Raw genomic sequence first — 113,822 nt, 5'->3', positions numbered from 1 at the left:
AATTGATAAACTTTTAGAATACTTTGAGCACTGAATTCAGTGGCGGAGCTAGGAGGTGGCTTTTTTCAAAAGCCCCGAATCTTTTTTTAGTGTTTTAAATTCCCGGCAACTCTTATTTCCAATATAACTTCCCCTCGGTTTCTCTATAAATGTCACAAAATGCTCTATTACTGAGGAAATATATCTCTTATTTTCAAAGCCCGATATTGAAAAATAATTTGACTTGCTACACGATCTATGCCAGATTTCAATGGTTAGATTGATGTGTTTAGATCCAGTGAAAATGCTGCCTTGACAACGCTACATGGCTTCGGTGTTCCAAAAAGCCTCTGTCAGAAGTCTGTCACTTTTACAGTCTGTGATAAAACACTTTGTGTACATGTTGTTGAAACGTTAGAAAGTTTTTCAAAAGACCACCCAGCTCTGTTCAAGCAACAGCATCGCCCAGCAGTGGCGCCGGCAGCCGTAATCCTACGCACTGTTTAGCCTACAACAATAAAAAAAAAACTTGTGTGACAACTAGCCTATATTTATTGACTCGTGCAATCTGAATTTTGGCATTTTTCTGCATAAAACCGGAATATGGTGTGCATGGAAACCATAGACTATATTATATATGAAAACGTAGCATTGTCATGACATGATAACGATTGACCTGTGGGGGTTTTCGGGCGTGGCTTTGGATAGGTCAATTATGGCGCTTAAAAACACAACATTCCATTCATTATAGGATACTAAATCATTGTCATGAAAAGAAAACAGCAGCAGCTTAATATTTTTCAGGCGTTAACCGTAACGTTAGAAGATGTAGGCGTAGGCCTGCTGTTCTTGGCAGTGAGGCTGACACTGACAGCAGTGAGAGATTGTCCTCTACGGTCACGGTCTACACATGTTTAAAATGTTGAATTGTTTGCTTACTTCTAGGCTTATTTTAAATAAAACACTGGTTGGAACAGGGATTAAGTTAATGCGTAGAGCAGAGGTTCTCAGCCTTTTTGGGGCTAAGGCACGTCATGACGAGTCGGGTTGGTGCGGGTGTTAAAATTCCTTGACTGTGCGTAGGCCTATGCCTATCATCTAAAAGTTTGGGTCAACCAAAACAGCAGTGCAATGTATTAGAGTGTTGTGAGTAAATCCTTATTGTTAGTAAGTTACCATAACTGTGTTTTTCTCTTGCAAATCGCGACATAAACTCATGGGTTTATTTTTTATTTTCTTTCCCTTTTTCGCGGGTTGGGCAGTGAAGTTATAATGCGCATAAGGTTCACCTATACTTTGAGTCAGAGCCACTTGCTTTGTAAAGGTATATTTCTGTCCTTTCCAAACTGCGTTAAAATAGTGTGTTTAGCAACCAGAATTAAAAAAAAATCTCGGGAGAGAAATCTCCCTAATCCCAGAACTTTTAAAAAGCGTGAAACACCGCTATAAGCCCACGTAACCTTGTTGTAAAAGTTAGACGCTTAAAGGTCCAGTATGTAGGAAATAATGGAAAATAAACTGTAACCATTCCAAAAATGATCACCATATGTTGTCAGAGAGTAAGGAAACATGATGAATTGAAGTAATGGCTTATTTGACAACATTACTCTAACCCGTAAAACCCATGAAAAAAAATTAGTTACTAGGTGTAATCTCTTGGAATTTTCGTTTATGTTTTGAACGATTAATTCTAGAATAGCGTATTAATAATGGGCTAGCGCGTCCTCCTATTTGGGTTGCCAAATTAGCAAAGGCCAACTGTTAACAGCTGTCAGTTGTAGTCATGAACGCCTACGAGAGGCAGGAAAATTTCCAAAATTAAAACAAGAAACAAATTAAGTGGACATCGGAGGAGCTTCCTGAGATGGTGACGTCTTCGTCAAAGAAGAATATCAAGTCTGATGCAGAGCTGGCCATATTTCTCCACAACAGGTAGCCTAGGCTAAACTTCATCTGCATCGCTAACTTCAGCTAAATATGTTACATTGGTTAGAGAGGTATTTTTTGTTTTCACTGTTTCCGTATGTGTAGCTGGGTCATGGTTGAAGAAACGTTAAAGCAGATGCAGGTCAAATAACGTTAGCTAAGTCTTCATTACATCTGGCAACCCAGAAGAGGCTCGCGTCTGGTAGTCTACTATGGAACACAACCCTAGCGGCGCCTCTGTCGCCCAGTGAAGTGACGGATGGTGTTGTTTCAGGTTGGTGATTTCACGTTAAGAGCTTTCAGTCAGTTAGGCAGGCTAACGTTAGGCTACTTGGCTAGCTCCTTAAATGCTTAACGTTAACGTTAAATGTCCTCGTTCGTCGGCGGAAATGGCAAATTCAGTACTCTCATAGACTAGCTAAGCCTACTGGAGAATAAGCAATTCCAGCTCCCAAAACAAAGTGATCCTCGTCTTGTAATAAATTAGGCTACACTGTTTTGAAATGTCAGAAAAACCCATTAACAGTTATCTGCCCATGTCAACTTTTCAGTGTCATATGTTGCACAAAAGAATGTTAACTGTTAGCCTACCTTAAAACCTTGTTGATATCCTATCCACCACCACAGATCTTATAATCCAAGAGTCCACATAAATATAAAAGTCATGTTATGTTGTTTTGGCTGCCTGACTAATTATTAACTAAAAAAACAACAACATTAGAGTGATATATTGAGAGGAAAGGACCCTTTCCATAAGTGTGTTAATCAAGCACCATGCAGTCTGCATTCATAATCTTGCTTGATTTTATGCACCTGTGTAAAGGGACCTGAAATTACAAAATTAATATAATTTAGAAACGCCTATGTCAAGATGATAATGCATTCATTCTAAAATACCCTTGTATCATGATGACTTGCCATACTGTAATTATATCATAATATTATGTATATTATAGTATAAGATATTCTATATATTTGTCACACAGATGAGATCAGGGAAGAGGAAGAAGGAGAATAGCAATAATAAACAATAATGTCATATCAAACAATAGCCTAATGAAAATAAACAAATACTATAATATACAAACCATAAGAAACGCTTAATTAACTAAGTACATGCTAAACAGATATGAACAGATATTGCCTCTTGAAAGACCCAAAACTATAATTTTACACAGGGTAGTGCCAGTCAGATACCTTGAATCTGTTGAATGTTAGTTTCGGGGCTTAGCCCATTTTTTTTTTTTTTTTAAATAACCCCTTAAATAATGACTTCTAGTGAATTTTGTGTAAACTAATGGACACATTGAGACTTGACATTGAGACATTGAGAGAGAAATGTGAAACTAACATTCAACAGATTCAAGGTATCTGACTGGCACACTGTGTAAAATTATAGTTTTGGGTCTTTCAAGAGGCAAAATCTGTTCATATCTGTTTAGCATGTACTTAGTTAATTAAGCGTTTCTTATGGTTTGTATATTATAGTATTTGTTTATTTTCATTAGGCTATTGTTTGATATGACATTATTGTTTATTATTGCTATTCTCCTTCTTCCTCTTCACTGATCTCATCTGTGTGACAAATATATAGAATATCTTATACTATATACATAATATTATGATATAATTACAGTATGGCCAGTCATCATGATACAAGGGTATTTTAGAAGGAATGCATTATCATCTTGACATAGGCGTTTCTAAATTATATTAATTTTGTAATTTAGCAAGATTATTCATAGGTTTCATCAGGTCCCTTTACACGGGTGCATAAAATCAAGCACCTAGATTATGAATGCAGACTGCATGCATGGTGCTTGATTAACACACTTATGGAAAGGGCCCTTTCCTCTCAATATATCATTGTAATGTTTTTTTTTTTAGTTAATAATTAGTTGGGCAGCCAAAACAACATAACATGACTTTTATATTTATGTGGACTCTTGGATTATAAGATATGTGGTGGTGGATAGGATATCAACAAGGTTTTAAGGTAGGCTAACAGTTTCTTCTTTAACATTCTTTAAAGAATTTTGTGCAACATATGACACTGAAAAGTTGACATGGGCAGATAACTGTTAATGGGTTTTTCTGACATTTCAAAACAGTGTAGCCTAATGTATTACAAGACGAGGATCACTTTGTTTTGGGAGCTGGAATTTCTTAGGCTTAGCTAGCCTATGAGAGTACTGAATTTTCCGCCGACGAACGAGGACATTTAACGTTAACGTTAAGCATTTAGGGAGCTATCGATAGCCAAGTAGCCTAACGTTAGCCTGCCTAACTGACTGAAAGCTCTTAACGTGAAATCACCAACCTGAAACAACACCATCCGTCAGTTCACTGGGCGATGCTGTTGCTTAAACGGAGCTGGGTGGTCTTTTGAAAAACTTTCTAATATCCATAACGTTTCAACAACATGTACACAAAGTGTTTTATCACAGACTGTAAAAGTGACAGACTTCTGACAGAGGCTTTTTGGAACTAGTGTTGACGAACTGACCGATGTGTCGGTTAAATAACCCGGTTCGTGTCACTGAGCCGGGAGAATCGAGTGCCAAACGTCAATAAACCGACTCAGTGTTCCTAACATCATTCGTTTTCACCAAGGGGGCAGGCGAATTCCCGGAAGTAGAAGAATCGACGTAGGCTGGAGGGACCACCTCTCTGCTAACTCCCATAGAAGTCCATTCATTGTAAGATTTTTTTGAAATACCATAACTTCATATAACATATATCATGTGCCGATATTGTAGCTTCTGTGTAATCCACATAAACACTACAAAGGCTAAACAGACTCCACTAGCTCGTCCGTAACGTTGGTTACCCGTAAGAAGAACGGTTAGCTTGTTCGGTTGGAGGGAAGCTAGCTTTGACGTAATCTCTCTTTCGCGCCGTAGGGAGATAACCGTATTGTTTGGATAAGAAGCTCAGTCCACCTTGCCTATGACGGTAACTCATAAGCAAAACCTAGCATACACGACCGTATGTTAAGGTAAAGCATTACACAGAGGGAACCTAATAATAATAAAAAAGTAAACCTAATTTTTAAAAAAAGGGCACTAATCATTTCAGAGGTTTTCGATGGATTGACCGTAGGTCGGAAAAGTGGAAAAAAGATTAGCTTCAAGGCTAAAACTTCAACATTAACTCGACTTGGTGAGGATGATATTAATAATAATACATAAATAAATGTTTAACTTTGATGACTTTGAAGGCGAAGGAAGTGTAAGAATAATTTCTGTGTATCTATCATATGAGTTACAAGATTCAGTTCGATGGCTAACGTCACGAAGTTAGGTGTGAGTCTGCGCAGTACTGGGGGGACCAACTGAAAAATCGTTCTATTTGACTCAGTGCCCTCCCATTGAAAACGACGGAGTCTGTTCGTCCATTTCTTTTACTGTCTATGGTTTTCACATACAGAGCAACACTGGCTTCATTGGCTGTGCTCGAGTGTTCTCGTCGCTACTCTTTCATCATATCGCGTATTAGCGCCTCTACTGGAGTGGTAGTATAATTAGTCAAACTATGATGAGCCTGTATGGTTCTGGGCCTCATAACCGTGGCTGCCAAACGAGTCAAACAGTTCGCTAGGTTCTCCAGGCCTCGTAACCGTGGCTGCCACACGAGTCAAACAGTTCGCTAGGTTCTCGGCAAGTTCCAGTAATCAACCGATCACATAAGCTTTTCTAGTGCAAACTAGATGATTATGTTCATGGACATTTTATCGATAGGAAAGTATTATATCACATACCTACAAATACACATAGGCCTAATGTTATCTTAGTAGTTACGTTAAATAAATGCTTAGAAGTGAATGACAGGCTGCAGGCTGTCACGAGGAGACTGAATGAGACCGAATGTAACCGTGCAACCGCTGTACCCTTTATCGTGTCTTGGTTCTCGGCAAGTTTGATTCATACCTTGTTAGTGCATCGTAGCCTAGATGATTTGTTCATGGCAATTCACACATTATCGATGGGTAAGTATCTTATATTAGCCTACACGTCATATTATCTTAAAGTCATAAAGTTAAATGTTAGAGAAGGGAATGTTGCTGGCTTCATAGTAGCCTCACGAAGACCGTGTCAGGCTGAACAAGACCGTAACCGAGGGTGAGTCTAATGTTATTAACCCTTACAAGCCCGACCATTCTAATTTCGTTAAAATTTTAACGATGACCAATCATCTAATATCTCAGCTGTCCAATGACTGATTTTATTTCTGAAATCTTCCCCGTAATGCTGACAACATAAGCTTCAATTTGATATGATTGGTTAAGGGGTTTATGGCGCGAAATGTTTTGGATACTTGAAGATGAGTCTTGAAAAAATATTTTCACTTGAGTCAGTGCATTTCACGTGGACAGCCGGATGCCACCTGCACTTAAGTTGGAGTTTGCCTCGACTGGAAACCACAAAGCTGGATAAACTGAGGTAATATTGTTTTTACATCGGTTCTAGTTATGGTTTATCTTAATTTGAAGTCCTTAAATCATGTTATTTGACAGTAATATGCTTTCTCATCAGCGTCAACATTATGGCTTAGCGGGGGGCTAGTGCATCGTCACGTAACTTTAGCTAACTGTATAATTCTGAACTGCTTGCAATATTATCGTTTGCTTTTGATGTCAGTTATTTTCATTTGACAGTTTCATTTAAAAACCTGTTAGTATATAACCTGTAGGTAAGTTTGTTATCTAGTACCAATTTGCTTGTTAGGTAAGCCTTATATTGGCAAGACAGTATAGCAAACCAAAGCTGAATAAATCAATGGGCGCCGCGTTTCTAAGTTGCGTTCTCTTACATGAAATAAGTTGAGCGATATTTTTACTCCTCTCAATATGTAACGTTAGTTGTAGAAAATAAGATGTAAAATCACATATTCTGTCAGAAATGTAATTAACTTATTGCCTTTCCTCCGGTTGTTATCTGTAGTGCAGTCTGTAGTGAACTATTTTAGCTTGCTAACTTCTAAATGACAAACATCAGACGTGCTTGTCTCAACATTTTCTAAGATGGCATGACTTGAAATAGATGAAGCACAACTCCTCAATATTTAGTTATAGAAAACATGATGTGAAATCACATATTCTGTCAGAAATGTCATTATTGCATTTCAGCAGTTTGTTACTAGGTGAAATGTAATCTGTCTTTATCTTGATGCCAGCCAGGCAATCAGATTTAGGGTAGCTAAACCCATGTGTAATACAATGACTTTTCATAGGCCTACTTAGAAATATTTCGAGTATATTCTGGGGATGCTTCAATAGTTTAGGCTACCTCTTCTTTTGTGTGCATACATGCACAAATCTGTAGTTTTGTCATTTTATTTTTTACATTAATAAAAGGTATTTGTATGATTTCGCTCTTGTTTCAGATGGAGGATGACAAGACCTACACAGACCTTCTCGCAAGCCTGAAGAGGTAGCTGACTGCTCATGAGCTTGCGCTCACAATGCTGAAGACCATGAGGGGATGGAGGAAGAAGGTATAGATTTATGTGCCATGCGTAGGATGGTGCAGACTAAAAAACTGTGTGAAATAGACTTGTTATGTTCTTTTTTACTCACATTGTTGTCCCAGGCATATGTGGTTTTACCGGAGGGAATGGGAGCTTGTGCTTAGTAGGCCATCATATGCAAACAGTGCAGGGGCATGGGACAAAGACCCCAGAAGAGTTTCACAGGTTTCTGGGATTGATCATTTACATGGGGTTCACTTCCCTCCCTAATATCCATTGCTACTGGGGAACCAAGTCTTGGCAGGGATCAGGGGACATTGACCAAATGATGAATACATATTGTGTACTCCAAAAAACGCAGAATACCAGAAAGCACTTTTTCTCCATTGACATTGCCGTTGTCAGTAGCTTCTTGTTATTTCAAGTTTGACAATGCAATGCAGAATCTGGTGTTGAACCTAGGTTTGGTAGCTACAACCAGAAAGAATTTGGAGGAAATCTATCACAACAGCTGGTAGGCATTTCCGTTGAAATTTCAGCCTCACCTTCAGCTGCTCCAACTACTACTCTGTCGTCTTCCCATCAAGTACATATTCCTGTACAGCAGGAGCTTGTTATAAAACAACGTACATAATAAAACTAAAGTAGCTTGTATGGCCCTGGAGTGTAACGGTAGGCGAATTTGTTTTATTTATAAACAAATTGCTGTCAGATTTGGCATTCTGCAAAAAGGGATGCGTTTAGTAATGAGTCATAGCTCTTCTGTGTTCAACCTTCAGGTTCCCCACCCCACCTTTCCCTATCCTCCTCTGTAAGTGTGTGTGTGTGTGGGTATGAGTTTGTGTGTATATGTGTGTATGTGTTTATTCTCCACAGGCTTGTTCTAAGTATGTAATCCACTTTCAAATGTTTAGAACACATTGAGTTTTGAGTGATGTTGATTGTATTCCTAGCTTTTCATGAATAATAATACATTTTATATATGTATATAATTTTCATATTATACTGATTTATATAAGGAAGTTGTATTTGTTGAATCAAATGTATTTTATGTCTCTTTTCCGAAATGGTCTTCAATGAATACAGTATACTTACTTCCTGTATTACTGGTAAGGTACAGTATGTTTTTTTTAAATGTCATTCTTATTGACTGTAGCATTTGCTTAAATACAAATAAATGGTTTATTCTTATAGACCAAATACATCTAAACCATTGTTTCTGACTTGATTATTAGTTTTTATGCATACTTTTATGTTGTTGGTGAGAAAGTGAATGTGAATTCTGTCAACATTCTAAATCCCGTTTCCTGCATTTTTTTACACTGATCACTAAAAATATCATAACTTTTGAAAGGTTAATGATATTCCAATACAGTTTTTTGTGTTAAATAGCCCACAACTTGCTGAACATTTCATACACTCTATATTTTTCTCTATCTTGTAGAGAAATATGATGAAAATTCATTTTTATGTGAATGAAATTAAATTTTGACAAATTCCGGATATACATTTGGAGAGGATTTTCAAATACTGTTCATTACTATATCAACATTACCATATGTATTTTACATAATTTCATAGAACTGATCCTTCTGATTACAATGGTATGTATATCCCATTGATGGTATGTATTATACTCAAGAAATAAGGTTTTTTGTGTGAGGAGGTCATCCAGCACCAAAAATGGAATGTTCGGCACTAATAATAAAAAAGTAAACCTAATTTTTAAAAAAAGGGCACTAATCATTTCAGAGGTTTTCGATGGATTGACCGTAGGTCGGAAAAGTGGAAAAAAGATTAGCTTCAAGGCTAAAACTTTGTTTTGTTTTAGCATGACTGTTTTTGAAGATGATCATGTAGGCTATGGTAGCTTCAACATTAACTCGACTTGGTGAGGATGATATTAATAATAATACATAAATAAATGTTTAACTTTGATGACTTTGAAGGCGAAGGAAGTGTAAGAATAATTTCTGTGTATCTATCATATGAGTTACAAGATTCAGTTCGATGGCTAACGTCACGAAGTTAGGTGTGAGTCTGCGCAGTACTGGGGGGACCAACTGAAAAATCGTTCTATTTGACTCAGTGCCCTCCCATTGAAAACGACGGAGTCTGTTCGTCCATTTCTTTTACTGTCTATGGTTTTCACATACAGAGCAACACTGGCTTCATTGGCTGTGCTCGAGTGTTCTCGTCGCTACTCTTTCATCGTATCGCGTATTAGCGCCTCTACTGGAGTGGTAGTATAATTAGTCAAACTATGATGAGCCTGTATGGTTCTGGGCCTCATAACCGTGGCTGCCAAACGAGTCAAACAGTTCGCTAGGTTCTCCAGGCCTCGTAACCGTGGCTGCCACACGAGTCAAACAGTTCGCTAGGTTCTCGGCAAGTTCCAGTAATCAACCGATCACATAAGCTTTTCTAGTGCAAACTAGATGATTATGTTCATGGACATTTTATCGATAGGAAAGTATTATATCACATACCTACAAATACACATAGGCCTAATGTTATCTTAGTAGTTACGTTAAATAAATGCTTAGAAGTGAATGACAGGCTGCAGGCTGTCACGAGGAGACTGAATGAGACCGAATGTAACCGTGCAACCGCTGTACCCTTTATCGTGTCTTGGTTCTCGGCAAGTTTGATTCATACCTTGTTAGTGCATCGTAGCCTAGATGATTTGTTCATGGCAATTCACACATTATCGATGGGTAAGTATCTTTATATTAGCCTACACGTCATATTATCTTAAAGTCATAAAGTTAAATGTTAGAAAAGGGAATGTTGCTGGCTTCATAGTAGCCTCACGAAGACCGTGTCAGGCTGAACAAGACCGTAACCGAGGGTGAGTCTAATGTTATTAAACGGTCTAGGTTCTCGACAAGTTAGTTGGCCAAGCCTTATTCTAGTATCGTAGATGATTGTGTTCATGGCAATTCACACATTATTGATGGGGAAGTAGCCTACATCACATAGGCTACAAATACACGTTATCTGGGTAGTTATAAAGTTAAATGTTAGAGAAGTTAATGTTGCTGGCTTCGTTTGTCATGAAGAGACCGCGCATCAGGCTACTTACTGAACGAGACCGTAACCGATGTATAGGCTATGAGTCTATGTAATCAAAACGGTTGTCTAGGTTCGCGGCAAGTTATTAACCATGCCTTGTTTTTAGTGCATCGTACCCACACAGCAGTAGACTCCTAGGCGGATCCGCCTTCAAGTCGCCAAACCCGCGTGACTGTCGCATTCGTTTTGGTGCCGCACAGAGGATCAGCTCCGCCTCCAGGCGGCTCCGTAAATTCTACTGTCAAACAGCGGGTCCTGAGTGGACCCATGTCGGATCCGCGGGCGCGGACGCGCCTGTACTGTAACGGTTGAACATGACTGTACACCAAGAGCCGAGAAGAGTCATACTAGTGGATATTTTCTTTGCTGGGACACGGTTGCGCTGAACCCTCTCGAGTAAGTGATATTTATTAATATATTGCGACATTCACAATAGCTAAACATTGGCCTTTGTGGTTTTATACTTAAAACTTACTTATCATGTTTATTGATTATAATGACGTTGTTTGATATTAGGACTAACGTTAACGTTAGTGCAGACGTTTGTAATTTTGAGCAACAGGCTAAGTTAACGTTATTGTTAGCTGTGATGCTCATATGAGTCTGTAGCCTATTTGATTTAAAATGGGTTAGCAATTTCGGCAGAATATGTTATGGTAGTGTGATTTAAAAAACACACATTGTTATTTAACGTTAGTCTGGTCTTGTCTGTTTTAATGTGTTGCTGTTGTCCATAGTCCATAGTGCTACTATGCTAGCGGCATACAGCTGCTAGCTAGCATGCTGCTAGGCGCAATTGCATAAGTTATTGCTAATGTCTATTATACATATATATGTTTGAGATCGATCACGTTTGCGATGCAATCCTTGATTAAGCTGAAACATTGGCACTGGTATTTCAGTCAATGAAGTCAGTGAAGCACTCGTCTGCTATGAAAGCTACCTAGCTACAACTTTAGCATGTTGACTCACTGATAATGGTTTAGCCCTAGCTTCTAGCTAGCTGTGCATTAACGTTTGCATTTTGCCAAGTTTGGTCTCATACGTAACTTAACTTTAGTGTCCTTCTGCCATCTTCGTAATGAAAGCCTCGGCATTTTAATCACTGTTTAAGTTGGTTCAGACAACTAATGGGTATTGGCGTCTGTTTGTGATTTATTATGCTAACGTAACTTAACTGTATGGAACTTGGTCCCCATCTTCTATTTTGTTTGTTCTGCAGCGTCAACTTTTATCGGCTGGATTTTACCATCTAACGTTACGATTGCCTCTGTTGGGTTCGCTTGATGAAGATACTTTCTGGGTTGTTAAAATGTAATGTGAACACATTCCCGTAGCATTCCAAAATAGACCAGAGATGCTTGTACTATATGTATATTTGGAAATTTTGGGATTGCAATAACCATAATGATATGGTTATTTAACAGCCATCGTTTCGGGGACTCTGATGAGAGTGAAGAAGAGCCAGTAAATGGTGACTTTGCATCTCTGAGGTACCTTCCAACTCGCCTGGTATATCAGTTGAAGCCTCAAACCTAAGCCAATTGCACTGGCAAAGTAAGTAATAATCTCTTAACATTGAAATAACTAAATCATAATATTAATATTAGAGATATGGTTAACATTCTTAGTGCTAAAGACAGCTCCACCATCTTGCCGAGTGCCAGGCAGCAGAGTCACTACCCCTCAACCTGGAGAAAAATGTTAAGGTAAAGACTGATCTCTGAAATAAAATTGAATACAGTGGCCCCATCTATATTAACACAGCAGTAGTCACTCTATTTCAAATCAACAGATTGCATCTGCATTACCATCTCAGATTTTCTCCATACTTCATACATTACATAAATCTCAGCCAAATATTTTGTCAGTTAAAACATCTGCATTCATGCAATATTGCCTGAAAAGTTCATTCATTATTATCAGATTGTATTGAAACACATTGATTTCAATGTCAATCCATTCATGGAGTTGATATAGATAGTGCATACCAAAATGTTGAAACATACAAATTCATGTCCAGTATGACCAGAGATTTGTTTTTGTTTGCCATTGTTTGGCCCTGTAGCTCTCAGCCTACCATGGTTAACAGATCACAACCATTTCTCTCCCTTAGCACCTCACCATTAGGCAGGACCGCAACACTCTTCACCACCTCAACTCCCTGCACCTGCACCCGCATTTAACATACGGAGAGTTACTCAAGGTAGGGACTGATCTCTGAAATATTAGTGAATAGAAAGGCCCCATGTGTATTATCAATGATGACTACCATTTAATACATTTTTTCCCCCTCTCGCACACCGCCCACCTCACTATGGCCAGGAATGGCAGTCCCTCCTCAACTCCCTCCACCCCCACACCAGCCCTCAACGTGCAGCGAACAGAGGAGCTTTGTAAGTCATGTTTCTTTTTAAATTTAATCTCCTTAATACCTATCTCATATGTTGTATTGTGTAAGCATACTTGGCTTTGGATGCTACATACCATAAACATAAACATATCTGTCTGTTTGATTACAGGTGCTGTGAGGAAAAACATGGTGACACGGTCAGCCACGGACGCTGAGGTCACCAAGCACGCAATTAGGTGTTTCAACTGGCGGTGGATCGGGCAACGAGGAGACGTGTTCCGCCTCCATCCACACAAATGGAGTAATAGGAGAAATAAGCATTAAACAATCTTTTTATTGAACTTCTTGTCATTCACCAGTTATTCATTTTCTGATATTTTAGATGTGCATAGCACAGCATTTCATTGAAGTTGTAGCCTATTAGATAAAATATTTCATGTCTGCACTGACCTAGGCTGATAAAGCACTAAATTAGGTTTTGACCTCAAAATTCATGTAGAGTAGCCTAGGCAACGTAGGCTACTTAACAAAAACAGAATAGCTTATAACCTGTAACTTTCCATAAATGTCCATTTTATATTTCCATTGAGTAGTGATCACGTTTGTACAGTAAATTGATGTCTTGACTTAAACCTTTTCTGTTAGGTTTATTGACAGTATTGTTAAGTTAAAAATACGAGGCGATGCTAATCGTAGGCCTATCTTGCTGTAGTAGCCTAGGCTAGGCCTAGTGATAGTTTTACTTTTATCCTATAGTTTATCCTATTTAATCCTACAGCAAGAACAGAAGGAATTTTGAAAATGAGATAAACGGGTCCGAAACGGACCCGGGCCAGATGAGCCTTTATGAGTCCGTTGCGGGTCCGCGGCGGATGTATGTATCAATTTGCGGGACCCGCCGCGGAGGTAAGGTTTTAATCGCGGATGCGGGGCGGATGCAGCGCGGAGCCACGGCGGGTCCGCGATCCGCCTTCGTAGCGGATCCGTTCCTGAGAGCATCTGGACTCCGATACGGGTCCGTTTCGCGGGTCCGTTCCGGAGGACGTCATACATCCACGGCGGATCCGCCGCGGAGTCCTTTTGCTGTGTGGGTAGATGCTTGTGTTCATGGCCATTCACATATCGATAGGGAAGTTCATCACATAGCCTACAAATACACGTCATGTTATCTTTGTAGTTATAAAGTTAAATGTTAGAGAGGTGAATGTTGCTGGCTTCATAGGTTCATGAAGTGACCGCGCGCCAGGCTACTGAAGGAGACCGTAACCGAGGGTATGAGTCTAATCAAACGGGTGTTATCGCAAGTTTGAGTTATCAACCGATCGCAGAAACTATTTATTTCTCGTGCATCTTAGGTGATTGTGTAGCCTACATGGAGGTTCATAGGCTACATTACCGATGAATATAAAATACAAATACACGTCATGTTATCTCGGTAGTTATGTTAAATTAAATGTTTGTTGGTAGGTAGGCTGTCACGAGGAGACTGCACAGGTTAGAGACCGTAACCGTGCTAATGCATGAGTAATCAAACGGGTGTCTAGGTTCTCGGTAAGTTGAGTTATCAACTGATCCCAAAAGCCTTTGTTTCGTGCATCTTGGAATTGTTCATGGAAATTCATATCCTAAATTACAAAGGGGGGAATATTATGACATAGGCTATGTTATCTTGGTAGTTAAGTTATATGTTAGAAGTAAATAGGCTATTGGTAGGTAGGCTCACGAGGAGACCGCACACAGTTGACTACTGAACAAGACCGAATGTAACCGTGGGCCGTGCTACCGAGGTGAAGTTAGTTTGATATTTGATATTCGGATATTCGACAGATATTCAAAAAAAAAAAATTATGCTGCCGGTTTCACCCCGTGTTTGCAGACAATGTACAAACAGATGACCTGTCTACTTGCTCCCAGCCGACCATAGGGACCGTCTAAAAAGTAACTTCTGAATTACCTTCATAGTCTTTTTTGTCAATAGCTTTGACATCATGTGACCTAGTGACTCCAAACCAATTCAAAATAGTTATCCTATATGGGACTCATCAGACACACTTCTTTTTATAGTCACTGTATGCACACTGTATTTTATATGAATATTTTAAAGATAATACATTATTTATCATAAGAAACGGTCTCCTTTTTTTCAATACCTCCCAAGCCATGCGACCTAGTGACTCTAAACCAATGCAGAATAGTTATCCTATATGGGACTCATCGGGCACACCTCTTTTTATGGTCACTGTATGCACACTGTATTTTTTATGAATATTTTAAAGAAAATACATTATTTCATATAAGAAACAGTCTTCTATTTTTCAATACCTCCCAGGTCATGTGACCTAGTGACTCCAAACCAATTCAAAATAGTTATCCTATATGGGACTCATCAGACACATCTCTTTTTATGGTCACTGTATGCACACTGTATTTTATATGAATATTTTAAATATAATACATTATTTATCATAAGAAACGGTCTCCTTTTATTCAATACCTCCCAAGCCATGCGACCTAGTGACTCCAAACCAATGCAGAATAGTTATCCTATATGGGACTCATCGGGCACACCTCTTTTTATGGTCACTGTATGCACACTGTATTTTTTATGAATATTTTAAAGAAAATACATTATTTCATATAAGAAACAGTCTCCTTTTTTTCAATACCTCCCAGGTCATGTGACCTAGTGACTCCAAACCAATGCAGAATAATTATCCTATATAGGACTCATCGGGCACACCTCTTTTTATAGTCACTGTATGCACACTATATTTTATATGAATATTTTAAAGAAAATACATTATTTCATATAAGAAACAGTCTCCTTTTTTTCAATACCTCCCAAGTCATGTGACCTAGTGACTCCAAACCAATGCAGAATTGTTATCCTATATGGGACTCATCAGGCACACCTCTTTTTATGATCACTGTATGCACACTGTATTTTATATGAATATTTTAAAGATAATACATTATTTCATATAAGAAACAGTCTCCTTTTTTTCAATACCTCCCAGGTCATGTGACCTAGTGACTCCAAACCAATGCAGAATTGTTATCCTATATGGGACTCATCAGGCACACCTCTTTTTATGGTCACTGTATGCACACTGTATTTTATATGAATATTTTGTGAAAAAAATACATTATTTCCTATATGAATGGTCCTCTTTTTTCAATACCTCCCAAGTCATGTGACCTAGTGACTCCAAACCAATGCAGAATAGTTATCCTATATGGGACTCATCGGGCACACCTCTTTTTATAGTCACTGTATGCACACTGTATTTTATATGAATATTTTAAAGATAATACATTATTTACCATAAGAAACGGTCTCCTTTTTTTCAATACCTCCCAAGCCATGCGACCTAGTGAATCCAAACCAATGCAGAATAGTTATCCTATATGGGACTCATCAGGCACACCTCTTTTTATGGTCACTGTATGCACACTGTATTTTATATGAATATTTTGTAAAAAAAATACATTATTTCCTATATGAATGGTCCTCTTTTTTCAATACCTCCCAAGTCATGTGACCTAGTGACTCCAAACCAATGCAGAATAGTTATCCTATATGGGACTCATCGGGCACACCTCTTTTTATGGTCACTGTATGCACACTGTATTTTATATGAATATTTTGTAAAAAAAATACATTATTTCCTATATGAATGGTTCTCTTTTTTCAATACCTCCCAAGTCATGTGACCTAGTGACTCCAAACCAATGCAGAATAGTTATCCTATATGGGACTCATCGGGCACACCTCTTTTTATTGTCACTGTATGCACACTGTATTTTATATGAATATTTTAAAGAAAATACATTATTTACCATAAGAAACGGTCTCCTTTTTTTCAATACCTCCCAAGCCATGCGACCTAGTGACTCCAAACCAATGCAGAATAGTTATCCTATATGGGACTCATCAGACACACCTCTTTTTATAGCAACTGTATGCACACTGTATTTTATATGACTTATTTTAATAAAATACATTATTTCATATAAGAAACAGACTTCTTTTTTTCAATACCTCCCAAGCCATGTGACCTAGGGACTCCAAACCAATGCAGAATAGTTATCCTATGTGGGACTAATAAGACACACCTCTTCTTATAGTCTCTGTATGCACACTGTATTTTATATTAATATTTTTAAGAAAATACATTATTTGCCATCATGAATGGTCTCCTTTTTTCAATACCTCGCAAGCTTTTTTCTCGCTAGACATCACAGATCAACATAGAACTGTTCTGCTATGTGATAATAATCAGACACATGTCAATGTGAAATAATATTTTGCATGAACTATTATATTTAATTTTTTTTAAAGAATCATATTTATTTCCTATGGAAAACAGCTTTTTGCTCAATAGCTGCCATATAAGGGGTCCTAGACAACACAGATCAATACAGAACTGTTCTGCTATGGGGTACTTATCAGACACACCTCAATATGAAAAATGATTTGGCATCTACTATTATATGGAAGGTATTGAGAAAACACAGTTTCCATAGGAAACAAATGGGTACTATAAAATAGTACGTGCAAAAATTATATTAATTTGAGGTGTGTCTGATTAGTCCCATAAAGGATATTCTGCATTGGTTTGGTGTCCCTACGTCACTTCCCTTGGGGGGGGGGGGGTATTGAAAAAGGAGACCATTCCTTATAGGAAACGATGTATTTTCTTTAAAATATTAATATAAAATAGTGTGCTTTCAATGGTTATAGGAAGAGGTGTGTCTGATGAGTCCCATATAGGGTAACTATTCTGCATTGGTTTGGAGTCACTAGGTCACATGGCTTGGGAGGTATTGAAAAAAAGGAGACCATTCCTCATGGGAAATAATGTATTTTCTTTAAAATATTCATATAAAATACAGTGTGCATACAGTGACCATAAAAAGAGGTGTGCCCGATGGGTCCCATATAGGATAACTATTCTGCATTGGTTTGGAGTCACTAGGTCACATGACTTGGGAGGTATTGAAAAAAGAGGACCATTCATATAGGAAATAATGTATTTTTTTACCAAATATTCATATAAAATACAGTGTGCATACAGTGACCATAAAAAGAGGTGTGCCCGATGAGTCCCATATAGGATAACTATTCTGCATTGGTTTGGAGTCACTAGGTCACATGACTTGGGAGCTATTGAAAAAAGAGGACCATTCATATAGGAAATAACGTATTTTTTTACAAAATATTCATATAAAATACAGTGTGCATACAGTGACCATAAAAAGAGGTGTGTCTGATGAGTCCCATATAGGATAACTATTCTGCATTGGTTTGGAGACACTAGGTCACATGGCTTAGGAGGTATTGAAAAAAAGGAGACCATTCCTTATGGGAAATAATGTATTTTCTTTAAAATATTCATATAAAATACAGTGTGCATACAGTGACCATAAAAAGAGGTGTGCCCGATGAGTCCCCATATAGGATAACTATTCTGCATTGGTTTGGAGTCACTAGGTCACATGACCTGGGAGGTATTGAAAAAAAGGAGACTGTTTCTTATATGAAATAATGTATTTTCTTTAAAATATTAATATAAAATACAGTGTGCATACAGTGACTATAAAAAGAGGTGTGTCTGATGAGTCCCATATAGGATAACAATTCTGCATTGGTTTGGAGTCACTAGGTCACATGACCTGGGAGGTATTGAAAAAAAGAAGACTGTTTCTTATATGAAATAATGTATTTTCTTTAAAATATTCATAAAAAATACAGTGTACATACAGTGACCATAAAAAGAGGTGTGCCCGATGAGTCCCATATAGGATAACTATTCTGCATTGGTTTGGAGTCACTAGGTCGCATGGCTTGGGAGGTATTGAAAAAAAGGAGACCGTTTCTTATGGTAAATAATGTATTTTTTTTACAAAATATTCATATAAAATACAGTGTGCATACAGTGATCATAAAAAGAGGTGTGCCCGATGAGTCCCATATAGGATAACAATTCTGCATTGGTTTGGAGTCACTAGGTCACATGACCTGGGAGGTATTGAAAAAAAGGAGACTGTTTCTTATATGAAATAAAGTATTTCCTTTAAAATATTAATGTAAAATACAGTGTGCATACAGTGACCATAAAAAGAGGTGTGCCCGATGAGTCCCATATAGGATAACTATTCTGCATTGGTTTGGAGTCACTAGTTCACATGACTTGGGAGGTATTGAAAAAAGAGGACCATTCATATAGGATATAATGTATTTTTTTACTAAATATTCATATAAAATACAGTGTGCATACAGACTATCAAAAAAGGGGTGTGTCTGATGAGTCCCATATAGGATAAATATTCTGCATTGGTTTGGAGTCACTAGGTCACATGATGTCAAAGCTATTGACAAAAAAGACTATGAAGGTAATTCAGAAGGTACTTTTTAGACTGTCCCTAAGGTCGGCTGGGAGCAAGTAGACAGGTCATCTGTTTGTACATTGTCTGCAAACACGGGGTGAAACTGGCCGCATACCTTTTTTTTTGAAAATCTGTCGAATATCCGAATATCAAATATCAAACTAACTTCACCTCGGTGGCCGTGCTTGAGTCTAGTGTCGGTCAATATGAGTGTGTATGTCAGCTAATTTCAGAGACATGGAGAGCATGACATTTGCAGCTTGAGGCTACATGTCTTGGAGCGACTATGGCGGGGGACTACACGCCCCCCCCCCCCCCCCCCCCGGGCGCACGAACCGGTGACCGAATCTATTAACTCGGTAGGCCAACCATCGACCGTCCGGTTGAACCGACTTGCGTAAAAGAGTCGGTTGTCCCATCACTGTTTGGAACACCGAAGCCATGACGTAGCGTTGTCAAGGCAGCATTTTCACTGGATCTAAACAAATCAATCTAACCATTGAAATCACCATAGCGGATAGCCCAGAGACCTGGCATAGATCGTGTAGCAAGTCAAATTATTTTTCAATATTGGGCTTTGAAAATAAGGGATATATTTCTTCAGTAATAGAGCATTTTGTGACATTTATAGGGAAACCGAGAGGAAGTTATATTGGAAATAAGAGTTGTCGGGAATTTAAAACACTAAAAAAAGATTCGGGGCTTTTGAAAAAAGATTCTGGGCTTAAGCCCCCTAAGCCACCCCCTAGCTCCGCCACTGGTGAAAACTGCGCACAGCTGTGTCTTCACGATGCAACACCAACAAAGTTCTTTATAACTGACCAACCCGGAGAATTCACTGGCAGTCTGGAGAGCACTGGGAGGACAAGACAGTCCGAATTTGTGATGGGCGACCCTGCTGATTGTCAGCTCGGTGGTCCTAGACAGTGACCGTTTGTTGTTTCATGGTTGACGCTGTCATCAGAGTTTCTTAGCACTCAATCCAGACTCCAGGCACCGGTAGATGCTAGCATGGCAGCTCGCAAGTCAGCCGCAGCTCGGTGGTCGTGGCAGCTGCAGATCTCTTGCAGATTGACGTTAGGCCCCCTTGCTGAGCAATCCCTCCTAACTTGACGTTGATGGTGTCAGCCGAGTTTGTTAAACAGAAAAAAGGACTAAGAATAACATAAAAACGATCGAAAATAACATGAATAAAGAGTGATTACATTTAACTAGAAAAATAAATACAAAAAATTAACAGAACATTACATAAAATTACGAACATTACATAAATACAAACAAAAACATGATGCCAGACGGAGCGGCGTGTCTCGCCAGCGTCCCCGTGTTTGGTAAGGTGTTTGATTTCCGGTGAGGGCGGGCATGGCCGGATTATCATAACCATGGGCCCTGGGCACAAAATCGGAATGTGCCCCCCTCCCTCCCCGCATGCACGCCCGCACACAGTTGCCTGATGGTACGCACAGTGCGTACGGCCATACACCTGCAGGCGCGCACTCACTAACCCCAAAGCTAACCTGTAGGTTACAGCAGCTGTGAGAACCACCGTTGGGCTGCTAAGAAAGACTCTGTTGTAGTTTCTAGATAATAAAAACACAAAATTAATTTCTGTCAATTGAACGTCTTATCAGATTTATTTATGGGTATCCTCATTTATTGTGATGTCGAAGTTCCATGATAGTGTTTGTTTCATGCATGCAATGTGTGGTTTGGATGAGCCAGATGGGCAGCTTGCCTGTCTTCAGCTTAAAGTGTCTGTCCAAAATTGCGTGAAAAACGTCAAATTAACTGAAAAAAAAAAAAAAAAAAAAACCACCAAGAAAAACCCCTGAACCCCCGAATTTGTGTAGCCTACCCTACTTAGCCTACAATTCCTAGGCTAGATTATAGTCATTTTAGCTAACGTGGTTAGAAGTTTCTCGGATGCAATTGAGCAGTTAGTCCACACTTCATCAACCCACAAACATGAAATTTACTTCTGTCAAAACTTTTGAAAGGGAGATACACTAAATTACGTTTTCAGTGTAGGGCAGTAAGCACACGCAAAATAGTGCTTTACGCACAAAGCAAGCGCATTCTGCCTGGTACAGATTACAATCTAATGCAAACAAGGCTTATATGAATATGACGCACGTTTCGACCAGAGACGAAGCTAAAGGTGAAGATATCTATCTCCTGTTACTGGATCAGCAGGTAAGACGGGACGTGAGAGTGCCACCCGCATCGATCGCCAACCTCAGGGTCGCCTGCAGGAATGAATGCTATGGTACGCAGCAGGCCCGGTGTGATGTGTGCGAGTGGAGAAGCTGCGCATGACACGTGTTGCGCAGATGACATTACAATTGACATTTTGTAACTCTGAGCCTAACTTGTATAACTTTGTATACACTTGTTACTTAGGCCTACTTTGATAAATATAAAATATTTCTGAGTCTGACTATGGCATAGCTTTAGCTCCCCACCCAAGTAGGCTAATGATTAGAAAAGAAAAAAAAAGCAAGCTTGATCAAGGACCCGGCCCGGCCCGGTCCGAGGATAGTGGCTGGAAATATCGGCCCGAGCTCGGGCAGAGAATCTAAACTCTAGTACGCACACCCATCTACACTACAATCACGCGATTTTGGACAGAAACTTTAAGTTGAAGACAGCAAGCTGCACGGTCTGGCTCATCCAAACCACACACTGCGTGAAACATACACTATAATGGAATTTGGACATCACAATAAATGAGGATACCCATAAATAATCTGCACTGATAAGAGGTTTCATTGACAGAAATTACTTTTGTATGTGTAGGCTATCATAGAAACTACAACAGAGCCTTTCTTAGCAGCCCATCGGTGGTTCTCAAAGCTGCTGGAACCCACTGGTTGTGCTTTGGGGTAGTGAGTCTGGCGATGCGGGTGGCACCCTCACCTCCTGTCTTACCTGCTGATCCAGTAACAGGAGATATATATCTTCACCTTTACATCTTCACGCCTTGTCTACATTAGATTGCAATCTGTACCAGGCATTAACAAACACGAATGCCCTCGCTGTGCGTAAAGCCACAAAATGATGCTTGTGCTTACTGCGCTACACTCAAAACATTTAGTCTCAAAAGTTTTGACAGAAGTAGATTTCATGTTTGTGGGTTGATGACGTGTGGCAGGGCCATAGTCACCATAGACAATGAGGGGGACGTGTCCCCCCCAATATTCAAATATGACCAAAATGTCCCCCCCAATATTCGGACATAGAAAAATAAAGAAAGAATAAAGCGCTATACTAGGCCTACAGGAAACCAACACGTATCTGAAATGTAATCAAACGTAAATAACGCACAAATTAGTGACCTATGGTTCCAGAGTAGCCTACACCCCTGAGTGGTTTGTCCTGGTGATTTTCCGTTTTTCGTTAGTGGCGTGCGCTATCAAAAGCTTCCATTTACTGCACCCTACTGCGGTAAGGTAGGGCTGTCAACAATATCGCAAAAGCTACCGGAACAATTTTGACAAAACTTCTTGGAAAGGTGTAGCACAGGCTAAAGAAATCCCATACATGTTTGGAGCCGATTAGACTGAAAGGGAACATTTTCCATATTGTAGCCTATTCTCGCAATGATAGCGAAAGTGAAACGTTTTATTTTAAATGATGAATTTGTGCAAGCCTGTGTCATTTCTTTCACGTCTTTCAACATCAATAATGCATTCATATGCTAGTAGTAATGCCAGAAATTACCGTGTATAGGCCTCTTAGAAATGATTGTTGCATCTTGCATATTATTTAGATGTGCACTCAATCGCGCATCCATGCAGGCAAAACGTGATTAAATGTGGCGACGTTTACAATACGTGATAGTTAATGTGAATCGCGGGCAATAACCAAAGAAAGAAATTTGCACCTCCATTCACCAATTAAAGGCTGTAGTAGGCCTAGTGTTTCTACATGTTGGCACAAAACGTCATTTCTGTCAGAAGCCAGTCTATAATGCATACAGGGGTAACATGAGGTGAGTCAGACAGAAGAGGGGCCTGTCTTAGTAGCCTATTCCTGAATCCTGTCCCTTTCAAACTACATTAAAATTGTGTGATTAGCCGCCAGCATAATAAAATCTAAATTAAAAGACAAAATCTTATTAGGCTCCAAACCTATGTCTAAGCCTTAGTTTAAAAAAATCTTCAGGTGTAAATAATAAGTCAAAGAACCACATTCTGTGTAATATAGAGGTTATCAAAAGATACTCTAGTTTGTAATTTCTTTTAAAGTATACATTTTGAACACAAATGGAGTCACAGGTCCATGGATGGACCAGTGAAGTTGCTTCTTCTCCACCCTTCTCTTTTCACAAAACTCACGGGGGGGGGGGGGGGGGCATTCTGTTTGGGGGTCCCTCAGACCCCAACACAGATTTGGTCCCCCCCAATGTTGACATCATGACTACGGCCTTGACGTGTGGACTAACTGCTCAGTTGCGTCCAAGAAAACGCTAACCACGTTAGCTAATGGTGCATTCAGAGCACCTCGGAATGACAAGGACCGCCCCCATGGCTACTTTGTTTTTCCGACAGCAAGTGTTCATGTGCTTTGCCAACGGAATGTGTGACAAACACGGATGCCACAACAAAGGTTAAAACATACACTCACTAATCCTAAACAAACAACTGTATTTGCTTAAACTATAGTGTAAGATGCTCGTGAAAGAAAGATATGCAGCTTTCAAGTGATAAAAAGGGCAAATTCCCAAGTTCACATTAAAACTGTTGGACATGAAAGGCCACATGGACTACAAACGAACTACAACGTGACGACAAAAGTGAGAACGAGCCCCTAACTGGGTAACTCTGTTAGCAAAATCTAGCCCCAGTTTCCGACCTCTGACTCACACATTAAGTGACGTGAATGACGCGGAATGATGTTTTCACTCGGAGAAAGGTTTTTCCGAAGCCCATGAACGCTAGGTCTGAATGTTATGAAATGTTTTGACGTGATAGTGATTTAAGATAATATTTTGATTGAACGGGTTGCAAAATCTGCATAAAATTAGGGAAGTGCAGTACTGCGTTTGTAATGTGATCGAAAGTAATATTTTGACTATGCCCAGGGCCCCTTACTGGTCCCGTGCCCCTGGGCAAGTGCCCAGTTGCCCTAATGGTTAATCCGGCCCTGAGGGCGGGACATCCGGGGTTTGAACTTGTCATCAATTGAGTCTGACAGGTTGTTTGAATGTGGCGGGGTGCTTTTGTATGAGTCATGTGTCTGGGGAGGGGGCTGTGTGTGTGTGTGTGTGTGTGTGTGTGTGTGGGGGGGGGGGGGGGGGGGGTCAGTGTCATTTTTGTACTTTTTATGATAATTACAGTGCATGAAAATGCACTGTACTGTTCTTCTAAAACTTTTTATTACAGTGCATGAAAATGCACTGTACTGTTCTTCCTAGGCTTCTTCTTCTTCTTCTTCTTCTTCTTCTTCTTCTTCTAACGCAGTTAATGCAGCTTCAACCGTTTAACGTAGAAACTTCATTCAAACTGCGTTGCGTAGGTCTTACTTATGACATGTGGGCTTTGTATTTTTCATCTTTGTAACTTTTATACTTTTTAAACTATTAATTAAAAACTGCTCAAAATTTCCCCATAGACTTAACATGGGCTGATGACATCACAATGGACTAATTAACTTGATTTGCACCTGGTATCATCTTCCAGCTGCTCATCTAGGCCCCATCAAAGAATCAGTTCAACTGATTGCACCTGTATCAACTGCTTTCTACTGAACTAGACCAACTCTCTCTGTCTCTCCATTCTACAAGGATATAAGACACATTTCCTCCAACTTTCTATCCATTCATCCTCTTCAAACCATTCACTCATCCACCCATTAAACTATCCATCAACATCCATTAAACAATCTGCCTATCAACATCCATTCAACTTTCTGTCTATCAACATCCATTACACTATCTACATTTAACTTTTAAACTATATACTCTGTCTCAGGCTTTAAGCATACAATATGGCTCTATTAAGACTGCCGTTAAGCAATTAGAATCCTATGGCAGGTGTTCGGGCCAGCTGCATCAACTGCCAGTCTCAGGCTTTAAGCATACAAACTGGCCCTATTAAGACTACACATCCTGTCCAACTGCTTCCTCTGCCAAAAACTGTTTCAAAATAAAAGTCCTCACTACAATATTTCACTGTTAAACAATTTAACCCTTTAAACTACTGAACTTTTTAACTGTTCAGCCATTGTAACTGTTACTTGTCATCAACTATGACTCCTACCCACTGTAGCTAGTTAGCATGGTTAGCATAGTTAGCATGCTAGCATGTTAGCATGTTAGCATGCTAATTAACATTTTTAGCAAAACTGTTAAAAATGATTAGCTAAGTTAGCTAAGTCACATGGTTAGCATAGTTAGCATGCTAGCATGTAAGCATGTTAGTTAGCATTTTTTGCAAAACTGCTAAAAATTATTAGCTAAGTTAGCTAAGTCACATGGTTAGCATAGTTAGCATGCTAGCATGTTAGCATGCTAGTTAGCATTTTTTGCAAAACTGCTAAAAATGATTAGCTAAGTTAGCTAAGTCACATGGTTAGCATAGTTACCATGCTAGCATGTTAGCATGCTAGTTAGCATTTTTTGTAAAACTGCTAAAAATGATTAGCTAAGTTAGCTAAGTCACATGGTTAGCATAGTTAGCATGTTAGCATGTTAGCATGCTAGTTAGCATTACTGTTAAAAATTATTAGCGAAGTTAACTAAGTCACATGGTTAACATAATTAGCATGTTAGCATGCTAATTAGCATAGTTATCATAACTAATACAAATTATTAGCTAGGTTAGCTAAGTCATATGGTTAGCATAGTTAACATTTTAATATTGTTAGCATGCTAGTTAGCGTAGTTACTTGGTTAACATTATTATCTTTAACATAGTTAGCATAACTACTAGCAAACATTGGAGCCATTCCAACTGTTAGTTATCGTCAACTATCTGCCTAAATAATTTAACCATTTCAATTATCAACCTATTTAACTGTTCAGTCATTCCAACTATAGTAAACCTTATCTACCAAGCAAATAATTTAACCATATGAACTCATCATATTTTTGCATTTTCATGCACTGTATTTCCTTCAGGAAATGCTTTTCTAGTTACAGTGCATGAAAATGCACTGTACTGTTCTTCCTAGGCTTCTTATTCTTCTTATTCTTATTCTTCTTCTAACGCGCTTAATGCAGCTTCAACCGTTTAACGTAGAAACTTCATTCAAACTATGTTACGTAGGTCTTACTTAGGACATGGGTGCTATGTATTTTTCAGCTTTGTAACTTTTATACTTTTTAAACTATTAATTAAAAACTAATCAAAATTTCCCCATTGACTTAACATTATGATTATGACATCACAATACGGCCGTTAAGCAATTAGAATCCTATGGCAGGTGTTCGGGCCAGCTGCATCAACTGCCAGTCTCAGGCTTTAAGCATACAAACTGGCCCTATTAAGACTACACATCCTGTTCAACTGCTTCCTCTGCCAAAAACTGTTTCAAAATAAAAGTCCTCACTACAATATTTCACTGTTAAACAATTTAACCCTTTAAACTACTGAACTTTTTAACTGTTCAGCCATTGTAACTGTTACTTGTCATCAACTATGACTCCTACCCACTGTAGCTAGTTAGCATGGTTACCATAGTTAGCATGTTAGCATGTTAGCATGCTAGTTAACATTTTTAGCAAAACTGCTAAAAATGATTAGCTAAGTTAGCTAAGTCACATGGTTAGCATAGTTAGCATGCTAGCATGTTAGCATGCTAGTTAGCATTTTTTGCAAAACTGCTAAAAATGATTAGCTAAGTTAGCTAAGTCACATGGTTAGCATAGTTAGCATGCTAGCATGTTAGCATGCTAGTTAGCATTTTTTGCAAAACTGCTAAAAATGATTAGCTAAGTTAGCTAAGTCACATGGTTAGCATAATTAGCATGCTAGCATGTTAGCATGCTAGTTAGCATTTTTGCAAAACTGCTAAAAATGATTAGCTAAGTTAGCTAAGTCACATGGTTAGCATAATTAGCATGCTAACATGTTAGCATGCTAGTTAGCATTTTTAGCAAAACTGCAAAAAATGATTAACTAAGTTAGATAAGTAACATGGTTAACATAGTTAGCATGTTAGCATTGCTAACATGCTAGTTAGCATAACTACTAAAGTTAAGTATTATCCACCTATTTAACCGTTCAATCATTCCAACTATATTAAACCTTATCTACCAAGCAAATCATTTAACCATATAAACTATCCACCTATTTAACTGTTCAGTCACTCCAACTATATTAAACCTCATCTACCTAGCAACCAATATAGTTTGTTTTTACTCTGTATGATATTTTACATCATATTTTTTGCATTTTCATGCACTGTATTTCCTTCAGGAAATGCTTTTCTAGTTATTATTCTTCTTCTAACGCACTTAATGCAGCTTCAACCGTTTAACGTAGAAACTTCATTCAAACTATGTTACGTAGGTCTTACGTAGGACATGGGTGCTATGTATTTTTCAGCTTCGTAACTTTTATACTTTTTAAACTATTAATTAAAAACGAATCAAAATTTCCCCATTGACTTAACATTATGATTATGACATCACAATACGGCCGTTAAGCAATTAGAATCCTACGGCAGGTGTTCGGGCCACCTGTTTCAACTGCCAGTCTCAGGCTTTAAGCATACAAACTGGCCCTATTAAGACTACACATCCTGTCCAACTGCTTCCTCTGCCAAAAACCGTTTCAAAATAAAAGTCCTCACTACAATATTTCACTGTTAAACAATTTAACCCTTTAAACTACTGAACTTTTTAACTGTTCAGCCATTGTAACTGTTACTTGTCATCAACTATGACTCCTACCCACTGTAGCTAGTTAGCATGGTTAGCATAGTTAGCATGCTAGCATGTTAGCATGCTAGCATGTTAGCATGCTAGTTAGCATTTTTTACAAAACTGCTAAAAATGATTAGCTAAGTTAGCTAAGTCACATGGTTAGCATAGTTAGCATGCTAGCATGTTAGCATGCTAGTTAGCATTTTTTACAAAACTGCTAAAAATGATTAGCTAAGTTAGCTAAGTCACATGGTTAGCATAGTTAGCATGCTAGCATGTTAGCATGCTAGTTAGCATTTTTTACAAAACTGCTAAAAATGATTAGCTAAGTTAGCTAAGTCACATGGTTAGCATAGTTAGCATGTTAACATGTTAGCATGCTAGTTAGCATAGTTAGCAAAACTGCTAAAAATGATAAGCTAGATTAGCTAAGTCACATGGTTAACATAGTTAGCATGTTAGCATTGCTAACTACTAAAAATGCATTAGCTAAGTTAACTAAGTTAAGTATTGTCCACCTATTTAACCGTTCAATCATTCCAACTTTATTAAACCTTATCTTCCAAGCAAATCATTTAACCATATAAACTATCCACCTATTTAACTGTTCAGTCACTCCAACTATATTAAACCTCATCTACCTAGCAACCAATATAGTTAGTTTTTACTCTGTATGATATTTTACATCATATTTTTTGCATTTTCATGCACTGTATTTCCTTCAGGAAATGCTTTTCTAGTTATTACAGTGCATGAAAATGCACTGTACTGTTATTCCAAGGCATTTTATTATTACAGTGCATGAAAATGCACTGTACTGTTCTTCCTAGGCTTCTTATTACAGTGCATGAAAATGCACTGTACTGTTCTTCCTAGGCTTCTTATTCTTATGCTTATTACAGTGCATGAAAATGCACTGTACTGTTCTTCCTAGGCTTCTTCTTATTCTTCTTCTTCTTCTAACGCATTTAATGCAGCTTCAACCATTTAACGTAGAAACTTCATTCAAACTTTGTTACGTAGGTCTTACTTGGGATAAGAGTGCTATGTATTTTTCATCTTTGTAACTTTTATACTTTTTAAACTATTAATTAAAAACTATCAAAATTTCCCCATTGACTTAACATTGCCCTTTATGACATCACAGCAATTAGAATCCTGTGGCAGGTGTTCGGGCCACCTGGATCGATCAACTGCCACTTTCAGGCTTTAAGCATACAAACTGGCCCTATTAAGACTACACATCCTGTTCAACTGCTTCCTCTGCCAAAAACTGTTTCAAAATAAAAGTCCTCACTACAATATTTCACTGTTAAACAATTTAACCCTTTAAACTACTGAACTTTTTAACTGTTCAGCCATTGTAACTGTTACTTGTCATCAACTATGACTCTTACCCACTGTAGCTAGTTAGCATGGTTAGCATAGTTAGCATGTTAGCATGCTAGCATGTTAGCATGCTAGTTAGCATTTTTAGCAAAACTGCTAAAAATGATTAGCTAAGTTAGCTAAGTCACATGGTTAGCATAGTTAGCATGCTAACATGTTAGCATGCTAGTTAGCATTTTTTGCAAAACTGCTAAAAATGATTAGCTAAGTTAGCTAAGTCACATGGTTAGCATAGTTAGCATGCTAGCATGTTAGCATGCTAGTTAGCATTTTTTACAAAACTGCTAAAAATGATTAGCTAAGTTAGCTAAGTCACATGGTTAGCATAGTTAGCATGCTAACATGTTAGCATGCTAGTTAGCATTTTTTGCAAAACTGCTAAAAATGATTAGCTAAGTTAGCTAAGTCACATGGTTAGCATAGTTAGCATGCTAACATGTTAGCATGCTAGTTAGCATTTTTTGCAAAACTGCTAAAAATGATTAGCTAAGTTAGCTAAGTCACATGGTTAGCATAGTTAGCATGCTAGCATGTTAGCATGCTAGTTAGCATTTTTTACAAAACTGCTAAAAATGATTAGCTAAGTTAGCTAAGTCACATGGTTAGCATAGTTAGCATGCTAACATGTTAGCATGCTAGTTAGCATTTTTTGCAAAACTGCTAAAAATGATTAGCTAAGTCACATGGTTAGCATAGTTAGCATGCTAATATGTTAGCATGCTAGTTAGCATTTTTTTAAAAACTGCTAAAAATGATTAGCTAAGTTAGCTAAGTCACATGGTTAGCATAGTTAGCATGCTAACATGTTAGCATGCTAGTTCACATTTTTTGCAAAACTGCTAAAAATGATTAGCTAAGTTAGCTAAGTCACATGGTTAGCATAGTTAGCATGCTAACATGTTAGCATGCTAGTTAGCATTTTTTATAAAACTGCTAAAAATGATTAGCTAAGTTAGCTAAGTCACATGGTTAGCATAGTTAGCATGCTAATATGTTAGCATGCTAGTTAGCATTTTTTTAAAAACTGCTAAAAATGATTAGCTAAGTTAGCTAAGTCACATGGTTAGCATAGTTAACAGGCTAGCACGTTAACATGCTAGTTAGCATTACTGTTAAAAATGATTAGCGAAGTTAGCTAAGTCACATGGTTAACATAATTAGCATGTTAGCATGCTAATTAGCATAGTTATCATAACTAATAAAAATTATTAGCTAGGTTAGCTAAGTCATATGGTTAGCATAGTTAACATTTTAATATTGTTAGCATGCTAGTTAGCATAGTTACTTGGTTACCATTATTATCTTTAACATAGTTAGCATAACCTCTAGCAAACATTGGAGCCATTCCAACTGTTAGTTATCGTCAACTATCTGCCTAAATAATTTAACCATTTCAATTATCAACCTATTTAACTGTTCAGTCATTCCAACTATAGTAAACCTTATCTACCAAGCAAATAATTTAACCATATGAACTCATCATATTTTTGCATTTTCATGCACTGTATTTCCTTCAGGAAATGCTTTTCTAGTTCTTATTCTTCTTCTAACGCGTTTAATGCAGCTTCAACCGTTTAACGTAGAAACTTCATTCAAACTATGTTACGTAGGTCTTACTTAGGACATGGGTGCTATGTATTTTTCAACTTTGTAACTTTCATACTTTTTAAACTATTAATTAAAAACTATCAAAATTTCCCCATTGACTTAACATTGCCCTTTATGACATCACAGCAATTAGAATCCTGTGGCAGGTGTTTCGGCCACCTGTTTCAACTGCCAGTCTCAGGCTTTAAGCATACAAACTGGCCCTATTAAGACTACACATCCTGTTCAACTGCTTCCTCTGCCAAAAACTGTTTCAAAATAAAAGTCCTCACTACAATATTTCACTGTTAAACAATTTAACCCTTTAAACTACTGAACTTTTTAACTGTTCAGCCATTGTAACTGTTACTTGTCATCAACTATGACTCCTACCCACTGTAGCTAGTTAGCTAAGTTAGCTAAGTAACTTGGTTAACATAGTTAGCATGCTAGCATGTTAGCATGCTAGTTAGCATGCTAGTTAGCATTTTTAGCAAAACTGCTAAAAACGATTAGCTAAGTTAGCTAAGTCACATGGTTAGCATAGTTAGCATGCTAGCATGTTAGCATGCTAGTTAGCATTTTTAACAAAACTGCTAAAAATGATTAGCTATGTTAGCTAAATAATATGGTTAGCATAGTTAGCATGCTAGCATGTTAGCATGCTAGTTAGCATTTTTACAAAACTGCTAAAAATGATTAGCTAAGTTAGCTAAGTCACATGGTTAACATAGTTAGCATGCTAGCATGTTAGCATGCTAGTTAGCATTTTTTACAAAACTGCTAAAAATGATTAGCTAAGTTAGCTAAGTCACATGGTTCACATAGTTAGCATGCTAGCATGTTAGCATGCTAGTTAGCATTTTTAGCACAACTGCTAAAAATGATTAGCTAAGTTAGCTAAGTCACATGGTTAACATAGTTAGCATACTAGCATGTTAGCATGCTAGTTAGCATTTTTAGGAAAACTGCTAAAAATGATTAGCTAAGTTAGCTAAGTCACATGGTTCACATAGTTAGCATGCTAGCATGTTAGCATGCTAGTTAGCATTTTTAGCACAACTGCTAAAAATGATTAGCTAAGTTAGCTAAGTCACATGGTTAGCATAGTTAGCATGTTAACATATTAGTTAGCTTTTTTAGCAAAACTGCTAAAAATGATTAGCTAAGTTAGCTAAGTAAAATGGTTAGCATAGTTAATATGCTAGCATGTTAGCATGCTAGTTAACATAGTTAGCAAAACTGCTAAAAATGATTAGCTAGGTTAGCTAAGTCACATGGTTAACATAGTTAGCATTGCTAACATGCTAGTTAGCATAACTACTAAAAATGAAAAAATTAGCTAAGTTAACTTAGTTAAGTATTATCCACCTATTTAACCGTTCAATCATTCCAACTATATAAAACCTTATCTACCAAGCAAATCATTTAACCATATAAACTATCCACCTATTTAACTGTTCAGTCACTCCAACTATATTAAACCTCATCTACCTAGCAACCAATATAGTTTGTTTTTACTCTGTATGATATTTTACATCATATTTGTTGCATTTTCATGCACTGTATTTCCTTCAGGAAATGCTTTTCTAGTTCTTATTATTCCTCTTCTTCTAACGCAGTTAATGCAGCTTCAACCGTTTAACGTAGAAACTTCATTCAAACATTGACGCGTAGGTCTTAATTAGGACATGTGGGCTTTGTATTTTTCAACTTTGTAACTTTTATACTTTTTAAACTATTAATTAAAAACTATCAAAATTTTCCCATTGACTTAACATTGCCCTTTATGACATCACAGCAATTAGAATCTTATGGCAGGTGTTCAGGCCAGCTGGCCCAACTGCCATTCTCAGGCTTTAAGCATACAAACTGGCCCTATTAAGACTACACATCCTGTTCAACTGCTTCCTCTGCCAAAAACTGTTTCAAAATAAAAGTCCTCACTACAATATTTCACTGTTAAACAATTTAACCCTTTAAACTACTGAACTTTTTAACTGTTCAGCCATTGTAACTGTTACTTGTCATCAACTATGACTCCTACCCACTGTAGCTAGTTAGCATGGTTAGCATAGTTAGCATGCTAACATGTTAGCATGCTAGCATGTTAGCATGCTAGTTAGCATTTTTTACAAAACTGCTAAAAATGATTAGCTAAGTTAGCTAAGTCACATGGTTAGCATAGTTAGCATGCTAGCATGTTAGCATGCTAGTTAGCATTTTTTACAAAACTGCTAAAAATGATTAGCTAAGTTAGCTAAGTCACATGGTTAGCATAGTTAGCATGCTAACATGTTAGCATGCTAATTGGCATAGTTAGCAAAACTGCTAAAAATGATTAGCTAGATTAGCTTAGTCACATGGTTAACATAGTTAGCATGTTAGCATTGCTAACTACTAAAAATGCATTAGCTAAGTTAACTAAGTTAAGTATTGTCCACCTATTTAACCGTTCAATCATTCCAACTATATTAAACCTTATCTTCCAAGCAAATCATTTAACCATATAAACTATCCACCTATTTAACTGTTCAGTCACTCCAACTATATTAAACCTCATCTACCTAGCAACCAATATAGTTTGTTTTTACTCTGTATGATATTTTACATCATATTTTTTGCATTTTCATGCACTGTATTTCCTTCAGGAAATGCTTTTCTAGTTCTTATTATTCCTCTTCTTCTAACGCAGTTAATGCAGCTTCAACCGTTTAACGTAGAAACTTCATTCAAACATTGACGCGTAGGTCTTAATTAGGACATAACATTACATTACATTACATTACATTTGGCTGACGCATTTTTAGCCAAAGCGACTAACAACATGGTAAACAGTTTAAGTTTAGAGCAATTCTCAACAATATTAGGACAATTTAAAAAACATTAGAGTACAGTAAGAATAAGTGCATCAGTGAGTGCTGTTTTTAACAGTTACGTGTCAGTTTAAGACGGCTGGTGAGTGCTAGGATCAGCAAGACTTGTTGTAAGTGTTGCTATGAGAGGAGATGTTCTCTAAAGAGCTGGGTCTTCAGGAGTTTTTTGAAAATGGAGAGGGATGTCCCTGCCCTTGTAGGAACTGGCAGTGTGTTCCACCAGCGAGGAACAACAGATGAGAAAAGTTTGGATTGGCCTGAGCGTACCGGAGGTAGAGCTAGACGTCGTTCGTCTGAGGAGCGCACACATGTGGGCTTTGTATTTTTCAACTTTGTAACTTTTATACTTTTTAAACTATTAATTAAAAACTATCAAAATGTTCCCATTGACTTAACATTGCCCTTTATGACATCACAGCAAATAGAATCCTGTGGCAGGTGTTCGGCCATCTGTTTCAACTGCCATTCTCAGGCTTTAAGCATACAAACTGGCCCTATTAAGACTACACATCCTGTTCAACTGCTTCCTCTGCCAAAAACTGTTTCAAAATAAAAGTCCTCACTACAATATTTCACTGTTAAACAATTTAACCCTTTAAACTACTGAACTTTTTAACTGTTCAGCCATTGTAACTGTTACTTGTCATCAACTATGACTCCTACCCACTGTAGCTAGTTAGCATGGTTAGCATAGTTAGCATGCTAACATGTTAGCATGCTAGCATGTTAGCATGCTAGTTAGCATTTTTTACAAAACTGCTAAAAATGATTAGCTAAGTTAGCTAAGTCACATGGTTAGCATAGTTAGCATGCTAGCATGTTAGCATGCTAGTTAGCATTTTTTACAAAACTGCTAAAAATGATTAGCTAAGTTAGCTAAGTCACATGGTTAGCATAGTTAGCATGCTAGCATGTTAGCATGCTAGTTAGCATTTTTTACAAAACTGCTAAAAATGATTAGCTAAGTTAGCTAAGTCACATGGTTAGCATAGTTAGCATACTAACATGTTAGCATGCTAGTTAGCATTTTTTACAAAACTGCTAAAAATGATTAGCTAAGTTAGCTAAGTCACATGGTTAGCATAGTTAGCATGCTAGCATGTTAGCATGCTAGTTAGCATTTTTTACAAAACTGCTAAAAATGATTAGCTAAGTTAGCTAAGTCACATGGTTAGCATAGTTAGCATGCTAACATGTTAGCATGCTAATTGGCATAGTTAGCAAAACTGCTAAAAATGATTAGCTAGATTAGCTTAGTCACATGGTTAACATAGTTAGCATGTTAGCATTGCTAACTACTAAAAATGCATTAGCTAAGTTAACTAAGTTAAGTATTGTCCACCTATTTAACCGTTCAATCATTCCAACTATATTAAACCTTATCTTCCAAGCAAATCATTTAACCATATAAACTATCCACCTATTTAACTGTTCAGTCACTCCAACTATATTAAACCTCATCTACCTAGCAACCAATATAGTTTGTTTTTACTCTGTATGATATTTTACATCATATTTTTTGCATTTTCATGCACTGTATTTCCTTCAGGAAATGCTTTTCTAGTTCTTATTATTCCTCTTCTTCTAACGCAGTTAATGCAGCTTCAACCGTTTAACGTAGAAACTTCATTCAAACATTGACGCGTAGGTCTTAATTAGGACATGTGGGCTTTGTATTTTTCAACTTTGTAACTTTTATACTTTTTAAACTATTAATTAAAAACTATCAAAATGTTCCCATTGACTTAACATTGCCCTTTATGACATCACAGCAATTAGAATCTTATGGCAGGTGTTCAGGCCAGCTGGCCCAACTGCCATTCTCAAGCTTTAAGCATACAAACTGGCCCTATTAAGACTACACATCCTGTTCAACTACTTCCTCTGCCAAAAACTGTTTCAAAATAAAAGTCCTCACTACAATATTTCACTGTTAAACAATTTAACCCTTTAAACTACTGAACTTTTTAACTGTTCAGCCATTGTAACTGTTACTTGTCATCAACTATGACTCCTACCCACTGTAGCTAGTTAGCTAAGTTAGCTAAGTAACTTGGTTAGCATAGTTAGCATGCTAGCATGTTAACATGCTAGTTAGCATTTTTAGCAAAACTGCTAAAAATGATTAGCTAAGTTAGCTAAGTCACATGGTTAGCATAGTTAGCATGCTAGCATGTTAGCATGCTAGTTAGCATTTTTAGCAAAACTTCTAAAAATGATTAGCTAAGTTAGCTAAGTCACATGGTTAGCGTAGTTAGCATGCTAGCATGTTAGCATGCTAGTTAGCATTTTTTATAAAACTGCTAAAAATGATTAACTAAGTTAGCTAAGTCACATAGTTAGCATGCTAATATGTTAGCATGCTAGTTAGCATTTATTACAAAACTGCTAAAAATGATTAGCTAAGTTAGCTAAGTCACATGGTTAGCATAGTTATCATGCTAGCATGTTAGCATGTTAGTTAGCATTTTTTGCAAAACTGCTAAAAATGATTAGCTAATTTAGCTAAGTCACATGGTTAGCATAGTTAGCATGCTAGCATGTTAACATGCTAGTTAGCATTTTTAGTAAAACTGCTAAAAATGATTAGCTAAGTTAGCTAAGTCACATGGTTAGCATAGTTAGCATGCTAATTAGCATAGTTATTATAACTAATAAAAATGATTAGCTAGGTTAGCTAAGTCATATGGTTAGCATAGTTAACATTTTAACATTGTTAGCATGTTAGTTAGCATAGTAACTTGGTTAACATTATTATCTTTATTAACATAGTTAGCATAACTACTAGCAAACATTGGAGCCATTCCAACTGTTAGTTATCGTCAGCTATCTGCCTAAATAATTTAACCATTTCAATTATTAACCTATTTAACTGTTCAGTCATTCCAACTATATTAAACCTTATCTACTAAGCAAATAATTTAACCATATGAACTCATCATATTTTTGCATTTTCATGCACTGTATTTCCTTCAGGAAATGCTTTTCTAGTTCTTATTCTTATTCTTCCGCTAACGCGTTTAATGCAGCTTCAACCGTTTAACGTAGAAACTTCATTCAAACTTTGTTACATAGGTCTTACTTGGGATAAGAGTGCTATGTATTTTTCATCTTTGTAACTTTTATACTTTTTAAACTATTAATTAAAAACTATCAAAATTTCCCCATTGCTTAACATTGCCCTTTATGACATCACAGCAATTAGAATCCTATGGCAGGTGTTCAGGCCACCTGGATCAACTGCCAGTCTCAGGCTTTAAGCATACAAACTGGCCCTATTAAGACTACACATCCTGTTCAACTGCTTCCTCTGCCAAAAATTGGCATTTTCAAAATAAAAAAATGCTTTTCTAGTTCATTTTGTGGATTTTTTTGGCTGGGTCGGGGCTTGTGTGTGTGTGTGTGTGTGGTGTGTGTGTGTGTGCATGGGTGGGGGTGTGCATGGGTGTGTGTACATGTGTGCGTGTGTACAGGGGTGTGGGGGTGTACCAGGGGGTCAGGATTTGAAGGGTTAGCTTCAGCCACTTAGCATGGCATTTGGCCGCCGACATTTTTGAAAACATGGCGTTACATGGTTGCAACTTCCGGCACCAGTTTTTACATGCTGATTGGTAGATGACAGCTCATGCACGAGTTTAGTGTTGGGCACGAGTGTCCTCGCGCGTCCATGTTGGTTTGCATTTCTGGAAGACGACAAATAAAACAACTAACTACTTGGATAAGGCTACTGATACTTGACTTAATGCCTACATGGTTTAGGCTGTATTACCGGACTTTGTGGTAAATAAAAGAAAAATGTTAATGTTGTCATATTAGGCTATTATTTGCCGTATATGCGGGGTGCCAAGTAATTACCTTAAAGTAACTGACTATGACCATACACTTTGGCAGATGCATAGCAATGACCTATATCCAATTATTAGCCTACTCATTGCGTTGTGTATGAAGACTATTTTAAAACGCACGGGCTGTAGTTCTGTAGAACGCAACGTCTGGATCATAACCTGTCTCCCCAAGTGATTTAAAACGAAACAAATGTCAATGACTTATTTCGTTTGCTTTCTTGCAACATTGACATGATTAGGCTATGCATTTGATTTAAATGTTCAGGCTGCCAGTCGAGGCAAAAGCCAAATGTCCAACAACAGTTGCAGACTCTATGCCTGCTCGAACCACAATACCCGAGGGATGTGCGCTTCTATCGGAAGTTTAACTTGCGTTGGCTTCATTTTGTCTGCCTGCAAATGTAGCCTAGGCTTAACAAGCTGCAAATTCACACTGGGTGCAGCAAAAATCCCAACTATCCACACGTTTCTTACATACCATGTCTACTTAATTAATAGTCATTTTCGTTGGATAGCCTATTGCGTAATAGGCCTAGGCTACAACCTGTCCAAATAGTATTTAGGGATCATTATTTGTGAAGCCTAAAGTGACACAATATTGATTCGCATCGTTTATTATCACATATGAACATCACATTAAATAACCTAGGACTTCAGAGACAGCTAGGGCAAACTTTACCACCATTCCCAAAATGTTATCCCAACCAATTAAATGAATTTGCGCTTATAACGAGGTGAAGCGCGTTCCCGAACAACTTCTTTTCCTCTGAGGGAATGTCCAATCTTCATCAACGACATACCGTTGTACCTTACGTTGTCTCCGTCTGTAACGTGGAATCTAATAGGCTAATTCTAGCTGGTGCCGGAAACGACATCCATGAAACGCCATTTTCGTAAAGATGGCTGCGGTCAATTTCATGTTTTTTTGGCTGAAGTAGCTAGCCTAGCATGGGCCATTGAAATGAATGGGGGCGGGACTTAGTCACTCACTCCAGTTATATATAATACCTCCATGGGGTGTACACGGATGTGTTGGTCATGGGTTGTGTCCTGTTGGGGGATGTCATGGGAGTGTCATGCGCGAGCAATTATGAGCGGTGCTGTTAGGGAGAATACAAGTGGTGTAAAAGTATAGCAAAGTAAGCATGGCTAGTTTAGCAACTCCTGAAAATGCGGGTCCTAGTAGTGTGCGGCTAAGTGGGGCCCCTAAGAGAAAACATTAAGAGAAGACACAAGAGAAAGCTATAGGCCTCAGTATAGGCATCCAGTGGCACCGGCAGGCGTAATCCTGTACGCACTGTGCCTACATTTTTTTCACAGCTTTATTTATGAAATCATTCAATATTAGCCTACAACAATAAAAAACACTTGTGTGACAACTAGCCTATATTTATTGACTCATGTGCAATCTGAATATTGGCATTATTCCGAATAAAACCGGAATATGGTGTGCATGGAAATCATAGACTATAAAATATGAAAACGTAGCATTGCCATGCCTTGGCCTGTGTGGCGTGGCTTTGCATGGGTCAATTCTGACGCTTAAAAACACAACGTTCCATTCAATTATAGGATAATAGCCTAAATCATTCAGTCATGAAAAGAAAACAACAGCAGCAGCTTCATATTTTTCAGGCGTTTAACCGTAACGTTAAAAGACGCACTGTTCTTAGCAGTCTGACACTGACAGCAGCGAGAGATTGTCCTCTAGGGTCACGGTCTACACATGTTTAAAATGTTGAATTGTTTGCTTTCCTCTTTGCTTTTCCTTCCTTTTAAAAAAATAAAGCACTGTTTGGAACAAGGATTCAGTTAATGCGTAGAGCAGAGGTTCTCAACCTTTTTGGGGCTAAGGCGCGTCATGATGAGTAGGGTTAGTGCGTAGGCTTGTCATCTAAAAGTTTGGGAAAACCAAAACAGCAGTGCAATGTATTTAGAGTGTTGTGAGCAAATCGTTATTGTTAGTAGATTACCATAACTGTGTTTTTCTCTATCGCAAATTGCGACATAAACTTGTTTTTTTCTTTCCCTTTTTCGCAGGTTGGGCAGTGAAGTTAATGCGCATAAGGTATGTTCACCTAATTTGAGCCAGAGCCCCTGCTCTGTAACGGTATTCCTGTCCTTCCCAAACTGCGTTTAAATAGTGTGTTTAGCAACCAGAATTTTAAAAAAATTCCCGGGGGAGAAATCTCCCTCATCCCAGAACTTTTAACCCTTAGAACCCGATTGACGCAAAGTGCGTCAAAAAACACACCCTTTCTTCTCTGTTACATTGCTCCGGAACAGTTCATCGCAGCGAGATGAAACCTTTATTGCGTGACAGAGCAGAAGTGGGGCTTTCCAACGAGATCACACACTTGTCTGTGCGATCAAGTATAAAAATAAAGAAAATCATGAAATTAAATCAAATTGCATCATATTTACAGTCTACTTCTCTGCGTTCACCTGCGCACCCATTACTCTCGTTTGAATTACTCGTGAACCCGTGATCGCATAGATATGGCAAGCATATCAAATGAAAGAGGAGACACAGGGTTATCCATTGGTATCATTTATATCGATCCTTCTGGCTTATAAAAACAGACGAAGTGACTGCAAAATAATAACGTCATGTACACAAACCAACGTTGCACACCCATTACTCTCGTTTGAATTACTCGGACCCGTGATCGGATAGATATGCCACCTATGTCAGATGAAAGAGGAGACACAGAGCTATCATTTGATACCAAGTACTTCCTTCTGGGTTATAAAACAGATGAAGTGACAGCAAAATACTAACTTCATATAGTTGGACTTACCCCACATTTTGTCTGTTTTTTTGGCAAATGTTTATAACGCTATCATGTGTTTGTTTCTCTATGGCAAAGCATGTTCATAATCCGGTTTTGAGATCCTAGCAAATTCCTGCATGGCATCCAATTCAAGGCATGGCATCCCAATTTGTTATTTATAGGTTATTTAACATAATAACCTAATGGTGGTATAACATAAGGGTGATAACACTTGTCAGTAGGGCCCCCTTGGAATTTTTGCTTGGGGCCCCCACAGACTCTAGAATCGCCTCTGATTGTAGCCGTGTCTAAACAACAGAAAAGCTCATCAAAACGCGTCTAAGATGCAAAGGCATATAGGGCAGGACTTGGACCACAAGAAAATGTGCGATGTTTCGAGAAATTACAGTTTATTGGCAGCGCAGATCCATATGAGTTGGGTGAGGGAGACGAAGTATCAAGTTCAACCACAAGCGCCCCCATTCCTCTGATAACTTCTGGCATTATTCTCCTTTCTCCCTGGTTTTTTAATAACTTTTGGAAGTCGATACCTACACCAGATGTTTTTCTCAGTCTGACCTATTGGTACAACCTAAAACACGGCAATAATTAACCATTTTCCTTGACGATGTTAGGGATTTACTTCAGTGCCTAATGCTTTCTAATGAGGCGAGTATCTCCAATATGACAACGTCCAAATCTGATGACACGCCGTGCAAACCCCTAATTGTGACCAGACGGCCCTCAAGTCGGTGTCATGCCGGGCTCACACGGGGTTTGTCAACAGAAGCACATGGCCAACGCAAACGGCTTCAACAAGGCACGGCTGGCAGTCAATCATCGCCACCCACACCTGCATCGCATTCGCCCTCGTTTGTCCGAGCACAAAAGGAGCAGCGCCCTCGAGGAGAGGGGAGTTCTGGATTTTCTTACCCTCACTCCCATATCTGTTTTCCACAGAAGGCGCCTAAAAAAGACGACCCCCAGACGACTGGAGCCCCGACTGGCCGAAGCTTGCGTACAGTGGTGACCTCTAGTCTCCCTTCCTCTCCACAGTGGTGAGCCCCTCATCTGCACCTTGCCTGCCTGGCTGATTTCCCCAAGAACTTTCTCCCCACGCACCGGACCACGACGAGGGGCCTTCACTTGCACCCACCAAGCTAACACAGTGTGGAACAAAAAATAAACACACCCGCGTTGTCGGGTTTTCACTTCATTCCTGCCTTCAGTTCATTCTTGCCCTGCTACAATATGCAGAGCTGTTAATTGGTGGTCCTTGACCATTTATGGGTGCTATGTATAAAATTATCTATCAGAATACAGATATTACTGCAAAGTGAACGGCAGTCCTCCGCGGCCTTCCCATACTCCTTGGAGAGGAGAACAAAGATTTCTTCAAGACATGCTTTGTAAGTAGTTTGAGGTCCTAATTTACAGTGGCCGAGAGGGGTCACAACACCTCCAAATTCGGGAACAACAGTGTCATAAAAGTTGCCTATTATTTTCATATATGCCATATGCAATTTCGACATGCAATGCAAACTATACAGTACAATGTGTAATGCATAGGTTATGCTTATAGGATCAAATTTCAAGGATCAAATTGCTTATGGGATCAAATTTTAAGGATCAAATTTTTACAATGGCGACTTACTAGTAAAAACGTTGTCTTAAAAAATGTTGTGAACTTTCCTCTGTGACAACAGCAAAGCCTTTTTGGCTGGTGACCACAAGCAGCTATTCTGCAATGTAATAAAACATCTTCATCTGTCTGGTTATAACTGTAGGGCTTCTAATAATTTCCTCTATGAGCAAGCTAATTGCAATACTTAAAATACTGAACTAGAATTGTAGGTATTTTTTTCTTCTCACATGTTGTTTCCCTATTGAATATGGCGTATCCATTTTACCGAACTGTCAATAGAGTGCATGGTTTGTGTCTTTACATTGCAGAATAGCTAACTGTTGTTACCAGCCAAAGCCTCTTTAGATGTAAATGTGAGCAGCTGTGAGAGACCCTCAATTGGTCCTGATCAAGACTACCTATCACCCTCTTTTCTAAAGTGGCTGTTTTGTGTTTTCTACCTAAATGCAAGATTGTATATCAATGAGGAATTGTGTAATATCTCATGTAGTTGTGTTTTTAGGACTGTGATGAACCGGACCTGGCCAACACCTCCATTGGGATCCTAACAGTAATCCCTGAAGATACCCCACCTCTTCCTGACTCGTTCAATCTAGAGCCTTCAGCAACTGCCCTCATTTGAGAGGGCACAATTGTCATGGATGATCTGGAAAATCTTCCAGCGGCATTGTGCCAACTGTTCGGGCTCATTTATGCCCTGAATTTGAAGTACCCCGAACAGCTTAAGAACACGATGGACTTTATCCAAAGAGTTCTACTTTCACTGGGTCACAAATCTTTAAAACCCAAAATTCAATCTCTCAAAAATCTTCTGTGCAGTGAGTAGTGAAGTTCTTTGTTTTTCACACACACACACTCTCACACTCGCTCTCTCGCACTCACTCAACACACACACACACACACGGTGCGTGCACTCGCTTTCTCTCTTGCACTCACTCAACACACACTCACTCGCTCTCTCACACTCACTCACTCAACACACACTCACTCGCTCTCTCTCAAACTCACTCACTCAACACACACTCACTCGCTCTCTCTCAAACTCACTCACTCAACACACACTCACTCGCTCTCTCTCGCACTCACTCACTCAACACACACACACTCGCTCTCTCGCACTCACTCAACACACACGCTCGCTCGCTCTCTCTCTCGCACTCACTCACTCAACACACGCGCACACTCACTCACTCACAAACTCAACACACACACACACACACTCTCACTCACTCACCCACCCACACTCTCGCACTCACTCTCTTGCACTCACTCAAAACACACACACTCACTTGCTCTCTCGCACTCACTCAACACACACACACAAACACGCTCTCACTCAACACACACACGTGTGCGTGCACTCACTCACAAACTCAACACACACTCACTCACTCACTCAACACACACACACTCGCTCTCTTGTACTCACTCACTCAACACACACACACACTCACTCGCACTCATTCACTCACTCACTACACACACACGCTCGCTCGCACTCACTCACTCACTCAACACACACACACACGCTCGCTCGTTCTTTCTCTCGCACTCACTCAACACACACACACTCACTCGCACTCATTCACTCACTCAACACACACACACACTCACTCACTACACACACACGCTCGCACTCACTCACTCACTCAACACACACACACGCTCTCACTAAACACACACACATGTGTGCGTGCACTCACGCTCTCTCTCTCACACTCACTCACTCAACACACACGCTCGCGCACTCACTCACAAACTCAACACATACACTCACACTCTCACACTCACTCTCTTGCACTCACTCAACACACACACGCTCGCTCGCTCTTCCTCAACACACGCACACATATGCGTGCACTCACTCACAAACTCAACACACACACACACACTCACTCACTCAACACACACACACACACTCGCTCTATCGCACTCACTCACTCAACACACACACACACACTCACTTGCACTCATTCACTCACTCACTCACTTAACACACACACACACTCACTCACTACACACACACGCTTGCTCACACTCACTCACTCACTCTCTCACACTCACTCACTCAACACACACACACACACTCACTCGCTCTCATTCACTCAACACACACACTCGCTCACTCTCTCGCACTCACTCAACACACACACACTCACTTGCTCTCACACTCACTCACAAACTCAACACACACACACGCTCGCTCTCTCGCACTCACTCAACGTACACACACGCTCGCTCACTCACTCACTCAACACACACACACACACAATTATACAATTTGTTTTAAATGTTCATAGGCTTTTGTAGAGCCTTTTGTTGGATCTACAGTTCACTGTTGTAAGAGCCATAAAGCAGAAGTGATACATAATACACAATATGCTCCATTTATGTTAATAATTTATATTTTGTGTAATGCATAGTTTAATTGATTGATTGATTGTTTATGTGTATAATTCATAATATGCACAAAATGAATGTTGATGTACAGTCTACAGTGTATTAGTTGACACTCCCTTAGATTTAGGCCTACAGAGCATGTGCAGAGTCAGTGGAGTGAGAGCTGCGCTAGACACGGGAGCAAGTTCTCTTACCGTGTGAGGATTGTAATTTGTGAAAATACCAAGTAAAGACTGAACAACTGAATTACATTTCATGCGCGTCAAGAGTTACTGTGTCTACAGCTCATATGTGGTACATTTGGTAACAAGACAGAGTGCCATAACAACTGTATTGATATGTTTAGATAAAGTAAAGTGATGCACTCACTTAATAGCATACACACACTCACTCACTCAGACACTCTCATTCTCTCTCTCACACACACATACACTCACTCACTAACTCTCTCGCACTCACTCACTCACTCAACACACACACACACACACTCACAATTATGCAGGTCTTTCAATTTGTTTTAAATGTTTATAGGCTTTTGTTGGGCCTTTTGTTTTGTTTCTGCAGTTCACTGTATTGATATGTTTCGATCAAGTAAAGTCACACACTCTCTCACCCTCTCACTCACTCTCACACACACACTTGCTCGCTCGAACACACACACACACACACACACACACACACACACACACACACACACACACATTGATGGAGGTCTCAATTTGTTTTAAATGTTTTACAGCCTTCAGCTTTTGTTGAGCCTTTTGTTTTGGATGTGCAGTTTATGTATTTTGTTTGTGTATTATATATTGATCAAGTAAATTGACGCACTCACTCACACACACACACACACACACACACACACACTCTCATTCTCTCTCACACACACACACACACACACACTCTCTCTCTCATTCTCTCACACACACACGCACTCTCTCACACACAGAGACACTAAAGGTCATAGGCTTTTGTTGAGCCTTTTGTTTCGGATGTGCAGTTTGTGTATTTTGTTTGTGTATTATGTATTGATCAAGTAAATTGACGCACTCACTCACACACACACACACACACACTCTCATTCTCTCTCTTTCTCTCACACACACACACACTCTCATTCTCTCTCACACACACTCTCTCACACACAGAGACATTAAAGATCATCTAGATTTCTTTCCATTTTATTTATGGAGGTCTTTAATTTTTTAAGTGTTTTACAGCCTTCTTAAGCTTTTGTTGAGCCTTTTTGTATGGAGTCTGCAGTTCACATTATTGATATGTTTAGATCAAATAAAGTGTCTCAGTGATTCATTCAAACTGTTGTCTCTCTTTGTTTCAACAACTTAAAACTTTTGGGTAAAGTTTACTTGAATATTTTAAGGCAATCGGTTTCCTAAGATTTCCCTAGTATTGAGAACACTTAGCCTTGTAAGGATAACTTGTCTTAACGAGTACTGCTAACTGAACATAACTCAGTTGTCTGAACTGACATTTCCTTAGAGAAAGGAGCTAATGATTTTTGAGTTCACTGTACTACCATGACATGAGTTGACTCTACTAACATTTTTCTAGTCATAATAACTAATGATTTTTGAGTTAACTGTACTACCATGACATGAGTTGACTCTACTAACATTTTTCTAGTCATAATAACTGAAGAGTTTTGAGTTCACTGTACTACCATGACATGAGTTGAGTCTACTAATTTTTTTTAGTCATAATAACTAATGATTTTGAGTTAACTGTACTGAAGTGTACTACCATGATATGAGTTGTCCTAACACATTTCTTTTCAGCTATAACAACTTAAATATTGATTGTCAACTTTACTTTAAAAATTTGAGGCAATCGGTAAAGTAAAGTCAACAAATGACATTTTACAGTGCAGCACCAAACTCCGAGCATGGTAAACAAAATCGGATTTTTAAGGCAGTAAATGCTCCCGTTAAGAACCAAATCAGATTTTGTTCAAATCTACACACCCATGGCCATTGAAAAATGTAAGGTTCATTTATCAAATGTTATTGTGATCGGGATGGCGTTGCGGCGATGGAAATAGGAGACAGTGTTGAGGTTTCTCAAAAGGCAAGGTTTTATTTCCACCTTGGAAGCTGAGCACATACCAGTCTGGAGAAATCGGAAAAATAAAAGAAAAACCAAACTCCAAACAAAAACTACAAATCAATCACTAAACTTTAGTAGGGCAGTTCACAAGTAGGGCAATCACAAGTAGGGCAGTTCATCACAGTCCATCCATTGCAACTGGACTGATGAAAGGTACACCTGTAGGCTACATTGTATTTGGGAAAAGCAGAAGGTAGCAGCATAATGTATTTATTTATTTATTTATTTATTATTATTATTATTAAACAAAACAATCCCTGTCAGATCCATGCAGTTTTCAACAGCTATCAAGAAGAGAGGTCATGTCATGGATTTTTGTGAATGTTTCTTCTTCTACATATGCAAGAGTTTAGTCATCTAGTTCATATGATATTCAACTTAATTGTCAATGCTCAAATTAAATACCAGTAGTCTAAAACAAAATGCAGTTTTACCCAGTGGTGCAAATAACTGACATGTCCAAAAGGGCCTTCATGAAATACGTCTCTAGATACACATTTTAACGGGCCAAGTTGAAGAGCTGCTGTCCGTTATTGTTTGTGCAAATATAGGCTGATTCATGTTCCCTTGCATTTTGCAACTGTGAGGTCCATGGTTAGTCTGCCTTTCGCCAGACCAAGCTCAATCTTTAAAGAAATTGAAAAAGAAATCGCCAGCAGATCAGGCTGGATTCACCCAGCCTAGTCCATGGTAGGCACCCGATAGAAATATTGTTTAATTTTGTAACTGAGATATCCACGCACTGGCGCCTTCTCTGCGACGTTCGCCCCCCGGTTTCAGAGCTATTCTAAATGCAAAAATGCATAGAGGGAGTTATGACAAAACCGTGACTATAAGCTATATAAGGTAGGCCCTATGCTAGGCCTATTACACAATATATATTGTCACTAGGCTATGCTGGCGACCCAAATAAAATCTCCTTTGGGAACCAACAGTATCAAGCGGACTTAAGCTGCCACCTCTTGGCGAAAAGTTAATAGTTTTGCATATCAGTAGTAATACATTTCACGCAGCTGCGTGAATCACGGAAAGCGCAAATGGAGTGGACACTTCTAAATGGGACCTCAGGGTAGGCTATAGTCATAGGCAAAACTGTATCGGACTTTTTGAGACTTTGAGCAGAAATGTCCCAGCCCGGTGTTTAGGATGCATCATAGACAGGTTATCTTTCAGGTAGCAGCTAGCCTATATATTTTCCATTAGAAAACCATCACATTAGCGAACATGTTGTGGCTAACTCACTTAGCTCCTGCTAGTAGCCTAGGTTATGGTCATAAGAGAATGGGATGACAGTCGAAAGATAGAATTAGTGCTGTTATCAATTTGCTTGGTAGTCTATAACCGCATTTATGGTTTTCTACAAATACATAATCAAATTGGCCTTCATCACTCAACCAATGCTAACGGTAACATTATTTTACCTACCTCCTATAACTTACAAGATTAACGTAGACTATACCTGCAGTAAAAACCAAGCATGTCCGATAAACATTCTCAGATTTATTTTGGCTTCAATAAGAAATGGGAATTACATTTAATGTGGAAATCATCCTACCCTTATTAGACGTTCTCTGCGGTAAACTAGTGTTGTCCCTGTCTTTCCAACCCACATTAGATTAACTTCCAACAAAATTACGTCTCACTGCAACAATGCGCCATCTGGTGGACAAACGACTACTAACGCCAATACTGGAAATGCTGCCAAATGATGATGAATATTTGGTTTTCCTTTAATCCTACTGAATTTGTAATTATGTATCGGCCGTTCTAATTGCCGATACCGATAGTATGTGCGTGCCTGTGTGTGTGTGTGTGTGTGTGTGTGTATATGTGTGCACCAACATCTACAGGCCAATGAGTGTAAAGTCACTAAATGTACACATAACTTAATTTTTTTAGACCCCCCCATGAATGAAATTCTACAAAACTTGGCATACCCCAGAGAATGTCAGGTTAATCAAACACAATTTGGTGCAGTTCTGAACATCTTAACTGAAGAGAGGGGCGATTAAAGCAGAATGATATTGCATTTTCATTTTTTACCGGGGGGGGGGTGCAAATCAGAAATGAGTGATTATCGGCTAAGTTGATGTGGGCCCTTGAGACCAACATACCATAAAAAATGCTTTATCCTCGGTGCCACGGTTCAGGTAGTTATTTAGGAAAAACTGCATTTTTTGGGTTTCGGGGGGCCCAGCGAGGGGGGGGTGGATGTGGTGGGAGTGGCCCCCGGGGAACAAATGAAAATGTTCTGTTAAAGTGTAGTGGGGCCCACCAAATTTCATGTGCCCCGGTGTTTCGGTGTCCCGGGTATCGTTGACCAAAATTTCAGGAAGTAGATGACGGGAACAAAAAAAAGAATAAAAAAAACTTTGACAATTCCTATATGACCGCTTCACTAGCTTCGCTAGCGGCGGTCATAATAATACATTCAATACCATAAAACCCACAGTTTCATAACAAGGCAATCCTATTGTATCATTTCATAACCTAATACACAGCATAGATAACCAGAACGTCCCAAACACCCCTCTTGTCCTGCACAATCTTGAACAGCCGCTGCTATGATACAGTGATTGTCTACGGGAGCCATTTTGGTCGACCGTAAAACCATTTGTACACATCATGGATTCTCCGGTACACCCTCTTCCTCCCCAGGTGTTGACACGCCAAGCAAATGTCATGAAGGAACTGCTTCTCACTCTCTAGCTGTCGGGGCCTTACATACAGATATTTGCGCCATGCAAAGTAGTTCTGATAGGTGCTGTTGTCAGAGTCACGGTGAGAGAGTGACTCTGCCAGAGCTTTAGCATCTGGGAAGTCGTTTACATGTATGAAACAGTCCCGTGGTATAAAGTCCTCATAGTTCTTTCTTGGGGGACCAAGCACCACTGGAACGGTTCCAGAGACCAGTGGGTCGTGCAAGGTCTTTGTAATGTAATCTGGGTGTATGCTGTTCTCAAAGGATAGGTGAAACTTACAGGAGGCTATGGTGGAGTAGTAAATATCAGGCTTAATGGGTTTGCCAAAGGCTTTACCAAAAACATGAATCTTTATGTGCTTTTGAAGTTCCTTATAGTAGTCATGTGCCACTCCCAAGTCCTCTTCATCGCTCAACCAACAAACCAGTTTGTCCTTCACTGGCAACACAAACTCCTCTGGATTCTTGTGTGATAATACTCGCACACGCACTGTGATGTCTGCATCTTTCCGATAGCTCATGGTCAGGTTAAAGAGGTTGTCCAAATTGGTCAGGTTCTGTGTTTTTGTTGGGGGATCGACGTTAAACCAGATCCATTTCTGGAAAGGTGGGCGTTCACGAGGCGGCAGATTGGCCAGATCTGACTGGATGGCTCTGTGGTATATCAGTACACCCTCGGCATTCTCATACACGGATCTGTCATCTGTCACACTGCACTCGTTGATGCCAAATTCTGTCTGGCATTCACGTGGGTCAAACTTGAGGTTCTCTGGCCAGAACCACAGTAGGAGTAAGGGCAGCTTGGTGGGGTCTGTATAAGGTTGCTGTCTCTGGGGAGGAAGCCTGCAATGGGTCGGCTGACGGACACCCAGGTACATGCTTACCAGCATGATGAACCCAGCGGCAAACAGCAATGCAATACAGCCCTTCTGAAGCATCTAAGAAAAAGATAAAAACATTTGTGTTGATTCCTTGAAAAAGAGGAGATGAAGAAATCATTTGCCATTATTGTGTTTATTGTAAAAACTGCACAATCAAATGGAGGTATCTCTGATTCCTTTAAAGAAGTTGAATATGAAATGAAAAAAGTTTCAGTTACATTTGAATATGACTTTCTAGAAGTATAAAAAAACATATATTGCTACGTTTGCACGTGGCCGGCTATTTTCATAAATGGACATTTCACCCTCTCTGTTTTCAAAAATAACATTGTGCACACCCCAGGTAAAAATGAACTGTAAAATGTCATATTAAAACTGTAAAGTTCTTCATGGTTGAACTGTTAAAGTTCACTGTAAACAATCATCCATGTTTACAATTTTACTATGAAAGTTCATTGCAGTTCGTGGTAATTTGGTCGAAATTACTTTGAAATGAACTGTCAAAGTTCATGGTGAAAACATTGAAATTAACTGTCAAAGTTCATGGTGAAGACATCGACTTGTGAATGTTTCACGGTTCAGCATTCACAGTTCTATTATGAAAATGTATAAATATGATATGTGAAATTTCATATTAAAACTGTAAAATACTTCATGGCTGAACTGTTAAAGTTCACTTTAAGGGCTGTATTTTGGGCCACCAGCGCATGGCGTAATACTCGTTATTCATTCGCGGAAAGTTGAATTCGTTATTTTGCACGTTTATTTTTTAAGCATTGCCCCCAGGGGTGTGGCAATTAACAACCTAGGGAGGGACCTAGCGCATTGTCTAAAAATCGCTATCATACACCACCTAAACCTGGTCAGAAGTCAATGGCGAGTTGTTCATATGCTATTTTAAGAGCGCATGTCAACAGTCATATTGGCAGGTGCACGCACCATCCTTCTATCATTCATGAACACACAGCAGCGCAAGTCCATGCAAAGCATTACAAATTGCACGATTACAATGGGAAACATAATTAGAATAAAGGTATTACGAAATACTGTACATCTATACTATTCACCATCATTTGCAAATTGGTAATGACGGTTAAAAGTGATTAGGGGAGAGGCGAGAGACACGTATGGAGCACAGCTGAAGACGCACTGTCACGAGATATAAGCAACTCCTCTGCAGGATAAATTTTGTTTTATTCAGTCATTTGAGCAACATTAGGGTAAGTGTTGCTTTTTCCAGCCTATGTTTTCGATGGTAACCCATTGTCAGTCAATAGTGAAAGTAACTGCATATAACTGTCTTGTCGTAGACTGACTCCTTGGTGAAGTTAGTTTCACTTTGCCATTGAGTTCAAATAATAGACGAGTGCAAATGCGTGAAGGCTATGCTAGGTTTTAGTAAAGCATGGTTTATGAATGACTATTCCATACGGTCTCGCAAGCAGCCTCCTTCAAATACGCCGTTGAATGCCAAAATACCGATGCATTTATTTGACATATTGCGCGTTGCGCCGTTAAAGGGAATGACAGATGTCATTCTCATTGGTTTAAAATGATGTTACGCCCCAAACACACCCATATGACTGATTAAAAGACCTAGGAACACCTTGTTACGCCATGCGCTCCACTTTTGAGAACGAAACCCCTCCCAATGTGAACTGGACATCCTACTAAATTTGAATAGACTTTTGACGAGTGACGATGCACTTTAGAATGTCATGATAGGGCCCTGAAACAGTCATCGATATTTACAATTGTACTATGAAAGTTCATTGCAGTTCATGGTAATTTGGTCGAAATTACTTTGAAATTAACTGTCAAAGTTCATGGTGAAAACATCAACTTGTGAATGTTTAATGGTTCAGCATTCAGTTCTACTATGAAAATGTATAAATATGATCTGTGAAATGTCATATTAAAACTGTAAAATACTTAATGGTTGAACTATTAAAGTTCACTTTAAAACAATCATCTATGTTTACAATTCTACTAAAGTTCATTGCAGTTTGTGGTAATTTGGTCAAAATTACTTTGAAATTAACTGTCATAGTTCACAGTGAAAACATCAACTTGTGAATGTTTCACAGTTCAGCATTCACAGTTCTACTATAAAAATGTATAAATATGATCTGTGAAATTTCATATTAAAACTGTACTAAATACTTCATGGTTGAACTATTAAAGTTCACTTTAAAACAATCATCCATGTTTACAATTCTACTATGAAAGTTCATTGCAGTTTGTGGTAATTTGGTCGAAATTACTTTGAAATTAACCGTCATAGTTCACAGTGAAAACATCAACTTGTGAATGTTTCACAGTTCAGCATTCACAGTTCTACTATGAAAATATGATCTGTGAAATTTCATATTAAAACTATAAAATACTTCATGGTTGAACAAATCATCCATGTTTACAATTTTACTATGAAAGTTCATTGCAGTTCGTGGTAATTTGGTCGAAATTACTTTGAAATTAACTGTCATAGTTCACAGTGAAAACATCAACTTGTGAATGTTTCACGGTTCAGCATTCACAGTTCCACTATGAAAATGTATAAATATGATCTGTGAAATTTCATATTAAAACTGTAATACTTCATGGTTGATCTGTGATAGCAATACATTTATGGTTAAAATGGATAATAATTTAACTTCAAGACTACTTTTAGTTAGCCATGTAACCCTTCTTGGTTTTAAACAAAGACACCATCCCCTCCCCCAATGGAATGCTAATGTGCTGGTTCAAGGCCTATCAGTTACACAGGACAAAGGATATTTCCTTGATATAATGTATCCATGTGTCATGAAATGTAAATGTATTCATGTTTGGTATCATTCTGATAGTCTCAGTACAAGGATTGTAATGATTTGATTGTGAGAATGTTTGGAACATTCTATAAGTGATATTTCTGATATATATGATATCTCTCCTCATGCTATTCTGATAAGAATGGATAGGTGTGAAGTGGGTGTGAGTGTGTCTGATACCAAGTGGAGAACCAACCAAGTGGGCTTGTTTTTGGCGCCATTTTCTTCTTTGTTTAAAGCATTTAAAAGTAACTAAACTGAAATGTTTGTCAGATTTTGGATTTTTAGACTTGGACTTATAAGATGTAGAACTGAAGAGAGGAGAGGTTGGCTACAGGCCAACCTAGGCCTTTCAGGCCTGGGCTAGGCCTACATAGACCATAGACCTTTTTTTTGTACTCTCTGCTTGTAACAGAATAAACTTGATTCCTGAGTTATTCCTGAAGTTCGCCAGTCTAAGATTTATATTAAGTAATTATTCACCACAATTACTTTCATGGAGGTTCCAACCGCAGAGATAATATACTTTTGTCGCTGATTCTAAGATGGCGCAGTTTTTTTTTCTTTTTCTCATCGCTCTGGTGACAGCTCCCAGGTAAGGACGCTTTTTATCTGCATTTCTTCTTTGGTGATGAACGAAGGTGGATCTGTAAACCCGGGCGGTTCCTGCTAACCACAGTTTGGAACGGGCGTTAAGATATCGGAAAAGGCATTCTGAGTGAGTAGACATTTGTGGCAAAACCGTAATTTAATAGTGGACACAAATTTGTGCTTCCCCGATTTTGGCAACATTTTGGCAAAACCGTAACTTAATAGTGGACACAAATTTGTGCTTCCCCGATTTTGGCAAAACGTCGCACAAGACGAATTAATCCATAACTTGTAAATTGCCCTATATGTGTTGGATGACATTGGCTTCTATGAAGCCCAATCCAGATAAGGGAGCCTCTCTAGTGGGTCTAGAGAGTAAATAGGTTAAGCGAGTTTGTTCAACAGCTCAGTATTAAACACGGTGGTTAGTGTGCGACCTATTTTTCGCGGTATTAGGGAACGTTGGCCAGGTCCTAAGAAGCTACGTAGCTTATGCCCCTTTTTGTTTACAGAACATTTATTCCTTCATTACCAAAACAGAATATTAGACAGAACTTGGCGCTGCTGTGTTTTTGTTTTTATCACCAAGAGCGTATGAGCGGCTAGAATCCAAAGTGTTAAGCTAACACTAGTCTTGTTTTGTTTTTGAGTAGATATGTTGTTTTGTTTTACATCTACACTCAAGTATCAATAGACTGATAGATGATGAATCCAGGATTTATGTCGTAATCTTTTTCAAGTGTGCAAACAGCATAAGCTCAAACAGCATAAGCTCAAGAGAGCATGGTTAGGCCTCTTTTAAGTACGCCTGAGCTAACTAGCTGCCGCTAGGGGCATCTAGATGTCTTTGTCTTTGAGCTAACATGAGTAGCCTACATAATGAAAAGGCTTGACTAAACTTCTTTTGTTTTTTTAAGCAGGAACATCTTCCTGCAGCCCGTTTAAGTTGTCCTCCAGCTCCATGGAGCTGTGTGTTTCTTTGTGTGTCTTTGTGTGTCCAGTATGAATGAATGCGCGTGTGGGCCGGCCCTGTGTGTGTGAAATTAGTTTATTTCTTTATATGTGTTTGTTTCCATTTTTGTTTCAAGTCCTTCTGTTTTGAAATGTATGGGTGAGGAATTGTTGCAAGCTTATAATCTTATCAGGATCAAGGACTTCAATACCTTTATTTTATGTATCAAGTAGTTTTTTTTTCTTTTCCTGTAACTTTTATTTCCCAGCTGAAATGGATTGACGTTTTAGGCCTACTTGATGAGATACAATTTATTTTAAGTCTGATCTACTGATTCCTGTTTTTATCTTCAGAAACAACATTTATTTTGTCAGGATTCTTTTAAACTTCAATTTTTATTTTAAACTTTTCACCCAACTATGAAACAGGATTATCTGAACTGTTGAATGTTGAAATGTTGTCTTTGTTTTCTTGGGTCAAAAGTTTTCACACCTTTTGCTATCTTATCTCACTGCCTTTGTTCTTAGCATCACTGTATTTGTTATCTGTACCCAACCCCCAGCCTCTCCCCCATGGATACGGAGCTTCACTGGGGAGATATGAACCTATGAGGAGTGTTAATGGGAGACCATTGTTGATTTCAACCATTTTTTTTTTCTTTCATTTAATTTATCTTTTGAGGGACACATTTTGGGGTTTAACATGTTAAGACAGATTTTAAGTTTTTGCTTGTATGCCAATGGGAAATGTTTGCTACATGTTTACGCCTTGTTTAATGTGGGCAAATGTTCAATTGAGTGGATTCATACCCACAACTTGAGTTTCTTTATGTTTGAAATTATTATTTTTTTTAGTGGTGTATTTCAGGGGCGGAGCCAGACATTGTAAACATTCGGGGCTTAGCCCATTTTTTTTTTTTTTAAATAACCCCTTAAATAATGACTTTTAGTGAATTTTGTGTAAACTAATGGACACATTGAGACTTAAAAAATGTGAAACTAACATTCAACAGATTCAAGGTATCTGACTGGCACACTGTGTAAAATTATAGTTTTGGGTCTTTCAAGAGGCAATATCTGTTCATATCTGTTTAGCATGTACTTAGTTAATTAAGCGTTTATTATGGTTTGTATATAGTATTTGTTTATTTTCATTAGGCTATTGTTTGATATGACATTATTGTTTATTATTGCTATCCTCCTTCTTCCTCTTCCCTGATCTCATCTGTGTGACAAATATATAGAATATCTTATACTATAATATACATAATATTATGATATAATTACAGTATGGCCAGTCATCATGATACAAGGGTATTTTAGAAGGAATGCATTATCATCTTGACATAGGCGTTTCTAAATTATATTAATTTTGTAATTTAGCAAGATTATTCATAGGTTTCATCAGGTCCCTTTACACAGGTGCATAAAATCAAGCACCTAGATTATGAATGCAGACTGCATGGTGCTTGATTAACACACTTATGGAAAGGGCCCTTTCCTCTCAATATATCATTGTAATGTTTTTTTTTAGTTAATAATTAGTTAGACAGCCAAAACAACATAACATGACTTTTATATTTATGTGGACTCTTGGATTATAAGATCTGTGGTGGTGGATAGGATATCCACAAGGTTTTAAGGTAGGCTAACAGTTAACATTCTTTTGTGCAACATATGACACTGAAAAGTTGACATGGGCAGATAACTGTTAATGGGTTTTTCTGACATTTCAAAACAGTGTAGCCTAATTTATTACAAGACGAGGATCACTTTGTTTTGGGAGCTGGAATTTCTTATTCTGCAGTAGGCTTAGCTAGCCTATGAGAGTAGGCTACTGAATTTGCCTTTTCCGCCGACGAACGAGGACATTTAACGTTAACGTTAAGCATTTAGGGAGCTAGCCAAGTAGCCTAACGTTAGCCTGCCTAACTGACTGAAAGCTCTTAACGTGAAATCACCAACCTGAAACAACACCATCCGTCAGTTCACTGGGCGATGCTGTTGCTTGAACGGAGCTGGGTGGTCTTTTGAAAAACTTTCTAATATCCATAACGTTTCAACAACATGTACACAAAGTGTTTTATCACAGACTGTAAAAGTGACAGACTTCTGACAGAGGCTTTTTGGAACACCGAAGCCATGACGTAGCGTTGTCAAGGCAGCATTTTCACTGGATCTAAACAAATCAATCTAACCATTGAAATCACCATAGCGGATAGCCCAGAGACCTGGCATAGATCGTGTACCAAGTCAAATTATTTTTTAATATTGGGTTTTGAAAGTAAGGGATATATTTCCTCTAATAGAGCATTTTGTGACATTTATAGAGAAACCGAGGGGAAGTTATATTGGAAATAAGAGTTGCCGGGAATTTAAAACACTAAAAAAAGATTCGGGGCTTAAGCCCCCTAAGACACCCCCTAGCTCCGCCACTGGTGTATTTTCTTTTCTTCATTCATATTGGGATCACGATCTGTTATAGTTAAGAAACTATAAAAAGGGGGAGATAGATGGTATTGACTTGAAATACTTTCTTTTCTAAGTTTACTGGTTTCATTGCTCAAATTGTCATTTTGTTTTAAATGCCTAATGTTTTGTTTTACTGACCCTCACTTCTAATGCAAAAATCTCTTTAAAAGACATGCAGGGATACCCTACCCACGTGAGTCTGTGGATTTTTTTTCTTTTAAACATCTAAACTTAACCAAAAGTTTATTTATTTTCTTTATATTGGCCTTTGCCAATAGTTGCAAATGTCTGTTTGGAGGTAAATAGCCCTGCTATGTTAGAAGACCCATAGGTGTGACTGTCTCCAATTGAGAAACTGAATACATTAGCATACTTTTGTTGACTTGTGAATCTGCATTCACGAGACACTGTTTGACTCTGTTTACACTCATGCTAATGTCTCTCCAAGTTGTTGTGAAACCACTCTCCAGTCTCTCCAGATTCCTTTCATGCCAGAAGGGACAAAGGGAGGTGTGATATGCCTTTGTCTTTGGAACCTGTGGCAGAACCAACTGCCATGACTCTGGAAGCAACAAAACTGGACTGACTGAAAGCAACGAAAGGGGGTGCCGAAAGCAGCCTCGCACTCCCGCATCATCAAAGACACTCATGGCCCATTGTTCACTGCCCGCAATACATGTGGACATATTTGGAGGGTGCACGCCGAACACGGCCTGCCATGCACACCCTTTGCACTCGCATACATTTACACTGAAACAATGCAGACACATTCAAGTTTCATAAGAGGACCCTTCTTCAACGGAAGAGAAACGCAAGAAAGGATGTATGCTGAACGCTGCTTTCCTTGCTCACGCACACACTTACATTGATTATGGACTGATTATGGACTTAAAAAAAAAAAAAAAACAACAACAAAATGTTTTTTGTAAAATTGTTCAAGAATGCTCATGTTTATGGAATCTTATGTTAAAATTCAAGTCATTCAGACTTGAAAAGGGGGAATTGATAGCAATAAATGTATGGTTAAAATGGATAATAATTTAACTTCAAGACTACTTTTAGTTAGCCATGTAACCCTTCTTGGTTTTAAACAAAGACACCATCCCCTCCCCCAATGGAATGCTAATGTGCTGGTTCAAGGCCTATCAGTTACACAGGACAAAGGATATTTCCTTGATATAATGTATCCATGTGTCATGAAATGTAAATGTATTCATGTTTGGTATCATTCTGATAGTCTCAGTACAAGGATTGTAATGATTTGATTGTGAGAATGTTTGGAACATTCTATAAGTGATATTTCTGATATATATGATATATGATATATATATACCGGGGCGGTGGTAGTGTAGTGGTTAAGGAGCTGGGCTAGTGTGCAGTAGCCTGAAAGTTGTCGGTTCAATTCCCGGCTTCCACCATTGTGCCCTTGAGCAAGGCACTTAACCCCAAGTTGCTCCAGGGACAATGTGATCCCTTGTAATATAGCTGACATATGTAAGTCACTTTGGTCAAGAAGTGTCTGCTAAATGTAATGTAATGTAATGTAATCTCTCCTCATGCTATTCTGATAAGAATGGATAGGTGTGAAGTGGGTGTGAGTAGGTGTGTCTGATACCAAGTGGAGAACCAACCAAGTGGGCTTGTTTTTGGCGCCATTTTCTTCTTTGTTTAAAGCATTTAAAAGTAACTAAACTGAAATGTTTGTCAGATTTTGGATTTTTAGACTTGGACCTATAAGATGTAGAACTGAAGAGAGGAGAGGTTGGCTACAGGCCAACCTAGGCCTTTCAGGCCTGGGCTAGGCCTACATAGACCATAGACCTTTTTTTTTGTACTCTCTCTGCTTGATTCCTGAGTTTTTCCTGAAGTTCGCCAGTCTAAGATTAATATTAAGTAATTATTCACCACAATTACTTTCATCTGTTACTGTATAACAATCATCCATGTTTACAATTCTAGTATGAAAGTTCATTGCAGTTCTTGGTAATTTGGTCCAAATCACGTTGAAATTCACTGGCAACTTCATGATGAAAATGTCAACTTGTGAATGTTTCACAGTTTAGCATTCACGTTCTACTACAAAAATATATAGCACTTGAAAAAAATTCCTGTATTTTTTGTGGGAAAAAATAATCCAACTGTGTTGCCAGAAAGTCGGTAAAACTTGTAAATTTAACATTTTGAACCTGCATACAACTTTGGATTTCTGCTAAATTAGCATGACCATTACACTATATAAAATTTTTTTCCAGTAAAATTTACATCAAGTTGCCACTTCTTGTACATCAAATCCCATTCATTTTTACTGAAAAAAAATAAACAATCAACATTATTTCACTATAAAAGCCTCATTATAGTGTTATTTAATTGAATTTGTTTGTAGATACCCCTCAACAATTATTTATGATGTAATGTATTTTGATGCATTAATAACTATTTATGCAAAAGCAATATCTGAATATTGCAATTGTATAAAGACTTAAGTATAGTATAGATCTGAAATACCAGCCTTCTATAAAAGTATGTTTCATCATCTGTTCATGCACAGATCTAGAGTTGTCTCACAAAGTTTTTTTTTAACCAAAAAGACTTTATTGGAGCAAAACCTCTGTAAATTCTAGGGAAAGAGTTTACAGACATTAGTGTACAACAAACTGGGATTGGCAAAAAGCACTCAGTAACAATGGAATGTAAACAAAAATATATCTTAAACTCTTTACCTTGAAGAACTGAACAGATAAAGACATCAAAGTAAAATCTTACTGAGCTTAGTCAATAATCAGACTAGCCTAGAAATCTAGACGCACCCTAGCGGCGGCAAATTAATTTGCTCAGCCTGTACGTCTAGTATCAAACCATAGGGATTTCTATTGGCTGACGCTGTGGACGTCATCCAATCACAGCGCTTTATTTTGTTAGAGAGTCTTAAGGCGGGCTTAACAGGATAACGACAGTCCTGTAATGGTGAACAACAAGGAAGGTGGCTATGGCTAACGAAGAGCGGTTGTTTGAATCGGCGTTGGCGTCAACTTTGGAGGAGTTGGACTTGTGCTTTTCTTTGAAAGTTGAGCAACACAATGCACTTAAGTCATTCCTTTCGAAGAAGGATGTATTTGCCGTTTTGCCGACCGGATACGGATATGGTCGTAACGCTGGCCTATTGCATGCCTAGGCAGTTTGAAAGACAATTCTCTGCCCGCCCCTTGGTATAAGCGAGGTGAATGGTTCGATTCCAGACTATACATTTCAATGATATAGGATGGCCCGCCAGGCTATAATCAGACATCATGACCAGAGAATCGGGGTGAGAACTCTGGGGCATAGGCGCCGATACCGTGGGTGCTCCGTCGACCGAGCACCCACGGAAAATATCGAGCACCCACGTGTACCAGCTTACACAAGGCATTCTCCAATTTCTGTTGTCCTGAATGCGCGCTATATGATTACGGTTAGCAGGCCCGTCGCTAGAAGGCAAGCAAACCAAGCAATTGCTTGGGGCCTCGAGCTGGCCAGGGGCCCCAAGACAACGACTGGTTAAGAATAAAATGCAACAACAAACTGTGAGCGCCCCTTTGATAGTCAATGCAGTAAAGTGCAACGACACTGTTACCGGCAATACCGGGATCCCCCTCAAGGGGGGCCCTCTCAGTAGTCGCTGACAGCAGCCAGCCAGCCAGGTTTGTGGTCTCTGCTGCTGCCGCGAAAATATAAAACCTCGGCAGTGAAGCGGAGTTATGCGTCCGGAAGCCAGAAGAGAAAGGAAGAGGATGACAAGAAAAAACAAGATAGTGGTAAATGATAAATTACACTGGATAAAATAGCTCTACTTGCCTTGTACAAATGGTGTAATGTCGCAGCAGGAAGGCTAGCCTAGCAAAAAATGTTTATGTTAACTACCTGCCTGACGGCCCATGCGGCTTGTAACAAACTAGAACAGTTAGAGCAACTTTTTTTTTCCGAACGGACGGAATATGGTTACATATTGTAATATGTTTATTAACAGGATAAGGAAGACGCAGATCTGTTCCAGAATCACTGTTTATCATATTTAATGACATAACATTGCTATAGCTTTGTAATAGGTTTTGATGAAAGTGGCATAGCTTCTCTGCTATACTAACTATTCAACCGTGATAATCTATTTACCAAATGGGGGTTAGGAAAACCACACAATAAATTCCGTGCATCAAAGCAGACTGGAACTTTCATGTCTAGTAGTATTCATGCACGCCAGCTGCTGTCTTTAAAGCACCAGGTGCGTCTGTCTAATTCTCAAACAGCAGAATGCTTAAATGCTATGTTAAGCTACAAGTAGGCCTAGGTCAATGTATAACATTAGCTTGGGATGTTTTTACAGTAAGCATTGGTAGTTGTGAAAGCAGCTGCATCCCTTCTAAATATCAAAATATGGAAATGCTAACATATCTTTTATTTCTCCCTCAAGGTGCTTTGCTTAAATTTCTCAGCCCTCAGGCTCTTCCTAAGGATACCTCCACTGATAAAGAAGGCCTGAAAGGTTAATCTTATGTGTGTGTGTGTGTGTATGTACTTGTATTTATGTTGGATTTTTAAATTGCTATACAACCTGCACTCTTTATAGTTTGAACAATGCGTCCTTTTTCTGCATAAGATGGCAGTGTTTTATTTTCTCACTTTGTGAGAACTGAAAAATGTTAATGTGAGTGTGTGTGTGTGTTTAAGTATGTTGGATTTAGTTATTGTGCACTTTTTTACATTTATATTGGATTTTATGGCACGGTGGTGTTTTTGCAAATGTTCAAATGTTCAAAATGTTCAAAACTAATGCTCAGTATATATATGCAACTGCAGTATTTGCACTGTCAAAATGTTGTGTTTATATAAACTGTGGGTGAACTTAAACTGTATGGCTATGCGGTGGTTCCTGTAGGCTTTGCGTGCGGTTGGGGGGGCTCCATGTCCATTTTGCTTGGGGCCCCCAAATTCCTTGAAACGGCCCTGCTCATAATGTGTTCCTCAAGTGGTAGGCCAGGTCTCAGCAGCTACAATTATTATTATTTTTGTCTGCCCCCCCTGGCTCGAATGTCAAACTCCGCCTATGCCTGCCTAGTGACGGGTTGCTAAGCCACGATTGACCTGTGGCGGTTTTCGGGTGTGGCTTAGCGAAGGGTGAATTCCTAACTATAGGCCTCCCTTATTTGGTTTAGCCTACTGACTATTGAAGAAACACAATCATCTGTATTTCAGTATCTAAGTAGGATAAAGTTTAGGGATACCTCCCTGAAAGGACTTTTTGCAGGTTGGGATATCACAAAACGTTTCTGCAGCAATACGCTTTTAAGAAGGCTGATCTCTAATAGGCTAGTGGCAACGAGGAAAGACATTTCACGTCCAATTGATTATTATATGTTAACGTAGCGTTTCAAACAAACTGCAGGTAACGTTGCAATTAGATGTATGAGCATTTCCGTTAAAAAGGTTGAGAACCACTAATCTACAGCCTAGGCTACATGCGAAATTCCCTGAATATTAGTGCAAATTCCCTCTTGTTAAGACATTAAGAATGAAATTGCACAAAATTATAAATCGCCTCATTAAACCTCTCCCCGTGTCAGTATATCTATTAGTACATACATGGGCAACATACGGCCCGCGGGCCACATCCGGCCCGTGGGCTTTCCCTGACCGGCCCGCGTAAGGTCCGTGAAAGAACAATAGTCAAGAGCCTAGCATAGAGATAATGCATGCAAATCAATATCGTTGTTTTTATTTTGAAAGCGACTGCTATTTGTACGCCCATACATTTGTGCGTGGATGCGGCGACGTAAACACCCTCACTGATGTGCTGGTGAATAGAAAAATGCTTCTGCGTCGACACAATGCAGTTGCCTTTACGTCGGCGTAAACCTTTCAAAGTTTTGTGTCTCTTATGTCTGCGTCGCTCACCACCGCAAAGGTTGTTAGAACGAACTCCTACTGCTGCTCGTTGGCGATACGAAGTGTTCATTTCAAAACGTTACTGGCAGATAGACAGTTTACAATCGGATAACCCCGTAATTGTAACCAAAATATGTCTGAGTTTATTTGCAAAGCTTATGTTAGCGAACTAGTATGATGCTACTACCCACAGGTTGCTTGAAGCAGCCGGCTCAACACACAGAGCGAGTTCACCAATCACAGTTATGTGCATAAAGTTAAAGCAAAAACATAGCCTACATTTTTAAAATAGTTTTCTTTGTGCATGTTGATTAACTAATGACCGCCTACTCTTGTCTGCTCCACATTTTCGTAGTCTAATTCTGCATAGAGTTAATTTAATGATGGTAATGATTTAATGATGAAATATTGCTAAGTGTTGATGAAATGGTGGCACGGCCTATCGGTTGTACTGACTCCTTCACATTTTCATGACCTAGCCTAATTATATAGATATTGTAGTACTTTTTTATATCAGTCTTTGAAAACTGAAAAAAATGTCAATGTCAAAAAATCATTTTGAGGAATGAGGATTAAATAGGCCTACTGGACATAGATTAAATAGGCCTATTGCTGTTTTTCCTTTGTCTCCCTCACATTTTCATCTGTTCTTACGACTAGTAAACAAAACCATATGATTTACTTAAAACCTGTTCTGCATAGCACAGGGTCGGTATCGACCCAAATCACTCGTTCAATCACTAATCTCAATGTAAAGTATATCGTAGCCGAGTCATTGTGCTAGCTACATAGTCATGGCATACACCATTGGAAAGCCATGAGCCTCAGGATTCATTTGAGATCCGTGTCGACTGAATGAAACCCATCCCGAACGGCTAAAACCTACAATTTGTATCACTAGTCACGTTTCCAAATGCCCCCACCACCACCGTGTCTCCTCGCATTACAGCCTTTGTGTACATCCCGGGCTTCAGGCTACCCCAACATGCTTGGTGTCATACTGTTCACAAGAAGCACGAGAATCCGAATATCCACCGTGTTTTGTCGACATTACGTTTAGAAGATGCATAATTCCACCCAAACAGTACCGTTTAGTTTGTAAAAAAACAAACGATAACTTTTCTCTGACAGAAAACCACATAGTTCGTATGCTTATCCTATGTATCGCCGGGATTCACACCACTCAGCGTGTTCAGGAAGCTCTCCTGAGTACGTAGACACCAGTGACAACTTTGTGTGACGTACCGTTAGAAGCATGATAGCCATGCGAGCTGGCTAATGGATAAGTTAGCTTTGATTGACAATAGCTCTGGCCTATGACAAGCTACGAGGATGGTTCAAAGATCGTCTTGTAGCCAACGAGTAGCCCTTTCGAATGACGTATGGTACAACCACCTCCGGTGAGGGGAACTCTGGGAAATTGAGTCCACCTTCGTTGTGCATAACGATAGCTTACTAGTACGACCGGCTCGTCAGAGGAATACAGTCGCAATTTTTACAGTTAGATAGATAGATAGATACTTTATTGATCCCCAAGGGTAAATTCAAGGATCATTTGGATCTTTTGAAGAAGAAGACAGCAGAAAACATGCCGAAAAGACAGGCAAAGAAGAAGAACGTGGAGGTTGAACCAGCTGAGCATTTCCACACAAAAATGGCTCTAAAGGGGTCATACTTCATTGTACAAACATTTCCTTAGATATTTATCTTCACAACACCTGGGAGTGGGCCTCTGATGTGTTTCAGTGGCCCTTTTAGGGACTTTCACATCTGAAATGTGGCCATTTCCAGGGATTTACATAACCGCCTGAAAGAAAAAGCAATATTCCAGCTACTGTAGCACCTTGACGGTACATAACAGAGTCATTCTGACAGTTTCTAAAAATTCTACAAGGTCTCAGCTTTCAGGGGATACCAGGCATTTGATGATAGGTCACAGTATGAGGACACAGGAGCTATTACAATAGACGCTGTGCAAAATCCCAAAAATAGGCCCATATGCATATCAGGTTAATGTTATACAAGAACAGAATAGAATTGAACAGAATTGAGTTCAGACTTTTGTTCGGTATTTTGAGTCCGGCCCTCCTCAACAGTCCCAGTTTGTCATGTGGCCCCTTGGGGAAATTAGTTGCCCACCCCTGTATTAGTAGCCTATATCTGTGGAACTCCTCCTTCCGTATGACACATGCCACCTAATAATCTAACTCCTTCACCATTTTGATCGAACAGGTTGCACAAATCTGCATATAGGCTACGATTAGGGAAGTGAGGGACTGCGTTTGTAACGTGATATAATATTTTGAATGTGCCCAGGGCAGGGGCGTAGATTTGCGTGGAGACCGAAGGACGTGTCCACACCAATGTCAAATTACGACTGAAATGTCCCCACCAATATTCAGGTTGAAATTGGGGGGAAAGCGCTCACATGCGCTACACAAAGAGTTCAATCATTTTTCACTTCAGTGCTGCGGATCATCTCGTACAGATCTTGTAATGTGCAGTAGCCTATAAGGGTACATCGCGCTGATTTTAAGTTTACTTTACTTCACTACAAGAAGTGCGTCCAAATTCACACATTCTTCTCTGTTGAACTCCTCGAAAAGTAGGCTACTCATCACACATGTGTCACATGAAAGAGCCTTTTCTCAGCTTTTAAACGGTGCTAGCTAGCCACTGTTTGATGTGATAAACAGTTCGTGAGAAAAATAACTTCAAGAGATTTAATAATTATTCTCTGCGCTGATTAATATCGTAAGCCTACACACTCCCCAGATAGCAAAATTTGACCAGCCCACCTCTGGCCCACTACCTTGCCTCAGGGTTTTGTGAGTGTTGGCCCAGTTCTGGCTGGGCCTCCGGCCCAACAATGGCCCAGTTACTGATAACTGACACAAAGAATTTCCTCTGGCCCAGATGTGGCCCACACACTGCAAAATGACTCTCATTGTTTCTGTTGGCCCAGGTCTGGCCCACACACTGTAAAATGACTCTTATTGGAACTGTTGGCCCAGGTGTGGCCCACACACTGTGAAATTACTCTTATTGTTTCTGTTGGCCCAGGTGTGGCCCACACACTGTGAAATGACTGTCATGCATTCTGTTGGCCCAGGTCTGGCCCACACACTATAACTGAGTGTTGGCTGAGTGTCGGCTGGGCCTCTGGGCCTGTACTGGCCCACGCACTATAAAACTGATCTGACTGAGTGTTGGCTGAGTGTCGGCTGGGCCTCTGGGCCTGTACTGGCCCACGCACTATAAAACTGATCTGACTGAGTGTTGGCTGAATGTCGGCTGGGTCCCCGGGCCACATGTGGCCCATTAACTACCAAAAGTACTTGAAAATAAACACAAATCCAGAACTAGTAATTAAAAGCACAAGCTACTTTTATTAACAAGTTTGACAAACACAACCTTGCAAATAAAACAAACATTTCAAAATTATACAAGCTTTTACATATATACACTTTAGAAATTAAACAAGTTAAGATATACAATCTACTTTTATCTACAACAATCGACATCTTTCATATACAAAAACACAAACAATTAAACATTTTAAAACTGTATAATGATTCAAAGAAATAAATTATTCTAAACATTTACAGAAATATTCTATCTCTCTCCCTCACTCACTCACTCTAAAAGAGTAATTCCATTGTCAGTAGTTGTGGGTTGTGAGTTAAGTGTTGTGCTAGTGCTTTAAATTCTGTATTTTTGTACCATGTACCATGACCTACCCAGCTACATACATGCACACATACTCACTCTCAAAGTATTTTTCAATAGCAGCAACCTTTGCCACCTGCCTTCTCTTTCTGTTGCCGCTTCATTGTTGCCTCCACCAGTTTCAGCAGCACTACCAGCCGGGGGTGTCTCCAAACTGCATTTAGGTATAAAATAATATTATAAGATCATTATGAGGTCTAAAGCAAGATTTCAACATGTCATCTGTCAGAGAAGTTCTGTTTGTCCCCTCAAATATACTTACAGATAGCCACCTCAGCTCTCTGTGGGGGTTGATCAAAGAGTTCTTTCCATCCATCCTTCAATTTGAGATGCATGGACAGCATGTCATTTCAAAAGAAAAGAAAAAAATCATTAAACTATTTATCCTTTACTGTCTGACAAAATATTACTAAAGCCCAGTCTTGCCACTCTGCAGCTGTCTTGGTAACACCTCCCTGGTAGTTATTTTGGGCAACATTGACATTGTGTGATTGTTAAATGCTGATATATTACTAATGACAATCACCAAGAGCAAGACATATTTGTCAACACATACAGACCTGAAGCACAAAGGCTTGTGGACTTCTTTCACAAGAGCCTTGTGGGTGCTCCAGTTGGTTGGCCATGTTTTCAACAGCGCATGTTTCCTGCCCACTCCTGTTCTTTGCTGACATAATGGATGAGGCAAACCAAAACCATCTAAAAATGACACATCACAAAACACAGGCCTAGATGAAAGCTGATTCCTATGATTTGGCTCATCTAAACAAAAACGTATTACTTATTCTATTAAATCAATGTACAACTTACCAAGAGCTCTTCAGGTCTCCTGTTTTTCCAACACAAGAAATGGTTCACACATGTATACACGGGTAGCCTTCTTCATCCAAAGAAGTGCAGGCAGGTCTCTGGTCAGTGTGGCCTGGATTCTGAGGTGTACTAAAAAGTCACAGTAACGTTAGGTTAATGGAAGTATATGTGTTCAAAATGATTACATGATCATAAACAACCCCTCAGTATAAAATACAGAACGACCTTAAAATACAGATTTTGATGAGCTTTACATGACCAGGACAGGACCCACCCTGCTCTCTCTCTCTCTCTCACACACACACACACACTCTCTCTTAAGGCGAGACACTACAGGTGAATAGGGTAAAATTTTTAACAAGCAGATATCACTATGAAACTTACCCAGTTGATTACTTACATTAATATGAGAAAAAAATGTATTACAAGTTGTCTGTAATTTAATGTTTACATATGCAAATTAGGCATTATCTAATTAAATATGCGCTCATTTGCATACATTTTAAAACAAGAAACCTGAGCATTGGATACAGCCAGGTTCAAAATTATGTTTTCATTGTGTTCAGATAATAGATGTTTAAAAATTTACAGAGGGATTTATGAATATCTACTTTAGTTATCCTGTGAATCAGAATATAATGTCAATAGCCCTAAAAAATCGATTTTTGCCATGTTTTTAGGCATAAAATGTCATGTAAGTCAGGCTAGGAATAATATATCAACAAACCCCTCTGTAAATATCTTCGAAATATAGTTAGGCATAAGTCTAGAAAGTTTGGTGTATGTAAGTGCTTCTGAAGTGGAGTTTCCTTGCTCAGAGTGGGAGAGGAAACTCGTTTTGAGAAAACAGCCTTGAAAGACAGCCAATGAGATTCCGTTCTCAGCCTAGACTCGTCTTTGAACTTTCGCGATTGGTTGCTGATACAAAGGAAGTGTCCATATATGGATCACATAGCGTGATACAGGAAACACAGAGCTTTCCAACGGTACTACACACTATGTTTTGGGTCACAGTCGCGGGAGTGCATGCAAGGTTAGAATGCTAACTTTTGCTGAATTTAGGATAAATATATAGGCGCGAGTAGACACAATATAATGAAATAAACACCTAAATGTGTAAATCGGACTTTTTTGTTGTAGTAGTGTGATAGAATACATGCTAAGGTAACAGACTAGCTCAAAATCTCGAAATTGACCAGTGCATGAAAAAACTATGTTTTCACCTGCCGTGTCTCGCCTTAAGGCATACAGTCTCAGTCCTGCCTGCCTAGTGCCTAAAGTTGGATGGATAACGATGAAATGCCCAATTACCAATCGCTATATTCTAAGTCATGCAATACTGGTTAACTGTTAAGGAAGCTATTTCTAAAATGATTAGATCACACTTTTCTTTGAAAACCACATAATTATGCAAGTATAGCTAACGTTACAGCACTGAACGTTTTTGACTAACCACCAACACTGACGTTAACGGTAATTAGGCCAACAAAGTAGGCTATAAATCATAACGTATGTTACCGCTAGCTTCGTCATCGTCAAGGGGGTTAGATTGAAACACCCATTCTGCTACTTGTTAAACTTTGTCTGCAATAATAAGCCTACGTACATTCATAATGATTTACATGCAATAACAGGTAAAGGTAAAGTCGCATGTTACTTACCACATGCAGTGTCCAAAACGAGACAGTCCTGCTGTGCTGAGCCGTCCTGCTGGTTTCAAACTGAACAGTTGCTCTGCTCGTGGCTCTTCCACATGTAATGGGCCGACAGTCACTTTACAGAATTGGGCCATGTACGTTAGCGTCCGGCTGTCGCTAAATGTTTCATTTTTGCCGCCAATACTGATCATTGTTCGTTCCTGAAGTATCGGGCCACACACTGTATGAAATCCGTCTGCCGAGATTGATTCGAAAACTGGCAGTAGCCCATCAAACCCCAATCGGGCCAAATAAGACACTCAGTAATCAGCCCAACTACTGCGTGTCAGTGTCGGCCCATTCAAGGGGACAGTGCCTCAGCCGACCTGAAACTCCGTCGACAGTGGCAGCACTCAGCCAGGATCGGGCCGACTGTGTTTACTGTGCTTCAGCCGACTCGGACCTCAGCCGACACTGCCAGCACTCAGCCAGAATCGGGCCGACTATGCTTGCTATCTGGGTCTTCACGCAAATGACAAACCATATATCAGAATAAACAGCAGACCTTACCGAACACAAAGGTGTAATGCATTCCCGTGTATAGTTAGCTGTTCCAGAATAATCCGGTTTTGAAATAAATTATAGCAAAATTCAACATGGTCTTTCGGCTGCATTTCTTAAAACTGAGCTGTGCTTACATCGCCTAGATATCTGTAGGCTATCTTTATATCATATCATCATATCTTTATGTTCGGGTTCGTAAATTATTTTCAGTTGCCCTATAACTTTACTCTCCAAACTCTTCACTGCACTGTAGCCATTTAACTGACAGTATGATAGTAGGCTATTTATTTTCTGTAGGCTACAATAAACACATTTATTTTTTCAACTTTTGCAATATTACGCACTTGGCTACTGAACGCAAATCAGCAGGAGAGAGAATGCACGTAGCCTACGCAGCCTGTAGCACAATGTGCTATTTGGTTACCAACTAACACTGTTACCCAATTCACTAACTTAAGACTTCAGTGCAATCATATACAACGTTTTTTTGCACAACAAATACAGAAAGGATGGAGGCAGCAAAAGTAGAGGAGTCATTTCAGATGGGGCAAGAACAAGGTGAATTTGTATGCTTGTCAAAACGTAGTCCCTGCATTAGAGGAGCTGATCATCATACCATACACACTCGCTGTTTAAAGTCATACACCACGGTAAACTAAAACTAAAATGTTACAAAGGTGGCAAAATTAATATAGGCTATTATTAGCCATGACATTACTTGGCTATGAATCGTTCGTTCATTTTTTTTTTTTTTGGGGGGGGGGGGGGGGGGTTACAAACTTATTCAAAATCACCCCCCCCCCCCCTCTCTGGTTTTTACACAAATCGCACCCTGCTGTAGGCTAGATACCCTGATTTATAGCCAACTGATAAATGACTAGTATAATAAGTAGACTCACCTCTAAGAAGCGGTGGATGGTCTATGACCGAAGACGATTGCGCTTTCCCTGCAGATGGACACCTGACCTGAAGTGACTATAGGGCGGAGCTAGGCTACATGGTGGCAGGGGGGTGGGCAGGCGCACATACCTGAACCAAAGATTGTTAAGGCGGGGCAAGATACTTCGTCGTAGTTTATGTCTATAGGCGCGAAATGGGGATCGAATCCTGTCTGCATAGAGAGGCGTGTCGATGACGTATTGATGAGCGTACGTTGCAAACCGCCAACAGCAGCGGCATAAATAACCGGCGCACACCTGATATAAAGTCGATTTTCTCCAGACTGGAATGCTCAAAAATGCTAAAAATGTACCTGAAATGTTCACAAGGGTTTTGAGGATCATGAAAACGTGCCAGAAATTCACATTCCTAACTCTATAGAACTAAGACCTTAGCATATGTGGTAAAATTCTGAGCTATGCCCATAGACATAGGGTTCCCGGAAGTGGCTCCTGATGAAGTATCTTGCTCCGCCTTAACAATCTTTGCCTGAACTCTAAAGTTCGCCTACAAAAAGGCTGCCATTGTTGCCCATATAGCAGTAGCAGTAACAGCAAAAAATGTCCTGTCCTGTTAGTACTGTCCTGAGTAGTGTCCCGAGACAGTTAGACACTGTCCCGAGACACCCAGACACTGTCCCGGGACAGTTAGCCACTGTCCTGTGACACCCATGACTGTCCTGTGACACCCATGACTGTCCTGTAACACCCAGACACTGTCCCGGGACACCCAGACACTGTCCTGTGACACCCAGATACTGTCCCGAGACACCCAGACACTGTCCCGAGACACTCATGACTGTCCTGTGACACCTAGACACTGTCCCGAGACAGTTAGACACTGTCCTGTGACACCCATGACTGTCCTGTAACACCCAGACACTGTCCCGAGACAGTTAGACACTGTCCCGTGACACCCATGACTGTCCTGTAACACCCAGGCACTGTCCTGTGACACCTATGACTGTCCTGTGACACCTAGATACTGTCCCGTGACACCTATGACTGTCCTGTAACATCCAGACACTGTCCCGAGACAGTTAGACACTGTCCCGTGACACCCATGACTGTCCTGTAACACCCAGGCACTGTCCTGTGACACCTATGACTGTCCTGTGACACCTAGACACTGTCCCGTGACACCTATGACTGTCCTGTAACATCCAGACACTGTCCTGTAACACCCAGACACTGTCCCGTGACACCCATGACTGTCCTGTAACACCCAGACACTGTCCTGTAACACCCAGACACTGTCCCGTGACACCTATGACTGTCCTGTGACACCTATGACTGTCCTGTAACATCCAGACACTGTCCTGTGACACCCATGACTGTCCTGTAACACCCAGACACTGTCCTGTAACACCCAGACACTGTCCCGTGACACCTATGACTGTCTTGTGACACCCAGACACTGTCCCGAGACAGTTAGCCACTGTCCTGTAACACCCAGACACTGTCTCGAGACAGTTAGACACTGTCCCGTGACACCCATGACTGTCCTGTAACACCCAGACACTGTCCTGTGACACCTAGACACTGTCCGGTGACACTCATGACTGTCCTGTAACATCCAGACACTGTCCCGTGACACCCATGACTGTCCTGTAACACCCAGACACTGTCCTGTGACACCTAGACACTGTCCGGTGACACTCATGACTGTCCTGTAACACCCAGACACTGTCCCGTGACACCTATGACTGTCCTGTGACACCCAGACACTGTCCTGGGACAGTTAGCCACTGTCCTGTAACACCCAGACACTGTCCCGAGACAGTTAGACACTGTCCCGTGACACCCATGACTGTCCTGTAACACCCAGACACTGTCTCGTGACACCTATGACTGTCCTGTGACACCTAGACACTGTCCCGTGACACCTATGACTGTCCTGTAACACCCAGACACTGTCCCGTGACACCTATGACTGTCCTGTAACATCCAGACACTGTCCTGAGACAGTTAGCTACTGTCCTGTGACACCAAGCCACTGTCCTGTGACACCAATGACAAATGTTCCAAATGTGAACCACTTTGAGCTGCATTCTGTGAATGAAAGGTGCTATAATTAATTATATTTATAATTATTATAATAATTATTATAATTATTATTATGTAGAATAATTTATGTCTTTGAATCATTGTGTGTGTGTGTGTGTGTGTGTGTGTGTGTGTGTATGTATGTATGTATGTATGTATCTTTTTATTTGTTTTGTTTTAGATAAAATATAAAGCTTATTAATTGTTTTACATAAAATTGTACATGTAAAAATCCTTTTTTGCTTTATGACTTTTTAAGTTTTAAAGTTGTTTGTTAGAATTTTTAATAAAGATGACTTGTGCTTTAAAGTAGTAGCTCTGGATTTGTGTTTTGTTATCAAGTAATGTTCAAGCACAGCTGGCATTCAGCCAACACTCAGTCAGATCAGTTAGTGTGTGGGCCAGTGCATGCCCAGGGACCCAGGCAACCCTCAGCCAACACTTTGATAAACAATAACACCCACACCTGGGCCGACAGACAGACAGACAGACAGACAGATAGATGCTTTATTTGTATGAAGATAACAAAATATCAACTCAGGTCTCAGTGCAGACCAAGTACTATAGTGAATAATAAATAAATACAATATAACATAACATAAGTGCTTGTTTATGGAAGTCCACAACAACCATCTCCTTGGTCTTGGTGAGTTTGTTTTCCTTGCATAACAAAACAATAAGTCATTTTACGGCGTTTTGGCCACACTTGGGGCAGAGCAAATCTTTATGTCAGTTTCCACTGATTGGGCCATGGGCATGGGCAGGGATGGGCAGTATTTCTAATACATGTGTTTAAAATATGTATTTCAAATACAAAATACTATTTTGTCATTTGTATTTTATTGAGATAATGAAAATGCCTTCGTATTTCGTATCAAAATACTTCAGTGTTGCGTATTTTTGTATTTTCAAAATACTTTAAAATACTTTCTGTGAAACACTGTGATGACATCTATCTAACTATCTATACTGTAAAGCACGAAATGTCTGTCTCTGTCTGTTTGTGGCACCCTTGCATGGTCAAGCTGGAATGATTAACAGGCCCCATAACAACTATATAAAAAATATTTTATATATATAAAAAATAGTCTGAATGCAACACTGTCTGAGAAGTTAGTTGTGCTCAAAGGCATCAACTGAGGAAACACGACTAGCTAAGGTTACACACACTCCTTTGCTCACACAAGGACAGCAGAAGGACTTGAATTCACAAGTTTATATTGCAACACTTGAGTTTGATATTTTCCTTTCTTTTTTCTGTTTTACAGGTTTTTTTTCTAGACTTTAAATTTGTCTATGTTCTCTGACCTGTGAAATATTTCAGTGCTATGGTAACTTGACAAGATACCTCAAACAAGGACATTTCCAATTTTGCACATTTTAAATAACAAATGATTGATAATGTCATAATAATTGGCTTCTAATTGGCTCAACTGATTGGATGGTATTAATGTGACAACCTGATTTTTATTTTTACTTTTTTTTGTATTTACATTGATAGAAGTTGTGCACACACCATCAGGTGTATACAAAATTATTCAACTGTGATGAAACTCACCATAAGTGTGGTAATGATGTGGTTATATAACTTAAAAGGTTAAAATGCTACCTAGTTTAAATTTCTAAATCAGTCATCTATTTGGATTGTTTGTCTTTCAGTTATTGTCACTGATTCATAGTGGGCAATCTATTACACCAACTGGTTGGAAAGTGCAACAGTTGTGGAGTCGGCATTGCATGTCGCTGCAAAACAGTACATCTCCAAACTTATAAACAGTAACTGTCAAATAAGGAATTTGAAGATGACATCCGAAAAGCATTAGATTGCATAGAAAACTGATTGATATGAATACACTGTACAGTTTATGTAGTAATAATGCACTGGTTATGAATAACAACTATTTTAAGTAAACATACAATTAGTAATGCAAAAAGTTTTTGTTCTAAGATTTATTTTGTGGCCCCAATTAGTCCAGGAAACTGGCAAAAATGATACAGACTGCCATAATCTGTGATGAAGATATCATAGATGTTGACCTTGTGCTCGACGTAATGATGCCTGAGGTAAGGAAATGTGAATATAAAAGCCATGTCATATTATGATCAGTGTGGTTTCTCCAGAATAAATAAACCAAACCATACCATGCATACATGCATATTGTCACTACATTCTCATGCTATTTCCAATTTGAAATCTGTTTGCATTTGAAGGTTTCCATTAACATTGTCACGAACCACGAGGGTTTCTGCAGGTTTCTGGAGAGGTTCATGTCCATGCATCCGGCATTGGAGTAACAAGCATTGCTGTTTTTTTCTGTATTTATACATTCTTTTTTAATGTATTAGTTGTTTATTTATTTATTTATGTCTTATTGGATTTCAATTTATTATCTTCATTTCATTATTTACAAGGATACAAGGATACAAGGAAGTTAATTGTCACATGCATATAGTTACTGGAAGTAAGAAATGCAGTGAAATTATGTCTGGTGTCAGCCTATTTGTGCATTTATGGGAGGGGGGGGGGGGTAAAAAGTGCAGTAGAAGAGGGGTTTAGTAGATTAAGTGGCAAGGGCTGCATAAAAAAGGTGGGGGAGGATTGGGATTGGGTGGGGGGCACCAACAAGGAGCACCCAAGAGCAACAGGGGCAAGGAAAAACTCCCTTACCAAGGAAGAAACCTTGGGCAGATCCACGGCTCAAGGGGCTAACCCAACTGCCAGGGGTCTTGGTGTGTGTGTTGGGGGGATGACAGGGGAGATGGGATAGTGTGCTGTGTATGTGGGGAGAGGGCAGTGTGCAATATGTGTGTTGGAGAAGCTTCCTCATGAGACAATGTGCTGTGTATTGGGGGGGGGGGGGGGGGGGCAGTGTGGTGTAAGTATGTTGGGGATGTGTGTTGGAGAAGCTTCCTGATGAAATAATGTGCTGTGTATGTAGGGGGGGGGGGGGGCAGGGACTTACTATTGCAAGCAGAGTACTGTATGTATGATGTATGTGAGTGATGACAGTGAAGATGTGTGTGTGGGCGGGAGGGGAGTGGAGCAGTGACTGTGTGTGTGTGTGTGTGTGTAGTGTGTGTGTGGGCAGTGTGCTGTAAGTATGTTGGGGATGTGTATTGGAGAAGCTTCCTGATGAAATAATGTGCTGTGTATGTAGGGGGGGGGGCAGGGACTTACTATTGCAAGCAGAGTACTGTATGTATGATGTATGTGAGTGATGACAGTGAAGATATGTGTGTGGGCGGGAGGGGAGTGGAGCAGTGACTGTGTGTGTGTGTGTGTGTGTAGTGTGTGTGTGGGTAGGTGGGGGAAGTGTGCTGTAAGTATGTAGAGGATGTGTGTTGGAGAAGATCCTGAAGACAGTGTGCTGTGTATGTAGGGGGGGGGGGGGCAGTGTGCAGCAAGTATGTAGAGGAGGCTTACTGTAGCAAGCAGTGTGCTGTATGTATGTGAAGTGATGACAGTGATGATGTAAGTGTGTGTGTTGGGGATGGGGGTGGGGTGGGGGTGGGGGGGGGCAGAAGGCTAAACCTTCTGGGGGGATGACAGGGGAGATGGGAGTTCAGGGGCAGAAGGCTAGGCAATCAAGGACATGGGTAGATGGAGGAGAAATCAAAAATAATAAATAAAAAGTTCAATGGAGATGTGCAAAAGTTGGAGAAAGTCAGATATGTGTGTGTGTGTGTGTGTGTGTGTGTTTTGACGTGTGATGAAATAAGAAAATAAATAAAAGGTCTGTAGCATAGGGAGAGGGATGTAAAAGTGCTAAAAGTCTTGTAGGTGTGTGTGTGTGTGGGGGGGGGGGGCAGTGTGCAGCAAGTATGTAGAGGAGGCTTACTGTAGCAAGCAGTGTGCTGTATGTATGTGAAGTGATGACAGTGATGATGTAAGTGTGTGTGTTGGGGATGGGGGTGGGGTGGGGGGTGGGGGGGCAGAAAGGCTAGGCAATCAAGGACATGGGTAGATGGAGGAGAAATCAAAAATAATAATAAAAAGTTCTATGGAGATATGCAAAAGTTGGAGAAAGTCAGATATGTGTGTGTGTGTGTGTGTGTGTTTGTAAAATAAATAAAATAAATAAAAGGTCTGTAGCTTAGGGAGAGGGATGTAAAAGTGCTAAAAGTCTTGTAGGTGTGTGTGGGGGGTGGGGGGGTCATGAGTGCTGAGTAGTGAATGAGTGCAAAGTCAGTATAGTGTGAGTTCAGAGTTGGGAAATGTTTGAGAGTGCTGAGGAGTGAATGTGTGCAAAGTCAGTATAGTGTGAGTTCAGAGTTCGGATGGCCTGGGGATAAAAACTTCTCCTAAGTCTCTCAGTTCTGGCTTTGTGACTACATAGGCGTCTTCTTGATTTCAGTAGTAGGAATAATCCATTGTTAGGATGAGAAGAGTCCTTCAGAATCTTTTGGGCTCTTAGGAGTACTCTTCTGGAATAGATATCTTGTAGAGCAGGGAGTTGAGTTCTTATTGTACGTTCAGCTGAGCGCACTACTCTCTGCAGAGTACTACAATCTCTAACTGTGGAGTTCCCATACCAGGTGATGATGCTACCAGTTAGAACACTCTCAACCGCTGAAGTGTAGAAGGCCTTCATGATGGATGTAGAAACTTTGAATTTCCTTAGCTGACGAAGGAAGTAGAGTCGTTGTCTGGACTTCTTCAGAACATATTGAGTGTTAACAGTCCATGTTAAGTCTTCAGTAATGTGGACACCAAGGTATTTAAAACTTGTTACTATATGTGTGTACTGGGGAAATTTGATTTTTTTTGGTGTTAAGTTTATGGTGTATTTTGTTCTGAGAGAAAACTGAACCATGCAAGGTTTTCCGTATTTAGATTTACAAAGCTTTTTTGTTTAAAAGGTTTTTTTGTTCTTATGTATAGAATTAAAATGTGTTCTCCAAAACTGTCCAGTTGTCTGTTTTTGTGATCATCTACCCATGGATGGCTACAACATTTGGTTAAGCAAGCCTATGACTTAACAGACCTGGGGGGTATTCCAAGTACATGGTTTAGTGATAAACCTGGGTAACTTAACTCAGAGTAAGTGGTAAACCTCCTACAACAAGAGCCCTATGGTATTGTTTTGTTAGGAGAATGAAGCCATACAGCTCTTCTATTAGGAGGTTTACCACCTACTCTGTGTTAACTAACCCAGGTTTGTCACTAAACCTCGTACTTGGAATACCCCCCTGGTAAGATGCCTAAATATTTACACATTTGCCTATAATAATTATCTAAACAATTATTATTTATTCTTAAAATATTTGCTGGCACAAGGAGTTTCATTAATTATATTTCCCTTTATGCGTGCATGACGATAAACTACTTGAACTTGAACTAATGCTGCTTGTGGAATATCAACAATATACATTAAGTGTTTAATATACGTAGGCTATTTGTTGTAAGTAAAAAGTGATTTATATATTTCTTGGTTACAAGTAGCCTAGGCTAGCCTACAAGTTAATAACAAATAGAACAGAAAGAGGTGGAAGGTAGCCTAATAGGCCTAGGTGGCATAACAAACATTTCAACAAAACAAAACATTTCCAAAGCAACTGAGGTCGACAACGGATACTTGTGTTTTTATTTGGCGTTTTACCTAACTTTCCACGAGACAACCATCATGACAGCGCTACACACCTAGCACACATACCTTTACACAAGACAGTTCTGCAAGGCACAACGTAACTTAAGCAAGACAATGCTGGATAAACAAAAACATGTTTTACAGCAGAATAATATTGGCCAGACGTCGCCCTACATTCAGCGTTGTAAGTTAATAACCCACTTTCTACAAGCCACGTGTCTTCCTAACATCCCGACATTGAAATTGTATTTTCCAACGAAACAAATAAAGACAAAAAATAGCTTTGTTCGTGATCTGTCTAGAATCTTTGATACCACTAGCCAACTTCCGCAATACAGTGCCACAAGATAGTACGCGACTTCCGCAAGACAGTGCCGCGAGACACTACGCAACATCCGCAAGACAGAGGACAGGACAAAAGTACGGTACAGTACAGTTTCGGCTCTAACCGCCTCTCCCATATAGAGCACATGGAGATCTGGTGTTACATGGCAACTGGCACCCATGTTAACTCAGTGAATGCCAAGCTGTTTTCGGGAGATTTGCCCTAGAGTGCCAGCAATCTAGACCATTGTTGATGATTTTTGTACAGCCACAGCATATTCTGTGTTATCGCTATGAACACATACAATAGCTCGATTAGACACCTGGCGAGACTGCCACCTAATGATAGACCCACGAAAATGGCCTGGTTTTGACCTGACGTGCATGCGTCACTGACAACCGGCAACCGAGTTATGATAAAATGTCCAGATTGTACGTTTTCATGAGTTTCACGATCGTCATATATTTAATTTCCATTCATCACAGAGTTCCCAAAATCACATATAAGGTGTGTTAGAGTGTCTAGTTGGAATGACTGAACTAGGTGAGGTTTAATATAGTTGGAATGACTAAACAGTTAAATAGGTGGATAGTTTAAATCAGTGTTTTTCAACCACTGTGCCGTGGCACACTAGTGTGCCGTGAGAGATCATCAGGTGTGCCGCAGAAAATTACCCAATCACTCACTGGTCCAGAAAAGCAACTGTTGCATCAAAGAATTTAACCATATGCTCTGATTGTATGATTGCACTGTTTGTGGTATGCAGGCATTGTACAACGGGGCCCCCATATCCAGTATTCACAGAATCATCACATATCCAGTTCATAACATGAACATGGTTACCGGCCAGAATGTGACGTCCGTGCAAACCCCTAATATAAAATCTGACGCAGAGCTGGCCATATTTCTCCACAACAGGTAGCCTAGGCTAAACTTCTTTGCCAACTATGTTTCAGAGTTAATCTCATCTAATGAGATGGATGCGCGCTATGTGCGGAACACAGTCCATTCTTGGCCACACGGAGATCATCCTCCATTTAGACGCGATCTGTATTTCTTTTTAATAAATGTCAGTGCAGAGAAAGTCTTTTCGCACAGGCATGTGGAGCCAAATGGCGTCAGTACGTCCATCGCTAAAGTCCAGTTTTTGTAATTTTTTGTTAGTAGGCCTAACGTTATTTTTTACTCGGCTATGACGTCATATGAGGTAGACGTGGTGGAAGCAGAGATAAGAAGGAATCCGACCTGCGGTCATATCCCTGTCCCACCCCATCTCTCTCTCCCACTTACTGTCTCACTATTCACTGTCCTATACAAATAAAGGCAAAAAGCCCAAAAAATATATACTACAAATATAAAAAAGATCTTTGGTGGAAGTAGCCTCAGCCTTATAGCAGCTACTAGAACTAGCACTGGCGTCTATAACTGGAATGAGGAAGAGGTGGCAAGACCCACAGTTAACATTTATTATGGCCCACAGCCATATAATTTTGAACCGGTTAGACGTGAGAGGGCGGATGGGGAAATACAGAGAGCTGATGGCCATCAAAGAGAAATAAATGCATGGTCAGAGGAGAATCACTGGAGAGTTGGTGATGTGTCCTGGGGGGTATTCCATCAACCTCGCTAAAGGCCAAACCTGGCTTATTTCGATAAGTCTCGCTAATTTTAGTGAGAATTCCGTTCCATTAATGAGGTTAACGTGAATCCCAGCTTGGTAACCATGGGAATTTATGCCACAGAACTAACCTGCTCCGTAGCAGGTTAACTTTCAAGCTAAATTAAGCTGTGTTGCAAAAAAAAAACAATCAGTGGGAAAACGAGTCCAAAAAGATGGTTCCGTCAACCTGTGCTCTCGTCCCAACTCTCTCGTCACCTGTAGCATACTTCAAAAATAGAAGTAGGCCTATAGAAATGTTTTTTTCCGACAGTGCACCAAGCATGGATTTACACATTCACTAGCTCCAAAGAATGTATGAAGATTATACGATTAAAAATGTTTTAACTTCACATGCGTGTGGTTCTAGGAATCGTGCTACTCTGCGTCATTTATGTTTGGTGGTGGTGTATACGTTATAACGTGCAGCGAGACGGCATAGGGCATAGGATAGGATTTACATTCTTGCGTGTTCGCAGGTTCGCTTCCCATACGAAGTATTAAGGCTATACATTGTTTATCACCTTGATAATGGCATTTTTAGTTATAATCTTTGATGAAAGACATATGTCTACTGCTGATAAAGGGTCATGAACTGTTCAGTGACAGCTTTGCCAGTGGGCTATAGCCAGTGCTTAATTTGTAAAGTGGGAGGTGCCGGAGCGCATAGGGGGGGTGGATCCGGCGACTCAAAACGGGGATTTGAGGTTACGGACCAACAACAAAAAAACCTGCGTACATAGCTCTGACTAAAAAAAACTAAACAACGCGGTGTGTACACCAGGGCAATGTTTATTAACTTCAGAACTTGCAACACTGCACTTCACGGGTGTAAAATGTAAACAATTAAAATAAAAAAACAGCAATTATCCATTATCAAATTATCGGAAAAAACTAGACAAACATTCTACGCATAGGCCGAAATAAAAACATATGGGCTATAGTATGCTATATATTGCAATGATGAAAACCCAGTAATCAATAATCAACTAGATACAGCGTGGAATGATTAATAATTTCTGATTGACACATCTGAATACCTATCTGAACCCCTATTCCCCTCCACCTCCCCCCAATCAAAACACATCGAAACTGACACATAATATGACACAGAGAGGGAGCGGGAGACACAAACACTCACGCGCGCACACACAAGCGCGCACACAGACCGGGAAAACAGGAGATACAGGGGAACCAACAAAACAGTTCAACAAGGGGCTATAGCCTCGGCGCTAAAGTATGCTATATATTGCAATCATGACCACCCACACCCAGTAGGCCTAATCAATGATCAACTAGATACAGCGTGGAAGCGCAATTTCTTCCTACTGTAGCCTAGGCCTACTTGTCCAAAATGGCCCATACAGCATCCAGACCCCCGGCCTCCATTACCCTGCTTCTTTCTCTACACCTATGTCCTTTAGAAATCCATGACCTCACGTAAAGCGTATGGTACGCTCCCGCGTCTGCGTCCCGCGCACGCGGCACTGGTGAGCGCGTGACGAGAATTGCGTCATTTTTACAGCATGCGTCGCGTCTTTAGGCTTGTTTGACTTCGGCTGAGTCTGACTTGGTCTGGCTTACTACGTAAACGTGATCTTCAGAGCCTAGCCGGGAGGAGCTACAACAGAGGGCAGCTCATCCCGGACAGAAAGGCTACAGTCTGCCTGACGTGACTCGCGGGAGACATCGCGGGAGATATCGCGGAATGTTGTTTGCAATAAACACAGCAGAACTTTCATTCTTACTCATTAAAATGAGCATGATGACTGACGAAATTAATTCTTATGATGTAGTTTAAATAAACCACTGTTGTCATACAGTTAACAGGCCTGCATTGTACACTGTAAAAAATAATAAGTAATGGTTACTTGAAAAAAGGGTGGAAACTCGTTGCCTTAAATAAGTTAAGTAAACAAAACTTTTCTCTTCCAAGTTATGTTTACTTGATGTCCACAAGTAATGCTTACTTAGAAGAAGTTATCCTTACTTAAGACTTTAAAGTTCTGGTTACTTACTTCCAACTAGTAAAGTTTACTTCATGCCCTCGAGTAAAGCTTACTTAAAAACAAAGTTGTATTTACTACTGTTAAATAAGTTACCCTTACTTTGAGTTGTAAAGGGTACTTTATGTTGGATAGTAAAGTTTACTTGCAGAATGTACACAAATAGTTGGCACTATTAGATTAGATAACTTTATTGACATTTTGCAGAGTACAAGTACAAAGACAACAAAATGCAGTTTGCGTGTAACTAGAAGTGCAAAAAAAGCAGAAAAATGCAATGTGATATACAAAGACAGGTGGTGCATAGACAGGATAAGAAATATGCAGTGTAAACAGTAGTATACAGTTGGTTTACACAAGGTGGTTTAGAGTAATATAAATTAGGTATAAATATGTGCAGTGTATTAGCAGAATAAATATGGATATTCGGTATGAACCATATAGACATATATGTACAGTATACAGCTATGTGCAGTGTGGTAACAGTACTGTAGTGCAGAAACAGTAACATTATAACAGTAGTAAAAATATGTGTATGTGCAGGATGAATAGTATGAAGAGCAGTAGAAAATGCCATGTATAAGTGTAATTACAGTATGTACATTTGTAAATAAATAGAATACTATGGGTGGGATAGAGTAGTGCAATTGTCCGCGGGGATGGGTGTCCCCCGTCAAGGTTTCCATGGTCATGGTGGACACCTCAACAGGCACAGGCAAGGAGGCATCGGGCGGGGGCTTAGTTGGTTGGTTGTCACCGGGATGCAGAGCTAGAGTTCAGTAGGGTGACAGCCGCAGGGAAGAAGCTTCCTCTGAACCTGCTGGTTCGGGTGCAGAGAGACCTGTAACGCCTCCCAGAGGGGAGTGGGGTGAACAGTCTGTGGTTGAGGTGAGAACAGTCTTTGATGATGCTGCGCGCCTTACGCAAGCATCACTTGCCCTGGATGGCCTTGATGGAGGGGAGTGAGGAACCGGTGATGCGTTGGCCAGTTTTCACCACCCTCTGCAATTTTTTTTGGTCGTATTCTGGTGTAACCTCCATGTTTCAATCTGTAGTGTTTGAGCAACTGACCTCTGACTTCACATCCAAACAAGCACAACTTACATGTCCAGTTCATTGCTCTGCATTTTCCAACTGCAAAAAGAAAAAGAGGGCAAAATTATTATCAATATGCATCTATTGGCCATGTTTAACTAAAACAGCTGATTAAGTTTATCACATTAAATGTTCATTTAAATTATTTCTCCAGAGACCTAATTAATACTGTTAAGCTAAAAATATTATGATTTGGCAACTGAATTTTCTCTATTGCTTCAGGCCTAGTACATTTATCACAATAGAATTTAAAATGTCAATCATACGTTGGAATTATATGACGCCCTTTTGCACCTCAATAACGGCACATTCGTTTAAATTCCACACACTGCAACCTAAGTCCTCTTGCTAAATCACAACGAAAGATTTTAGATAAAAGACCATGGCTTTCTCAGTCAGTAAAGTTATGAGTCCAATTATCCTAATTGTTTTATCAATACAGTAGGAATATCGACGTAAACCATACACAGTTTAATCTTTACACGTTTTGAATCAACTTAGCATGCTAGCAAGCGTTTCTCATGAGAAACGTTAGAACTAAACTTCATTAAGAGCTCATGAAGACAACTGCTATTGGCAAATTTATACAGCCTAGTTCTAGACCCCAGGCGCCACCACTTCCTCATAACTTCGATAACAAAAAATATCAAAGGGCTTGAATACCTAGAATATTTGTTTTCTGCTCTGCATGGTCTGAGGCAATGTTAACTCGCATAGCTGCTAGCTATCAGTTAGCTGCAAACTGTTAGCAGCTAGCGCATATATCGGCCACTTAGCAAGTTGAACTTAACATTACCCCAGCTGTTAATGAAACCGAATGTACAGTTTTGCACAAATGCTGTTAGTTCAACCTATACTGTAAACATTTGACACATTAATACATACTGTAAACTTACCGGACAGAGCAAGTCACTGGTGAAGCTGCATTACACTCCCATCCCAAAAGTCAGCCACACCGTAACACTGCCGACCGTTGGCTGTGGAATCCAGAATGCTCCCTCTGCTGACTGTGCGCGTGTGCACTGCGTGAGTCCAGTTTACTCAGGTCTGAGTTGTGAAGCTTACTCGTGTATCTCAAGTTTTAGACCCCATTGATGCAAGTTCGGCACATTACTAATGTTACTCTAGTAAGAACACTAGGTCAGCCTATAGTAAGTAAAGTATACTTGTGTTACTGCAGTAAGATGTAATGTTATTTTTTACAGTGTAGCACATAAATTCAATATCAAGTGTTTTCTGTCTGCAGGCTAAGACTCCCGCGATATTTTAAGGCCATGTGACATGGTGTCACGGTGGTAAGTCCCTCTCCGGCTGACAGAAGTCGGACAGAATTTCTAACCAGTATGCATTGCGTCCATCCCAGTATGCATTGTGTTCAACCCAGCATGCATCACATCAAGTCAGATCTGCACAGATCTGCCGCAAGTCGAACTCCCCTTTTGAGTCGACCGAATTTTAAGACCGCGCGTCAAAGTGACGCGTAGACTGCGCATGTGTGAAACGGAACTGCTGTAAACACTCCCCTCCAGTAGGTGGACCACATAGAAGAACAACACTTAAACCTACAAACAAACCTAGACAGAAGAAGACTTGTTTGGTTACCATAACGACGATGGAACAGAGAGAGCGCCTGTCCTCAGCTTGCCTGGCTTTGAGTTACGTGAGACACCACGACATGGAGTCAACTTCGACCGATTAAAGCCACAATTATCCACAGATACATTCTTTAACATTATATTTAACGGTCACTTTATGTTGTTAAACCCAAAGTATTTCAAGACACCACATTTTAGATGAGTTGGGGACGTAATTATCTGCTGGCCGTTCTGTACGTCACCTGATTGTCGAAACAGGGTGGCTGTATATGGCTCATTGTGGCTATTATATTGGCTTGCTTTGGTCATGAGCCCTGGATCATGTAGCACTGAATGAGATGGCAAACAATAAAATAAAACTAATCATAGACTGTAGAAATGCGCTACACAGCACTAAAACCTAATCGTTTATTTATAGTTTGACTACTGATATTTCACGTCATGTTCAAATAAAAAGTGACAGCCCTACTCCCTGCATAGAGAGCTGACATCCGAAGTCATATGACTTCGGATTAAATGCATCTTTTAAAAATGAGCGTAGCCTAGCACCTATTACTGAACAATGCTGAAATCAAATCGCGAAACCCAGAGCTATATAAAGGTATCTATCTACAACGCTCAGGCGAAACCCAGTAACACTTGCTGATCGAGATGCATTCTCGCCTGTTCCGTATATAATGCGTTATCAATAGTGATTATAATAATAAAGGGAATGTAGCCTATGTGGTGATTTTATCTAGACATAATAATGATACTTATGTGTGTGTGTGCTGGTTTATTAGAAAACATTCCATTTACTATAAAGGTGTTGTTTGTGCAACTGTTATGCAAACATTTACTGGAAGACATGAGACTGAACTGTCAGAGGCTAAGAGTGAAACTAAAAACAGGGCATGGGAGAGAAAGGTGCCTCCCAGAAGGGCATAAATAGAAGGGGCTAGCAGAAGAGGAGATGCAGGGGCCTTCCAGAGAGGGGAAGTGAAACCAAAGTTGAGGTGACACATAGAACCAAATCAAAACATACCCTGCCTGGCAACAGATTACACATAGAACTTGATCACATGTATTCTGCCTAGCAACACGCATTTTTTAATGGTTGTATGAGAAGGAGTTTCCACCAATATCTCAAGTCCCAAAACGTTCTGATTGGCTAAAAGGGGCCTGGTGACGTTCCTGGTGATAGGAACGCCTCTCAGGCCCCTGAGAGCATAAAAGAGATCTCATCGGGGTAGCAGCTGCAACTCATCACTCTATTGCCTGACGGTGTTTGGATTGTATTCTCACTGCAATACGGTGAATAAAGGATCAACAGTCTTCAGCATTTCTCGTCTTGGTGTTCTCCTTCGGGTCTTTGACATCAGAGTGCTAGTTGGATTGGAGGTTTCGGGAAGTGGATGATTTCCACGACACCTACCTCTCCCAGGTGCAATCATTATCACCTATATAGCTCCTGAACAATGCTGAACTCAAATCTCGAAACTCGCCTGTCAACATGCATTATCATAATAATAATTGAAGGAATAACCTAGGCTACCTCTCGCTCTAAATACACCCATTATCACAGTGAGACATTATACATTATGAACACAGTTACTTCAAAACTTTTATTGACACGTCATATTTACAGGTTTTTGGTTCATACTTTTTGGTATGAGGCAGGTGTGAAGACAATACAAATTTAACTGAGGACATATGTACGCACAACTCGTTCTTACCATGCTGTGTTTAGAAAAATGTCCCAATTATTGCTGCCCTCGCAGCACCCAGTCACTTAGCTATAGGCTTGTAGCCTAAGTAGCCTAATAAGCAAGTAGGCTAAGCTAGTCTCTCAGCTATACCAACAGGTGTGCTGTGTGTGTTCTGGTGGATGATAAATGGAGCGATGCGATGGGCCAGCTTATAAAACTTCCCAGCAGACAGGCGAACGTACTCGTGGTGCTTTTTCCTTCATCAGCTCTTCCTTCGTTGAGTGCTGCTCGCACATCCCACGTTATTCTTTTCTTCATGCGTTTCAGGCTTCTTTGGTGGTTGTGTCCTACTTTCAGGCTCGACGTACCGCCCCCAGTTGGTGGGGCAGAGTATCACAGTTAAGCCGTAGTGCGCAGGCGCTAACCTTAACGATTTAAAGTGCATTCAGGACAGCAGAATTTGTTGTATGCTTCACGTCCACGGCAAAAATGACGCACGTCTTGGACACGCGCAAATGTGACGCACGAACCATGCCAGAGCCTTAAGGAAGGGGGTTGAACCGGGCAAGCGGCGGGCCGACAAGGCAAATGGGGAGGAGATGGTAGGTGGTATTCCCTGAAAGCCCTGATGACATTCCGCGGGCTATCGATGCAAAACTGCTGGCAGAGCATCTCAACTTCTCTCTCCCCGAACAGCGCGTCACCCTCCTGTGGCCAATATTGTGGATAAAGCACTTTAGCACTCGATTAGCTTGTTGTATCCTGTTTGGTCTTTCCCCTATTTCTAAAGACTAATAAGAAAGATATTAACATTGAACACTACACAAACAGTAATTTATTTATTTTTCGTTTAGGCGATTTATTTTTTATATTGACGTAAGAGTTGACGGATCCAATAAAAAAAGGTTCCGGATCCAACGTCGGAGGTGCCGGAACATGTTCCGGCGTGTTCCGGCTCAAATTAAGCCCTGGCTATAGCCTATTATATCTGATGCAAGCCAAAGGATAATTATTCTGTAGCCTAGGCAGCTAATAATTAAAACTGCTTCATGTGTCGACGATTGTTCATGAATGTCAAATCAACTGTGTGCTACACAGATTAAATATTAGGCATAAATTGAATTGAAAGCCATTGCATTTCAGATAATTTTATTTCAAAACACTTTGGGACTTATGGGAGACAATAGCCTATTATGTTGATACTCATTTATTTTATGACCACCTACACTTAGACAATAATTTGGAGTGAATGAACTCTTTTAATCTAAGAACGTAAGCTATAGATATTTTTGAATATCTATATGCATATCCATAAGTTGTTTTTGAGTTTATAGTATTTATTCATGCACTCGTTTTGTTCAAGCATAGACTGTAGACCCATGTGTTCAAGAGTGAAGCCAATCAAACTTGCAATTGATTTCAAAACCATTAGTATTGTTGTTTTAAATGTATGCTTTCATTATTCTCCCATTTCTGTAGGCAATCTATTTTTTTCTCGCGATGTTAAATTTGATGACTTTCGATGAAAATCCTGTAGATGGCGCTTGCCAAATCGAACAGAAATCGTCTAGTATTGTCTTAATTTTACGACACATATCCTCTTTTCGTCAATCTACTGTTTTGGTCTACTGTTCTACCTCGTGCACGAGCAGAGATGAAGCTGACTTTAAAGGAACACGCCACCTAAAATCAGTAGTGATATATGTTCTTACCGTAACTTTCACGAGTTGAGTCGTACCTCTCCCGCGTCGGTAGGTGCACTCAAACGCTCTGTCGCGCGGCGCGAATGTGTTAGCATGTTGCTATGCTAGCGGGCTCTGCCGTGGCCGTAGAGAGAGGCACATAGCAGTATTCAAACACCTCCACGTTTTACCTACTTAAATACAGTTGCACGAGTAGTTGATGAAAAATGTTAGGGCACACAACATGAAACGTGACGATTTTCCAAGCGAATAAACATGAGAACTACAATGTGTGGCGCAATAGCACTTGGGAGTACTTCGACCTAGCGTGGTAATATTATTAACACCTAATTGTAGATCCTATCCACCACAGAGTTTAGAATCCATGCTGGATCGACCCTCAGCCTCTCCCTCCCCTCTGAGCGAGAGAGGCACACACACTAGAGATGCGCTGATGGGCTATTATTTCAACCATAACTGCATACACTGTAAAAAGTTTAACGTAAAATTTACAGCAACTTGCTGGCAGCAAATAACCAGCAAGTTGCTGTATTTCACTCTACAGTACACCTACTGTATATGAAATCACAGTACCTATGCCTGATACTGTAAATGCAAACTACAGTAGTACTACCAGTGCTGTAATGTATACAGCATTGAATTGTCTACCGTATTTTTAATCACAGTACTTATGGATCATACTGTAACTAAGTACAGTAGTAATACCAGTGCTGTAATATTATATACAGTAATTTTGGGAAATTCATATCCTGCTTTATCTACAGCCAGGATAAATTTGGCTAGGCCTATGTATGGTTTAGGCTACACAAACTTGCATAAATAACCATTGACAACTTGTTATCAGTTTGAAAAGCAAGTACATTTATTCACTTTTTTCCGTTTAGAAATTCTCGTGTGCTGCATCCTAACGTTAGACCAACGGTTGCAGTCAGCTTGATCCACCACCAGTAGCAGAGTGAAGCAGCACCTAGCAGAAATAGAAGAAGAAAAGATAAATAGTGTTAGATAACAATGTTCAACTGAAACTGAAGGCTACTTACAAGTGAAACTTTAGAATAATCATTTATATATATATACTGTATGTTTTTTGAGTTTACTGTCAAAATGCCAGGCTGAAGATGGTGTTAGCATAACTCAGTTTCGCAAGGTATATTTAACGTTAGCCAGCTGGGTGAGATCATTGATGATGTTTGCTTGCAGCAACAGCCATTCGCGCTGTTCGTCCGAACAACGGTTAATGATAGTCAGATGTGACTTAAAGTTAACTTATATCAATATTGCTAAAGTTCGCCTATTAAACTCACAAAACCGTACATGATTACGGGGAGTTAACGTTACATAAGTCAGCTACTGCTAAACCTCCACGTTAACGTTAACCAGCAGCACATCATCTTCAGCCTAACATTTGTGACAGTAACATACTAGGCCTAGCACTACTAGTGAATGTTTTATATCCACCTTATTCCTAGCTCCCATGATACCTTGCGCGAAAAAGGGGTGTGACTTCCGCTTAGTTACGCCTCCGAGCCGGCATTTTTAAAAACAAAAACAAAGCTCAGCTGATCCTAAATATGTGCGAACAAGGGCCAAGGGAAAACGTTATCATACCACTGCCGTCTATGCTTGCGGATTGGGAGGATGATATGAAAAAGTGGCCTCGGATAACGTATGGCGAAATATTTAGATATGTCATCCAGTCCGTTGCAACGGACGGTGAAGCAATGAATAACATCAAAAGCTCAGAGGCATATCAATATCTACATAGTCACAAGATTGGACCCGTTCTCCTGAAGGAGGTGGCAAATGGTATGGTTTATTTAAAAGCTGACGTTGAACCCAGCCAGAGCTGCAAATCACCACATCACCGGGCCTGGGTTTTGGTTTCCGCTTCATCCGGAGAGATACAAACGGCCGGGTGCTCCTGTATCGCTGGACCGGGGCGGTCTTGCAGTCACGCAGCTGCGGTACTGTGGAAGGTAAGTTATCAAGACTATTTACATGTTAACTAATCTTGCTTAATTAACGCACGATTGTCACTGTTAATGCCTTGACGCTAGCAGTGCAATTTAGCTTATAACCTAGACGCTAGCCATGCCATTAAGCCTATAACCTAGTCTATATCTGATTTTTTTAGGTTGAGAATGCAGTCAGATAGGGCAAGACAGGGGTAGCATGTACAGACGTCCAGAGAAAGTGGAATTCAGGCACGAAGAGAAATATAGAGCAGAAGAGGATTAAGGACATACATTTCAAGCACTACAAACCTGATAATATCATGTGTGCAGATTCCTCAAGAACAATATTAGATCATGCAATAAGTTCCCCCCAAATCTTCAAAAATCATGCAGAATTCAAGTCTTACATCGGTTCATCACCGATGGCACAGCTGTTTCAGCTTCAGTCAAATGGCCTTCTTCAGCGCTGTTACAATTTACATTTAGAAAATAGTGACAATCATGATACTCAGATCCAGATGCCACACACAGAGCATGGCATAACACTGACATGTCAGAAGTGTTGTCCTTTTTATGACTCCTTTGTCAAACTAAGCCCAGCACAAATTGAGAGGTTGACAGAAGAGACAAAGTTACAGGGGGAATCTCAGCTGTGGCATGATGCAAGGAAGCTGCGCCTGACGGCCAGTATAGCTAAAAGAGTGCCTAAAAGAAGCTCCACAAACCCTCAGAAATTTCTGGCTGGTCACTTGTATCCAACATTTACAGGCAATACAGCAACGAAACATGGTAGAGATAATGAGGAAATAGCAATACAGCACTTGGAGGCTCAAGGATACAGAGTAGAGAGGAGGGGCTTGGTCGTCTGTTCTGACCAACCATGGTTTGGAGCCAGCCCGGATGGAATTTTAGACAACACACAGGTCCTTGAAATTAAGTGTCCTCTAAAGATGTCGATAAGAGAGTTTCTTGGTCGACCTAACTGTGACATTCAATGCATGAGCGATGGACAATACCGCATTCACCCCAATGGGCAAAATGGATACTATCTACAGGTGGGGGTTACCCTGAATTGATTTGGCTAGATTTAAAGGAACATGATTGTGAACTTGTACGTGTTAACCTCCACAGCAAAGTAAACCTTTTAACATATCTTTTCTAGGTTCAGCTGACAATGATGTGCACAGGACTGCAGAGCTGCAAGCTTGTGATCTGGACATCAACTGAGCACCTGGAGCTGGAGGTCCCATATGATGAAGAGTACACCAAGACACAAATGTGCCACCTCAAAAACTTTTACTTTACGCACATGCTCCCGAGATTAGCAGATGATTTTCTGACAAAAACATTGAAACTCTGCAAAAGCTATGTTGATCTTGTAAATGTACAAGGAGCAAATATGTTTTAGTGCCAAGAAATTATACACAGAAGCAAATTGCTTTTAATATTTATTATACATATTTACATATTTATCATACATATGTACATTTACATGTTTAATTACTTATTTGTTTGTATTTACAGCAAATATTTGTATTTACAAAGTTATTTTTAAAAACAATTGCATAGCCTACTTTACAACATTGACAGTGTAAATATTACATTTTGATATTAAATTGACAGTAGTTACAATAGGCCTACTAAATCTCATTGCATGTACTTACAATTAATTCACCTCTTAAATTTACAAGGCCAGCACAAATTTTTAGGATTTTGTCTAGCTTTGGGGCCAAATTGATTGGAACCTTTTGAGAGAGCACCCTGTACACCTTCAGTCTCCTAATAGCTCGCTCTACATGAATGCGGGCATGAGCAATGCGCCGGGTGTGAGTGACCCGCTCATTGGTGAGCTGGCTTCCCTTGTGGGTAAATGATGGTATTGTTAAGTTCACTCTACGCTCCTCCAGTAAGTCTCTCACTGTGAAGCCTCGGTCACCCATCACTTCATCCCCAGCACGCAAGTAGTCTAAAAACCCAGAATTCTGAGTAATGAAGCGGTCACTACATTTACCACCATAAGCATCTGAGATAAACATAATAATTCCAGAGGGAGAAATGGCAACCAAATATTTCACAGTGTTGTTGGCATAATAGTGACTGTATGACTCACTTCTACAGTCTAGATTTTTTGGCTTCTGTAAGATTGTCTCTGAACAGTCAATTACACAAGTTGTGTTTGAGAAGTGGTCTTTAAAAGCTTGTGGCAAGGTTGCCTTTATGGTGTCGCGGGGTAACCATGGAACAAGGTCTTTTGTGTGCTCTGCCATGATGTCAATCCACATTGTGATGATTTTGCTTATTCGGCCTTGTGACATTTTAAATCGTCGCGCTAAGTCTGCCATAACAAAGTTTTGCCTTAATTTCATTAATGTTATAAGAATCTGATCCACAGGCACCAATAATGATGTAGAACTAAATGGATGAAGGCAGGATACAAGGGTATGAAATTCTAAAAGTGGAATCCCTGTATACAACAGAGAATCGGCATCAGACTTCAAAATGCTACTTGCAACTGATTGATGTTCAGGTGTTGGTGTCAGTTCAGGTAATGGTGTACTGACTGCACACATCCCTGGTGGTTTTGAATAGGTGTGGTCCTCCAGCGCAGGGTCTGACCACTGGGTTTGAGCATCACTGGTGCTATTTGATGGCTCAGCCATGCAGTCATTGGAGTTATCTAATGGTGAAAAAAGCAGTGCATAATTTAACATCAATATACAAGGAATACAAAGAAGTTTATTTGTCACATGTATATGATTACTAATGTAAAGAATGCAATGAATTTCAGTTCCTTCACCTATGGGTGGCCAGTGTGTTAATGTGGAGTGGAGTGTTTAATTATATATATTTTTTGCAAGATGCGTACAATTTAGAGGGGGGTGCAATATGTTAATAGGGCAACTGTGTAATAATACACCAATACAGCAGGATTGTTTTGTGTATTGTGTCTTAGGGGTCTGTGCAATATGACTACAGCAAAAGTGCACTGATTCCTGTTGCCATATGTTGAGGAAGACATAAATGCTGTAATGAATGTAAAGTAATTTAATGACTACTAGACTTTTTGATGAGAACTGTGCAATGTCAGGGAAATGGTGGGGGTGGGGTGGGGTGGGGACATGTGTTGGGGGCTGCGCAGACTGCCATCACGTCTAATATGTCAATTCATGTTGTTTGGAGATCAGCACTTTATACCTGAAGTCATCTGCTTAGCCATTAACTTCGTTTCGTTGTATATCCCCCACCCTCATCTAGACTAGGCTCACAAAAAAGAACAGTGTAACTGAAACGGTGGTTTCTTTAAAGAGAAGCTAACATTACTGTAATGCGTTAGCCTACTCCTGAGTCCTGAGTAGCATAAGCTTGTAGTAGCCTAGCCTTGCCCTGTCCCTCTGAAAGTTAAATTTCAGTCTTCCCAAGATACAAACACGTTACTTTAACCAAAATCAACCTGTTAGGTTGTATTTTGGTGTTATATAAAACGAATTGGTCTAATTACCATTGCCTTACCTGAAGTGTTGTCAATCCGGGTGAGGATCCGACGTCTTTTCTCCGGTGGTCGATCGTAGCCCAACCATAAAGTCGGATATGGGTTAACCTCTGTTGGCTTTTTGTCAACAAAGTGGCATGAACAAACAAACAATGATTTGGGTGGGTTCTTCAATTTTAAGTTCTTGAGCCAGTTTCTTTTTGATTCGTCGTCTTTTGGCAATCGATGAAAACAGTATCTTGGAGGACAGCTGCAGTCCCTCTTCGTTTTGGGTGCATGATTAAAACATTGTTGATCGAGCCAGAAACGCAGCTTCGTTTGGTTATTTGTGCAGCCACGAACGGAACAACTTGTTCCTGAGCTCCTTAATGCCATTCACGTTTTAACAAGTTTAAACAACACTGGGTTTCGAGCAGTTCCGCCCAATCGGACGCACACAGACTGCTGCAAAGTTGCTGCGTTTGTTTACGCTAACAGCTGAACCGGAAGTTCCACCCCTTTTCGTTGCTACGGTAGCGGCCCCAGGAATAAGGTGGATAAATGATATGAATATAATAAACTGTAACTTACTGAGAACTAAGGTAGGCCTAATATAAATGAGACTGCCATAACCGTTTCACAATGAAACATTAACGTTACATAAATAAATGCTTGCTTACCATTAAGGTGGAGCTGCGAACTTGTCAGAGTGCTGAACACCGTTGGTCTGACTGACTGAACTGTTGCTCAAAAATGATCGATCTCCCGCCGGACAGTTCAAACGTCGTCGCGCGGTGCACGTTTCAATCACCACGTCAAAATTTCCCAGTAAACCATAAATCCATGACTTTTCAATATCTTTTCAAAATTATGATTTGGATGGAAAATCAACATAATATCAATGTCACCTTGCTATCTGGGAGCTTAACTTTGTATTTATGTGCAAAAAGAAAACAGAAAACCCCAACTGATTTTCCGCCATGTTTTTTCAAAATTTTCAAAAAGCTGACAAGTGAGGGAGGAGTCAGATTTATTACTGTGTTATGATTCGCAGCAAATTTTTATTACTGTAGTTTGACCATTTTTGACCATAATTCATAGCGAAACCACAGCAACATACTGTATTCACAAATACAGTACACATTTTCCCCAAAAACAGCAGTGATGCTGTGAAAATCACGGAATCTTGTTACAGTGTAGCAAAACTTATCATCCATCAGCCATCCATCAGCACTAAAGTTTGTTGACCAATTTTCAAAACTGCACCCACCATCCGCTGGTTGTTTTAATGTAGGCTATATGGGTGATGCAGCGCTGCTGACGTGAGGCTAGAAAGCCCTTGCCTGTTCTAGAAAGACTGATCTAATGCAGCAAATATATTAAAAGGCAAAAGTCGTACATTGGCTAGGCCTATCCCCAGAATATCAGCAGCAAACTCAGTCTCTGTCGCGCAAAACAGTCTCCAAATAAAACGCACATCGGCCTGTTGCCTATTCTGCCAGCTTGTGACAATATATCGTCCAAAATGCTTGATTGCATTGCATTCTCCACATTTTTAGCTACATTTTCATGTACCACATCAGCATTTTTGTTCAGTGAATCTTTTGTAAATTGCTTTACAATTACCGTCGGGCCCTTGTCAGCAGACTTCGGCTTGCCTCTTGCCATATTCACTCCTTGTCTTCCGATGTCATTTCTGAGTCATCTACAGATGTTCACCTCCCTAAATAGAACCAACTTCAACCTGTGTTATATCCTAGATGAGACTGCCTGGGTTATTTTGCTTAGATATTAGCCTATATATAAAACACATAATTGTAGCCTACCATTCAGGGAATAGGCATTTAAAAGAGAGACAGAGAGTGATATGACTAAGAAATGACATCGGGCGATGGCAGTGCGAGATGTTCAGAACGTAAGAGCTAAAACTTCTACAAACTCACTAACATCCACAGCGGAAAAAGAAGGTAAGAAAATAGTCGGAAAACTTAGATGTGTAAGGCAAGCAAGCAAGTTTGGCGGTTGTTACTAAAAATGTGAACATGCACGTTGCATTGTTGTGCGGTGGACTTTCAGAATGAATGGAGTCGGAGTTTCTTTAATATCGAGGCGTCATATTTGTCCGATGGCCTGCTAGGCTATAAAATGAATTGCAATGTCTGTCTGAAAAAGACGTGCTCGTGCAGTCAAAATGAATGGGAGTCTTCAGAACAGGCTTGTCAGTCAACCTGACATAACAGTGTGTAAAGTAGCCTATAATGTGAATGACTTGTTATTTTATCAAGGATTTCTTTCTTTTTGCAAAAAATAAAGTAGCCTACAATAGGCATTAATTAGTAGGCCAGGAGCATGCTGAAATTATGTGGCAAATTGCGTTTTTTATTACAATGATAAAATTGTAAAAGGACGTGACCGAAGCTGAGGCAAGCCAGGCAATAGGCCTATAGGCCCGACGGTAATTGTAAAGCAATTTACAAAAGATTCACTGAACAAAAATGCTGATGTGGTACATGAAAATGTAGCTAAAAATGTGGAGAATGCAATGCAATCAAGCATTTTGGACGATATATTGTCACAAGCTGGCAGAATAGGCAACAGGCCGATGTGGGTTTTATTTGGAGACTGTTTTGCGCGACAGAGACTGAGTTTGCTGCTGATATTCTGGGGATAGGCCTAGCCAATGTACGACTTTTGCCTTTTAATATATTTGCTGCATTAGATCAGTCTTTCTAGAACAGGCAAGGGCTTTCTAGCCTCACGTCAGCAGCGCTGCATCACCCATATAGCCTACATTAAAACAACCAGCGGATGGCGGGTGCAGTTTTGAAAATTGGTCAACAAACTTTAGTGCTGATGGATGGCTGATGGATGATAAGTTTTGCTATGCAGTTATGGTTGAAATAATAGCCCATCAGCGCATCTCTAGTGTGTGTGCCTCTCTCACTCAGAGGGGAGGGAGAGGCTGAGGGTCGATCCAGCATGGATTCTAAACTCTGTGGTGGATAGGATCTACAATTAGGTGTTAATAATATTACCACGCTAGGTCGAAGTACTCCCAAGTGCTATTGCGCCACACATTGTAGTTTTCATCAACTACTCGTGCAACTGTTTTTAAGTAGGTAAAACGTGGAGGTGTTTGAATACTGCTATGTGCCTCTCTCTACGGCCACGGCAGAGCCCGCTAGCATAGCAACATGCTAACACATTCGCGCCGCGCGACAGAGCGTTTGAGTGCACCTACCGACGCGGGAGAGGTACGACTCAACTCGTGAAAGTTACGGTAAGAACATATATCACTACTGATTTTGGGTGGCGTGTTCCTTTAAGCGCCGCCTTCATTAGCGAGGTTGATGGAATATCCCCCTGGTGAGTTGCTAGCGCAGCAATGAGCGCTGGAGCTAGTCTATGAATAGCAGTGGGTAGGCCTACAACAGGGGTCGGCAAATAGTGGCCCGCGGGCCAATTTTGGCCCGCCATCTATTCTATCTGGCCCGCGAGATGACGTTAATTTGCTGTTTAAATAAAAAAAAAAAAAAAAATTATTTTTTTTTAACCCCATGTTTTTAAAAAGAAAAAAAGGCCTACAGCAATCCCATCAATTTCAAAACATTTATTGAGGTATAGATGATAGTCCTACTAAAGTGACAAAACAACAGGTGGAACATCCTTGCAGTTATCCATGACGCACAGGTCGGAACGGTATTGGCACGCGAGTGCGCGTAATCTTGTGCAAAAAAAAAAACAAAAGTGTCCTGTCTCCCTCTTCCAGTGGGCAAGGTCAAAAATAGCCTATGTTTCGTTAAATTAATAGGCTTGGCATTAATAAATGCAGGCAGGCTCAACACATACCTCTGCTTCCATTCTTCTTTGTAGGTCCTGCATTCTGAATCAATTTTTCTTTTCAAGGCTTTTGACAACGACATTTTGCATCGATAACTAGCATATAGCAATGTTCAGCTAATCATTTACACGTCATCCAAAAGAATAATATTTGTACACATTAGTTACGGCAAGTTGGTAGGCAAGTCGCCTGTTTCATGAGAGACGACAGGAGATGCAGCAGGTGGCATAAAAACAGCGCACATAAGCAAATAAACGTTTTTAATGGAATTAAATTAAATGCATTTTAAAAGTTAGATGATGTTTATTTTAATATAATATAATGATTCATAATTTAAATAGTAGGCCTATAACCCCCCCCCCCCCCCCATTACAAAAGCTATGGCCCGCGATGCCATTGTCTGAAAAAAAATTGGCCCGGGTCCAAACGTAATTGCCGACCCCTGGCCTACAATAACAACTTTTTTTACTGTCGAGTGAAAGTCAACGTTTTCTTTATATCTAGTGACAGTGATTATGTCGTTGGCTCAGATAAGTACCCTAAACTTAGTCAGAAGATCTAGAAATAGAAGGCATATTATGCTAGCTATGTAGCTTGACCCACCTGTGAACCCCTATGTTTATTTCTAAGCTTTCAGGCTACCTCTTTCTCCGGTGAAAATGTTGTTTGCAAACGTAGCCGACGCCGAGTAGGCTGGTCGTGTCTTCAGTGTAATTATAGTGTTAGTTTTCCCCGTGATTGACATTGTCATTGACACCGTCAGGGCACGCTTACCGGGAGAGAGTAGGCTAATAAGCGTGTCTGTGTCGCTGTCTTTGGCAAATTGGCAGGTGTCTGTGTGGGCGGTGTCGTCCCATGGAAACTGTGGTGGAGAGCTTGTGTTGTAGTCTCACAAAATCCATATGGCAAAATCCCAAATTCTTTTACTGTCTATGGCAAAATCACGGTTTAGTAACGCAGGCTGCTTGCAGGAAAGTAAAGTAATCTAATTACTGTTTTTGCAATTGTAATCCCTTACTTTACTCGTTACTTGAAAAAAGTAATTGGATTACAGTAACGCGTTACTTCTAACGCGTTACTGCCCATCACTGGTTGGGGATGGGGGTGGGGTGGGGGGGGTACACATACAAGGAACACTGATGAAGGGCTAGACGCAAAACGTTTGCACCTTGTTTCTTTGGCCTGCAATAGTGTGGTCTTACCTGAGGGTCAGCTGATGGTTCTCTTTCTCACACACAAACCCATGATATTTCATGCATGCATACATGCAGTGATACATGCAAAAGCACATCAAGCAGACACACAGTGAGCCCAGACAACACCGCACACAGAGGTTGACAAGGCACAGGTAAAATGATTGGTCAATTATTTTGAATTACATACAAGAAATTTCATGCAAATAACAACAAAAAAGAAAATCCAAGCACACAGACAGAGGAGCAGACATGCAGCACCCCTTGAATGGGGTACAGCGACAATTATTACCACTTACATGACCAATACAGTATAACACTCAAATATGATGACATCACAAACCAACAGACTAAAGCCAGCCTGGTACACCTGTGTCCCAGCATCAGAAGTGGAGGTGGGCAAGGGCTGATCCCCAGTATCACACTGTCCATGGTCTCCAGGGGCCTGTACTACGAAGCGGGGTTTCTGGCTTATCTGGGTAACTTCGAGAGTAACTTGATCACGTGTGGCGTAACTTCCCGATTAACCCGTACTACGAAAGGTGGATAGGTTTTAACCGAGATATGCTGCCATGGCAATTTACGCTGCATCTCAAACCTGCTCCGACCAGGTTATGTTCTTGGTTAACCCGATGTTTCCGTTAACCACACCCTTTATAAGTACCACCCCTCCACTAACAATTTCTCCCGAGACATGTCGGCGTAGGCTACCTGGATGATCCATACGACATTGGAGCGCAAATCGTGAGGGACTCTCTTCGCAGGGCGAGGGGTTTTAGAGACCGCCAGAAAATATATATAGCCTACCCGGACGATATTCTCTATGAAGATGTAGATTGTCAGCCGGGGAATTCGTTATCTTTGTCAGATGATCTAGGAAGACGTCTCATAGCAATGCCCGTACGTGGACATTCATGTATTCAATCGGTGATGGAAGAATACTGTACGTAATAAATCGGACATAGGCCTACAGTATGCTGAACATCTGAGCAAGAATAGCCTAAAATAAATCGGACATAGCCTACAGTAGGCCTAATAAATAAAAATCACCATTTTAACAAACTTGTTGAATTGAATGTCATATTACTGTAGCCTGCACATAAAGGCTACACATTTCCACAGCACCAGAATCCGACCGAATGCCTCCTTCAACCCCCTCCATAATCGGCCTTCCACTATTATTTGCGATGGCCAACTCCTCTGCTACTGTAAAACACTCTGGTGCCTTTCCTCCTACAGTAGTGTTCGAAGACACCTGTTTCTTGTTAGCTGTAAAACAGAGACCAAGTGAAGGCTATAAGCTAGGCCTACATGTTTTCATAATTAAGAAATATTAATGCGAGCTATAACTATATAAACCTACTATTCTGAATAATGTTTTTGTGTTTCATTTTCACCTGCTGCCATGTGCGTTTGGCAATGGTGTTGCATCTGAAATGTTCACAGGATTAGGCATACACTAAATCAGTCAATGGGGGCTACTTAAACATTCAATTATCCTTATTACTGTAATCTATATGCCCACTTCTGAATTGGGTTGCATCTGTAGGCCTTTCTATGAACTTAAATTAGGCTATTTAATCATTTCAACTCATTTCAGACATTCCGCAAGCTACTAATCCTCCGTAGGCCTAACACATATTTGAAGAACATGTGGGAATAAAACTTTACTTTTAGGCATTTTGGCTACCCGATCTGCAATACGTTGCCAACAGCCTTGCCTTGTTTTGTTCACTGCCGACGTATTTGATTTTTGTCGTAGAGTGGGTTTTAATTCATCATAACTTGTCATAATAATTGTGCATTCCTCATCCGTAAAATAAGGTGAACGCGTCATCACTGAAAGTGGTGATTTGCGCTGCAACCCGCCCCTTTTATGTGAACGCGCACAAACTCCAATGAGGTTAACCCCGGCTCAACAAATCAACTTCATAATCAGCGTCGTAGTACCGATTAACACCACTAAAGATAACCAGGTTTTGTCAACCCCGGTTTAACAAAGTAACCCTGGGTTACATCTGGGTAGGTTAAGCTCCCTTCGTAGTACAGGCCCCTGCTGTGAGGCGTCTGTCAACATCTTGTGAAAACAAATATAAAAAAGGTCAGCGAAGAGGGTACACAAGAGAAAAAAGATTACAGTACAGTGGACCCTGATATGCGCTACTCGATGTATTAAAAAATACATGAAAGACATTCAGAACATATTTGATGCTGTTGAAGGTTACTGTTAAATGTTTACATCAATACTAGTGGTAACTAGAAATGCAATTCCTAGGAATTACCAGTGCATGAAAATGCTAAAGTTGTGATGTAAAATATCATGTATAGTTAAAACAGATAATACAGAAATGGTTACTACGGTGATGCTAGAATAGACATGGTGGTTGCATAGCTTAATAAAAGTTGATAGTTTAAAAGTAGACTGTTTAAATGCTGAATGTAGATAGTTTAAAAGTTGTTGATAGACAGCTAGTTTAATAGATAGTTTAATGATAGTTTAAAAGTAGACCGTTTAAAAGTTGAAGGTAAATAGTTTAAAAGTTGTTGACAGACTGGAAGTTGAATGAATGTTGTTATCCAAATAGTTTAATGGCTGTGTATAGGTAGATATTTGACGATAACTGAAATTGGAATGGCTCTAATGTTTGCTAGCAGTTATGCTAAGATTTTAACTATGCTAACCATGCTACTTAGCTAATGTTTTATAGCAGTGCTAACAATGCTAACCATGCTACTTAGCTAACGTTTTATAGCAGTTTAATGAATGTTGATATTCAAATAGTTTAACCCTTTGCAGACCGCGCCGAACATTCCATTTTTTCATACTCGATGGCCTTATGGCACAAAAAGGCTTATTGTGTGATTATGCTACATGACAGAGATATAATTTACCCACCATTATAATCAGGAGAAATGGCCCTTTCAAATGGTATCAACCCCAAAAAACTCAAAACTATCAGTTTGTCAAGATTAATCTCATTTTTCCCCCAATTTCTGTTGTAGATAGAGAAAAACTTAGAGTGTATGGGAGATTCACAATTTTGTCCTCTACTCAGTGATGAAAACAGAATCACCTTTTGTTCAAAAGTTATGATAAATGTATTAGACCTTTGCAGACGGCACGAAACGTTCCGATTTTTCATACTTGATGCCCTTGTGAGACAAAAAGGCTTATTGTGTGGCCATGCTACATGGCAGAGATAAGATATACCCACCATTGTAATCAGGAGAACTAGCCCTTTAAAATGGTACATATCATAGTTAATAAGTTTGAGTGTAACACACATTGTTTTTAAACAATACCTTCAAAATTCAACATCAAAAAACACGAAAATATCAATTTGTAAAGATGAATCTTGCTTTTCACCTAATGTCTATTGTAGATATAGTGTGTGAAAGATAGACAGTGTTGTGATCTCCTCAGTGAAAAAAACAGAATCAATTTATCACCTTTGGTTCAGAAGTTATGATTATTTACTCATAACTGCAAGTCGTAGTAACATGTAGAATTTTTAAAGAGTAGGATGTTTTCCTTTCTTGGTTTGACATCTGACCAAAAATACATAATGGTCATGTAACAAATATAAGATGTTTTACCATCAAAACAAGATGCATAGTTAAATATAGGATGTCTTACTGTACTCTGAAGAGGCTAAATCAATTGTGGGGAGGAAAGATAAAGGCTGAAATAAAGACTAGCCAGATGGTAACTGCTTCTCCGTGTGCTTCATTCTACTATGAAAACAAGAATAAGAGACACTGGCACATGTGTTAGGTTTACGAAAGAAGAAATAAATAATTTTTATTTAGATAAGTCTAACAATTTCATTAAATAATCAGGAACAACAACTTCAGGTAAATAACCAAACATATGTTTACAAACAAGCAGTAACTATTAGAACTACAAGAATGACAAGACAACAGTATAAGATCAACAAAATACTTTAACATGATGAACAAAGCATCAATTCATATTAACATTCACACATATAAACAATTAAAACATTAGAAGAAATTCAATACATTTAACAACCATACAGCATATAATTTGATACAATATATAATTATCGATATAATTTGCCCTACACATAAGGTGATACACTAACGCCGCATTCACACCAGATCCGTGTGTGTGTTGTCACAGCTGTGGCGTGTGTGTGTGTGTGTGTGGGTGTGGGTGTGTGTGTGTGTCCATCTAAGCCTAGCAGACGATGAGGTGTAAATGCTATTGGAGTTGGTGTCCCTGACTGTGTTAGAAGGATAGGCAAAGTGTATGCTTTCTACCTTACATGGGACTTGACCAAGCTCAAAATAAAGAAATTGTCAGATAAGAAAATTAGAAATTGAATTACAAATCTAACCAAACTATTATCACTATAATCCCTGTCATTATTGTTATAAGCAACACTCTTATCACAACCAGAAATGTGCATACGCCCAGTTGGGCGAACACACACACACACACACAAACATGCTTACCCAGCTGAGGATGATGGGAGATTACTCTCCTCCTCTACCACATCATTGTCTTCCTCTTCATCCAGAAACTACCCATCCATGTCCCATGTCCATGCCACCGTGGTCCTTGGGGTCATGTTTGCCATCAGCAGTCGGCTGCTTTCACCTCAGTTGCACATACTTCTCTCCCTCCATCTAAAATAACAAAAAAAAACAGGTCTGATAGTAAATAGGTTGTTTAGTTTTATTTTACATTACTTCTACTTCTATAATCTTAATCACCACCAACCATGACTCTTTTCACTAAAAGTATTATTGTCACTGGAGGACTCCAATATTGCTTGGAGAGGTAACATTAGTCTCAGAGCTCACTAGGTGTTATTGCCTTGGCTAAACCATACATAGCATACCAGCTTACAAGCAAACATTGATTCATGAACATAAGTCAGGAGGTATGACAGAAAACATCTAAACAGCGTATGCATACACATACACACTGTGCATAGGCTACTGCAGTTGCGTAAAGACAAAACACCCCCTTAGAAAATAATGTGTCGACGAGTAGGCTTGGGTGTATGAGCTCCCATCATAGTTAGCCACCCAAAAACCTCATAATCGTTAGCAGCCAACCTTACAGCCTAAAAGCTAAACAATACTAAGACACATTTATAACAAATCTTCAGTCATGTATTCATGAAAACAGCAGTCAATGAATAAAATCCTTACGTTACACCCTCGGTGATCAACACAGTCTTCACGTCGGTAACGTAACATTAACGTTGTCATTCATGTCAGATGTTTCTATCTAAGTAAGCTAAGCAACTTGGCTACAAACAACTGTAAATTGTGCTATACATATTACGAAGAAATGAAAGGTTTATTTGACAATAAAATACCGATTAGGTGTACTTGACATAAAGTTGGCAGTCATGAAGCACGGGAGTGAACTTTATCGCAACTACGCGTCAGGGACATGTTGCAGCCTCTTCTGATGCTAACGTTACCTAACTTAGCTAGTTTTCTGTATCAGCTGACAAGCAAGGAACATCGTTCAAAATAGAGCAAATCGTTAAAATGTCAGTCCTAGTAGGTCTGTAATCTTGGTTGACATATAGTAACACCCCAGAAATTACTGAAAATAATGAGTTTACTAAGGATTACGGTGTGCTAAAATACCAGCTGTCATATCAGCTGAAGTGAACACACACACGCATTATGTTACAGCCATGCATACAAGGTGTAATTACCAGCAAAAATAACTTTTAAAAACGATTTTGAAGTAATAACATGGATAACAAGTAGTAATAACATTAAAAGACTTGTTTTTACCTCAGATTATCCAGTAGTTTCTCCTTTAGACGACGTCAAGATCGATCAACGATGCATAGTGCTTCCTGCTGTTTTTCCTCTAGTGGAGGGAGACGTCAACTCTTGATTTTTCCTTCACGTAGTAAAATAAATTCGCGCCACAAATCCCTTAACCAATCATATCGCCAGAAAGCCTGTGATGTGACGTTTTTGAGGAAGTTTTCATTGATAAAATTGGTTGGGGTATGGCTGAGTTATTAGACTGAACGTCATCGGTACTGGGGTACCGAAATTAGAGCGTGCGGTCTGCAAAGGGTTAATGGCTGTGTATAGGTAGATATTTGACGATAACTGAAAGTTGGAATGGCTCTAATGTTTACTAGCAGTTATGCTAAGATTTTTAATTCTGCTAACCATGCTACTTAGCTAATGTTTTATAGCAGTGCTAGCAATGCTAACATGCTAACCATGTTACTTACTAGCTAACTATGCTAACTTAACTAACATTTTCTAGCAGTTTTGCTAAACATGCTAACTATGCTAGCAATGCTAACATCCTAACTATGTTAACCATGTTACTTAGCTAACTTAGCTAATCAATTTTAGCAGTTATGCTAACTATGCTAACTAACATGCTAACTATGCTAACCATGTGATTTAGCTAACCTAGCTAATCATTTTTAGCAGTTTTGTTAAAAATGCTAACAATGTTAGCAATGCTAACATGTTAACTTTGTTAACCATGCTAACTAGCTACAGTGGCTAGGAGTTATAGTTGATGAAAAGTGTTGACATAGTTTGTAGCATGAGCAGTTACCTGTTCAAGTTATAGTCTAATGGTGAATGCTTCTGATTGGCTGGAATGGTTATACGTGTGACGTATAAGGATGTAAAAGTGTAGTGTATTGTTGAACGTGAAGTAAAGAAGCAGGCTGTCGCCTTGTTCTTGAATAGTGTGCTTGTCTCTGATATTTCCACCACGCCAATAACACTACATGGTCATCAACAAACTGAAGCATAGCAAAGGCGAGAGATCGTTAAATACAGATAGTCCTACTAGCGTAACGCAAGACCATGGAGTTGTTCACGCAGCCGACACCACTGTCCTTCACCGGCAACCTGGCTGAGAATTGGCGAAAATGGGAGCAGCGACTCAAAGTTTATCTCGAGGCGTCAGGACTCAGTGATAAGTCAGAGGCAAGGAAAATTGCTGTCTTTTTGCACTGTATCGGAGAAGATGGGCTAGAAGTCTATAACACTCTCACGATTGAGTATGGTGATGCGAACGACAAAAAGCTTTCAGATGTGTTAGCTGCCTTCCAAAAGTACTGTGAGCCACGAAAAAACACCGTTTTTGAGCGTCATCAGTTCTGGGCGCACACATACAATGCACAAGCAGGAATTGACAAGTTTGTAACTGAATTAAAAGCAAGAGTTCGCAATTGTGAATTTGGAGGCACAGCAGATCTTATGCTAAGGGATAAAATAGTGTTTAGCGTGACTGACACTGCTCTACGTGAGAAACTGCTGTCCATCCCTGAATTGTCCCTGACTAAAGCTGTAGATCTATGTCGAGCAAAGGAAGTAGTGCGTGCACAGGCTCTTGCAATGGCTTCCAGTAGCTCAACAGAGCAAGTGGATGTTATCAGGAGCAAGGACTCCAAACCACATACATGGACAGAGCGCAAGGCTTATAAAACACCCATCAAAGAACACACTCAGTTATGTAGCAAATGTGGGCGGCAACATCGGCCAAGAAGCTGCCCTGCATACAATGCATATTGCAACACATGTGGAAAAAAGAACCATTTTTCTGCAATGTGCAAGTCAGGGAGAGTAGTGGCGCCGATTGAAACAGACACTGATAGTGATGAAACCAGTGCAGCTGTAGACACATTGTTTATTGGATCCATATTACACCATAGACCACAGAAAATAGACACAGGATGGCACACCAACCTTGACATAGATGGAAAGATAGTGGCATTTAAGCTGGACACGGGCGCGGAAGCCAACATTCTGCCTCAATCTATTGTGAGCTCCCTCTCAGTGCCTGTGAAACTCCAAAAGACCGACACAGTGCTAATAGCATATGGTGGTGCCAGGATCAGGCCAGCTGGAAAAGTCAGGCTGCATGTTCAGACGCAACATAAACAGTGTCACCTGGATTTCTTTGTCACCACAACATCTGACACCCCTCTACTGGGCCGCCAGGCGTGTGTACAACTGGACCTGAACAGGAAAGTAGAGGCACTAATCCCTGCTGCCCCAACATCAAAAGATGACCTGCTGAAACGGTATCCCTCGGTTTTCGAAGGCCTCGGTGAGTTTCCGGGACAACACCACATCTACACTGACCGCTCAGTGCCCCCAGTGATCCATGGGTGTAGGAAGATCACTTATGCTGTACATGACAGGCTGAAAGAGACTATTGATGACCTCGAAAGCAAGGGTGTGATCAACAAAGTCACAAAGCCTACAGCCTGGGTCAGCAGCTTATGTATCACTGAAAAGAAAAATGGGTCTCTCAGGGTCTGCCTTGACCCCAGAGATCTCAACAGAGCTATATTAAGGCAACACTTCTCCATACCCACTGCTGAAGACATACAGCGCAGACTAGCTGGTAAAAAGATTTTTACTATCCTTGATGAGCGTGATGGGTATTGGCAGATCAGATTAGATGATGAGTCTGCAGACCTCTGTACCTTCCCTACTCCATGGGAAAGATACCGTTTCCATCTCATGCCTTTTGGGATTAAATCAGCGAGTGAAGTGTTCCAGCAGGTCAACTACGAAAGCTTTGGTGACCTTGATGGTGTCTTCATAGTGGCAGATGACATGATCATCGCTGCAGCAGACAAAATGGAACATGACAAAATACTCCAGCAGGTGATGGAAAGAGCTAAAGAACTCCATGTCAAATTCAACAAAGACAAAGTGCAATACATGGTTAATGAAGTTAAATATCTTGGCCACATCATCAGTTCGGATCGGGTCAGACCAGATGAATTCAAAGTCACAGCCATCCAACAGTTGCCTCCACCCTCTGACCGAAAGAGCCTGCAGCGACTACTTGGCATGACTGGGTATCTGGCTCAGTACATACCTAATGAGGCCACACTCACCGCACCGTTACGACTGCTTCTCCGGAAGGACGTTGAATGGCAGTGGCATCCAGAACAAGAGGCTGCATTTAGGGCATTGAAAACGGCTGTCTCAAGGCTGCAGCGCCATTGTCATCCTTTCAGGTGGGGGAGAGGGTGCGCATGAGGATAAATGACAAGTGGACTCCAGCAACAGTGGTGAACATCAGAAAGGAACCACGGTCTTATGATGTCATCACATCCTCTGGCGCTCGCTATCGCAGGAACAGGAGACACCTTCGGCCAGACAGAGCTCCCTGCACTGATCATGATGACTCCAGCCTTCATGATGGTGATGAGAGTGAAGCTAGGGAGGACATCACAGAATCTCCGCTAGAAGTGGGTCTGAGAGAGGGTCCTCAAGTACAGTCTAGCAATGCACAAAATGCCACCTACACCAGACCAGGTCGGAGCATCAAACCACCTGCTCATCTCCAAGACTATGTGCTTTCATAAGGGTCTTGCATTAGTCACTGGATGGTGTGAATCATTTAGTAATTACTTATAATGTTGAATTACACTAAGTATTAGGTTTGTCATTCATGACTGCCTGTGTTCAACTATTTGTTATGGTACTGTTGTACTGAACTGGTTATGCAGTTATTGGTTACTCAATAGGTGCTATTCTAAGGGGGGGGGGGGGGGGGATGTAGCATGAGCAGTTACCTGTTCAAGTTATAGTCTAATGGTGAATGCTTCTGATTGGCTGGAATGGTTATACATGTGACGTATAAGGATGTAAAAGTGTAGTGTATTGTTGAACGTGAAGTAAAGAAGCAGGCTGTCGCCTTGTTCTTGAATAGTGTGCTTGTCTCTGATATTTCCACCATGCCAATAACACTACATAGTTGATGACAAGTTAAAAGTTGTTGATAGACAGCTAGTGAATGTATATATTTTAAAAGTTGAATGTAGATAGTTTAAAAGTTGTTGATAGACAGCTAGTTTAATAGATAGATAGTTTAATGATAGTTTAAAAGTAGACCGTTTAAAAGTTGCATGTAAAAAGTTCAGTAGTTGAATGGGTTACATTGTTTAACAGTGGACTATTGTAGTGAGGACTTTTATTTTGAAACAGTTTTGGGCAGTTGAATAGGATGTGTAGTCTTAATCGACCCAGATTGTATGCTTAAAGCCTGAGGCTGCAGGTGGCCTGAACACCTGCCATAGGATTCTAATTGCTTAACGGCCGTATTATGATGTCACAATCGGCAATGTTAAGTCTATGGGGATTTTTAAAAAGTTTTTCTTTAACCCTTAAAGGTGTAGGTTTTTGAACATTCTAAGTTCCGCAACAATTGAAGGTTCTAAAATTCTATGTTGAATTCAATGAACCCAGATATTCTTTAGAATGTTAATTTCCCAACATTCCCGTCACACCGGTGTGACGGTACTCCTTTAAGGGTTAATAGTTTAAAAAGTATAAAAGTTTCAAAGTTGAAAAGACATAGCAGCTTCGTCCGTTTGAATACCTACGTTACAAAGTTTGAATGAAGTTTCTAAGTTAAACTGTTCAAGAGAAATAGCGTACGGAAATAATAATAACTAGAAATGCAATTCCAAGGAATTACCAGTGCATGAAAATGCTAAAATTGTGATGTAAAATATCATGTATAGTTAAAACAGATAATACAGAGATGGTTACTACGGTGATGCTAGGATAGACATGGTGGTTGCATAGCTTAATAAAAGTTGATAGTTTAAAAGTAGACTGTTTAACCCTTACGAGCCCGACCGTTCTAATTTCGTTACAAAAGTAACGATGGCCAATCGTCTAATATCTCAGCTGTCCAATGACTGATTTTATTTCTGAAATCTTCCCCGTAATGCTGACAACATAAGCTTCAATTTGATATGATTGGTTAAGGGGTTTATGGCGCGAAATGTTTTGGATACTTGAAGATGAGTCTTGAAATAATATTTTCACTTGAGTCGGTGCATTTGACGTGGACAGCCGGATGCCACCTGCACTTAAGTTGGAGTGTACCTCGACTGGAAACCACACAGCTGGATAAACTGAGGTAATATTGTTTTTACATCGGTTCTAGTTATGGTTTATCTTAATTTGAAGTCCTTAAATCATGTTATTTGACAGTAATATGCTTTCTCATCAGCGTCAACATTATGGCTTAGTGGGGGGGCTAGTGCATAACGTAACTTTAGCTAACTGTATAATTCTGAACTGCTTGCAATATTATCGTTTGCTTTTGATGTCAGTTATTTTCATTTGACAGTTTCATTTAAAAACCTGTTAGTATATAATCTGTAGGTATTTGTTTTCTAGTACCAATTTGCTTGTTAGGTAAGCATTATATTGGCAAGACAGTATAGCAAACCAAAGCTGAATAAATCAATGGGCGCCGCGTTTCTAAGTTGCGTTCTCTTACATTAAATAAGTTGAGCGATATTTTTACTCCTCTCAATATGTAACGTTAGTTGTAGAAAATGAGTCATAGCTCTTCTGTGTTCAACCTTCAGGTTCCCCACCCCACCTTTCCCTATCCTCCTCTGTAAGTGTGTGTGTGTGTGGGTATGAGTTTGTGTGTATATGTGTGTATGTGTTTATTCTCCACAGGCTTGTTCTAAGTATGTAATCCACTTTCAAATGTTTAGAACACATTGAGTTTTGAGTGATGTTGATTGTATTCCTAGCTTTTCATGAATAATAATACATTTTATATATGTATATAATTGACATATTATACTGATTTATATAAGGAAGTTGTATTTGTTGAATCAAATGTATTTTATGTCTCTTTTCCAGATAGTCTTCAATGAATACAGTATACTTACTTCCTGTATTACTGGTAAGGTACAGTATGTTTTTTTAAGCATTTGCTTATATACAAATAAATGGTTTATTCTTATAGACCAAATACATCTAAACCATTGTTTCTGACTTGATTATTAGTTTTTATGCATACTTTTATGTTGTTGGTGAGAAAGTGAATGTGAATTCTGTCAACATTCTAAATCCCGTTTCCTGCATTTTTTTACACTGATCACTAAAATTATCATAACTTTTGAAAGGTTAATGATATTCCAATACAGTTGTACAGTTGTTAAATAGCCCACAACTTGCTGAACATTTCATACACTCTATATTTTTCTCTATCTTGTAGAGAAATATGATGAAAATTCATTTTTATGTGAATGAAATTAAATTTTGACAAATTCCGGATATACATTTGGAGAGGATTTTCAAATACTGTTCATTACTATATCAACATTACCATATGTATTTTACATCATTTCATAGAACTGATCCTTCTGATTACAATGGTATGTATATCCCATTGATGGTATGTATTATACTCAAGAAATAAGGTTTTTTGTGTGAGGAGGTCATCCAGCACCAAAAATGGAATGTTCTGCACGGGCACGAAAGGGTTAAAAGCTGAATGTAGATAGTTTAAAAGTTGGTGATAGACAGCTAGTTTAATAGATAGTTTAATGATAGTTTAAAAGTAGACCGTTTAAAAGTTGAAGGTAAATAGTTTAAAAGTTGTTGACAGACTGGAAGTTGAATGAATGTTGATATTCAAATAGTTTAATGGCTGTGTATAGGTAGATATTTGACGATAACTGAAAGTTGGAATGGCTCTAATGTTTGCTAGCAGTTATGCTAAGATTTGTAATTCTGCTAACCATGCTACTTAGCTAATGTTTTATAGTAGTGCTAGCAATGCTAACATGTTAACCATGTTACTTAGCTAACTTAACTAACATTTTCTAGTAGTTTTGCTAAACATTTTCTAGCAGTTTTGTTAAACATGCTAACTATGCTAGCAATGCTAACATGTTAACTATGTTAACCATGTGACTTAGTTAACCAAGCTTATCATTTTTAGTAGTTATGCTAACTATGCTAACTAGCATGCTAACTATGTTAACCATGTTACTTAGCTAACTTAGCTAATCATTTTTAGTAGTTATGCTAACTATGTTAACTAGCATGCTAACTATGCTAACCATGTAACTTAGCTAACCTAGCTAATCATTTTTAGCAGTTTTGCAAAAAAATGCTAACTAGCATGATAACATGCTAGTATGCTAGCATGCTAACTATGTTAACCATGCTAACTAGCTACAGTGGGTAGGAGTCATAGTTGATGACAAGTAACAGTTACAATGGCTGAACAGTTAAAAAGTTCAGTAGTTTAAAGTGTTAAATTGTTTAACAGTGAAATATTGTAGTGAGGACTTTTATTTTGAAACAGTTTTTGGCAGAGGAAGCAGTTGAACAGGATGTGTAGTCTTAATAGGGCCAGTTTGTATGCTTAAAGCCTGAGACTGGCAGTTGATGCAGCTGGCCCAAACACCTGCCATAGGATTCTAATTGCTTAACGGCCGTATTGTGATGTCATAATCATAATGTTAAGTCAATGGGGAAATTTTGATAGTTTTTAATTAATAGTTTGAAAAGTATAAAAGTTACAAAGTTGAAAAATGCATAGCACCCATGTCCTAAGTAAGACCTACTTAACATAGTTTGAATGAAGTTTCTACGTTAAACGGTTGAAGCTGCATTAAACGCGTTAGAAGGAAGAATAAGAACTAGAAAAGCATTTCCTGAAGGAAATACAGTGCATGAAAATGCAAAAATATGATGTAAAATATCATACAGAATAAAAACAAACTATATTAGTTGCTAAGTAGATGAGGTTTAATATAGTTGGAATGACTGAACAGTTAAATAGGGGGATAGTTTAAATGGTTAAATTATTTAGGTAGATAGTTGACGATAACTGACAGTTGGAATGGCTCTAATGTTTACTAGTAGTTATGCTAACTATGTTAACAAAGATAATAATGTTAACCAAGTTACTATGATCCAAGATGGCGGCGCGTACACACGCAGCGACCTCTCTCTGTCCCAACCGTACGGTGTTTTGTTCGTTTAAAAAGTGTTTGTCCGAAAGTTTTACGTGTTCGTCTCGTCTTACTACGTCGTACTACAAGTACAGCAGACAGTTTTTAATTGACATCTGCAAAAGCAAGTTTTGCAGCGTTCTGGACTTTGCAACAGAGACGCTAAAGGAACTCGGACTACTCCGGCCTGCAACAACACCGGACTCGCCTGCTACTCCTCCCCCGGAAAGAAAGCGTCGGAAGCGGTGTGCGAGGAAGCAGAAGAGGGGCAAGCGCGGAGGCGTCCGGGCCAGGCTAGCGGCCAGCCCAACTCGCCCAGCCATACCATCCATTCTCCTGGCAAATGTACGATCACTGGACAACAAAATGGATCACATACGACTGCTGAGATCAACGAACCGGACAGTAAGTAACTGCTGTGTGCTTGTCTTCACTGAGACTTGGTTAAATGACAACATTCCGGACTCTGCTGTACAACTGGAGCAGCTAGCATGCTATCGAGCAGACAGGGCCATTGTAAAGGGAGGTAAATCACGAGGAGGAGGAATCTGTGTTTACATCCGTGATGAATGGTGCCGGGACACTGTAGTAGTATGCAAACACTGCTCACCACTGGCGGAGTTTATGATCATAAAGTGCCGTCCTTTTTACCTGCCAAGGGAAATTACTGCGATTTTGCTAGTCGCAGTATACATCCCGCCTACCAACAACAACAACGATAAGAACGCGGCTCTTAGTGAACTGTACCAGGCTGTCAGTGAACAACAGACGGCACACCCAGACGGTTTCACCATCTTCACTGGAGATTTTAACCATGCTAACCTTAAAACTGTACTTCCAAAGCTACACCAGCATGTTGATTTTCCAACAAGAGGAGATAACATCCTGGACCTGGTCTACACTACACACAAAGGAGCATACAAAGCCACCCCCCTCCCCCACATTGGACTTTCAGACCATATCACTGTTATGCTAATGCCCGCATACAGACAAAGGGTAAAAGTGAACAAACCGGTTCGTAAGCATGTAAAAGTGTGGCCTGAGGGAGCCTCCGATGCTCTTCAAGACTGCTTTGACACAACAGACTGGGAAATGTTTAAGCAGGCAGCCACTTACAACAACCAGACAGACATAGAGGAGTATACAGACACTGTAACCTCTTACATCACCAAGTGCATTGAT

At 39.7% G+C, this 113,822-nt stretch overlaps 1 protein-coding gene and 5 long non-coding RNA genes across 10 annotated transcripts; 2 read left to right on the top strand and 4 right to left on the bottom strand.

Annotated features, from left to right (window-relative positions):
- Positions 1 to 8,912: 8,912 nt before the first annotated feature.
- Positions 8,913 to 46,111, top strand: LOC143127738 (uncharacterized). Its single transcript, XR_012987698.1, has 4 exons — positions 8,913 to 10,091; positions 39,799 to 39,826; positions 41,493 to 41,941; positions 42,680 to 46,111. It is a non-coding gene; the product is annotated as an uncharacterized LOC143127738 (long non-coding RNA).
- LOC143127737 (uncharacterized) lies at positions 10,654 to 13,143 on the top strand. 4 transcript variants are annotated; one of them, XR_012987694.1, is made up of 7 exons: positions 10,654 to 10,845; positions 11,672 to 11,763; positions 11,877 to 12,006; positions 12,093 to 12,158; positions 12,566 to 12,655; positions 12,775 to 12,845; positions 12,972 to 13,143. It is a non-coding gene; the product is annotated as an uncharacterized LOC143127737 (long non-coding RNA). The 4 variants fall into 4 exon arrangements; XR_012987696.1 differs by having other exon boundaries at positions 12,089 to 12,158; XR_012987695.1 differs by lacking the exon at positions 10,654 to 10,845 and adding an exon at positions 10,884 to 11,105.
- Positions 46,112 to 48,185: 2,074 nt separating the features above from the next.
- Positions 48,186 to 70,738, bottom strand: LOC143127736 (4-galactosyl-N-acetylglucosaminide 3-alpha-L-fucosyltransferase 9-like). The gene is made up of 2 exons (XM_076289402.1): positions 70,660 to 70,738; positions 48,186 to 50,337 (listed from the first exon to the last, which is right to left on the bottom strand). Exon 2 carries the CDS (start codon positions 50,335 to 50,337, stop codon positions 49,279 to 49,281), a length of 1,059 nt encoding a protein of 352 aa, XP_076145517.1. The 5' UTR covers positions 70,660 to 70,738; the 3' UTR covers positions 48,186 to 49,278.
- LOC143127735 (uncharacterized) lies at positions 66,396 to 70,457 on the bottom strand. Of its 2 annotated transcripts, XR_012987693.1 has the most exons (5): positions 69,221 to 70,457; positions 67,560 to 67,688; positions 67,310 to 67,448; positions 67,012 to 67,066; positions 66,396 to 66,903 (listed from the first exon to the last, which is right to left on the bottom strand). It is a non-coding gene; the product is annotated as an uncharacterized LOC143127735 (long non-coding RNA). The 2 variants fall into 2 exon arrangements; XR_012987692.1 differs by having other exon boundaries at positions 66,398 to 66,903; positions 67,560 to 70,457.
- Positions 70,739 to 82,495: 11,757 nt separating the features above from the next.
- Positions 82,496 to 84,851, bottom strand: LOC143128126 (uncharacterized). Its single transcript, XR_012987824.1, has 2 exons — positions 84,312 to 84,851; positions 82,496 to 83,454 (listed from the first exon to the last, which is right to left on the bottom strand). It is a non-coding gene; the product is annotated as an uncharacterized LOC143128126 (long non-coding RNA).
- A 4,384-nt stretch (positions 84,852 to 89,235) lies between these two features.
- On the bottom strand, positions 89,236 to 94,557 carry LOC143128125 (uncharacterized). The gene is made up of 2 exons (XR_012987823.1): positions 94,506 to 94,557; positions 89,236 to 89,368 (listed from the first exon to the last, which is right to left on the bottom strand). It is a non-coding gene; the product is annotated as an uncharacterized LOC143128125 (long non-coding RNA).
- Between the last annotated feature and the right edge of the window lie 19,265 nt (positions 94,558 to 113,822).

Source organism: Alosa pseudoharengus, unplaced genomic scaffold (genome assembly GCF_046254945.1).
Source record: "Alosa pseudoharengus isolate Yale_2024_CS ecotype anadromous, Long Island Sound unplaced genomic scaffold, YU_APseudo_1.1 YU_APseudo_1.1_scf_17, whole genome shotgun sequence".
Lineage (NCBI taxonomy): Eukaryota > Metazoa > Chordata > Actinopteri > Clupeiformes > Clupeidae > Alosa > Alosa pseudoharengus.
This window is presented reverse-complemented; position numbering and strand designations above follow the sequence as displayed.

What these genes read in the sequence shown, in the direction of transcription:
- LOC143127736 (XM_076289402.1), bottom strand. Translation starts at nt 50,337, where the DNA reads ATGCTTCAGAAGGGCTGTATTGCATTGCTGTTTGCCGCTGGGTTCATC.